A 144,179-nucleotide genomic window follows, 5' to 3' on the forward strand; every position below is an offset into this window, starting at 1 on the left:
TTTCCACAACTGGACAGATTTATATTTGAGTTTGACTTGGAGGTTGCACTTTAGACAGAAACTGTGGGTTTGAGTCCTGAGTTTCCTGAATGCTTAACATGGATTTAGGAACATCTTAATTCAGTTGTGCTTAATGAATGGAAGATGTAAACGCTGGATTGTGCTAAACTTGATGTTCCAGCTAGCTACTTAAAGCCATGTGTCCTGGCCACCAATGTTAAGTTGGCAAATAATGATACATTTGGGTTATTCCTTGGAAAGAAGTAAAACGTTATTGTGGGAGTTTGAAAAACCACTTGAGGACAGTGCTTTTTCCCACTGTCCTGAATTGACAATAAGTAGTATTTTTTCAGCTACTTAGCATCTTTGAATAAAAATATGTCCCTACAATGCTGCTTAATGGTACTTTGAATTAACAGTTCCTGCCCACTGTTGAGGACACACTGGAACTGCTAATACAAAAGCTTCCTTTGAACGCAGCTTTGCCCCATCATAAAGCCCTGTAATCATGGGAGGTGGCCAAGTATTCTGAAAGTCACCTTAGTTTCTTGCTGTTTGCGAGATGTTGTGATATTAATAAACTCTCTCATAACTTTAATGTAGGGTTCTCTTTGGTCTGACCTTCCTTCAGCTTTTTCCCATCTACAAACAAATAGTTCTCATTTTACTCATTGTAAAGTGTAACACAGTTATTCCACACCATAAACATGCATGCACATTTTATGCTTATAGATAAGATATGTACCTCAAAAGCTTGTTGCAATAATGTAATCCTACACTGTTTCCTGTTATGGTTGGATCTTGTTTGATAAATTACAGAATATTCTACAGATAATGTGGTATTTTTGAGTCATCAATCCCAGTGTTAAAACTGTTATCCAACATTTTTCAAGAGCAGATTAAGTTAAAAAAGCTTTTTAAACTCATGTTGAATACTCACCAGATAGCATCTTAAAACTTTAAGTACAGTATGCCTGTTATATTTTTTCTTTTTTTTGAAACTCTTATCTGCCCGTTTTATAAAGCCTGTTTCTTCAGTCAAACACATGAAAATAATTATCTTCCATTTCCCATAGAAAGTAATGAAAATGATCACATGGTTTTGTTCTTACATAATGTTTGTTCTTTCTCATTTTCATAGCTTAGAAAAAGGAGCCAGACAAATGTCCAGAATAAAAATATGACTTCAAAAACAAAACGATTAAAATGGTTTAATATAAAAACATAGATTTTTTCTGTTGAAAAAGTCTGCATTAAAAGTGAGTAATAAGGTCAATTATTGTCCAAAAATCTCCAATTAACACAACAGCTTGATTCTACCACTAACATGGGAATTATGCTATTACATACAGAAGAGGCAACTCAAGTGGACCTCTAGACTGATGCCCTTGACGAAGCTTTGAAAACACTCTTTAAATAGCAACAATGTGTTCTTACTTGCAGCGCACTCCTGGATGACATGACCTCTTTAAAATAATGGAACCACTTGTATATTTCCGCTCTAATTTGAGGGAGAAATACCTCTTGCCGTTTCTGCGGAGTCTGTTGTGCTAGGTAATCTTCCCCTGGAGAGATGTCTAAATTAGAATGCGGTTACGGTGACCCACATTAACTTTGATTTAGTTAGGTGGCCGCAGGGTTTTTGTCCCCTTACAACCCTACCCATGCTGCCACTGCCACGTCAGAGTGGCATGGGCACACATGGGCGCTGCAGGGACGCTCTCTGTCCATGCAGTGGTTCTATGGAGAATGTCGTCAGGAAGGAGGGACAGTGAGGGACAAAGAAATACAGGATCATTATTTCTATGAAATTGGTGGTAAGAAAACAGGACACAGCTTTGACACCCGGGGGTGAAATTGAAGGCATTATCTGTCAAGTGTGTATTGGGAACACAGAATGTTGAAAGTCTATACAAAGGGTGAAAGAGGGACTATCTAAAACACCCAGATCCATCCTTACCCAATGAATGGATAGTACGGTAATGCACTAAATAGTACATTTTAAACAACATACCGTACTTTGTTGTACACCACATCTTTTAAATAGAATTTGTGCACACTTGTTATCTATGAGTAACACTAAATTTCCTGTGTGTCAGCTATGTTCTATTAGTCATCATCTTAGCCTCCATTTTTTATCTTCCAACCTCTCCTTTCTCTCAACCTTTCTTTGTCCATTTTTTTCGGCAGAACTCTTACTTCCCCCATGGTAGCAGACTACAGAAGAGAACCTAGTTCTGGTGGCCACTGATAAGACCTCTCTTTCAAACTCCTAGACCACGGGCTCAGTGGGCAGTCAGGGAGATGGGGAACAGTGCACAGCGCCGCCACCACCTCGCGGTGACATCAGAGAGCTCGACATACAGCCCAAAAAATGGCCAATGTTCTGTCAAGTTCTGAATCTAACTTGGAAGACGATGGTTACCTTTATCCTGGTGGCATTATGTTGTACTAACATGTTCCGTCTCAATCTTTAAACTTTAGGTCCAGTCACGTATTCACTACTCATCTGAATTGGTGTTCATGTGATTTGGTGAAATGTGACTGGAAGCTATGAAAACCAGAGTTTAAGTGTAAAACTGTTGCAGATCTCCATCGACTGATCCCCAAATAAAACTGATAGCTGCTCTTTGTTTGGGTGGGAAAAAAGTCAAATAGAAGGGGGAAAAAATGTAAATGAAGCAGTGTTCTTAAGCTGTCACCCATCACCTGGGTAATTTATTTTATCTCCCCCATCTCTTCGCGGGTACTTGTGTAAGCCATAAGCCGTCAGCCACAACACCTGTCATGGCCGTAAGCTCCATCATTGCAGCCTCACAGAGTCACAGATGACCTGATATCATCTCCAAACTGCAGCTTTCCACTCCACTCTACCCCCATGGCTGAAAGCTCTCCCTCCCTTGCAGTTTGTTTACGGAACACAGCGGAGGAAATGAACCACATAGCACCAACTGTCTCCAGTGACTTTAAATAAGTTTGAGAAATATTTGTTTTATGTTATATGTTTTTGTTTAGGGTAGAAAATACCTCTGTTCAGTTTTTAGGTTGATCATCTGAACTTAAGGTAACAGTGTACACACTCCCCTGGTGTGTAATTTGCCTTATATTGCAAACAAAACATATGAATCCTATTGAACTATTTGAAAGCCAAAAGCTATTCCATCAGTATTATCATTACACTAGTGAGAATATTGCTCATGCTATTACCTCCCAGTGGCATAATTATTTTTATTACCATGCTTGTGTAGTAGAGTATTACAAGAATTCATTGGCTTTTATTTGCCATCTCTTTTTTATAGCTGTGTGTAATGACATTCTGTCAGATACCATGAAAAATGTGCACTCCATTACTCCACCAAGCCTCAGAGCGAAGAGCAAACATGGTATTAATGCCTTGGGTAATTGATATAAAGTCACATAAGATCCAGGCAGGGAAAACATACTTTCAACATACTGGGAGTCAGGTGGCTGAGCGGTTAGGGAATCGGGCTAGTAATCCGAAGGTTGCCAGTTCGATGGCAATGTCCCTGTACTTACTGTAAGTCGCTCTGGATAAGAGCGTCTGCTAAATGACTAAATGTAAATGTATCACGATGTAGAATATATGAAGACTCAATAACAAGCAAACGTAAATCTTTCATGTCAAGTTGGCACATCGGGTGAAATTAATCTGCTTTTGGTACATTTACATTTATTCATTTAGCAGACACTTTTATCCAAAGCGACTTTCAAGAGAGAGCTTTACAAAAAGTGCATAGGCCAATGATCATAAAAAACGAGATAGCCCCCAAAACATTGCGGGTAGCCGAAACATGAGCATACATTGTGATAAGCAAATAAGTGCCAATGGGAAGAACATAAGAGCATGTAGGCTAGTTAAACAAATTACAAATTAAACAGCATGAACCTCAAAAGTGCAAGAGTGTACATGTAGGAAAGCAAGCAACAATAATATAATTTACAGCGATTACAAGTAGTTAAATCACTTACAACTAACCAACAAGTGCAACAAGTCCCTCAATAAGTGTCATTGTGTTCCTGGAGGAAATAAACTAATATCGGATCCAACAAAGTGGTAACACTATATGATGTCATTTTAAGTAATTTAATCTCAATACATCAGTATTGGTGTTGTATAGTAGGTGGTACAGTATGTGATTTTTGTGCTTTTTATTTGCGTAAGTGTGCATTAAAGTAAGTCTAAAGTAATTAATTTAGCAGATAACTAACTTTATTATTGCTTAATGTGACAGAAGTTATGCCTTTTACATTCCCCTGTTCATACCCTTTTTAAACGATAACTGTTATGCACAAAGGTGCAGCATAACATGGCAGTGTTGGTTAAAAACCTACAGTACATAGCATTGTACTGTAGGTTTTCAACAAACCTACAGTACCTCAACATGTCCATTGATTTTTTTTCCGTCTTTGGCAGCTGCATACCATTACTGCACTGAAACAAAACAAAGGGGAACAGGCGACTTGTGTCAAACAACAGTTTACCTCACATGATGATGTAGGTCAGTCTGATTACGTTTCAAAGTAACAACTGTCAAAAGGGGAAATCGATACACAATTTTGGTGCTGGACAAAAGTGGCTCCAGTCAATATACCCTGGACCAGGCAAACTACGGGAGAGCCCGGGGGGAGCTTGCTTAATAGGATTAGCCTTCTGCTACTCTGAAGTTCCCACTCCATAATTGTCTTTGAGTAGTGATGAAGATACCAAGCAGGAGTGCCATGTCATCATCTTCCCCTATTATCAAACAGCCCTTGGAAAATCAATACGTACAAGTTGAAGCCGTATTGCTAAGATTCATGTGCTCGCGATCACGCAACCATTTTGAATGTGTGTGCGCGACCAAATGGAAAAGTGTATTCACCTCACATTGACTAAAGCCTAACATCCTGAAAATGTTCCCACATTTGCCAAGGTTAATAGAGCTATTCATATTAAGCCAGTCCTGCACTTTGAATAGAGAATAATCAAGCATCTAATCAAGGCCTTTCATACAAGGCTTTTGTTTGGTGATCTATGCTTTCCAGAAGTATGACACACTTTGTTTCTCTGAGGGCTATGAATGAGGGAACACCTGATGAATCAAGCTCTAATGTTAAAATTGCCCTTCAGAAGTTTTGTGTGACTGTATTAATGTCAATGGAGCTGGAATGAAGCCTCCTTGTTATATTGTCCATGACCAGCAATTTATTTTGCGTAGTCCTAAAGCTGCAATATTCTTTTTAAATACGTATGTACATCCAAAAACCTAAGGTTGTGTCTGATGCCCAATTTAAAGATAGATACAGTACGTTAATATCAACCTTAAGTAATCACTGCCATTTCATAGGAATATTTGATTTTTTGTTGTAAAATAGATTATTTGACATTGTTGTAGTAATTTGGATTAAAGTACAGACTGTTCCCATGGTGCTGTCAAAATAGCATCAGACAGAGATTAATCTTAGAAAGTTGTGTGATTAATGCAAAAAGCAAACATTTTTAAATTGGATATATACTTTTGGGGGTTTTTGAAAAAAAGGGTTAGATTTGTGAGGTTGGTCGATACAGGGGTGGTGGTGAGATAGGGGGGTCTTGCTGGTGAAATCCAAGCCATAGATTGAAGCAGAGCCGCTTGGAATAGGGTTGACTGACCTGGAATGGTTACACACAGCCAGCTTCAAATGAAAGAAAAGAAAAGAAAGAGAAAAAGCTTATTGGATGTATTGAATCATTTTACTTTGTAGCCAACTGAGGGATTGGATAGTGAGTGTGATCAGACTGTGATTTCCGACTTGAGACAAAATCTGGGAATGTTGAGGCTTCATCAAAAACATACTTGGCTAAAAACTTGAATGTCCTGTGCAATGCCGTAAGCCTTGTGTAGTGCACTGTAGCTGATAACAAATACAATCACCTTCTGACAACAACTTGAATACTAGTTTGAACATTTGGATGGACATGTCTGAACAATCTCCTTAGTTTGACACGGACAGAATACGAAACATGGATTTTCTACAAGTACACGGGAACATTTAGTGCTTTGAGTTTCAACAAGCAAATCGATACCCACTCCAGCTACTTCTACCTGCAATTTTGATACAACAAAAGACAATATTTTCACTTTTCAGGTTGCACACAACTTGTTTGCAGCCCTGTTTTTATGACCAAGCACCCTGTCCAATGTACAGTACTGTAAAACCTTTGTCTATTATATGTAGTGTCCACATTATATGACATAGAATTGCAGCCACTGGAAAAGACCCCTTTGTCTGCAAGTAAACATTTTTAGCCTTGCCTGTAAGGCAGATTTTTTATTTGGGTGGAATATTGAGGTTATGTTATGAAAACGTGTTCATATAAAAATGTTGACCTTCATTAAATGATAAACATATTTACCATGCACAGTGATGCATGTGAATTATCACTGACTTCATGTACAATTGGGCAGGACTCAATGAACACTCTGTTTCATTTGTTCTGCAGTCCCCTCAGCAAATAATTTCCAATTATGACTCTCGATAAGTGTAATAACATCATATTGTGGCCTGAGAGGAAAAGAGGTGACGCAGCATTTCTGGGAGTAAAAAACCCTCACCATTACCATACAAACGAGAGTCTGCAATTGTCATGTCTCACACGCTCATACAGGCACGGACACAATTTACAAGAACATAGTCATTTTCAAGGCACAATCAAAGTAATAATCCCAAATCCTAAAAGTGAAATTGCCTTGGGATCTTCTGCAAACATGAGAGAGAGAAAGAGAGAGACAGAGACATAGACAGAGAGAGAGAGACATAGAGAGAGAGAGAGACAGAGAGAGACAGAGAGACAGAGAGAGAGAGACAGAGAGAGAGACAGAGAGAGAGACAGAGAGAGAGACAGAGAGAGAGACAGAGAGAGAGACAGAGACAGAGAGAGAGACTGAGAGCAAACCAAGATGAATATTATGGATGATGATGGATGCACACAGTAAGAAATGTTTGCACACTAACCTTTTGAAATGTACCATGTGAATCCTGTTAATGATTTTGCAATTTTGGCAGATATTTGGTAATATCTGCCAAATGTTCTGACTAGGTGTTTCAAAAGTAAATGCTTCAAACATATTTCCTAAATGACACATGGAAAGTTGGGCTAATCTAATTTGTGTTTGTGGATGAGCCTTTATAAAACTGGCATTAATGATAGTTATTAATGACAGCATTCATCAGTTAAGTTATGTTGTAGTCAGACTGTACTGTTTTTTGAATAGCACTGCCTGTTTTCATTGTGTTGATTTTAATGGTCAACAGTAAAAAGCTGTACATTGTGACTAAAATTGTCTTACTTGAAAACATTAGATTTGACATGCTTTTACATGGCACATAAACGTTGGACATATACATGCAACTGCAATGGCTACACATATCGTTATAGTAGTTCATCTTGAGGTGGAGGAGAAGCACAGATGGTGGTTATCTCTATGCAAGCAACATGAGACAATTAGCATTTGAATTGATGATGATGCTGGCTCAGTACTAATTGGAGGCTGGTAAATGAATGCAATTTCTCCTTGGGTCTCTGTGGGCAGCAACATCAGGTAGCAGTGTTATAAGTCTATTTCCATAACCAGCTCTGGCAGCATATAATGGGCTGATCATATGCGAAGTGCAGCCAATCTGCACCCCAGTCACCAGTACTAATCACACACAGATTACATTAGTGAGAACTAGGATACGGTTTCATAAAAATGAAGCATCCCATTCCACACGTACTCGCCTCTGTTCATCTGATTTTTTTTCTTCTTCCATAGCCTAGGAAAATGTGTCAACTTTGGAGATGACTTAGCAATGTGTTTGAATATGCAATTCCCTGTGCTGTCATTCATAAGACAAACCTGTGCTGCTACTTCCTATTGAGGTAAATGCTTGTTCATGCCACAGCTTTCAAAAGTAGAACAGGTTTGAGGCAATTTGATGCCAGCCACTTCAGATGTAATACATCTACTGCGTGTCCCTATTTGAGTAATCTTATTAAGGCTTTTCTAAGTCTCCAAATCTCGTACAGCACAATTTTCCTTTTCTTGTTTGGAGACAAACAAGAAAAGTCTTAAGTAATTTAAGATGTGAGGGAATATCCGAGCTGGCGTTAGGTAGGAGACATCTGTGCAGCTTGATGACGCATGAAACCTCAAATCATGACTTTCCTCTTTGATAACTTCAGTGGCAGTCAGGAATTAGCACAGGAACTCGGTCCTCAAATTATAAATTGACTTAACATCTGTTTCTTCAGGTGTGTGTCTTTGTTTAGCTAGTGCAGACAACAATTGTGACTTCCTGCTGATGTTCCTCTTATAAAGTACTGTAGATCTATTCTTTACAATTGTATGTCCTCTGATTACAATAGGAGTCAAAACCAACTAATGTACTGTGCACACATTTGAAAAAAGTGCATGGTTTACTGAATATTGGCTAATTAACGCTATTGTGTACAAATTTGCTGCTCAATTATTCCTGCATGATTGTTCCTGAAGCAGAGAGCCTCATGGGAAGTCTTGCTTGGAAATGTTCCCTTTGCCAAGTGGTCAGGCCTTTTTAAGAGCTTGCAGTCCACTCCAGGAAATCAGTGGCAAGGAGCAGTAAATCAATAGGAACGCAGCAAGGGCAAATGACAACCCGTTTAGTTTGGCGGCCTACTTCGTTTCACAACATGTGGCCTGGCCTTCTAAACCAAAAGCAGGGTCTCGGGGAGAAAATATTTCCCTGCACTAAATCAGATTTGGCGGCAGGTGGTCCTGAGGTTTGGGATTGAGCTGCCCTCTTCTGCAGTGATATAGGCCTAGCAGAGAAGCTAAAAGAAGGGGAAAAAAATACTCTGTCTGCTTTACCATGACTTCATGAGCTCAGCAGATTGGTTGTTAAAGCTTGGCACACATTTCACACTGTGATGTCTGGGTGACCATCATGTACAGTAGGTGATCATCTTGTATAGCCTTAGTGATTCGGTATTTCAATCGCATACTATATTCAGTGTGTCAAGTCAGAAAATTCAGTCACGGTACGTGAACAAAGGGTGTGAAATGTTCACATGATGCCTGCTTTTTACTTTATTTGAATAAGACCTTGGTGTACGTGTATACAGTTTTGTGATACTACTTTTACTATACATACTGAGTTAGATCATCTTTTGAACTATATGTTCCTAAATACACAATGATTTAGCAAACTCAACCCAAGTAAAACATTTTGTTGAAGCAAACCGAGATGAAGAATGCATGTGCGATAAAAGGGGTTTTATAAAACATTATTTATCTGATTGACTGGTGCTCTGGCTTCAAAGTTAAATTTCCGCTGCCTCACACACACTTCATAGCCCCTATCTCTGTGATCCACAATCTTTACTTTGAAAAATAGTGCAAGATCCTTTCTCTTCCCTACCACTTGTTCCTCCTATGCTGAACAGTTGTCTCCTGCATCTCCCTGTAGTTGTGTGTGAGACCCTTTAGGCCCTTGCACACTGAGTGCGAAATTTTCGTATGCGTTTTTTGGCAATCGTCAGCCTCAACATTCGGTGGCTCTGAATTTTCCAAAAACCTATCAAAATGCTGGCGATGGATGCGAAAAATGCATAAAATCGAACCCGATCCGAACTTTTTTTTGACGGACCAAAGTTTCGGAGGCAGTGTGTAAGCGCGATTGACATAACGTGAAGTCGTATTTATTTTTTTACGTGCGAACATTTCGGACACAAATTTCGGACTCAGTGTGCAATGGCCTTAATAAGCTACGTATCACATTTTAAAGGACACATTGCCCGTGATGCAGTCGGTGATTATGATGTTGGTTAGACAGACAAACAGAGATTCATTGAATTAAAGACAGTGCAGTTTTGACATGCACAAGCGACTGAGGAGCAGGCCCGAATCATGAAGTTACAGACCCGGTGCAGTGCCCCGTGATGCAAATAACTAGCTACACAACCTTCCTGGTTCGGGAGTACCTGGTGAATCCAATGTAACAATGATTTATTTATGTAAGTTAAGTTTATACCAATGCATGTTTAGCAATTGTAACATATTTAAACAATTCTAAACAGTGTGATTCATGACATAAAGCGAAATAAACTTGTAGCGGTTTTGGCTTGACTATCAGTGAAGGCAAAGTAAGCAAAGAATCATCACAATATTTTGTAACACATTTCATGACTTTGAGGTGGAACCTCTTCTTGTTTTGGCTGCCTTCTGATAACAAGGCCTCGCCACGCTTGTAAACTGTCGAGAGTGCAGCACATTGTCAAATTGCTTTTAAGAGCCTATAGATGCCTGCACCATGGCTCTCAAACCTCCCCAGATTATTCAATCTCACAGTCCTATTGCTGGCCAGTGATAAGATGGAGAATCCATGCAGCAACGGCTTATCTGAACGTAACATACGCTCCCTGGAGTATGGGATTTCACCCCAAATTCATTCCCTGTGCATAAGGTATGACCCAATTATTGCGGGAATCTGCCTTTACCACAAGGAAGGCCACGTCAATAAGTGATAAGAAGTTCCACTCTATTTCGATTAGAGGCGGGGTTAGAACTTTTAGCAAAAATATCAATTTGGACTTTCAAGCATGTCTCTCGTTTCATATTTGGTGAATGAAATGATTTTAGGCTTCCAGGCCTGAAGTACTGTGTAAAGTAAGTGAGTTTATAAACAGATAGTATTTGTTCACAATTCCATTTCATCTATACATTTCTTCCATTACCACAAGGCTATGTTCAGACTATATTCAGTCACAAGAAATGCCATTCCTTATTTGCACTGATTTTCTTTTTCACTCAGGCAAAATATGAAATCTGAACATATTAAGCAAATGAAGAATCTCCTCTTAACATCTCAAATGACTACATTCTCAGATCAATGCAATCCCTACTCAGGGATTGTCTGCACCCTGTTCATAAAGAATGCCTCCTTCTTGTTCCATTATATGGATCTCCACTGTCTAGTCCTCTGAGACATGTAAAACAAAATGGTATTAAAGATTTGGCTGGGAGCTCTTTGTTGCTTTTCAGCTTAGTGAGATCATTATTGTCATTAGTGCTAATCTGGGGGCAAATGCCGGAGCAGCTGTCTGTCCTGGGCCTAAAACAGAGCAAGGATTCCTGGCAGGAAAAGAGTAGTCCCACAGCTTAGACACAATGCCATGAATGATGGTCAGGGCCTAATCTAGGCCAGAAACTCACTAATTACTAACTGTTGCTGTTCATCCCTCCTCCCTCTGGAAAAAACGGAATCGAGAAAAATAATGATCACCTATGGGATATGAAAATTCTTGGCTTCTTGTGCTTGAATGTGCAAATACACTCTTGAAACATTAAAATTTCTCGTATTTCTTTCTTAAACTTAAAGTTTGTTTCACAAACACCAACTTTGTTTTGACCCGCTCAGTAAAGCACACATCATGAACTTCATTCTTGCTACCGGTCTTCATAGATAGCATGTGACGACAGAAGAGATAGTGGCGAGACTCTGCTATGTAGTTCCCCATTCATTAATCTTACCTGGAGTCTTCCATTGATTTCCCATCAGCCAAGTTGAATCAAAGTGCCACTCACACACCATCAGACTAGGGTACGGGTGAAATTGGTAATTTGAACTCAAATCCTCTGTATGATTTGTATGAAGGTTGTGTACAGTGCACGTTGGTGTGCCTGTGCTTGCCCCCTAGGATCCTTACAATCAAAGAAAGAGAAGATAATAATTCAAATGACCTAAATTGTATCATAGCCCACACTCGTTATTCAGACCTGATGCTCTGTCCTCTGTTGAATGGTACCTTTCAATTTAGTTCACCTAACAATAGCTTAGGTGTATTTTACCAAACTTACTTGGACAGGCTTCCCCTCCACCCTTTATTTTCAAATCAATTCAATGACAGGAGAGCTACAGAAGCATTTGGGGGGGATGATGGGGTGGAATTGATTTCCTCTACAGATACGAGTATTAAATCACTTTCCTCAAGCATTTCTATTGCTTGCACTTACAAGTTACATGTATTCTAAAGAGTTGAATAAGGAAAGTGATCAAAGATGCCATAGATTCAGGAAATTGGTTCTGTCTGACTTCAACAAAAGGCTTGTTGTCCACTGTAATGATCTGAATTCCTTGAGTCTCTCTTTCTGTCCGTTGCTCTTGAGCTTGATCACATTCACATGTGCATGTAAACAGTGCACTTGGGGCTTTGCTGGATGTACTGAAGACTGTTCGATGACTTGAGAGGTGGCAGACCTCAAAACCAGGAAGTCATGATGGGGGTGTGACCGGTGTTTTGATGGAGCAAGGGGACTCCACTTCTTTTTACTCTGTATGAGCAAAACCATCAGGATGCAACAACACAGCATCAGAAACAAGATAAATGAGTACAACTAACTCATATAAATAGATTATTTAATGTGCTCAACTCTAATCGTTTATAAATAGTTGAACACATATATTAAAGTAAACAAGAGGGATATTAGGCCCTTTTCGTCAGGTTAGCTTGAGCAAAGTTTAGTTGCCAGGGGCAACATAAATTGGAGAGGGATCGCTCACCCTCTACCCTGCACACAACACCCACCATCCCACCCCAGTCCTCTCTTCTATCTGTTTGTCAGGAGTTAATAGGAATCAGAACACCCCCCCCCCCCCCAACTACAGATTAGATGCCACAGAAAGAGGAATTGCGTTTTCCCCACAAATCCTTTTTTCTCTATTCCTCTCCATTAGGGATGCTAATGGGGTCAAATGTGAGTATTTCTTCATCTCTGCTAGACTTTGAGCGTGTCCACACTGCCCTGAGATTTACATGTACAAGTCAAGTAATTGCTGTAAGTGCAGCTTGACGTTATCTCTAATCAATAACATGAAAAGACAAAAGACATAACATGTGAGGCTGCAGTTGCTTCATGGTGTCTTAAACGTAAGTTTGTCAATAAAACCAGTGCTGATTACACCACAGCAGTCTTTAAATCACAGGCAGGGAAATGTCAGCAACGACACAGGGTTGTAAAGTACATTTCTCTAATGTAGTCACTTTCGTCTATTAATGAAAAATGATTTGAATTGTGAGGACTTGTGTTCAACCCCTGTGTTCAACCCTGTGGCTAGTGGAGGTTAGCACGTCAAACCATTTTGAACTTCTACACTGTGGGTCTCCTAATGTGCTATGACATACTGGAAAACCTGGAGGTGCGACCAGGCCAGAGGGTGTCCCAGGGGAGACAAGACCCTTTAACCAAGGCTCAGGCCTACTCAAGCCTAGTCATATCAGGGCCCTCATAGCCTCCAACCAAGACACAGAAATGAAGTTAGTGAAGTGGAAGTCACAGCTCCGAGTTCATGATCCAACAGACAAAAAAGATCAGAACCCAGCTCAAGGCACTTGTTTACTGTACAGATGGAAACCTATTCAGCATGTTCAACAAACTGTACTGAATTATCAACAGACTGCAACCTGGTGGCAGTGCAGAGGGAGGAAGGAAAACGGGGGTGGTGTTGGGTTCTGATTCTAGAATCAGAATCTGATTCTAGAATCAGAATCTGATTCTGATTCTACTACATAACAAAATAGAAAACCAGTTTAAAAATGTTATTTCTTGTTGAACCCTGTACATTTCTGTAAACTGTAAACAAACAAAAATGTTTACTCTTTTTTTTCTTCCCAAATGCTATTAATACTATTAATAAAGTTGCTAATGTTGCTTTACGTGATTTACTGAGAATGGTTCATAAATTAGCATAGCTACCTCCTGGTAGGCAGATCACAGACCTGCTAGGCTGCTACCGGAGTGACAGTAGTAGCAGCAGGAAACAGTTCATTACAGTTTTTCCCCTTAAAAAATGTCTACCTTGCAACAGTTTTTTGTCAGCAGATATACAGTATGGTAACAAGCTCGCAAGGGCAAAAGTTTGTAAGTATACTGTAATAATTGATTTGGTTGCTTACTACAGTACATGGTGGAAAATGTCAGTCACATGGGCTGATTTATATGATTTTGCTTGCCATCTACTTTAGGAGACAGTGTACATGGAAGTATGCAAACATATTTCAGTAAGTCAAAATCATGAATAAAAACAAAAAACAGGACAGGACCACAAAGGAGAAAAGAATCAGTTTGTGGTCAGCATTGGTCCGGGCACTGCTTCCAAAAATGTTGGTTCGTATCATTTATCTTTGACAATATTCAAATATATAAAACAGCTACACGGTGCACTGTAGCTTAGAAACTGTACAAAAAAGGGAAAAAAATGGTGGAAAGGACATCAATGGATGTCAGCCAAAGTACCCTGTTGGGAGGCAGACTCGTTTTTCATTAAGATTAAGTGTGTAGTGGGGGCGGCCTATCTCTCTCTGTGCCTCCAGCTGACACTTGTCTTCCTTTTTCGTGTGTGTGTTTGCATGAGTGTGGCGTTTTCTGTGTGTGTCTCACCATGGTCTTAAACAATAAGAGTGTTGTCAGAGGTTGCCCAAGGCAAATTACAGGCACAGAGGGGAATATTTGCCTCAAATCAGAATGTTCCTCAAGAAGTAAAGCACATGAGCGGAACTGAAATGTCCCTTTTCTTCAAAACTTTTTTTTTAAACTATAGAATGGGAATTGTAGAGGCTTCCTACAGTAAATACAGCACAACAAAAGCTGAATACGTTGGTTAAAAGCTTTCCAGGAGAATGTATGTTCATATGTCATATATTGTTGTTTTGCAACATAGACTAAAGGCTTTGGTCATTACACTACTAGACTACATAAAGCTTTAGTGTGTGACTCCAGGGGGTATTGGTGCTCACCCAGTGCAGCAAAGATAATCATTGCTTTTTCTCTCCTGTCTTCGAAGACACTTTGGATGGACACAGACCGAAAAGTCAAACTCCGGCAAATACTGTTTTCTTTCTTCCAAAGTGGGGAGTCAGGTGGCTGAGCGGTGAGGGAGTCGGGCTAGTAATCCGAAGGTTGCCAGTTCGATTTCCGGTCATGCCAACTGACGTTGTGTCCTTGGGCAAGGCACTTCACCCTACTTGCCTCGGGGAGAATGTCCCTGTACTTACTGTAAGTCGCTCTGGATAAGAGCGTCTGCTAAATGACTAAATGTAAATGTAAATCCTCTTACCAAATACCAAATCATTACATTACAGTTAAAAGGGTCAAAAGTCAGAATGAAGTCCAAAAATAGAAACATATTTCTTTTACACTTCCCAATTTATTTCTCTCACAAAACGTTGCCGCATGAATGTCCTTCAGAATTGATAGTTCTATCTTATCTTAAAGAAATCTGTTAAGAGTCTTTAGAAGACAATTATGCTCAAAAAGGCATGACACGCCATTAGATCTTATACTGTAATCTCTCCCTTTATTTGACCATCTGATAAATACGATAGCGTTCAGGTTGCTCTGAATTGGAAACTCAATCTAGACAAACGTTGGTTAGTATCAGTCGTTTCAGGTTTTCATCCTCAATCCTATTATGAGATCTTTGCTTTTTCTTAAACAGATAAACCAGGATACGTTAATTTATCGCACCATGTGAATGTGCCAGCAGATGGTAGCTCAGGCAGATGCTAAGAAGGAAGTTTTCACTTTTTGGTGTTACCTCTCACACTTTCTCTTCCTCAACATATGCTTGACTAGGATATTGCGCCAAAGCCAACCTTGCCAACTCTGCTGCATAATTTGTTCATTCTCAAAAGCTTACATTGGAACTGTCATTGCATTAGACCGCGCTGGAAAAGAAGTATCAATTTCGGGAATTTAGGGAGTCAGGTGGCTGAGCGGTGAGGGAAGCGGGCTAGTAATCAGAAGGTTGCCAGTTCGATTCCCGGCCGTGCCACAATGACGTTGTGTCCTTGGGCAAGGCACTTCACCCTACTTGCCTTGGGGAGAATGTCCCTGTACTTACTGTAAGTCGCTCTGGATAAGAGCGTCTGCTAAATGACTAAATGTAAATTTCAGGAATGTGTGAGAAACTTACTTCTCTTATCGTATAACGCTGCCGAGCAGTATGTCAACCCTACCCTGAATAACGAACAGAACAGCATTTCTTGCTATTATGTCACATCTTCCTTCTTGGATTTGGTAAAAGCACTTCAAGTTTGTAAATGTTAATGCCGTCCTTATGATAATCAAGACAAGTGCGACTCTCAGATGCTTTTATGCACTCAGTGTAGCTACAATCGCCCTCCGTAGATCACCTGGGAGTAGCAAGTGGAATAATGTGTCACACAGTGATGTAAGATAGGGTTCAAGGAGTTATGGCTAACTCTCTCCTGTTATCAGGTTTTTTGTGTTTTAAATCAGAAACTGACTAACTCACACACAGAGATAATGAAAGACAAGACTAAGGGCGACATTTTTGCTGCCACTCTTGTCACAGGCAGCAGTCAAATGGGTGATGTACCAGGCATTACAAGATTTTCATGCCACCTAACGTGCTTTGTAATTTTCAACGAATTTCATGCAAGTCCTTAAAACTAACATCTTTGGTTGTAACACATTGAGACTCATTTTTTTTTAAATACAGAAGATCCTGAGAATACAGATCCTGTAAGGCTGCTCTTTAAAACACAAACAGCACAGAACAGGAGGACATCTGCTAGGTTTATGCATAGATTCTATACAACACTAAACAAAGTAAATGAAGCCTGAAGTCATTAAAATAATTAAATCTGGGAAGAACAGTACACTGTGCACAGTAGGGGTTTTTACCGCTTAAGAAGCTCACTGAGTTCATAGTGTTTGTAAATTGAATGGACGTGATACAGGGACTTGTCCATGGTGCTTAAATGGAAGACTAGTACAGTTACAGTAGTGTTCTTGCCTTCACACCCTCCACCCAAATTAAGTCAGACGAGAAGAAAGAACAAATTATTGGCTAAATAACCGACAGACTTATTTTTCTCTTAAAAAAAACAAACATATTTATTAATTAATGTGTAAGTTATGGTAATGCACTGTCAACACAATGAGTTGAAGAAGAGAAGAAAATGTCTCAATTCATTAGTTGTGAAGAAAAACAACTTAAAATCAAACTATTTTACCAGCAAAAGTGAAAGGTTAATGGTTGCCATTTCACTACAGTGTTTGTTCATTATCCAAATGCCAAACAAGCAAACTTTAATCAATGTTTGGCACGATTTGTGGGTTATGTGCCAGATTCTGAATATGTTCATTAGATTTCTCATGTATTATTTAAGTAATCAGAGCGTAATCTACTTCTATTCAAGTAGACAAGTGGCTGCTTTGATTCAAAAACAAGAGAGAGAAATTACGTTTATTATCATAGTTTTAGGGTAATGAAATACCTATTTTTGGTATGAGATTCTCAATCATATAAAAGCAGACATTAATAGACCAAAGCAGACCATCTCTGTATAGGTCTGTCGCAAGTAATTTCCTTTTACTGTTGCATGTAGTCATTTAAAAGAGGCTTTTAACCAAAGTGACATACAAATAGTGAATGAAGTGCAACAGATAATCAAGGACTAGAAGTTCACAGTTCTAACAGTATGCCCGTGCGTAGTGCCAAGGGACTATCGTTTTTAAAGACACAACAATAGCCTTATCTCATCTAAATGTTGCACGATTTCTGCAGATATGATGGCAAAAACGGTGATGCCAAATATAACATTTCACAGGTGCTGTCAAATACATGGCCAGTTTCTCTAAATACAACATGCTTAAAAATTTACATTTTGCTGAGACCAAGATAGGTACAGTAGTGCACACAGATGCAGTGCTGCTGGAAGGGATCTCTCAGGTTAAGTGATACGTCCAGATAGAGTTTGAGGAGGTATTCAGAACTTACATTTACATTTAGTCATTTAGCAGACGCTCTTATCCAGAGCGACTTACAGTAAGTACAGGGACATTCCCCCGAGGCAAGTAGGGTGAAGTGCCTTGCCCAAGGACACAACGTCATTTGGTTGGCATAGCCGGGAATCGAACTAGAAACCTTCTGATTACTAGCCCGATTCCCTCACCGCTCAGCCACCTGACTCCAACTTGTCAGAAGGACTGCAGTGACTGAGATAGGATGATGGGGAGATCATTCCACCACAGCAAAGTTGAGAAGCCCCGCAGGGTGGATGAGCGACAACACTTCCCACTGAGAGCCAGAGTCACGTAATGTCTTGTTGCAGAGCAAAGCGCCCAAGGCGGAGCGTGCAAGATGTCCTGCAGGTATGGGGGGGAAGTCGTGTTGGCCACAGCTTAGGTGAGGGTTCAGTTTTGTACTTGATCCTAGAATCAACTGGCAGCCAGTGCAGCAACCCCAGCAGGAAAGTGATACGTGAGAACTGAGGGATATTTATTTATCCGCTATGTTTCTCCATGGCAAACAAATTCTCCAGTTTGACATTTACATGAGACACTTTTCCTAATGATAAAGAGGTCTGTTGAAACTAATGGGTGTAGGCCAACAAAAAAGAGACTTCTGTTTGTTCGTCTATGAAATAAATGCCAATTTTTATCAATGCATTGAACTTCAGTAGCCTGCATTCAGCAGCCACTTATCCCAGAACTACAGTTTACTCAAGAGAGTTCAAAAGCTTTAGCATTAAAATGAAAGTTGCCACCAAAACGCTTGGAAAAATCTTTCCCCAAAAATGTATTCCATCTGAGAAACGTAATTCATGGTGTAATTAAGTAAAAAATGGAAGCGAATGTGAGAGAAGTATGGAGAACTAGAAGTTAAAAACCTCCTCAGAAAGATGAATGCCATTATGGAGTGAGTCTGAGACGACTGGTGTGGAATAACAACTTTCCCCAGCCACATTATGTTAGTGCACTTCTGATAAGATTGTTTGAAAATGGCAGCTGTTTGAAATAATGCAATTCATTCTGTATTGCCCCAGGACACCACAGGGACCTAAATGAAGCATATCTTCTATTAGACCCCTAAAGAAACAAACTAATAGCCCTGCAAAGACTTGCCATTTGTAATATTACTATAATTCGCATGATTCATTAAGCAGGAATAGAAAATGATAGTATATTCTGATTAAAATAGTCCTCAGGGGAAATTCGTACATTAGTTTACACTTAAATCTTTCATTGACAAAGCAACTTGTTCTGCCACTGTGTAGATTAGCTTCCTGGGTTGGACTGCATTGTTTTTGACTGATTGTCTTTATGGTATATAAAATAGATTAATGCTGTTTACATGTGTTTACAATTGTTTTGTGTCTGGGGACTGTGCAAATGAGTCTTCCTCCTACCATCCTACTTATGGTTGATGACAGAGGAAAAAGAGCATATTTAAATGAACATCATTTAAAGACTCCACTGTCACAGCTCATAGCAACAACACGTATTAGGCAAACAGCTTGTTAACTTTCTTATGAAAAATGTATAAGATTATCGTAAAACAAAAGGAAATCGACTGTGAGTTGTAATCTCAAGTGTGACAAGACTCTGCCCTCCAAAAATAATGCTGTCCCATCTAAATATTGCAATCACTCAAACTCATGATGCTCTATCCTCTCTTTTTTTCTACCTTTTAAAAAATTGAACGGTTTGATCAGCCTAGCTTCTTAGTCATGCCATAATAAGAACAAAACTCCTTAACAAAGTAACTAAGACTAAGGAGGCACGGTACTATATACACACTGTGTACAGTAAAGGTTCCTTTAAAGCGGGCAGGATGAGGACTTGGGAACGAGCAGAAGGAATCCACCGTCAGCATCTGACAGCAGCAGGGTTCCAGACCTCAGCTGGAAAAATGATCAGGCCTCCCGCATCCTAGGTCATCTGTCTGGAGGATAATTGGTATCCTCTTTGCCATCTTTCACCTTGCAGCTGTATGCAGTCTCCATAAGGGGGGGATGTGTGTGTTGGCGCAATGGCTGTGTGTGAGTGCATATTTGTGATGTGTGTATACTGTTGGTGTGTGTGTGTGCACATTGGTTGATGGAGGTTTCATGGGTCCACCTGCTTGGTCCACACCACAGTCCATTCATCAAACTGTATTAAGCAGCATCCTTGTGTGGGAGCTTGCTGGGGGGCTCTCTGAAAGTGATGCATCCCCATCAAGGCCGTGCTTGGTTAGCCAAAACATCATTTGTTAATTACCTTTTAAGCCCGGCTATCCTGCTCATACATCATCGCTTATCTGCTGTAAACACCATAAGGTGTGCAGCCATGAAAGATCACCTCTACCCTTATGTCATTCAAGGGCAAACAAAAAACACAAAAAAACGCTTCGGCTGTGATTTTACATTAAGGTATTTGTACTGTCCGAACGATGAGTGCATGGATCAGTATCTCTTGTAATGCTAAAAGTCAGACCTGATATAAGATGTGATGGACATGCATGTTTTGTTGATTGTAATTATTTGATTTGGAGTGCATGACAGAAGGGTATTAGTATCAATAAAAATAATGTAATCAAGCTAAATTTTAACAGCAATATTCATGTCTAGATATCAAACTAGATATCATGTCTAGATATCAAACTAGATATCTTCTAATGAAACTACAAGAACTAGCAACCAGTCACAGTTGGAAATATAGCCTAAGATTATTAATTGAGCTACTTGACGATTTGGCTGAGCTTAGCTACACCAAGCAATGGAGTTATGAATCACTCACACGGGCACTGCACTCGTTGTTTTTAAGATGTTCGCCTACCACATACATAAATGGTTCTGGTCATGCTGCTCTACACTAAGTGTGTCTCATCATAGTAGCAAGTTTGTCACCTCAGGGGGAGAAACGAGACACGCTTCCCTCGCAGTTGCCACCACTAACGGAGAATAAGATCCCTTTAGAAGCCTTCCTGTTCCATCTCCCCTTAAGGCGAGAGATGTGGTGTGACAATGACCAGGGTTTTCTCTTAGAATATGGCCTTCTCATTGAGGCCTTGATAACTGTACCTGACACCTGGCACTGAGGATGAGATCCCACTGGGTGACTGAGGGCAGAAAGGTAGGTTGTTTTTGTCTGGTCTGGCAGTGCTGTGGTCTAGGTTCAGTCTGAAGCACTTACAGACATGACTTTACCCCAGATGCTTATAGTGCTACTTATGTACATTTGACCAAGACTGACTCTTTTAATATCTTTATAGGTTGTAAAAGCCCAGCTGATTATCTGTTAGATCATCTATCCATGCTTAGATATTTAACATTCAACTGTTTGAGGCAGTATGACAACAAAGATGGTGTTGGTAATTGTTTGCGGCAAGGTAGTTGGCGTAATATATTTGAGAAACTGTTTAACTTACAAGGGTCCCAAAGGGGTGAACCCATAAGCATTAACGGTTGGCAATTTTCAAGTTAATTTAACTTGCAGTGCTCAAAGAACATCCTATAAACGTGTAGTATTAGCTTCAGGCTGCTCCAACTTTGCAGATTCATTAACCACAGTGGAACAAGTAATTTGATCAGGGCTAATTTGGTTATTAGTCTGATTGTGTCCTCTGTCTGACCCACACAAGGTGACACTGATGGATCAGAGGGTATTTCCAAAGCTATGCAGGAAACAACAAAAAAACGTTCATTATTTTCAACGTGAAGGATTTTCACGTAGAAAATGGCTATTCGAACGTGTATTAAAAAAGGTATACCTTTATAATATGAAAATATTTGAAGTGATGATACAGACCATGAAAATAGTGTGCCAAACAGGAACAAGATCAGTTAAAGCATCAAAAATATGCTTCAAAAAATATTATTTCCTGAACAAACCACTCTTCAAAGACTGCAATCACACAAATTGATTGCCCTCAATCACTCCCAGCTGCCTTCCGTTCTCAAAGGGTCTAATGCTTCCTCTCTCACTAGTACCTTCCTGATAATGAGCTATTTGTTCTAAAAGGGCTGTGCGTCTTTGCTTCAAAGCAGATATCCAGTAACCATGGAAACCATATATTCTTAATCACATCTCAAATAAATTACTCGCACCTTAAAAGCTAAACATTCAGTTGGGATACACACAATGTAAGACATGGTTTCGGATAGATTAAGCCACAAACTTTGTGGTACATGTGAAATGCATACATCCAAATAGTGGGCTGATACACTGCATTTTCATTTACATAAGTACATTCACTGTAGCAACAGCCAATTTGCCTTGGTGGTATTGAGATGGCCTCATCTTCTCCTAAGTCTGACCTGCCTGTCTCTGCCTTGGCAGACAGGACACCTGCATGAAATGATGGTGGGTCTCGAAGAACCTTGAGCGATGCATTTCCATTACAACCTAACTTAGTATGACATGCATTCCCACAGCAAAACTGGATTTGATGACACATAATCCAGCTTTACTGACTGTAAGAATACAGGGTCTTATTTAAAATATAGTTCCTGAAAGAATACTTTCCTTTAGCCAAACTGACAATGCCCAAATTGAATCCTGGAATCAGTATCAATGACAGCGTGGCTGAGTGAAGCATCAGAGTAAAGACTGCAAGAGAGACTTTTTTATTTTTGTTGAGTGAAATACCTATTCCCTTTCTGTTCACCAAGCAAAATGTGACTGCCTTAAAAGCTCAAAGGAATAGAATGTCAATCTCTCGTGAGTCATACATTAAATTACAGTTTATGGGACAAACTGCCCCCTGCCCAGATTTTCTTTTAAAGAAGTCACTGTGTCACTTTCTTTTATTTAAGAGCTGACCACTGATTTCTAGCAGTCTGTCACAATGAAGCTTCCATCTTCAAACTCTTGGTAAATAGTTAGGCGGGCCCAGCCAGCAGCACATATTGTCCTACAACCGTGACTTACAAGACATGGCTTCTGGTACAGTATGCCACTGTAACTGAGAGCCATAACCATGGCTATCAGCATGTACATGATGCTACCGCTGTAAAAATGTTATGCTTCAACATCCAGCAGGGTGTGAACATCTGTCAGCCTACTAAAGAGTTATGTCGGCAGGTAATCGGAAGCATGATTATCGCCACTAAAATAAGATCCGGCGACAGTGATAATTCATATTTTCAACGTCATGCACAGTGTTTTACATTGTGGTCCTTCTATTATAGTCACCTCATTACCCTGCGGTGCAGATTTCTCATATTTGCTGAGACGAGAAAATCTTTCCGTGTTTGTTGTCTCATGAATTGCCATCTCAGCAACTAGGTCTTCTAAAATTGTAACTGGAAGGTGAAAAGACAAACTCATCTCACTATTTATGTTTTGATTTATTGGGCTTTGTAATTACAATAACCGTAGGGACTTGGTTTGATGTGCAACATTAAAAGACAGCAAGCTGACATATTTGCTTCCAACAAACCAGTGTGTATTATAAGTAGAAAGAGAGAGACATTTCATTATTCATAGATTATCTAAAATAACAGTTGTCGGATAACGCTTAAGTTAGGTAATGAAATGTTCCATATACCCATTCACTAAAGAATATGCATTTTGTGTCTATATTTTTTGTCATCATGTGGAATGATTAAACAGTAAACGTTGAAGCTAGGGACTCCAAAAGTAAGTGTAAATAAAGTATGTAAATCGGCTTCTAGAATAAATAGGTTCAGCTCTCTAAATTCTGTCAGACTTTGGAAGAAGCAAAAACAAAATGCTGATAGTTCATTAACGAAGGCAATGAGAAGCATTATTCTAGTCATGGGTCTGGCTTCAAATGTGATTTCCACCAAAAAAACAGGACCTTGATTTGTTCATACCTGAATGCTTTTTTCAAATTATAAAAACTGCATGCCTCTTTAACGTTCATATTAGATTTTCCGGCAGGTGTTTTTTTGTCAGAGAAAGGTTATCTGCCCTTATAAGATAACTCAAAGGCTTGTTTCTCAGATATAAGAGATTAAGTTAGTTTTTTGGTGTTGTTGTTTTTAAGCTTTGCTTTGTTTAGATTAGGAAAATAGATGTTTCTGATGTTGCTGTTAGAAGCTAACTTTAACAAGTAGAAACATTGTGTCAACTTTAAATTCCTGGGGCAAAACATATTCAAATTAGAAACCGTAAATTAAAGGTCTTTGACTGTCATTTAAAAATTAGGACTCTTTTTGCTCTTGAAGCAAAACATGATAGGCCTACAGTCGTGTAATCAGATAGATAAAAGAAACAGAGACAGTGTTCCAGCTTAGTTCTTGTTGATTTGGGATATTTAGTTGTATTGTAATGTACAATATGTTGTAGGCTTACATATAAAACCAAGAGTAAAACTCTCAAAGATCCCTATTCAAGTGGTATTTCTATAGATTTCAGAAAATTCCCATATTCAACAAAACTATAATAGAATAAACATAAATGGAATATATCACTTTTGCATTTAATTGTATATTGTTGATGGTGATAATACAAGGTGAATTTAGCATTTCATCTCCAGATGGCATAGAAATTTATGGCATTAAAACATATGCAAATCATCCTGTGCAAACCTTCCAGCTCATGTCTCCTGTCGACTAGACCCATCTGTTGTGTTTTAGCAGGTTTTCCCTTAACACCGCACTGGTGACTGTGTCTAATATTTAACATGATAAAAGGCAACCCCTCCTGTATTGCTTGATGGAAACAGATCACCAATAATTAGAACATAAAGGCAGAAATGAAAGTCAAATTACTGAACATTTCCTTACACAGTGTGTATTACTGAAGGGTGAGGTATTGTATTTGGACAGGGCAGACAATAGGGAAAGAAGCAGGACAACATTGTAACATTTGGCAAATGCAGTGTTACAAGACAACAAGGCAGAGTTTGAAGATAAGAATGTGCTGACCTTTTCGGAAAGACAGCAGTGACAGAGATTTGTAGTTGAATGGGGAGGTCATTCCACCACTGGTGGTAAACATGCATTGTGATTATAAGACCAACATGTTGGAAGACAATAAACACAAAACAATTGTACATTCACTAGCCACTCTGTTTTGCCATATGGTTTGCAGAATTTTCACACATCACATTTTCACCAGTCACAAGAACAATATCCAGTTGGCAGTTTCCAGATCTGTAACCATTTATACTTCTCGGACAAAATCTTCTCGGACTGTGTCAGATTGTATTGGTTCAGAAACCACCAAAGGTTTGCGAGACAAACGTATCTATATTTTCGATATGTATTAGCATCTGTAAAAGAAGCAGGTGGATGAAAGAACACAGTGTGACAGGTAAAGTAATACTCACCACCATGTTTACTTGAAGATTTCCATATCTGCTGAGGAGGTAGAACATACATACGAGACTGAAGCCGACAGCCCCTCAGTACATGTCACCTTCTCATCAACGTACAAAGCAGATATGAGAGAGAATAACATCTTAACTGGTTCTTTGCCTAAGGGATTTGGTTAGCACCAGTAAAAATACTGAACCTTTTCGACATTCAGGCCTGGAAGAAATATGTGAGATTTACAAATAAATGGGTTCTTTACCGTTTTCTCTTCTTGGAAATACCATATAGCTGTAAAATGTAATGGTTTATTACAGTGAAATTAATAAACGTCTTGTGTGAAATTACCCAAAGCATTTAATCAATTGTAAGACAATGGTCAGGACATTTTGGGGCATCTACCACTTCCTGTAGGATCTCTGACACAATAGCTAGCTTTAAAACGCAGACCAGGTTAGAAAAGTGTGAAGTTTGTACCCAGAGGACTGCCCATACGAATCTTTCTACTGCACATTAGTGATGGGCATTCCGGCTCTTTTTCGTGAGCCGGCTCGTATGGCTCAGCTCACCAAAAAGAGCCGTCTCTTTTGGCTCCCGAACGGCTCTTTAAAAAATACATGTTTTAACTATGAATTTGACTATGATTGGTGTGAAAACAATTTGAATTAAATTATGAAATGAAATCATACTCGACCGTAACCACATATCTTTAAAAATGCATTGATTTGTCATGGCTCTCCTCCGAGTTTTGACTACTCTCTGACTGTGTGTGAGTTGGCTCGGCCCTCCCTCATGCAGGATTGACAGGAACAGAATGTGAGGATGATCGTGTGCGCCTTTAAGCCTACAAGTATTTTTTTGTTCTTTGAATTAGTCAATTATTTTAAATACAATTAAAATTCATTCTTTCATAATCATTTAGTTTTTATAGGCTGTATTAATCTATTAAAAATAGAGTCGGCTCTTCAGATATGCGAGCCAGCTCCCGACGTTCACCTTCAAGAGCCGGCTCTTAGAGCCGGATCGTTCGCGAACGACCCATCACTACTGCACATATTCCTCTTGCAAAATTAAAGGCTAGCAGCTAGCCTAGCCTACAATAGTCGGTTCCAATCTCTCTAAACATATTAGGAAAAGTATCTTACTGCTTTCAACTCATACATAAATGGATCCCTTTTAATTAAAATCTAGCTAAAGTGGATAATACAGTTATATCCGTGGGAAGACAAATTGCACCATCAAACTCTCAATAGGTTAGGTCAGTCTCTTAGTCGCGGTCTTAGCGAGGACGAGTAGTCTGTATCCTGTTGTTATTTTAGGCGTTAGTGGGTGTTTGACGACTAAAGCGCTAACGAGATAGCGATCATAGGGATCTTGACTCCAAAGGCAGCCTGGTTGCCTGGCAGCGCTTGATAATCTGCTTCGTTGGTTTACTCGTTTTTCTTTAATTTGACTTCACATAATCCTTTATTTTCTCCTGATCAAGTTAACGCTTAATTCTGGCTAATGAATTCCATTCAGAGCATGGGTAAACATGCCCATCAAACAGGATTGTGCAGAGTTTTTTCAGAGCAAAGAAAAAAATGGCAAGGAAAACATTTATAATAGGTAAAATAGCAAATATAGGATTGCCTTCTGTTTAGAAACCCACAAATCTTAAATCTTTAACCCTTAAATCCTTTCTATCAAAGACTGTTAGGGTTACGGTTTGGCTGTTCACATACATGGTTAAAAGGATCCACCCTGATCCTCCCACACGGTTTGCACTCAACTCCTAAGCAATAATTCAGTCAGTCAGTTTTTGTTAGGTCAGGACAAAACTGACAAAGAATGCTCAGGATTGGTCCTTCCACAGTGGTCACCGACAGGTGTGAGTCATCTACCCAGTCCAGTCCCTTGGGTGTTGTAAGTACCAAAACAGATGAGTATTCTAATCCTGTCAGAGGTCTCAGGGGTCCCCAATGTGCATGGTGGGTGGATAACACCACAGTAATAGCATGAGACCCCTTGTTTATTCTTATGGGAATGGGGAACCCCCTGCCTCAGCCCTCCTGCAAATCAAACATTTATCTTAATTGCAAGACGATGGGCATGTCTTTTGCACACACGCAAGATTTAGCAACTATACTTTCCAGTGTGTGTTTCAAGGGTATCGAATTGTTTACCCAAGCAACCACACTAGCTATGCTACAGTGGCTCTCAAGTTGCCAGCATGATACACATTACTCCATTAACTCAGAGACCACGGTGCACTTTTCCGTCACACTCCTTGGTTCATACTGTTGTTTATTGGAGGATCCCGGGTGTCTACTGGACACCAGTGTTTGATAAAAAATAATGTAATTATTTAGCTGACACTTTAATCTAAAGCAACACACAAAGGGGATTTGAACATTTTACATTTGGGTTTGCAGTCAAATGCCTTACCACTGGGCTAGACCAATCCAGCCCTTGAACTATAACTACAGTATTCCTAAAATGTGATGTTGCCATTGTCATTCTCTTCATGCTTGTCAGTTGGGCCCTTGCAATTGTTTTTGGCATCTCTCAGTACGCAGAGCCCCCCACCCCCTCCCCCACCCAATGCTCGTTGATCCACCGGGGGTCCTTGATGCGCCACAGTTCAAATGTTAATCACCCAAGCTACTTTGGCAATTTGACAGTGCTCCATTCAGCTCTAGCTCTGTGAAAACAGACTCGACAAAAGCTAGACTTGTATGTCTACATGTGGGAATAGAAAGAGGGGGGGGGGGGTTCCTTGCCTTACTGCCCTATTTCACAGTCCTCAGCTTACCTCTTTCGTTTTTTTTCTTCTTTTTTGGCATTAATGGACAAAGTGTTTCCCCAGAGTTTCACCCTGGGTACGGCACTGTGGCCAGCAGACATGGCCCTATCCGGACTCCCTCCATCATCATGTCAGCTTTCACTAAGGGTTCAGCCTCACAAAAGACACTTGTTTATGCATCTAAACTGTCTTCTCTGGCTGTGGGATGCTAAAACCAGTTCCAATGAGGAACATCATCGACTATACAGTGTTAAACAGAAATGTTAGGGTTGATCTAAAATATATAAAATATATAATTTTGTGTCTTGTATGTTCATAATCAAACAATACACCTCAACTACTGGCAACATGTACTGGCACCGATTGGCTACTGGGTATTCTTCATGAACGTCTCATTGTTCCCAGTGTCATCAGTGGTGCAGTGTTGGACTGTGTTACCGTTTTCTCAAACAAACAAAGCTAGCTTTAGCATTTTTGGTTTGTCCACAATCATAGCCCCTTAGGTCACCGTTATGGATTTTGCTCTATTGAATGCAGACCAATCTATATTTATATAGCTCTTTACCAGCAGGAGGTCCTAATGATTCAGTGCTGGCCAACTTACGGTTCATTGAAGTCCAGGTGCTCAATCACTTTGTGCACAACATGCCCATACAAATCCCAAGGATTATGGCTGTTTATAACCCATGTTCATTGCCAGGCTAGCTGGAAGACTCTCAGTGGTCCTAACGACCAGCGACAGCATAACTCCCAGTAGAGAGTTGATGAATTGCAGCAACCAGAATATTTCTGTCCTGTAAATCTGCAGCAGATCTTGTGTTCCATGGTCTCTCTCTCTGGTGGGAAGCTTCTGGTTTCATTTCAAGTGAAAATGGATAGATGTTGGGATTTGTGATATGCAAGCTTTAGCTGATGCACTCTGGCTTTAATAATACAATGCAACCTACTTTACCATCATGTTGTTGCTCCAGAGTGAATGGGCTTCTCTGCAGCGTGAAGGAGTGCGATTGAGACATCTGTCGCTGACTATGATAAAACATGTATTTAACACAAGTCGACAGCCGCCACCTGAAGAAACATCACTATTGCAAGGTGTGGAAGTGCTACTGTCATATTGCAAATAGCATATTCATAAGTGCGAGATTTCTTTCCTGTTTTAAAACTTGTTAAATAAACCATTACTCTTGTGCCACGAAATGAATGTGTGAGTTGAAGATGTTGTCTTATCTACATTAATTGGCAGCGCTAGTTCTGGCAAGACACTCAAGCTGCGTGTCATGGCATCAGCTGATGTCACTCAAGCAATCAACTTCACGTGTGCTAACTGAAGGTCTAGGCCTTCCCCTTTAGAGGACTTGAATACTTCATGCCTTCACAGACCCGAACATACATGCTCACACATCATGCGTTGCTGTGTACCTGCATATTGTACTATTGCTGCCACTCTCCACCATTTCCAGCTCTTCCATACTGGAGTGTTTGATTTTATTTGTGGCGGTAGGCAGGGGCGGAGCCAGACGTTGTAAAAATGTGGGGCTGAGCCCAAAGCTATGTCCTAGTATCGGTTAGATGTGAGTGTAGATAGGGACTTCTTTGCATTAATTTTGGCGCTAAATAGTTTATCGAGCTTTACGTAATGTAAACGTTACGTTTATATTACTAACTAATATTGTTATATTTTCCGAATGTATTTAACTATGAAAATTATTATATTTAACTTGAATGTATCCCTTTTGGACACATGTGTGCGGAGAATCATGATACTGACCCGTTCGTAACCTCCGGATTGACTCTCCTGCCGTTTCTCGGAAAAAGCCGTTCGTCCGGCGCATTGATTCAGAGCGTGCACGGAGAGAGGGGGCTATTATGGAAGCAAATCAGTGACATGTTTTGAATTTTAAAAGGCATTGAATACTTAATATTGAAATTTAAACACCACAGAATTTGTTGGTTTTGAATTCACCTCTTCAAAATTGAATAGAAAAATTCAAGGTTCAGACATTCATGTTGCTTAAATTCTAACAGTAAAATTCAGATCCCAAAAACTTGATACAATTTTTTATAGATTTAGAAATTCAAATAGAACAAAATTCAGGCTGCTCAAATTCTAATGGTGAAATTCTGATCCAAAAAATCCAAACCCCAAAAATGTGACCCAAAAAATTAGATTGCAACATCAAGGATTCCAAGGACAGGTAAGGCAATCAAGCCTAAATGAAATCAAACCATCTTCTCCGAGAAAGGTCCAACTGCAGACCTCTCTCCTCAGGCCAGGTGTAGCTGCAGGCAGTCTGTATCGTCATACCTTCTGTATTGTATTACAAGATGTTGTTAATGCTCTGTGAAGCTTTTTGACTTGCTTGTTATAAAGTCTAGGATGATCTTATATCATATGCTTCCTTCCTTGTTTTTGTATTATTTTGCTATGCTATAGCTATGCTCCAAGGCAAGGAGTTTCCCCTTAGAGAGAACCACACCACCAAAGACAAATCTATTTCCATTGGAAACATTTGTTGAATCAATCATAGTGAGTGTCTGAAATATGTCAATATTATAACATCAAGGTAAACTTTGTATATCTGTAAATAACTTGTGATGGCACATCAATTTTTCAGATTTAATATTCAGATTCCCATCATAACTGTGATTTTTGGAATCGCATTTAACTATAAAGTGGGGATGTCAACACACCATGGCCCAAAACAAAGGCACTGCATGCCAAAATCAACTTGCCTGAATTCAACCCACAAACACAGATAATAACATCCTAGTTTATGGCAATATGCTCTCATAAGATCTTCAGCAATACAGTCACTCTAAAACTCCCCAGTATTTTCAATCCACAATAGTTTAGCACATTTGTTTCCCCAAAAAATTTCAGCAATTGCTAATAAAATGTCATAACATTTTAATAAACATGTGCTTTTTTTGTTCTTTCTTGCGTTCTCCACCTTAACTCACCTTACCTCTAGACATACTGACCAATTTGTGAAGTTTTGTAAATTATTCTTTCTTTCAGGTATATCATGATTTATTAATTTAACGCTACCTACAGTAGTTATGTTTTATACACTTCGGAGTCCCTGTTTTGGTGCAGCACAATTATATTTAAGAGTTTATAGGGATGAGACGATAAGACTGTATGAGAGGAGAGGGACTGGATATTGTGAAGAAAAAGGGAGCTTGATAACACGATTGGCAGGTGTGTTACTGCTTTCTCATTGACCTTGCAGGATATGAGAAACTGAGAAATATAATTTTGCAATATCTTGCTAACACTTGACAGCTAAGATGGAACCAGCATTCATGTGATTTTACAACTATCTTCTGTATCTAAAATGAGAACATTTTAAGGCATCCCTATAGGGCCTCAGCACATTCATAAATGGGTTCAGTTTTACTTTTATGGTCCACTTGTCCTTTTATTCTGATATTAGTATGAACATGTGAATGACCAAGAATTTGAAGAAGTGGGTTAAACGCACAGTTTTCCCAGTTGTACGCAAGTTTCTAGCATACATCCCTCCCCGGCCGGTAGAACTTATAAGGCAAGTCTGCAGGGGAGGAGAAGGGAGGCTGTGCTCTTCATGCAAGAGCTCACCTGGGAGACTGACAAGAAACCTGCTTTATGGGTCCGTAATTCCCTTCATGTACAACACTTGAGTTAATAGAAGTCTTCATCCTTGACCAACCTCATCAGGAGCTTACTGCCAAGGAAATTATGGGTCTAAAATTGGCCACATGGCAGCGGGAGGAAGGCTAAGAGGAGGAAGAGCTACTGAGGCAAGACAAGTGAATATCATTACAAGGTTAGATAAGGAATATTACATCTTGCAGATCAGACAGCAATGCTTAGCCCTAGGAAGGGAACTTGAGGGTGCAGGTACTGTAGCTCTATTTGTCGTCGTTCTGTGAGTTACTGTACATAATGTCTGGCATTCAAAAACAAAAAATAATGTCAAGGATGATGGATAGTGATGTGCCCAAATAATGGATTTTTTATTATTTGACTCATGAAGCTCTTAGTATGTTAATACTTCTGTTCTAACTTCTATATCAATCATATGTTAATGCATATTATAAAACGTTTAGTCATGTTCACTCTGGATTGTTAGGCCTGAACGTTTTCATTGCTTTTATTTAACCTAGAAAGACCCAAAAACTAGCTTCTTATTTACAATTATGGCCTAGCAACTGGGCACATGACCTTTTGAGGGGTGAGAGACAGAGAAGTATATAGGATCAGAGATACACCACAACACGACGACAACAACAACAAGAGGATCACCAACAGCATTTAAAGGGTGACTTTCACGACAAACACGACAGAGAGAGAAAACAAGAGAGACACTGACATATTACAAAACGTCATAAAAACACAACAAAAGAACAAATACTGTATTGTAAGACTTAAAAGTAATGGCCCTAACACCACTGCTGGCACAAGCCCCACGCTTTTAGTCTCCAATGCTTATAATGTGAGTCTCAAAATGAGCTTCTAGAATGACGCATTACGGGAAGAACAAGGGTGGTGCCAACACCATGCCGTCAGTGCCACTTGCGCCGGGGAAAAGCTCAGGATAAACATATGGCGTATTCAATCTTGCTAAGCCTTGGGGGGCACAGCAATGAGCGATACAGTGAAAAGTTTCATTAGAGACCGGCTGCTTCGATTTGGGCTTGATTATAGATACCCTCCCTTTCTATTATATTGTTTTCTCCTCTGAGAATGCTTTGCAAGCCCTTGTGGTCTTCGCTGCTGTCCTAGTACTGTCGAAAGTGCTTGTGTCCTCCAGTTTGAATTACAATCAGTATCCTACAGTGTACAGGTCCTGATTGTGGTCAACATCTGTCCCTAATAATACCCAATTTAATCCATCATGTATGATCTCAGGATATCTCAACATACAAGACCTAAAACAGATTTATACCAGGCGTTCTTTATAAAATATGGCCTAATAGTTGAGAGAGCAAGAACCTCTTGACCTTTGACATTGTAGATTTTTTTTAAGAAAGAACAAACAAGTGGGACTCAATGGGAATTGCGCAAAGTTACTTGACAATTGCCAAATTATAGACTCCACACTATACTATCGTAAATTAATATTTCCTATCAGACATATGCATTAAAGAGCATCCTCAACACATTGGCTTGTACTGTAGGAGAAACATTTGCCACAAATACGAAGAAAATAGAGGGAATGCTTTGACACTTATTCACTCCAGTAGTTTGCTGGAGAAATATTCAATTTATTTTATACAGACGCAGTTCCCCATTTCCAGCCATACTCAATGTGTCAAGGAATTACAAATGACACCTGCCATGTTTTTCCGCAAATAGGAAATGATGACCTCTGCAAATATGAACAGCTGTTGTTATTCCTCAGGAAACACCAGCAGAACTGACCGAGTACGTAGACACAGTATTGTATGTAGCTGCTTCATTTATTGAAACCTTTGAAACCACGTAATTACCATATCTGAAAAAGAAGCCAGTGAATTCAGCCCTAGTATTATTTTTTAGGTGTTCAATTTTCTATGCGTCATATGGAATGTATTTTACGGAATTGTGTTAGTAGATGTATAGTGGTAAATTGAATAACTCATGCCAAAGTCTGGGAGTCTGGGAGAAATGGGAGGGTGTAATCTGAAATCCATGCGTCCTGAATGTGTAACCAGCCAAGGGCAAAGCAACATGTATGCTGCCTGGTGCATCCATAATAGTGGAAACGTGTTAGATGAAATGCACTTATAGTATGTGTTCCAACATTATATTTTGGGTTCATAACATACAAGGGTAGATGACTTAACTAAAACAGAACATCGCATAACTGTACTAACTTAATTTGTAGGCCTATATTCTGTGTTTTAGAGCCACTAATAATAATCAGTATGTTACCAGCCAAGTGAATGAATGAAAAGGAGGGGAATCAGGATGGCAGGTCTGAATGACGCCATTCCCTTAACGTACGTACAGTGTGTTCCAGCTAAACAGAATGTTCCCTCAACATTCAGGTCATAGTTGTCAAATGGGAGTCAGATGGCTGAGTGGTTAGGGAATCGGGCTAGTAATCAGAAGGTTGCTAGTTTGATTCCCGGCTATGCCAACCAAATGACGTTGTGTCCTTCACCCTACTTGCATCGGGGAGAATGTCCCTGTACTTACTGTAAGTCGCTCTGGATAAGAGCGTCTGCTAAATGACTAAATGTAAATGTAAATGGCTGGCATGCTATCGGGAGGCACAAGTTTTAGATCCGGCAATGGTTGTTGTTGGGATATGGGATTCAATTTAGAGATATTTATTGCTGATTTGTATGTGTATAAAAGAAGAACTCCTTTTGTTTCAAGCACTTTGGCTTACTGTGAGTTTCGTGAGGATGTGTGAGGATTTTACTATCTAAGAATGAGCTCAGGAAAGGGATTGTCTGTGCTCCAAGATTCTCTAGCTGCAGTAAAATAAGATCCTCTATGCAAATGAAAGGAAGCGCCATGATCTGAGGGATTTGTAATGCAATGTAATTTAACTAAGCATCAGTACTAATATTTTTCTTGTTTAATCAAATTGTAAAACAGGGTAAAGCACACAAGTAATTAGTTTGCATCATTTAATTTAATAATGAACAAGAAACATGTTTAAAACAAAAACAAATGAGCTCTCCTCTTAATTTATGCAATTAATTAAAATTCATAGTGTAACTGTCAGTATTCAGTGTTTAGTGCTAGTACATTAAATGCTTGTTCTTTCTGCCCCTGTCAGATATCGTTTTCTAGTAAAAAAAAAAAAAAAGACCATGTTGCAATGCACATTTACTCTGAGCTCAGTTGCTCTGAAACAACTAATTCTCAAAGAGGCGTTGCAACCCAGTGGATATTTTTCTATGCTTTCATCTGCAAAGGTGTCAAGTTGTTCCTTCAAGCCTTTCCACACAACATAATATCAAGGCTCGCAACCAGTGACCTTTCAGAACCCTTTGACAAAATCGACCACACCATCTCAATGCAAAGGCTCATCCAGCTCTTGTGGGTGTCAAACAAGCTCTGGCAGCATGGCATGGTTGTGTTGTTTTATGAATGGCCCTAAGAAAGGGTTCCACAACCAGAACTGGCATGAGGTGATAGTGGGTGTGTGTCCTTAGGAACATTTCCAGACCCTCTCATTTTCCTTGTTGTCATGACAGTGTAGACCGTGACATTGATGACCAATGAAATATTGTGGATAATCTCCACATGGTCCACACCTGCATGTTGCAATTTTGTCTCTCTTCCTCTCTTTGCTCTCTGTTGAAACAGCTGTCTCTGGAGAAAGGGATACCTCGCTAGATTTCTCCTCCCGGGGTTTCTTTCATGTTTTCAGTCTCTGAAAGTTTTTTGGGGATTATTTTTTCTTGACTTCTCTGAAGGTTTAGGTTGGTTATCGGTGCTAAACTGTAGGATTCTGTGAAGCCCTTGGTCAAAGCCCTTTTAGGAAGAGAAGAAATACAGTTGTATTTGATTAAATGAGATCTGGATTATTATGTCACACATGAATAAACTCTGCGTGGACCCTACCCATGGATTTACTTACTGAGATCCTATACTGACTGCTATGCGAGTAGTACGAAACATGTAACTTGGTAGTGGATGAGCAATGGGGTGGTTATGGTCAAAATGATCAGAATGACTGTCATGCTTTATGGTAGGTCCCATAGTTGTTGTTAAACGTGCCATAAAAGCTGTCTGTGAACTCTGCAAGGAAAGTAAGAGAAATTCCAAGACCTAAGAGCTTCCCTATGTAGCTTATAAAATATATGAGCCAGCTGTCTATCTCAGAGAAGCAACGCAGGTTTTCTGTACCTCATATCTTGTTAGACAATAAAATCATGTTTCTATTGCTAATGATCTGACAATGCCTGCTTGCCACACCTCAATAACTCACCCCAATCTATTTTAGCAGTAGAACATATATCTGTCAGGACTATTCCAATAGCAACTGTCAGGAAGTTAAAGGGATCCAGGCAGCCGGAGGTATCTTCCCTGGAGAGGAAGGACATATGGTGTTGAGATGGAGCGACTTGTTATTCCTCTTTAAGGGGTCCCAGAGGGCCTGTTAAGTGGTAATGGCACTGTGGAATAAATTGACAGAGTTGTATTTCCACAGGTATTGCTTAAGCCACAACCACATACAGCTTGATGTGTTTCTCCGCTTTATCACATACAATGGCGTTCCTTCGCGGGTTGAATTATATCTATTTAATTGGAATAATACTGCAGTAGGCTGACGGTTGGAATGACCCACCTGGAGGTAGTTGTTGGGAAGCCTGTTCTCACCTTCCCAAGGCTAATAAGAGCTTAATTACTCTTAGCAGATTCCGCTCCGCCAGGCCAACAAGCGTGTAAGAACCAGTGTTCTCATTAGAGCAAGGAACATTGATTAAGATTACATTTAAGATGCGAGACGGCATAGTGAAATCCAAGGGCCAAGACACTGGAATACCATCAGAGCCAAGTACACTGGATCAATTTCTGAACCCTATTTCTCATTTATTTTTCCTGCTGCTTCGCATATGACTTCGCATATGACTTCGCATATGACTTTTCAAAGCTGCTTTGCACGCAGCTTTGAAGGCGGATCGATTCTTTTCTGGTAGTTTGTCGGAGGTCATAACCTCAAACATCAGAGTGCATCCTGGTCACTCCTGCACATTGTTTGAGACCATATGGTGAGACTTACCACGTTATCTGTCTAAAGGCAATTCATTATCATTGTCAGAAGGAGATTCATCAACGTGAGCATCTACACAGGGAACCCTGAACTTACCCACCAATTTAACAACAGCAAACATTGCATGGTTTTAAAGCAACGGGGATGTTTGGCGTGTGTGTCTGAGACACAACCAAATGTAGAGTTTGTGCAGTGCTGCAGAGAGCAAGTGGCTGCTTGACTATCCTGGCTCTGCTGATTACCATCAGCTAGCATAAGGCAGCTCCCCACCGATATCAGCACATTATCGCAGGTTTAGTACAGCCTCTTAATCACACCAGGCACAGAAATCCATTACTCTCTGTCAGTCTCCCCCTTTACTCAGGAAGCCAGATCCCTATCTGCCATTTAAATGTTATGGTCTCTCTCCTTCTCTCTTTCTCTATTTATCCCCCCCCTTTTCTCCCTCACTTTCTTTCTCTCTCCCTGAAGACCTTTCCAAATGTTGGCCCCATACCATTAACTTTTGCGTTGCTCCATGCATTTCCATTTGTGTGTCTGAACAGCAATCTAGGAGAACATCGTCTCAGAATTCCACGTGTTCAAATCCTCAGAAAAGAACGTTGTGTCCCCATGTCAACGAGATGTGTGACAAGCACTGCAGGGCCCCCGATTTGAGGGCTGACATTCTGCCTGTGTCGTGTCTCAAATTCTGTGAGGCTCTATGATTCACATACTGTATACAGTACTGTGAGCAAAGCCCTTAAAAAAACACAAAAAAAAGGTATACTGACACTTTGTTTATGATGCAGCTCAGACTATTTTTGCTCATAGAAAAATCAATGGGGCCAGAGTTATCAAATCCACCGTGTGTTGGATGGGGAGCCAAGGGGATAGAGAGCAGCAGGAAAATCGATCCTGAGATATTGCCTTATTTAACAGGTTCCATAAATAGCAGCATTATGATGTTAAGCATTGCTGAAGTTATCATGAGGACAAGGTTAGGTCAGACTGCCTGCAACATTCACTTTCTCACCGCCTTAAAATGTCTAATGTGCTTTTTAAGTCCTGTTTCTGTGGAAGAATTAGTCTATACAATACATGGTTTTGGAACTGGGTTAAGACAGGGAAGGAACGTGAAAACATATTAATGATTTTAACAGTCAACAGCAAACTGTTTGCTAGATACACTCTTACTTTAGCACGAGGATCAATATATGAAGCACAGTACATTGGGGAGTGACCATATGGCAAGTGAGGTACAGTTTATTTATTTATATTTTAGATAATTTGTGTGAACACAAGCAGTTTACAGAGATGAGTCAATCAATAACAATGGGCCTAATACACCGTTTATAAGGGAGCAGACAATACTAAGTAGATTCCAGTAAGTAAATGAAGGCGCAATCAACATGATTGATGGCCCCCCTGACGGACAGATGAGCTACATTTGATGCTAGAAAGTGTTATAATGAAACTCAAGGGATGGTGTGCCTCAATAAGAGAGAGAGAGGAGGAAAGCGAAACGTGCCGAGAAAAGCATAATGTCTCTGAAATGGAGGATACAAAATACCATACTGTGAGTATACACTGTGGGATAGTAGGCTAACAGTCCACACAGATTGAAATATATCATATGTGGAATATTCATACAGTGAAAACCTGCCCCAAAGAAATGCAGAAAACGAAGAAAAAAACGAGCACCCCTTCGTTTGAGGGCGTGGAGTTGGGGTAAAGTGTCTTAAGCCTCTGACTGTCCAGTAGTGCTCTCAGATTGTCCCACTACAGTAAGCCACAGATGCTGCCACTGAATCTGTCGCCTTCAATTGCCTTAACCGTGCGCACACTTGGCACAACAGCTGTGGAAAATTGTCAATTTGAAAACGGGACTCATCATGTATAACCACTGTGCAATGGAGTCAGTGTTCTGATAAGGTGTTTGCAAACTGTGTGTCCACAAGACACTCTCAAGGTTGAGCAGGTGTGTCACAAGCGAGGCTATAAAGGACCTGTGTCTCAGGTGCACCACAGAATGCCCAAGATGGAACACCGGGCATGACACAACACAGTGCTGTTGGAGTTACACAAGTGGAGGGATAAAAGTACACAAAGAGAGAAATCCTTACCTCTTCTATCCATGAGGGATAGAAAGAGTGAGAGAGAGTGTGAGCGAGAGAGGTAAAGAGAGAGCGAGCGAGAGAGGTAAAGAAAGAGTGAGCGAGAGAGGTAAAGAGAGAGAGGGAGGGAGATTTTTGGTGGTTATTCTTGTTTCTCCCGGGGAGGCCAGAGACAGAAAAAGAAAAGCTTGTAGGCTACAGATGCCATGCTGCAAATGTCACCAAATAGATGAGAGTATAGTCTCCCCAACAGAGAGGAAACAGTAGGTGAAATGGAAGTTTCAACCTTGGAACCATGCTGAAAACATACAAAGATGCTGGCCAAGAAAAGGGCAGAATTGCAGAAAAACATGTTGGTGGTGGCAATTATGGATCAAAGCTCATCCATTCAAATTCCTACCGAAAATAAACACTTCTTCCTAAGAAAATATCTACTGTGCTGCTGAAGTTGAGACTCAGTCCAAAAGTACACATCATTTTCTGTTTAGAGACACATACTGTAAAAACAGAGGATCATTAAGAAGCCCACAGGAGGAATCCATACAGCCCTAATTACCGACGGTTGTGTCTTTTCAAGTATTTTCAAGTTTTACCAATTAATTTGACTTAATTGCTATCGCCATAGTATATGTTCACTCAGATTTGTCTCATTATTTTGCAGATCTGTTTTTTCAGTTTAAGCCAACTCATTGGTGGCTAGAGCTCAACAGATGAAGTCTCTTTCTCCAAGCAGCTGTTGCAGGTTATTGATGACCTCATTAGAATGCTGCCTGCGGCACACAGACCCATTCTGAAGGACTTCCCATATGCAACGGCACAAACCGCCACCACTGCTGTGACACGCACTCTATGCCAAACACCATTTCCTAACGGCTATTTCAATTTGAAAAGTCAAAAGGAGAGAACCCATAACGGGGGGTAGGGGAAGTGTGGGTGTTTTCGACGCCCCTCAGAACACAGACCTTTTCTGCTTTGGGGATAAAATATTTTTGAGTTTTTGGAAGTCTTTTGACTAAAAAAACGACCTGTTCATGTTCCTGTGATGTGCACACAGCAGAGCATCAACACTCCTCCTTTGCCATTTCAACCTTAAGTTTGTAACCTCATCCATGTCACGTAAGTGTGGCCTCTGATTGTAAACTTCAGGTTTGGATTAAGGACATGTTTATTGTACTAATTAAACAGTGTTATGCACATTTTTCAATGTCCTTGTCCTTGTTCTCCGTCACAAATAAGGTGAAACAGTTTCATTTATGCACAGCTATGGGCACTTTAACTTTAATATCTGAGACTGGCACACAAGAATGGGCTCATTGAGCAATAATACTCTGTAATTAAATATGACTTTTCTGCCCCCAACCCTCCCCCCCCCCAACCCTCCCCCCACCCCCCCATCCCTTCATAGGCACCAGAAGACCACAAATGCTGTAATGCACATTGCAGCCTTATATTTCAAGGGTTGTGTATTTTGGTGGAAATGTCCAGCTATTAAATGCAGCCTAGCACAACCAAAGTAAGCAACTGGCTGACATAAATAATGTGCCACTTAAACCGAGGCGCACATTTTAATAATGCATTTTATTGCTACATTAACTGTTTGGCTTTGTTTACAAGAGCATATTTGAGATGGACAGTTCCAATTATGTTTATTTACTGGATTTTGCAGATGCCCTGCCAATGTCCCTTTATTTATACATAAACCAAATGGTTTAAAAGATGAAGAGCTCTGAAGCATTGTCAGGAAGCCAATGATGGGCACATGAAATTGTAAAGTAAAATATAAAAGATAAAATAGACTATAACTTTGATCATTGAGTGTACCATACAGAAGGAAACAGCAGCAATACATCAGGTCAGGAATCAATCAACTCAGCTTGGTTTGTGCATTTCACGAAACAGTACTTTTAATAATGTTAACTAATAATGCATAACTATTGTTCTACCAGTTGGCAGAGATGTTGTTTTAAGTGACTAAAGTTCCTGTCAGTTGCAGACATATGCTCTCCTCCATTTAATTTGGTTTCCTATTTACATTAATGTGCTGTACTCTACAAATCCCAGAGATGGTTACTGAGTAGATGCAGTATTGACATTCATTGAATATTTGTATTTGGTTGTCAGTGTGCTCGGTTCCAAACAACATACTGTACAGTACTAGTTAGGCTATCTCAGTAGGTCTACCCACTGTGCCCACCTTCTGTCAGACAACAAAACTCTTGGAGGTCCAGAGCTGCTGTTTTTGACTTAAAAACTGCAAATTGAGCCAAACAAAGTACTTGGGCCTCCATTGGCAGTGCCCTCGAGGTACCAGGACACTATGCCAAACCCCTCCAACTGCCACTTCCGATTTGAATATTAATGAACAGTCTACATTGCATTGAAAAACCTGTTGCACCACATCCCAAGTAGTCAAAACCGAATGTGCCAAGTTTGCTCAGAGCAGGGGATTGTGTGTCGTTAGTGATATTGTAGCCTTCAAGGCCCCTGATGGAGAGCAATGGAGGGGGTGACACAGAGAGCCAGTACTGTGAGGGCAGCTCAAATTGGCCTTCACAGCCCATAAACCTCCCCCCCCCCCAGCCAGACAGACAGGCGCCCTCCAGCTTCTCCCTGGTGGAAGAGCATTATAAGTCACGATAAATAAGAGAGGGAGAGAGAGAGACAGTCAGACAGAGAGAGAGCACGACTCACTAAACAGTATTTCTAAAAAAAGCGTTATGCAAAAAAAGCGTTATGCATACCAATGCATGGACCAGTACTAATGCTGACCTGTCTTATGATGGTGGACATGCAGTACAAGCATGCTGTTGGAAGCCCTGTCTGCACCCCAAGCTAAGAGATGCAATGTAGGCATTGCGGTTGATAGTAGAGAAGAGTGAATCAGCTGCTGGTGAACCTTGTCGATCTTGTGGAACAGAGAAGCTGCTGGTTCTGGGTGTACTTCAAACAGCATTGCTGAAGGCAGCAAGCAACCTTGGGATAAAACGCTGACAGTATCTCCTCCGGTAGAATTGAAAAGAGAGGTCAGAAGTTGGTATTTGATTGTACGCAAAACCTGCTTACAAACGAATTCTAACGAAAACACCCATAATGCTGAATTGTTACAGTAAGCACAATGGAAATGTGTATTCCTGATACAGTACATACTGGAATACTACCGTATGTTCTTCCTTTTGTCATGAAAACCATTTTGTGTATAACTAAACCAATTGGTTAACAGACAATATGTAAATATAACAGCCGTGCTTTTTGCCAATATTCAGCGTAGTGAAGCCAAACTGGACCATCAAAAGTCAAACGCACATGACTTGACATACCTCTGATATCAACCTGTGTATGGATCCAGAATAAACAGCGATCTCCTCTCATTCCACCATTCTGCCATATGGTTTTTCTCTTTACAGGAGTGATACATGTTGTGCCAGGCTCATTATGGGCAGAAGAATATTCATAAGTATTCCCTCTATGGGACCTCTCCATTGGGGCACTATGGTGTACTGTAATTACACACTAATTAATTATTCACACTTACTAATGTTATTGGGCTGGTTGATTTTGGCCACCTTTTATAACCTTTATATTTTCTGGCTATGGGCCCATGAATATGGAATAGTTTAAACTAGGCACTAATATTAAACCTTAGAAGCTATGTTAGAATACTGACTAACAAGAATGTATCAACTGGTGTCATTTTTGAGTTTCTATGCCCTGTGAACTGAGGAAGGATTTAGATTTTATGTATGTACATTTATGCATGTACAAAAAAAAACACGTTTGGTTGGGTTACATTATATCCATCTTTGCAGATTCTGCAGTATTGTCGGAGCAAAACTTCCATCTGCAATATATTTTAAAGTAATCTTTCCAAGCCTCTGTTTCTTTTACATTCCTCTCACATGGTGCCACTTGCTTCCTCAGCTCTCAAAGAGGCAGTCTTGTTTTTAGATATGCCCTTTAAGTTTATATCCTGGATTTCCTGGAGGGGAGTCTGGTTTCAGTCCATACTCCATGTTAAGGTTCACTGCACAGGCCCCCTATCAACAAACCTCCAGAGCATTTCCAGCTGAAATGGGTCTTCAAACCCTGTGGGCCCTCAAAGATGGGCACAGCCAGGTTTGGTAGCAGTAGCAGTGCCACTCACCCTCAAAGGGGTTGATTCTTGCATGGCTGCTGGGCATGGCAGACCCCGGAGAGCCTGTCAGAGCTCACCCGTGGTCACGTGTTTGGGTTAGCAAGGTCACGGGGAGGATTGCTGGACATCTGCATTGCCACCGACAAGCATGAGCGATGGGGCAAGTTAATTCATGTAATGGCAAATATGGTGATGTTCTCAGAAATGGTAGGTTTTGAGATAATTTATTGTGTATTCCAGTTCACAGAGAAGGAAGATCAACCGTAATGGTTTAATGAATAAGAACATTAGGTAAATGCAAAGCATATTTACTAAATTATGTTTTTTCAATATCTCATCTTGCTTCTGATTTTCTTTTTGTTACTGCTTTCACTTTGTGTTTGTCAACTTGCATTCTCAATTTTGTCACATCCCCTTTCCTTCCTATAGGCCTATGCGTTCATCCCTTTTTCTCCTTACATACGTACAATGTAGCATTATTCAGCTTTAACCCTGCCTTATTGTTTTTCCTCTTCTTTCCCATCATTCAAGATTCATTGTGAAAATCTTCCACTACCCCCTTCTTCCTATAATTTTTTTTCCCATGTCGCTCCACCTCTCACTCCCTCCTCTATATAAAAGCCTATGCTCTTCTCCTCCTTCCTTTCTCTTGCTCTTTTACATACTCCTGATGCTCTCCTCCTGGCCCCTGCCTGTCCAGGGGGGATTAATTGATAGTGAGTGATAATAAATCTTCCCATTAGGAGTGAGGCCCCGTGCCCATCGCTCATTATGCACCCGTTGCTCCTCAGCGCGTTGCCCGGGGTTCCCCCAGCTTCTTTAACACAGTCGTCTGGCGTCACCACGCCAACAAGGTTAATCTCTGTCTCTGTCGCAGTCTGTTGGCTGGGCTACATTGCGATAGGCACAGGTCTAAGATGTTACCATTTCAGAGAATTCCCCGGCCATATAATTGGACTATGATTGTATATGTTGGTTTTGTCTCATCAAAATCAGGTTTTCGTATTTGCCACATGCCTATAACACTATTCGACTGAGAACAAGCCATCACTCTCAAGTTAGCAAATTACACAATCAAACACAATGTGAGATGAGTCCACCAGTACAAATCCATTTCTGCTCCCACATGTCGATCACTCTGTACGTCTCATATGCAGCCGTTGAAGATGGAACCTTCAAAGGGCCTCCATCAATCTTTATCACTATGCAGGGTTCCCCCCACATTAGCCCGTCACTAAGCACCCCAACATGTACTTTCTGAGCTGATGAGATGCACCAGTGAGTCACAATTAATATAAGACACCTCCATCTCCTCCGCTACATCTTGCAAGTAAAAAAAAATCCAGTTTTTCCTCTGCGTTTGTCCATCCTTACATATACAGTAAGTGGCGACTTCAGTGCAACTGAAGCAGTCCTTTGTTGTAGAACATGGCTTCAAAGAGATTTTCCACCTTGAGCAAATGGATTTGCATGGCAGACGGCAACACCGTTTTCCTTGAAACAGCTAAGCAGGTACAGGTAGGGCTAGTTCAGGTCCTCTAGAACTGTTACGACTTGTAACACAACTGTGTTAAGTGTTAACTATGGAAAAAACAACATGGCCAATGCAGTGCCCTGGTGCAGGAGTGATGACGTCTTAATTGCAATAACTGTTGGTACAGTAAAGATGCTTCTAATCTGACAAATGTTTTGCCTTAAGAATCATCAAACGGTAATCGAGTAATCATGTTTACATTTTTTATTTAAAACTTTAAAATCATATAACCCATACAGCAAACTGTACAATTGAATTATTCACAGTGTGTTAAAAAGAAAATAATTCAATAGCTTCTCTATATTTTTGTTTTTACCCATGTTTTACTTCAGTGTCTGTTATTCTAATGGTCTTCTCAAAACACATACAGTTACTAGGAAAACAAAAATAGTTACAAAACATTACAAAAAACTATATTCATAGAAATTCTGCATGTCCACAAAGAAAACCCTGGTTGGCACCAACATAGTCATTGTATTGTTTGAGAAGTTTTCTGCCAAATGATAAAAGCAGACAAGTGCAACTCAAAAGTAATCATTACTTAAACATAGGCATAGACTGTAACTGCAGCTCATTAGTAACTGTGACTAGGTATTGTTTATGGAACACATACTCGGTATAACTTACTCTTCCCCAACCTCTCAATGTGTTAAATGACAAGTATTAATTTTCAGTTACAAAAAAATGGCCATTCCTATACTCACTCTACGAATGAGCTGGTTCAAACCCTGTCGTTTTTTTCATCTATTAGCAATGCTTAGGGAAGTGAAGACGGAAGGTGTCTTGAAGGGCGGATGGGGGAGCAGGAAAGGGGGGGTGGGGAGGGGTGCAGGGGTAGAAGGGAAGCTACTTTTACAAGGCATCCATCAAGGCTTATGACCAACTGTATAAATGGGCACGCAGCTGAAGAAACGTCCTATTCTAGGGGAATTTGGGGGAAGTTCAAGATAACAACAGCACATAACACCTTATATTAAAGTCTAAAGGTGTTTTTAAAGAAAAACTGTATTTATATATTTATAGAGTTTTTGATAATCATAATCCAATATACTATAATATAATCCATTTCTATCCAAGAGATAAATGGGGGTTGGTGATATGGGAGAGGGGATAGGGTTAAAGTGAGATTTCCAATCAAAGTAAAATCTATATCAAGTTTGACTGTGAACAAAATGTATGTATTTACCAGTATAAATTTAGCAAAATACATTTTTCTCCTGTTCATCTTATCTACATATACTCTACTTTGCAGAAGGGAATTGTTAAACATGTATACAATGAATTTCTACCAAACCAATGATAAGTCACACAGATTTAAGTTTCCTTTGTAGAATCTTACATGTTTATATTGAAAAAGTGGAACCAAGGATATATTTGTCTTGATTTAACAACAATGTAAACCTCACAGAGGTTTGCTGTCTCTTCAGCTCACTGTTCCGGCAGTTCATCAAGGTTAATGCCGACATACACTACTGATGATCCACCGTCTGTTGATATCATCATCAACATTTAGACATTATAAATATTGATAAAGTTTTTGATCTCTATCTCAATTCACATTATGAGATTCAAATGTAAAAACAACAAGTGCCTCAATAGCCACTCATAGCTATCCTGTGGAGTAATAGTCAGTTCCTTGTCTCGTTCTCATAGGCAGATATTACACTATGCTTACAGAAAACCACCTAAGAAGCAGTGCATTGGCACAAAGCTGTTGGATGTCAGTAATAAAAAAAGAAAATTTAAGTGGTGTGTGTGTGTGTGCCAAGGACATTCACTGGTGCTGTGGCCACACAGTTAACACATGGATATGGACAAAGAACAGAATGTTGTTGAGCAGACGTCATAATGACAGCTTTCAAAACTCTGTCTTATGCCCAATATTCTCCATCAAAGATAAGACTGAGCCAAGGGGAGGAAGTCATGTCCAATAGTTTGAAACACAAGTCAAGAAAACATAATACATTTATGAAATGTTTTATGTAGGGGTTATTCCCAGATTGAATCATTCTTGTATCAATACTTTTTTGACCTGTCAAAATGTTTTGTAGAAGAAATGTTAGAGACCAGACAATTAGTTTTGTTTAGTTGTTTGTTTAGTTTGGACACTTTTTAGGACGTAGATTGTGCCCCTTCAGGCAAGACTACAACTACATTGTAACTACCGCAAGAAAAAAATATCCTTAATTTATTTGATGGATTTCTGGGATGCAAAATGTAACTCCCATGCAGCCATTCTATGTGTTACAGGGAGTCAGGTGGCTGAGCGGTGAGGGAATCGGGCTAGTAATCCGAAGGTTGCCAGTTCGATTCCCAGTCATGCCAACTGACGTTGTGTCCTTGGGCAAGGCACTTCACCCTGCTTGCCTCGGGGGGAATGTCCCTGTACTTACTGTAAGTCGCTCTGGATAAGAGCGTCTGCTAAATGACTAAATGTAATGTAAAATGTAATGTACTGTATTATTTACCATCAAATTGGCTTTTATTTGGCAAGTGGCATGTTAATCAAATATCTAGCCTAATGTATCCAATACAATAATGCAAATCGTGTGTTGGAGCGAATATACAAACATGACCATATCCTGTGTTTGGATTTCAACTACAAAATTGTGTAGAAACGGCTTATTTTAAAGTAAAACATATGCAATATAATATGTTTACTGAACTTGTGACAGCTTTTTTTTTTATTGAGGTTGTATTTCTGTGTGTATTCAATTAGTCAGTTTAAAATCTCAATAAGTGATCTATGACCATCCGCAAAGAGTAGGTGTGGGTTTCAAATGCAGGTTCTAATTGATAGATTTCGTACAATATTATAAATGCCCCAAAGGTTAAGTCATACGTCCAAATGCAGTATGCCAATAACTTGTGTAGTCCAGTATCATTGTTCAGTCCGGATAACATTTACAGTAACAACAATTTCTGTTGCCAAAAGACACCCGGGCTTATTAGAAACAGGGTAAAATATAACCGGTAAGAACTTTGTATAACATTGATGTGCTATGCATAACATAACTGATCTTCTGTGAATACTGCTCCTCCTTGTGTATCTGTAGTTCTTTTATTGCCATGCTCAATGATGCCCTTTTCTGACTATTGTATGTGCACAATAAAAAGCCTCCATATTTGTTGTTGATTGAGGATTTCCTTGGATATTTCCATAAGTGTGTTTTTGAATTGACACGTAAACATCAGACGTGAATACAGATTTTTTTGGGGAGATGTCGCTTCCTTCAATGGAATCAATCCTCCGACCTCTTATTTATTCTGTTTTGGCAAAATACATCGCTGAACGATGTCATACCTGTGTTGCAGATGCCGCCATTTTGAGTTGACCATGTTTCGTTAGTGTTCCCATGTTGCTGTGGTTTATGGTGAACCTTGTGATTCCCTCAATCCCGTTGTCCCTGGTCTCTGGCACGGCCCCAGTCATGTGACTCAGGAGGCTTTTCCCCTGAGAGGCGCACACTGTCACGGGAACACAGGGGTCATCCCAGTGTTGCATGTCACGTTGTCCTTTCCCGGGAGTCGTCGGTCGTTGAAGGTGTGCATGTTGATCACTGCATCCGTCTTCACCGCGGCTGGGGGCTGGTGCTTGTGTTTCACCCGCCTCTCGCAGGTGAACGACAGTCTGATCTCGTCCACCATGGCACTGCAGAAAGACCTCTGGGCAAAAAGGGGAGGGATGGGGGGATGGGAGGACAGGGAGGAAAAGGGGACGGGGAAAGGGACGGGGGGTAAATGCCTTAGCTTTAAATTGTTCTGACAGTTAACAGTCCAAGAGTGCAAAACATATTACCAATGAACATTCATGTTTCATGTGTCACGGCTCCACAGTATATGGCTCACAGCAATGTCAAACCATACAACAAGATATTACATACAACCCAGATGATATTCAATGTCAGATACAGATAGACTAGAATCAAACAATTTCCATATCTACACATAAGCATGCTTGTAGCAACCCACATAGTTGGATAACTCGACTCTTGGTGATTCACAGCCATTGGGTTCACATGGATCTGACATCTGCAATGACTAATAACAGATTAATTCTCTATGCTCCAATTTGCAATTATGACGGTTAAAGTATAAAGTAAATGTTGTGCTTTTGTGGGCCAAATAGCACTAGGGATTAGCTGAGCGATTGCAAATCCCTTTATGGAGCGTTTGAACTCAGTACCATGGACAGAGAACTGCTCTGATTTACACCCTGTGTCACTATCATCACCGCATTAGTCCAACAGTTAAAATACTAGAACCAAAAGACGGATAACATACACAAGGGTTGTCATACAGATGCAAGTACCGTGAAGTAATTTTTCAAGATATTTACCTGGTCGCGTTCCGCCGTTTTCCTCAGCTTGTAAACGAACTCGGCAATGGCCACAAAGACGGAGAGGACCAGGCCTGAGGCCAGCACGATGAAGATACCGCCCAGGTTCTGAATGCCCATAGGGCCCGTCTCCCGGCGCTCCTCGTCCAAACATCTGCTCCCACTCCACCACTTCTCCTTCAGCATGTGAAGACGGCCATCTTCAAGGATACTCAGGATGGCTATGGTGATCTTGTCCCTGTATGGGGAGCCTGCAAGGAGGAACAGAAGAACTGAAAATAAATGCCTGCTGGATCCCTGAGATATATATATATATATATATATATATATATATATATATATATATATATATTATTTTACTTTAAATGAATTGCGCAAACTGTAGGCTTGTAACATAGTGTGGCATAGACTAACTCCTTGTGATTTACTGGAATTTCTTTGTAAACTGTATAAAATTGTATTCCTATTACATGAAGTATGAACTGTAGAGTATACATTAGATCATCCTATCAGATCTTACCTAAGGGAGTGCCGATCCCATAGCCTTTGCTGTCAATAATTCCTCCAACCTGTGTCAGGTTGCAGTTCCTTTTTGTGATGTAGTCGATGGTTGTAGACTCCATGAGAAGGGCATAGTCTGACTTGAGAACCCTCTGGATACCATCTTCAATAGACTTGACCAGCGATGTGCTTGGCTTGCTACTCATAAAGGCCCACATCTTCTCAAAAGTGGAAACCTTAGATTTCTGAATAGGACATCAAACATAAAAAAAAGTTATTGCTTTTCATAGGCAAAACCTTAGCACTTGCCTGAATGAACTCTCTAGAAAATACTATCAACCTTGATCAACTTTTTTTTTAACCCCAATCCACTACCACTGGAAGATAGATTATGTTAAATCATCCAAGAGGGTGTTTAAGATGTTTTCTGACACTACTACAAGACACTGATTTCACTGTCACTTATGTCCTTCATTTTATCTGTAGTCAGTTCTAAACACTGATATTAGAGAATCTTAAAAATATATTTAGATCTTACATAATTGTGTTATGTTATTGTAACTCACTGAAACATATTTTATCTTATGATTATAACATATTGTACTGTAAACACATGATTAGAAAACATTATCGTTTCCTACAAAAACATGTATTGTATTTATTTATTTATTTATTACCAGTTCACTTATGGTGAACCTTGGTGAATTACATCATGAGGTAAATAACCCTGAGGTAAGCATCTGTCTTATTTTCCTGAAACCCAGAAAAGGGCAGTATGGTTGCAAAGTTACTATCCCCCCAAAAACTATGTGTACTACAGTGGACAAAAATGAATTTCTGGGTCTCAGGAGCATGTAGTCCAAGTTACATGTAGCAGTAAGTGTCCCAGAAGAAGGATTAGAGCAAGTCCAGAATAATCCTACCAAGACTTTAGGGAATAAGTAACAATCCAACCAGATTGCGCAATAGAATCTGGGGAATTCACATGGATGTGCTCTTTACCAGACACAATAATATTACATGCACTACTTATGAACTAGTTCAACTGAGATAGTAATGAATAACACTGGGACAATCACTCTAGATAAAAGCATTTAGTTATTGAATTTTTTTTCCACTTATGGCATTTTCTATTGCAGTAAAAAGTATGTAAATGTGCAATGTTTTCAGTTTCGTATACAGAGAAACAGTAACCATCTTACATGTGTTATTCAGTACCATAGCAGCAGCATCTGAGGCAAAAACTCAAAATAATAAAATAAAGTGAAAACCCCTGCAGGCAAAATCTGAAACTTTGGAATAAAAAAATCATTATTGAGGAACACATCAAACAGCGTAGAGAAGTGGAGAAGCTGGAGAATTTACTTTTGCAGTGGGAATTAAGATCTAACTGGGAAAGAACTTTGTGGAATAGTATTGATTTCCTTTCTTTGAGAGGCATACGTAGAGAAGAAGAAAAAAACTTTTTTGAAAGTCTGCTTAAAAGTTGATGATTCAACATCTTGTGTCAGTTCTTCACAAGTTGGCAACAATACACCGTGAGTGTACCCAGAATGCATTTGTTTAAATGGCTGCTAAGAAAAAACAAAATCCCATCGTGGTTGTAATTCCTTTTCCTAATTACTTCTTAGTTCTTAGTTCATCTCAGTATTAAACTCAGCAGTAAACATAATAATTCAGTTTCCCAAACATGGATTAAGCCTAGTCCTTGACTTAAAACAGTTTTCAGTGGATATATAGAATATAGAATATATGTCTCAGTTTTGTACTAGGCTTAATCTATGTCTGGGAAACTGTCTGAATATTACTTCTGGTAACTGACGTTCTACTTCTTAATTTACCTTAAAGAAAGTCATGGTGGCTCCATCTTTGACCACTCCGTATTCAATCTTGGTCTGCTTGGCAATGTCGTCTGCTGAGTCCACAGGTGAATCCATCCTCTCCACAGTGAGGAAGGCCGCCAAGTTAGCCGTGTAGGAGGAGATGATGATCAGGGTGAAGAACCACCAGATCCCCCCTATGATCCTGGTGGAGAGGGCTTTGGGCATCAGCTCTGAGCCTGCAGGGTGAGATATGATAATGGTAGCATTATAAAGGCTTTGAATGGACTTTGTCTGGCTTTACAGATCATTGTAAACATAATGCTACGGTATCTTTTAAGCATTAATTAATGAGTGACACAACTATAGAAATACATGGTAACACCTCCAGTAACAATGTTATTTTCATACAAACAGCTACAGTATAGTGTAGTATAGTGTTTTTTGCTGCACAAAACATGTATTATATATTATATATAGTGACACACAATGGTTAATTTGCATCCAGTAGGCACAAGTTTGTGAGAGGATTTAAATATTGCACAAAAAAAAAAAACCTCCTATAATAATTCACGCGAGGAGTAGAAAAATTGCCTTTGAAAGTCGGCATGAGTGAAGGTTTTGAAAATCTTAAAAGGGGTTTACAGAGTTCTTAGTTTGAAAATTGAAGGGAACCAAGCTACTTCTTTAGATTGTCAATGTACAGTTCAGAAAGCTGCCAAGCAATCTGTGAATCGATCTCAAGCTTTGCACAGAAATAAATGGTCAGCATGGGTTGTAATTCTACCAATTAGAGTGCATACTGTACAGTATTTCAAAAAGAGTTCATAATGTCATTGGGAAAATTACATACCTGAAAATTGCATGGCACAAAAGACACATTTCTGTCTTTCTTATATAGCCGTGTTGGTATTGCAATGACAATCTCACCATAACAAAGTAATTTTGTTTTGACTTCACTCTTGAAGCTTCTTAGCTGCTATACTATAAGTGATATATTCTCCTAGCATGTATCAACAACTGTATTTTCTTGACCTCAAATAGGCACATACAGTATATTAAAGACAAAGTGTTTCCACAAAAGGAACATGGAAAGATGGTCTGCTACACAAATACAGTTGTATTACATACAGACAAATACAGTTTGTCGAATAACACATCTTTCATGTATGAATCTGAGCTAGGTTGTGTGTATATACAGCCTTTTGACTTTAGAATAACAGTTACTTTATGTTGTCATGACAACCTTTAAATCTACCTCCCCATCAAGAGACTGTGTTGGGTACAGTCCACTACTTCACACAGAAGATTTATGAGGGCAATTTTGCAGAGTAACTAGCGTACTAAGAGAAGTCAGAGTAGTCAGCTTCTTAACCTCTCCTACCAACTTTCATTTGTGATTCTTGAAGCTTACATGGTGGCAAACAAGGGCAGGGCTGTACTGTTTAGTAATATGTTATCTTTGCAGTCGTACTGGAAGAGAACTGGATTTACTGGCAGCACAATTGGATTCCAAGCTATAAAATGCTGCTGTCAGCTGAAACTCGTCTGGCATTGCGCCAGAACGCTAATAAATACAAAAACAGATTGGTCATATAGAGTTGAGAGAATAAAACTGTGTAAATCTGCTATGTATCTCCTTGAAGAAGGACTCATGTCTTGTAAGCCAAAGAAGTATGAATGTCTTTTCAGGGCAGAGGATAATGATGCAATCCCAGTGAACAAAACACCACATCCATCTCACTGACTGCAGTACTGCTACAGCTGGTTGGGTTAGATGTTGACATCAAATATAGTGGAAACATTTTGACAGTACATAAAAATATGAAATATGTTTGTAACATATCAATGTTTCAAATACACGTCATGGTGAGGCTTTGAATGTGCTACATTAGAAAAATGTGTATGCTAAACATTTCATTTGGACTTGTTAACGTACAGTTAGATTGAATACTAAACTACTTGTTTTCTACAAGGTTTTGTCAAACCTATCCATTACTTTTATACAACTACTGATTGTAAAAACAATTTAGTTTGCAATAATTCAACATTAAGACCGTAAATGGACTGCCTATAGAACTTGCTGTTTTTAAAGCAAGATAACTGCTAAATGACATTCAGACGAATTAGTTCACCATCCTTGAAGTGATCAAATCTCTGCTCGTATAAGCCTATTTATTCCGGATAACCTTTTTCTATGTTACTGGCTCCCCTTTGTCCATGGATTTACGTCAAACTCACTGGCAAATAACATTTTGGGTTGGACCAAGTCATCAACACAGACCACAGTATTAGCTGCATCTGTTTCTATCGTTAACCGGAAGAGCTCATGTGAAACACTTTAAAAGTCACTTTCGTGAAGTTTGAATACTATAAAGACCTTCTCAAAAACAGTTTGACAAATAGCATTCACAATCTGTCAGTGTAATAGAAAATAGAGCACAAACTTTGTAAGTACTGAGGAGTCTAACCTTTTTTTTGTATCCCACACTACAGTATTGCCATGATAGCACCTATGCCTAGTGCAAAGCAATATTGCTGAAAAGATATGACATATGTTTGTTGTGAGAGCCTACAAGGGCCTTTGGCGAAGCCATCGTGAAACACAAAAGGTGTGTGTTTTTGCACCTCTTAATTATTCGTGTCGTGTATGACACCTTACTCCCACTGACAATATGACATATTTTCCACACTTCATTGCTCTTATCCCAAATCTAGCCATTTGCATTTAAAGCATGTCAAGTGAAATGGCTTCCTCCTCAGTCGCTGTCAGCATCTTTGACAGTGGAGCATAGGCTGTCTGTTGATATGCCACAGACAAACTGCATCCCAATATAAATATTTGGACCATATTTGTTTCAGGACAGCAAGCATACAGTAGGTTGTACTTTGTTATGACAGACTCCGTAGACAAGCTGAATGCACAGCCCCTGGATGAATGCACTCTGTTAGCCCACCAAGCTGAAGGTGTGACATTCAAACTAGTTTAATAATTATCTCACATTAGACAGATATACAGTACTGGAGAAACATTTTCTAATGAGAAGCTGATGATATTTAATTGAGGGATGTGCTAACATCTTCTGTAGAAATGAGCATCAATGCTGTTAAAACTGTATAATGAACCAACTTGCTCATTTAGAAAAAAATCGTACTCGCTCCTGCATGGTGTGCTGCTGTTAAGATTCTCAGCCTGGGTTTGCTGTGGCAAATTGGCAATGCTGCCGTGCAGTTTTCGGGAGAGCTTTTTGTGCTTAATGAATTGCAGAGCTTGTGAGCTATCCTTACGGGCAGAGATCCACTGTGGAGTCTCACTAAGCCTCCATGATCTATCTTGTTACACTGAGGATAAATTGTGTTTTCCCTCCCCAACTGACATTGCTGTATCTTGAAATAGTATTGGGGTATCAATGTTACATATCTTAGAGGATTTAAGGGCACCGCACAATTATCTTTTTTTCCTGTACTGTCCTGAAATCTACACCAAAATTATACAAACAGTAATATTTTCACACAAACACTTATGTTATCATAGAAGCATTGAGTGACATCGTAAAAATGACATTTGGAGAGTGAACGATTTAGATCGACCACAATAGGTCCTTGATGTAAACCTAAATCGTTGTAAACGTCAGCCTCACTTAAGCGAGCCCCGACAGCTGGCATTTGTTAGACATCTTCAACTTATCCTTTTGTCTCAACGCGCAAACTGCTCTTGAAGGGGGCCAGCGACTGCATTACGGGGGAAACAAACGCTGACATTTTTTCTTCCTAGCCTGGCAGTCTCTGACAGGTGTCTGACACCTACTTGCCTCACCATTCCTGTTTCTGAGAGCAGCAGGAAGGTGACAACAGCTTGCTTTTGTCATGTAAGACTGAGCTACAGTTGTTCTTGACAGGCAAGTGTCTCACAAAACAGTCTCCGAATGGGAATCAGGACTGCTTGTCAGTTAAAGAGGTAGAGCGAAAGGAGGGAATGGGTGAGTCGGGTGGGTTGTTTTTGAACAGGTGAGGGAGGGTTGATGCCACTGTTACCTTGCTGCATCAGGGAGCCCACACCGAACCAGAAGCTGTTCAAGAGGGTGAAATTGTTCTCCACAACATCCGATCCTGGGTTACAAGGATGGGCATCATACCATTCGTAAGGACTGAATCTGGAAAGAGAGAAAAGGGATTGTATCAGAAAACAAAACTCCAACCTGGGTAACCCAGACAGAAGGACGTGCATGAAACAGTTAGCAGCCAAATAACCCAACATAGCTGTTAGTTTTGCGTAGAAAATTAACTATGTACATTTTATAGTTACAGTTCATTGTTATAGTCCTTATACCGATGTGAACTGCCTCCATCTGCACAACGTTGGATACAATTTGAACAGTAGACATTACAGTATATGGCAGGAAGCAAGGTCCTTTGCATAACATGGTGCTTGAACAAGTGACAACCTTTCATCCGTCTGCTTGCTTGTTTACGGGGGAATTTGACAACACATTTGTCCGTTGTTTTGACAGAAAAAAATGCACCTTTGACAAAGGTTGTCTGTATTCAGATTCTAAGTTTCAAAGACAGTTAAGGTTTATAAGTGTCCTTAGTTCTCTACTCTTCTCAGCACTCAAAGGTAGCTAACATGATACAAAAATACTGCTGTTACGATGATAAGTATTAAAATGTCATCTGTGTAAAAAAAGATGGCATAAGATTGTGAGATGGCGTTAAATGTTGGCTGATCCAGATACCTCTGCCATTTATTGTAAAAAACTGCTCACCATAAATCCTTTAACATAGATGAAACAGTCATGTTCAAAGGTAGATGGAGGGATAAAACATGCTAAATGTCAGTGCTTTTCCCTCCTGAAATTAATTTTGAAAATGTTTTTCCAAAAGATTCAGCTGATTATTCAAATTTAGGCTGTCTGTTTTGCTGTTAGGAGAAGAAGAATTTGTAGGTCTTCTGAATCAAGATATCATCTCCTTAAAATATTATGCCATTAGCTATTTCCTTTTCATAAAATATGTCCAATCCATAGCAGAGGTGGCTCTAGTGTATTTTCTAACAGAGAAAACAGAAGAGAATAGACCTCTAAAGTTACCTTTGAAAATGTGCAAGGCCGTGTTAATACATTTGTGAAACTACATTATGTGTATTGTAGACTACTACAATATCAGTTGAAAAGATTAAATTCATATTCATAAGATACTTACTGCATCATTCAGACATACTATTCACAAAGATGTAAAGATGATTTAAAACACGTCAACCATCTCTAAACCATCTATAATGAGATTAAAAACCTCCTTCCTGTCTGCTTCTGACTTAGCACCAAGACCAACAGTGTGCTAACTCCCAGAAAATTGAAAGTTGGCCAGTGTGTTGGTCATTGAGGAGATAAGGAAAATGGGATAGGTGTGACTCCATTACACACTAGCTGGAGTGGAAGCTCTTATCCACATTGTTATGGTATAAAAGTCTTCAACTTCAGCATCCAGAGGCCCGTTTTTATCTTTAACATTTCTAATGTATAATTTACAGGTCCTGAGCAGTTTATTAAAGCAGGGCTTAGAGGGATTTCTACCTCAACCCCCCTTCAGCCCCCACCCCCCAGTAGCATATTTAAGGTAATCCCAGGTTTTAAATGGAACTATGAAATGCCTGTGAGGCAATAATTCATACTTACAGCATGTTTGGCAATGATTAAACCTTCCTTTTACTTGCCATGTTCCTTCAATGTTGCCATTGTGTTCTGTAGAAATATCCTCCTACTTCAAACTACACATGCTCTATGATGCATCCTTCTGGCTCACGGCTTCTCAGCTGGCTAGGCTGGCCTCCAAAAAATGAGACATCAGTCTGAGATGGTTTTGAACACTTATACAACGGTGCTTCAAAACGTTCTGTGTGTTTTGAAGACAAAGAGGAAAGGGTTGACGAGTGCAGCTGCAGGCTCTCAAACCTAGAGCCCTTTTAAAGCCTACTTTTGTGGAACTTCCTCAAGCACCACTTTACATGTAGAGAACCAGGATATGGAGACAATGGCCGCCAAAGGCGAGAAGGAAGACTGCGAGTGACACTTCTGGGTCTTTTCTGTTTTATGTCACACATGTATGCTTGATGATATCATCTGAGCACAGAAAAGTCAGCCCTTTTCAGCGAATCACCTAAGATTATTGCAATACAAGATGATTTTATACGTAACTGAAAGGTTGAGGATTGTGTGTGATTGTGGAAACATTTGGATCTGTCATGTCATATGGCCGTTGTATGCAGTATGTCACCCTGGTACCAATACTCAACTTCCACCACCTGAACAAGGGCTTACAGTGGAGCTAAACCCTAGCTTTTCCCTGATTCAAGTTCACCGCCCCAGTTCACTGACAAAGAAATGCAAACGACTTACCTGGCGATGACGAAGAGGACACAGCTGACCCCCAGGTATGCCAGAAGGATGTACACCCAGATGTCGGGGGTCATGGGGTTAAGGAACGAGAAGAAACCATTGTTGGTGACGTTGGGCTTGCGATATAGGATGCTGATGCCCATACTCAAGAAAGGCTTGGAAAAGTCCACCACTTTCTCACGCATGTAGGTGATCGTCAGAGGTGCCACGGACAAGTCTGCTCTCTAGAAGAAAACAGAAACAAGACAGTTCTAGCGATTATTACATTTTCTGTGACCTACTATATCTGATAAAAATGTGTATAATGTTATCATATAATCCCAATCAAATCAGTGAGAAGTTTAGTAGAACTTTAACCCCTTCTTGTTTTGAGGGTAGTTACTTCTGAGATTGCACAAGTAACCCTGTCTTATTTTCCCTTACTGATTTCTTTCATAAGAAAAAAATCTATGCCATGAATAAAAAAAGGCATGTTCACAGCTACAAAGACAGGGGCTTCTTATCCCACACTTTTGGTGTCTCTGAAGCTTCTGAGTAACCTTAATATAGCCCTCTTAAGTGCCCTACGAGGCAGTGACATGGCAGGGTTTGGCGGTAAAGTTGCAGTCCCCGATTATGTGCGTCTGGCAGCATATTCAGAAGGTCACTACTGGCGGCTCCCACACCTCCCCCGCTCCAGGGCTAGACAGGAGGTTAATGAAACCAGCTGCTTGGTTCACACTTGGATAGCTCCTTCCTCGAAAAATGACGCAAACTCACAATTAGGGTGAAGACCTTCCCTTCTTGAAAAGCAGAGGTATTTGCTCATACAGCATCACCGATGTTGGCCAGTTAGTAGGGACCTACGTTTTTCTGAAGGCATTGTATGACACACTTTGCTGTGAAGCTTAAAAGACTCAGAGTGGTCAGGCTGGCTGATTACGTCAACATAATCCTCACGGCCAACTAGATATATGGAATTACCAATATTGTGTTTTTCTCGATAAAACACCCTGAAAATGCTTTCTTGACCTGATTCTTCAGCAGATTTTGCAGTCACTATGTCGCGGCACATGGGTAACATAAGAGGTGACCATTGCCAGTATCTCCTGCTCAGATAATCCTGCCCTTCCAACAGTGGTCCATTAGTCTGATAGGATCCCCAGTGCTACATAGTGGTCTAGTTACCCAGCAGCCTAACCTGTGTGGTACTACCTGCCACTGCGGTCGACACTGCAGTCACCAAACACACAACGGGCCTCCGAGGAGAGCGTAAGAAAGAGAAAGGGGGAGCCAATCGTTCCTACAGCGCTATCCACTGTGTCCTCGTTAAGTATTTACATTTACAACACATATGGCTCGCTCTATTCTCTGTTACCCCACTGCCTCTCCTCCGAGCAAGCTGCCACTCAATTGGAAGATCAAGCAGCGGGAGATCCCAGACATCCTCATGGTGGGCTAATGTACATGCCGCACGGCCATTTTCTGTTCAGACACATATGCTGGTCACACCCCTACTAACCTGATAGTGCCCTGCTGTGTTGCCAAACGGCTTGATGTTATCTGGGTGCACAGATGGTGAGCTTACAGCTGATCCACCTCCACTCTGAATTGCCTCACCTGATATGACATCCTCTAGGATTCATACAATTATTCCTAGATCAGTCTGGCCCGCGGAGGTGGACCAGCTATTACGTTCGGCCCATTTCAATCTCTTGACATTTATGTGATTTACATGAGTTTGATTGTTCACTCGTGTGGCTGTTTAGAATAATGACTGGATAGTAGAGTACATCTGCTTCACATGGTTTCCGTGTATTTCTCAATCATCGAACTAGATGCATGATACAAAATAAGATGCATTAAACGTGATACAATTACTAGATAGTTACAGGCTTTACGTTATAAGTATTGTAATATTGCTAGTAACACCTACTTGCACCTCACTCTACTGTAGGTGTTCTAGTACTACAGTATCCAACAGTATACAATCCTGTACTATAATCTACAGTAGTCTCAGCTGTACACCCTCTAGACAGGATCTGCTCGAGACTATCAGATGTTGGGCAACAGGAAATTGAGACAGGAATGGTAAACGGAGACTGCGACTTCATGTCGTATGCATTATGAGGCCTATCAGAGATCAGAGCACCTTAATGTCTGCCTGAAAGAAAGCTGTACTAGAGGACCTGCCTGTCAAATTGACATGCCCCGTCACATTTTACTCTCAGTAACTGAGAGCTCCTTCGGCACTGATGTAAAACCACTCAGGTCTGCAACCCTCAGATAGAGACACCAAGCACACGCGTGCTCCTCAGACTACAAATAAAGCAGCTTTTCATTACAATATCTTGCCGAAGGTTCAAATCCAGTGCACTTTCTCTCTCTGCGGACAATAAGTGTGGCTTGCCGTAACCTTCCACGTGTATCTGTTGAAGAGGAGATTAATTGCCATGACAGCAACAAATGATGTGTTAAGCCCGCTATTAATACTGGCATCACTGCATGATTAATGGGATCATCTATTGTGACTAAATCAAGTTTAACAAGGCCTGTTGCATCATTTAGCGACTGCCTACAATGCCCTTTGGCTTTGTAGTGGGCTTTGTGGATATGCAGAGGAAAATAAAGGGCGTTATGCTACATGGCACTAAAGCCTTCGCATTTAATTAACCACACCATGAGCTCCACATGCTCATTCAAGAGTTCTTCATTTACAGACAATGGCTAGCCACCACCACACACACACTCCTAGAACACACGTGCATGCATGCCAACTCTCCATACAGATATACAATGGCAGACTTGTCGACAGTTCAGCAGTTTCACCCACATTGATCACAGCCACAAAATACACACAACACCATTCCACCGTGTGCATGATTTTTATTCGCTCAAAAAAAGAAATTGGAGAGAGAAAAATTATGAATTATATCTGAAACCTCTCACTCCCACACACATTAACATGCAAACATATTGGACGCTAACAAACATGTTTGCGCTCACACATACATCTTTGTTTCTGTCATTCCGTATTTCGTTCTTTGTTTGACGTGGACTCAGTGACCTACAAAGATGAATGAAGGGGTATAACTGCTTTTAATAAACCCACACGAGTCCTGCACAGTTAAATAGATGTGCTGGGCCAAAGGCTTTTTGTAATTCAGTAATGAAACTATGATTTATGTGACCATGTGGGTTGACAAGACGAATGTATGGGCTAGTGATTTAACACCACTTTATCAGCTAACAACAACTATGACTGCTTGTTTTTGCTTGTGGTCTTCCTTAGAACCCATTGAGCTAGGTAATCTTTTGACAGAAGTTGTAGCTAGTAAACTGTCTGGCAGTGTTGTAAAGTAACATGGTCACCCGCGTAGCAATGAGGAAGTAATCACATAATTTGTAGGGGGTTGATAACAAGCTGTCATGGAAATTAAATTTGAGCGATAAACAACTTTGATGGTGCTCATTTGTTTTGTCCTTCAGCACTGAAAACACGACAAAGTGACTAAACTCCCCGTACAATAGCAACTGATGCATAGATATCCTGGTATATGCGATGGGCAGGAAAACAAACCCAAACTTGGGATCCCTCCTTTAGAGATAAAGCTGTTGTTGATTTACTCATATGGAAAGCCATCCTGGCTCCTCGTGGTAAATCCCCAGGTCAGTTCTCTCACGCTTTCCCTAAAGTTTACATTTCAGGTCTGCTGACTCAAGATCGGCTTATCTATATAGACAGGAGGGAGAAGAGCACTGAGCCACATAATAGAGCTGGCTAAGGATCCACAAAGCAGTGGTGATGCAGCCTTGGGCCAACGGATAAGGAGCCAAGCCATAATATAGACTGTTAACCCCTTTTGAGGTGTTGAAATCAATGGTTGTGCAAAACAAACCTTACCTTTTGTCTATAGACACATAACAGAAAAGCAATGTAGGCGGTACAGACACCATAAGATTTGGAGTTTCTCCCCCTAAAAACACATATACAGTACCACAAAGAGGTTAAAAGTAAAGCGCAAAACACTGGACTGGAAAGAAGTGTTTTAAAACTTCCATCCTACCGTTTGATCCTAGTTTATGTAGTTTTTCTTCATATTACATCCCTGTCTTCTATGGGTAATTTGCAAGACGATGCTTTCATTTACATTTGCATGCAGATTTTGACACAGAACTGAGAGATGCTCTATGTTTTTTCTCGGTTATCAAGGAGGCCTCAGTGTCTGTTTCCAGAATCTTCTGCCCTAATCCATTTGTTCTCCTCAAGGTTACCTCTATCAGGTCTGATCTCACACAAAAGCTTAGGGAAAGATAAAGTGCTTCGGAGATAGTCCACCTTTCCCAACCCTTTCAGTACCTAACAATTGACTCTCCCCATATATGACCCCCTCCTCTAAATGCCACTTAAGCTATTACAACTTTTCATCCGAGCAAAGCGTTGACTCACAAGGGCCAAGGACACTTTTCAAGGGAAATGGGAGGGACACTTTACAAATGCCAGCAGGACACTCTTCTCAGGAGACATGAAGCCTGCCTCATAGCCTTTGATGCTCTGGTGCTAAAATGAAGTTGTAGAGTATTCCAAATTCCAATAAAGTGGCTTTTTTCCCTCTGAGGAAAAAGTTATTAATCCATGTTGCTATTTCGATACTTATGGAACTCTGTTGCACTTCAGGAGACACATTTCCAATATCAACGTTGACAGTCATGATATACTGTAGCTAATACTGTAGTTTTAGTGTTTTTGTTTACAATACCATATAAGGAAAAACAATAATACACACCATTTAATACAGTGTGATATTAACACCAAACAACAGTTGAACCTACTACATGTAGGTCACGAACAACGGTTCTGCCTAACAGTCAGTTCCAACACCGGCGATCTCACTCACATGTTCCATCAGTTCCCTGATCATGCCGTTCCACTGGCCCTTTTCATCCTGGGAACCGTACTTTCCGTCGGGCACCAGGCGGATCTCGTAGGTGAAGCCCAGGATGTTGGCCAGCTCCTTCAGCAAGTCGATGCAGAATCCCTCAAAGCGGTCGTTGCCCACCAGCGCCCTGTCAGACTTCTTAAGCATGACGTATGGTTCTTCCTGCGCACACACAAAACATCAAATGGCCACCGGTGCCGAGGTCAGCATTTTCATTTCGTTCTCTGCACGAGCACCTAATTGAAGCAAAGTGATCAGAACTGATAAGTCGCTGTTGCCCTTAACAGGGAGTGACAAGGGTTCCGAAATGTAATGCCTGGCAATGCAGAACGTTTAAATATGGAAGAGTGCTGAAGTTTCCCCCCCCCCCTCCACATACATGAACAGGATTTTTGCAGGATGATGTACGATATGCATGCACCATTTAGACTGGGAAATGTACGCCACTAAATTAAATGTGCGTCTGCTATCGTGCACATTACAGGTGAGTGTTTAAAGTGGTGCATCGGTTTTCACACACACACATATTTCCAACCGGCAGATCTGTTCCTTACATGCTGCCCTGGGCAGTCACTCTGAGTGCAGGTTGATGTTCTTTATGGCCTGGTAGCTGTCAGTCTTTACTGCCCTGTAATATTCTCCCTGGCTGCTCATAATTTTGGTCGTATAAAAGCTTGATTAGGAACAGAATGCCGCAATGAAACGGAGCATATCTGTTATGTTGTCTTCATCTCTCATTGGTCTCGGTATCTTCGGGAATGGCCTACGTTGACAGTGACTAAGAGGCTTAACTAGACACAAGCTTGATGTTTTCCTCTTCATGGCATCTGTCTTGATTTGTCAGCCAGATATTCCTTTGTACCCTACTGTGCATCACAAAACACAGAGACCTACCAATTTATGGGCTATTAACCAGTGTATAGCATCCAATGGGCAGACTCACAATTCATAAACTCAGTTCATAAGCAAAGTAATTGATTCTCTAGTGAAGGTCACCTCTGTTTTGTATTCCCGACACCTACTATTTGCCTGACACAATGCCATCAGACAGCTTCGAACGAAGATCTGAAAATAACCAGTCATAACTGCATTTCTCACTCTCCCAGAAACCCCATGTCAACCCGTGTGAGGACGTAGCTGGGCTTGCTTTATGGCGGCCAAGAATAAGGTATTAAGTTTAATAGCGCAAGGCTGAAATGCTGAAATCTTTTTCTATGTATTTTTCTTCCTGTGCTATTGCCTTGATGCTGGAGCCTCAGAGGGGTGTAAGAATAAACAAACATTTAAAAAATATTTGCTCCGGTATCTTACTCTGTCACTACGTGTTCAAGTCACAATGCCATCTCAGCGATGGCAAGATGAACTTCTTTAATTGCTTGCCATTCTTATTTGTTGCCAGTTGTCCATAACAAATCTAGTCTTAAGTCATAACCAATGCATACTTGATAACAATGTGTACAGATAGGAAACTTGTCCAATTAACTTGATCAAAAAATATTTATGCTAAAGGAAAAAAGAGTAATTACCATCTGTTCTTACACTCTACTTTTTTTTTTAATTCTCTGAGGTTTGGACACAAATCAAAGAGTTAAAACCATCTCGCCACACTTGCTCGCAGCATGGGCGTAGATAAGAGAGAGAGGATGGTGCTGGGCCTGGGTCTGCACAGAGACAGCAAAAGGCACTGGAGTGCAAAACAATTAATGTGAGAGAGAAACACATTTCATTATTTTTAATCTCTTCTCCAAAAACGAAATGTTATCTCTATAAAAGTGTCAGACATCTTCTTTATGCATCGATGAGATCAGTTTGATGCAATGCCATTAAGCTCTGTGAAAATACAGAGGGGTTGTATTCGAGTCGGAGCTGTCTTAAAATATGCGGTGCTTTAAAGAAGAGTTCACGTCCCAATTTCTAGGAGATTCTGCGTGCGCTCTCCAGTCGCATGCAGTTTCACTGAACAATTCATCATTCATCAGTGTGCAGGTGAACCATTCTGTGTGTGGACCACAACTGCTCATGACTTAACAATTATCCATGTTTGGAGGGCGTTGAAAAACACCACCTGTTTCACAGTTCCAATTCTTCTTTTTGTGATGGAAGTTGTTAGGGCCTGTGGTTGGCATCAGAAAGGCACTGATTATATATCCCTTCTAGACCTCACTGGGTCCTAATTACAGCCTGGTGGTCCTATCCAGCCTTAATGACTGTGTTTATCATTGTTGATAACTTGTGCGTCTGTCCAGAATAGGCCTAAAGGGGATGTTCATTGTCAGTGCGTCCATGATTGTTCCACAAAAATCCTGATACAACCTTCCAGTGACAAGCTTAAATATAGACAATAGAAAATGATGTGGAGATGGGGGGGGGGTGTTCTGTTTATAACACATAAGAGATACAGATCTTCTAAAATTCCAAAGTATATTTACTCTTTTTAATGGATATCCCAAATCTCTATTCAGACTGAGTAGCAGGGGTTATCAGTCACTTAAAAATGATGTTTGTGAGCAAACATGAATGACGGTGTTTGCCTCCAGGATTTCAGGATCAACGGGACTTTTTCAGTATTATATAAAGTATAATATAACCAGTCGCTGCTGATGAATACATCTGGGTAGATATAGAGAGAGTTGGAGCGAGAGAAAGAGGGAAAGAGAGTAGGAGAGAGAGAGAGTCAAGTGTCTTTCATGTGCAGGGTGATCTCAGGCTCGCCTACCAGGATGGTGGTGATGACTAGAGAGCGGTTGGCCAGCGAGTCTGTGATGTTCATCCCTTTCCGCTTGGGCACCTCTGTGATGTTGAGACCTCCGGACGCACTCCACTTCCCCACCTGCGGAAGATGAAAAGCATGTAGCTAAGTGTTCCATTCCCCCGTGGTGGCTCCTGACCTCTCGGGCTACCCACAAACCATTGCTCCTGCATTAGCGTCCATTGGGAGGCCCCCCTGGCAGCATTAGCTGATTGGTTGGGAGACCTCACTGCCACAAGGTCAGATGGATAACAATATGAGAATATGGTCGGACCGGAAGGTTTTCTAAAGGAAGTGAGCATGAAGGGCAATTTTAGCAAATTAAATAAACACACAATGCAGAGCTATGTTGACATTTTAATGGATATGCCTTACAAACATTCTTGACTTGAGTGAACTTTGACTGACTTTGACTGACCTCTTTTGCGTTCTGCAGATTAGATTTGCTACGCATTTATATATACGCTAATAGTGTTTCCAATGGGAGCCAATGATTGGTAATTTCTCTTGGTTTGTCATTTTTTTAGTACAATAAAACTCAAATCGGTTTGTAGATTAAAACGATGTTGTGTTCTTTAGCAACTTTCCCTTATCAAACGATTGTATCTGTATCAAACTAAAACCTGAATCTGTCACCTGTCACATTCACCATTGGCCTTGTTCTAAAAATACCAGTACCTTATGAATATCATATCTTATGAATGTTGAAATCAAAAGAGGAGCACAGCCTCTGTTCCTCTCCCACACTTCAACAGTCACAACTTTCACTCAAAACTGAAGCTGCACTCATGGCAGACACAAAAGGAAATTGATGCAGTTTTGTGAATGCAAGGAAACAAATGATGTATTCAATTATTAGTGCAACTTGTGTAGTGTCTTGGGTGTGGGTGTGCATGTGTGTCCACAGTAAGAAGGCACTGTAAAGAAAGAAATGACAGTGGCCTAAGAAAGCTCAATTTTGTGAACAATGGTGTTGATTTAGACTCCATATTAATCTCCACAAAGAAACCTCTCCTTTCTGGGGTTTAAAGTCATTAAAAAATCTGAGCTGTAAAAATAGCAAGTTAGATAAACATCCTTGGGTGATTATCATGTGGTTATTTTAGGTCTGGGATCTTTGCAGTTTTGTGCCCTTGGATTATAGCAAAACACAAATGGCTACAATTAATTTTGAAAAAAACACAGCATGGGGTTTCAACAAGGGAATGAAAGGCAGAATTATACTAGGAGAAGTTGTGCCGTGGAGTAATCTGGCTAAGATAAGACCAGAAATCTGAACAAATTGGGAGTTGAGAATAAGAGGAGCCTTCGGGCTAAAAGCTTCTCCCTATTGTAGAGAGACACTCTGGAACATTATCACAAGTAGTCTTGTGGCTGTCGGTAACAATTGACTTCTCCATCTTGAGCTCTCCACCAAACTTCCCTTATCCATTCTACTCTCCCTCTTTCTCTCCCTCCCTCTTTCTCTCCCTCCCTCCCTCCCTCCCACCCCATCTCTCTTTTACCTTCATAACTACCAAAGTGGTATTTAATATTCATAGGAGCCAGCAGTAAAAGAAGGATCCTTTCAAAGTCACACAAACCCACCACAACTGGCATTAATAACACCTGATAATATTCTCCTGCCAGATGCAGGGGATCATATGTACCATTATGAAAAGTGTTTTGATTCCATCTTGCGTGACACAGGCAAAGAGGCTTCCAGAAGAGGGGAGCATTGAAAAAAGAAGACGCATAAATGTCCTCCACTTTGCGCGCCCGACAATTCCTTCTAAGTGCACTCTTTTCACTCAGTTCTTTAAACATGATTAGCCATCTGAGAAATTCAAGTTATTTACATTTAAAACTACAAGGGTGTGTGTTTGGCGTTTTGCTTTCTCTCTCTCGTTTCTTATTAATATTAATGTCAAGGGAATTTGACACTGAGGAAACCCCTTGTAATTCCGGTACAAGCTCAAACTTGTAGGCTAATATTCAATTAGACTGGATTAGTCTAAACCTCCCTATCTGTACGTGCTATAACGGTTAAAGCCGATTCCACGGATATAGGGAAAAGGAATCCTATGAATCCATTACAAACTGCTGAAAATGCAACATGGATGAGGAAGGCGGAGCTTGCAAGGCACCACAAACACATATGAATATGATTTTTTTTATTCCTCCATGACAAACACTAGAATAAGGGTTCAGCCCATAGGCATTCCTGCTGTCCAATATGATACATTAAGTTCCACATTTGCAACTCAGCAACACCATTTCAGTTTGTATCTTTTGAAGTGAGACATATACCTCATTAGCACCTAAGAGCATTGTGGGGCACCACCTCAAACTATCATTAGGAGAGACTGCAATTAACACCCTAATGTGAACCCTAATCCAATGTGCTTTATGATCCCGTCAATTAAATTTACGCTTCAACACTCTATTTGCTTCCTTATAAGGGGTTAAATGTGCTGTCAAATGGGCTTTGTGCATTATATGTTCCAAGAGCCCCCCCAAAAAACTAGAATGAAATGTGGAATTTCATTAAGGGCTTGGAAAAGAGGATGATTGCTCAATACTGCATTGAATATGAACTTGCTTGCAGCAGTATGAGGTGCATCAGCGTTGTTGTTGTGTGGGGGGAAACTGTACAGTATTATCATGCTGCCATGATAACCATGTTACCTAGCGAGAAGCCAAAGGTTTGACTGAAACATAGACCTACATATTGTGTCTATATCCTTAGTCTTTTCTGTGTGTAAAATCATAACTTGTGAGTTACCTTTTCCAGACCTTCCTCTTTCAGACTAATTATGTCCAGGTCAAAGTCGGTGCGTAGGCCACTAGTCTTGTTGAATGATAACCGGCCGGTCAAACCTTCCCAGTGGGACTGCAACAGAACAGAAGTCAAGCCCCATTACTCAATGTAATCTACGTGAATACATTCACACACGGCTACAGTATAACACAGACACACAGTAGGGTCCCAAAATCTGAGACCACTCAAGGGAGTCAGGTGGCTGAGCGGTTAGGGAATCGCGCTAGTAATCTGAAGGTTGCCAGTTCGATTCCCGGCCAAATGACGTTGTGTCCTTGGGCAAGGCACTTCACCCTACTTGCCTCGGGGGGAATGTCCCTGTACCTACTCTGGATAAGAGCGTCTGCTAAATGACTAAATGTGAATGTAAGTCAAGACACTTTGCATTTGTTTTGAATGTAATCATATTTTTTCAGAATATCATAATTTCAGAATATCTTAGTATTTGGTATGTCTCCTTTTTGCTTTGCTGACAGCGTGCAATCGAGCTGGCATAGACTCCATAAGTTTGTGCAAAACCTAATGAACCATGTCCTCCAGCATCATACACTACAAACTGTTCCAAATCCGATCTTTTGGACAAAGGAGTTACGTTTTGTGGAAGAGTGGTGTATGCCACAAATTTGCTTACATTTGATTGCTGACCTAAAACTAGTGTAACTTCTTTTAAAATGTTTCTGAATCCTTAAACTTCCTATTTCCAGGTTTACGTGAAAATATTAAGAGTTATTCAATGTGGAAATCCCTGATTTCTCCCACAGTGGTCTCTCACTTTTGGACCATGTTAAGCATACACACACAGACATACTCATTGGCACTCGGACACATACTAACACACACACACAAAAAACACATACACAACAAACACTGACTTACAAACAAAACACACACTGGATGCATTTCCTCTTTAATTACATTTTACATCCCAACGCCTCCGACACATTTCCCCTCCAGACCACAGTGTTAATTAATGACCATCTCCTTTGCCTGATTCCCCATGAGGAGGAAAAAAAACACATTATTGTCCTCCGTTATGAACACCCCCCCCCCCCTGCCCCCCGCCTTCAACCACCACACACGCACGCACACACACACACACACACACACACCAGGGCCCTCCTACAGCTTTTTCAGCTCACAGAGAGATGTCTGTTACTGCTGGCACTGATGGAGACCATGCTCCCTTCACTGAAAGCCTCTTCTTTCTATTCTTCTTTTTCTTCTCTCCCCCTCTCTTTCTCTCTCTTTCTCTCCCCCTCTCTCTTTCTCTCTTTCTCCCTCTCTCCCTCTCTCTGATGTTGGGTACAGTGGGTGCTCGGTGCATGGCATCATGTTATACAGCCTCGATCACACTACTCTGAATCACCATCACACGCTCCTTTGTGAGATGAAATAAGAGCTGATTATATGTTTTGTACTTTCCAAACAGTCTTACTGTGTAGCAGACTGCACAGAAGGGGCGTACCAGTATCCTTTTTCAGAAAAATGGGACTCAATGACTCACTGTTTGAGTTGCCATCTGTAAATAGGTTTCGAAAGCAGGGACTTATTCATGTTCAACAATGGTGTTTTAAGACGTATTTAGTGTAAGATTCTGATACAAAAGAAACTTCACCAAGATCCCAACTATTACAACTACTAGACTATTCCAATAGTCATACAATTCAATACCACAATCAAATTGTACTATTGACATATTACACTGTACTATTATACAATTGGTCTTTTCAATCAACTGCACTGAGATGAACTACAGTCATTAAATCAACTAAAAACACGGTTTCCGATCACCTCTTTTATGAAACTCATGAACCTCCCACCGAAGCGCCAAGGTTTGTGACGATGGCACTGCAGGGAGTTGACCGTCATCTGAGGGGCGTGCTGGTAGGACACGGACACAATGTGGACCGCATCGTAGGTCAGAGCTGCATCTGTCTGGAATAAAGGGAGGAGATTATTTCAGTTGATGGCTGCAGACTAGGAGGACATATTTTACACCAGATGTGGCTGAGGCGGTGCTTTAAGCGCTAAAGGGACCTGTTTTTTCCCGAGATATATTTGTTGCTCCAAAAAGGTAGCACAACATTTGCCATCACTCCCTCTTGTGTTCAGTACCTTTTTAAATAAGGATATGAAGATTTGCAAGTTGAGTAGAAATAAATTAAAGTCAGCCTACCTTGAAGCGCATGTCACCTTAATACTTTTTACAGTGTTATGGGAGCAATTAAAATGGCATGCGGTGCATACGTTTTTCCCATAAAAACCTAACTATCTACTCTGCCATAATGAGACCTTGGAGAGGGTTGTGTGGAAGTGTTTGAACCCAGTCAGAAAAAATCATAGATAAACAAATCACAAAGACATATCACACTATAATTCAAGGAATCTCTGTGTATCTGTGGCTCGATTATCTCACAAACAAGTCATAGGAAGTTGAAATGTTGCAGATGTAGGCCTATGGCTCAGGCCCCAGGCTAGGACAAGCTGTGTTGTGTTTGCGACAAATGAAATATAAAGACAATACATACATTTACATATAAATACATAAATGCAACCAATACATATGTACGGGATAATGCCCTCTGAGGTGTCAATTATCGCAGGACAGTTCAGGTCTCCTCGTTGTCCATTATTTTCTGATAATGGACAGCTTGTCAGGCATTACATAAACGGGTTCAACACATAGTTTTTGGCTAAAGGGCACTGCAACTGGCATTTGTTGAACCACAGCAACAAGACTCAGAAAGTAGCTACTGCACACAGAACAGAGTTCAAAAGAAATAAACTGGTACTGACCGCATTTTCTCAATGAACATTTTATTTCTCACCTTGAAATGGGCAAAAACTCAAGGATAGGTTTCTTGTTGTATGAGAAGGCCATAAAAAGGTAAAAGCTTGGGTTGGCTTTATAGCCTATCCATTACCACATAGCTCTAGCTACTTAGCAATAGTCTGGTTTTCAAGTTTCACAGTTAGTTATTGTAGCTACCCACATAACAGATTGTGTAGCCATTTGGCCAACTGAGAGGGGTTTTCAGCTAATAGTTATTTGATTAAAATAGCTAAATGTCAAAGAGAAATCACATGCTTTCTGTTTAACTAGAAGAACTAGCAACCAGTCAAAGTCTGAAATGTATACCATGGGCACTGCACTAAGTTATTTTAAATTCACCACAGGTACTTTAAAAGTATCCCTCATTAGTTTCACTCTTATTAGTTTAGAATGCCGAGGAATGCTTCATTGAAATATCGTGAAAGGAATTTGTGATGATCGGATTTGCTATATTTTGTGGGGATTATTATAATACAATACCTCTGCTCTGATGAATAAACTGAATAAATTAGATTAGAATTTAGTAGTGTGTGCACCCCTGAATCTAAGTGCATCTTATTTGGCAGCAGAACAAATATGAGGCTCAATACAATGATTAAGGTGATTATCACCATTACAAGACAGGCCAATTATAAATACAAGAGGCTGTAGTAGTTTTAAAGATATAATTGTTTTTCTTCTACGATTACAACCCTATAAAAGTATATCCTCCTATCTTCATGCGCCACATTCATAAGCTCCACCTCTCCACCACCAACGAGGTGTAAATAGAAACATACCGTCATAATCCCCTCCAGCAGGCCTGAATCTGGCTTGAGCGGTATCTGCCTCTCCGTGGACCACTTCTCTACGATGGAGGCCACTTGAGGGTTGTCCACGTTGAGGATACGGAAGCCAGTCATGTTGACGCCACAGTAGCGGTACGGCTCCAGGTCGATGGCCATCAGGTCCTTAGAAGGGGATACAGACGGATGGGGGGTACCTCATTTAACCGGCTGGGATTGGGCCTTATTGTTCCGGTAAGAGAATCATCTGCAGCTTTTGTCCTCACATGAAAAGCTGGATGATGGAGCCGGTGGTAAAAAGAAGATGTATTAAGGCTACATAAAGGAGTGGATGGGATGATTCGGGGCTTTGAGCTGTGTGAGCACAAGGGGATAAGGTTTAGGTGTGTGCCTCACTATGGAACTGATACGGTTGGTCTTGGTCTCTATATGTGTTTTCCCTCCCCGCTATTAACATTCACAGATGTCATCCTGGTATTGGATGGGTAGTATAGACTGAAACAAGCCTCTTACGCTTGCAAAGTGGCATTATAGAACTCTCTCAACATGATGGCTTGCAGTACACTGTAGCTGTTGTTGTCAGATTAAATCCTAAAGCAGGGCTAATTTTAAATGTCTCCTTAGTAAACTAACCCAACCCTGTTCATTCGCAGCATTAAAGGGGGACAACCACTTAATCTGCTGGAGCAAATTAATAATACAGAATCTACAATCCCTCTGCAACCTGTAAGCAAACACTGATTTAATCTGAGCAAGTGTAATTTCAATTGCAACCAACTCTGGCTCAAGTGTGAAGCAACATTTTAACACGTATCTTGTTGAAACGGGCCGGAAGGGGCCTGGAAAAGACACTTAGGAGGAACATAATAGATATTTCATTAGCACCCTGTGGGGTTTGGAGGAGCGTGTAAGACATACGCGGAAGAACGGATGCCTGCAGATACAAAATTTCTCTTTCACCCTCAACCCCCCTCTCCGCCATTACGGAGTGCGTACTGCAGGTTTACACAACACTCCATTTCCTTGATGGAAGACAAGAGGAGGTCCCTTCCATACTAAATGGGGTTTATGAAGTTCCCTGCCAACTTAAAACAGGTTGTAGTGTATAACTCCAAATGTAGACAGTTTTTAAGATGCATTAGATATTAAAACTGTTCTGTCACTATATCCAAGTAAAAAGACATTAAATGAATGGCCCACCCATTCATGAGACTAAAATCATAACTAAGATAAACATGTTTCAACATTCTATAAATACTGCACGTGTCCTGGCTTCTGAAATCCCCTTTGTTTCTACAGCCTAGCTTTAAACACGTACATGGCAGATGGAGCCATCTTAACATTAGCCTACTTATGTAATTAAAATGGAGACTCCAGCCCTAAAAATATGCAACTTCACACTATTGTGTTATGAACAAAGAGGCAACACAGACGATAGAGTTCTCCAGCAAAGTTCTTGAAGATAACCTTGTAGGGTTGAAAGGCTTGCACCATGACAGACTCATTTCTGTGGACAAGGCAGCTATTACCCCCTACTACTCCAATGTTGCCTCTTCACGCTCTAATAAGTTGGCATCTCGGTCACCCCCCCGAGATGATAAAAGATGAGCGTTATCGCAGAATGTCATCAACGGTGAATTCTGTTGCCAAACATGTCATGCATGTATTCATTAGATCAAGTCAATCGGGGCCGCCAGGTACAGTATAATCTTTTTAATAGTGTGTCCATCAAAATGACAGTATGATACAGTTTTATATGTATCCCACAGTCAGGTTCAGGGACAATATTCAACAGTTTTTGAAAAAAGTGATATATAGAACATCTCTCTGAAAGCCGATGATTTGAGACGTGTCTGAACATTATTAAGAGATGATAATACAAAATATGTGGTAGATATGATGATATTCAGTATCATTAGTGTGTTAATGCTTGCTCAAAGACCTGCCGCTCCATGTGTTTTCAGCCTAATGCTTTTTGTCAACAAAGAAAGCTTGAGGTCCTTCACCATGAAAGCTTCGGTTGTGGTACACAAACAGTGATGTGTGGCAGAACAATGGCATTTCCACGCTGTTGAGTGTGAAAGATGACACACGTCATGCCTGGCCCCGTACGTCATATCACATTATCACAACAGAGTGGCCAAGTCCATCATGCCAGGGACTAGTGTATGTCGGTGTGTGTGTGTGTGTTTGTGAGAGAGAGCGAGCGAGAGAGAGCGAGAGAGAGTGCGAGAGAGAGAGAGAGACACTGACACTGAGAGAGACAGTTTGCATAAGGGAGAAAGCAGCAATGGAATATCTGTCTTGGCATTTCTGCCTCTCCTACACTGAAGTGACATTCACTATTGACTTCCAATCTGTTGCCTTTGTATTGCCTCCTCAAAGACTTCAGTTGACTTTAACAGAGAGGGAAGTGTTTGCAGCAGAATACTGAAGACTCCATTATGGTGCCAGTTTGTCAAACAGAATTGATATTATGGACCAGATCCAAACCCCATTGGCAATTAAACAGCATTCATCAAAAACCCGGGCGGAGAGCGGAGTGATGAGAACAAACGAGACTCAATTTGCATTAACAAGCAAGGGACATTACCAGAGTGGTGAAGATATAGTGGTAGTACTCTGTCATCATCCCCATGGTTTGGGCCTGCAAAAGAAAGAGAGAGGTAGATAGATAAAGGGAGGAAAGTGGGGAGAGAGGGATGGGTAGACAGGACAGAGATAATGGTCACTTTGTCACGTCGGGCTGATTTGCAATCAATAATACCATCAAAACAAACACAACAGAACAAAACTAAAAAGCAATCTGTGAATACATTTAAAAAAAAGTGTCATCCTGTATGTTGTAAAGTATATTCACCATTGATGCTCGCCATTCGGGTGAGGTTTATGCTATGCCATTTGCAAATTATGACCTCACAAGTGCATTTAAACATTTAAATCAGAAAAAAAAGTTTCTAAAGCGGCAGAGGCTTTTTTTATGTAATACATTTAAACGGTTTTAAATAGCTTAACACATGACTTTATCCCAAGGGAGAAGGGGCCTTCAATCAATAGAGATCCGTAATCTTGTTGCTTTTATCTTTGCCGCCACCCCGCCCCCCCCCCACCCCCTACACCGACACTTGTTTCACTCAATATACATTCAAATGCTTGATTTTCCCATGGCAACAGCCTTGTTCTTTAATTGTACCATCTGTTGTGAAAAATACCCAAGGTTACTTAAATATGTTTCTGCGCTTTACAAAGGCAAAGTCATTTCTCCATCTGCCAATGGTAAAGAGGGTACATGACATTAAAACAACCTCTTCTATATTCTTTAGGAGAATCATTCTCTTAATGGCATCTTAATCTTAGTGGTTGTGCACAATGGCCTACATCTTTACATCGTTTTTTTATATTTGGATTTAGGGCCCCTAAATTTATTTTTTCTCCATCAACCTGATTTTGAAAACCTTCCATCTGCCCCCTGGTTCCACACTGATAGAGCCACTTAAAGAAACGAGACTAAATGCCACAGGGATGGAACCACTGCAAAAGAGGTCAGTGCTTTTAAGAGGCACCTGGGACATGGCTTCCAGACTGTTATAGACAGAAGGTCTGCTTGTCCTGCAGTGTTTTCCCATTTTTTCTCTTTTCCCTGGAGGGTTCAGGTGAGACTGTCAGTGTGAAAAGAGAACCAGAACAGGCCCAGACTGATACCATTTTAAAAATTTAAAGATTCTCTGAGGCCTAGATCAAACAAACAGAAAAAAGGTTTGAACGTTTTGTTGCCCCGGGTTAACATATAAATGGCCATTTGTTACCAGTTCAGGGAAATTAGGTCTGTAGCTTAAATGATATAGCCTACAATAAACGTAGTAAAATCTTAACATGTTTGTTTATAGGGCGCCGGGCACTTTGCAGCAAGTATGTGTCCCTGCCGTAAAACAGCTATGTAAAGCTTCACTGCAAATACAGTTGGATTATTTCACCTGTTTGAGGATCTGGGCGGCCATTGCGTGGCTGCAGTCGAAAATTATGCGGAACTCCCTGCCTCTCTTCATCTCCTTAAGAAGGGGTCTGGTGTCAGTGGTGTCCAGAGGAAGCTGGCGAATCTTCAGCCTGATGTTGTACCTGGAGGGGGCCATTATCAGTTCCTGTAGTCTAATAAGACCTTTAGGAGACAAACAGCAGAAAAACTCTCAAAAGGACGGCATCAGACAGGTTAAACAAACAGAAAGGTGGAAAACCAAATTCATTATTTCGCTTGCATTACATTGTAAAAGGTATATTAAATCATGCTACGCTAGTTTATTTTTTCTATCAAATGTACCTTTGCGGCTTAAAAGGACATTCATTCATATTTTGTAAAAGTTTTCTGGCTATGTGCTAGGACTCACCGGTGCTGTCGTCATATACAACAGTGGCTGTTTTCCATTTAAGGAACTGCACAAGGTCCAGAATGGCGTAGCTTAGAGAAGAATAATCCGGGTAGAGGTTGGCATAAAAGGTGTCCCTGTTGTCCATTGGGTGATGTTTCCAACGCACTTGAATGTGTGGCACTTCCAATGCGTTGCAGATGGACTGGACAGCATTTGAAGATGAGCTATGAGATGGTCCAAATATTGCCACTACACCTAACGACAGTTGGTCACAAGCTGGGATGAGGAAAGTAGAGAGTGAATTAATTTCATATTATCATGCAATTTTCATCAACATGTTTTATCAAAATAAAATATACAATCTTTTTAATATGATTTGATATCCCGTATAATTGTTTAATGATCTTTTCTCCACTTAAATATTAGCATTTGTTTGGCAATTTCCTTATTTGTACTAAAGCCAAAGGTTACTTTATGACCACTTGTTGCCCTTGCTTCCTTTACAGCTCGGTCACTCACCTTTTCTTGATGCCTCAAAACTGTCATAGATATTAATCCTCTGTATGTCGTACGTTAGGGTTGTGTTTGGCAACAAAGTCCTGTTTCTGTTGATGTTATTGACTGCAAATTTAAAGGCAAGCTCCTCGGAACTGACAAATGGAACCGGTCCTTCAGTTTGTTCGAAAATCCCCCCTGCAAAAACAAAGGAGAAAGTTGCCTTAGCAATTACTCAAACTCTTTTCTTACTTGGTTTTCTGGCTATCCAACCACAGTGAAAATATATGTAGGGTTTTTACTCTAAAAAACTGTCTGAAATGTGAATTGTGTGTATTAGGTCTGGCATTACATTTGCTCTCCAAATACAGAGAGCCTCACTCCCACTTTTAGGAAAGGCTGTGAATACCAACATCGGCTTTGAAGTCTGGAGCAGTAATGGAACTGGGGAGAGTGAAAAAAGAAAACGGCTCCATCAAAACAAGAGCGTAAACTCTTTTCCACCCATTAGGGTAACCTTTTATTTTTCCTTAAAACAACACTGGTAGAAAAGTAGGGCTCAGAACTAGTAGGAGCTTTCAGGTATAGCATGAACTACTGAATTAAATCAATAAAACTCTTAAGATAAATAGAGTAATAGGTACAGTGGAGGACTACAACAGCCTAACAAGTAATATAAATACAGGTCATGGTCAAAAACTGGAGGTGGTGGAAGATAGAATTATTGAAATCTGGGGGGGGGGGGGGGGTGAGTTGAAAAAAAAAAAGTCATGACAGCTTGGAGAAGTATGGGAGAGCCAAGACACCAGTATACAGTAGGATCTCAAACTGAGCAAAAAAGAAGGAAACTCCAATCGATACACCTCACAATCAATATTTCAGTGTTTGCCTGGAGATGGCATAGTAACAGAGTGCAGAGAGGTCAGGAGAAGCAGCACCTGGGTCAAGCTGATGCCTCTTAGCCAGAGGGTGTGAATGGTCAATGGCCTCACAGAGCTGTCTTACTGCAGGGTGAACAACCAGGAAGCCAAGCAAGCATTTCAGTATTTATGACTCAAGGCCCCTCGGATCGGGAGAGTATGCGATGCATAAAATGCCTGGTGCAAGACACTGCAGCATTAAATGAATCCTTCCGTTTCATGAGGAAAGCTCATTAGAGTACATTAAGTAATTGCTGGAGTATATATAGTAATTTGACTGTTAAGAGGATAAAATGTGCATTTCTCTAAAGCACTTTAACAAATTTAATAAACAGGGGGAACCTGTTCCTTGGGTGGAAAATCCCCAGGCTAATTTGCATCGCCATTTTCAGAAGCCTGCCATAAGCACAATGGCAAAGCTTAATGTGCTAGGAATCCTCAGACTTACATCAAATAATGAGGAATAAGCGATTCATTTTTTACACCACAAAATCCACAGTGTAATGGCGTATAACTATTGAACTAATTCACACTTAAAGAACCACTCATTGTTCTAAAAAAAGATGCTACTCATTACAAAAAATATAAGGCAAATCAAGATTAACTTGACTTGGAAGTTTGGAATTTTCGTCTCGTGAATGTCGGTCAATAGACTAAACAAACTAAAAAAAAATTATTGCATAGTCTACTTCGCTAAGGCCTTTAATTAATCTCTAGAGTAGTAGCCTCGTTCACAAATCAGCCAATAATTGCAGCAGACGGTTTTTATAATTTGGCTCTCTGTGAGCATTTGTGGATTCAGCTGTTGTTAAAAGCTACAATAGTTAACGCTAAACAGAATGAATTCACTGCCTGAGGGAGAATAGGAGAGACAATTTAATCTTAATATTAAAAAGGGGGGGGCTTCCCACAATACCAACCGTCAGCAGTCACAGCTAGACCATATCCAGTCCAGGATGTGAGAGGGTTAGTGATTGGCTCAGAGGATACAAACCTGTGTTAGGTATGGGATGTGGTGAGACAGGGGGCACTGATATAAAATTGTATGTACTATTATTTTTTTCTCTCATACATGCAAGCATGCACACGTGAGGGAAAGTGTGCATTATTTCCATGTCCCCCTTCTGCAATGTATATAAACAGCTTCTGCTGATTGAGTATCTCAGCTCCTCTCCAGAAGATTCTGTTTCGTGTTATACTGTATTCTCAACGCTTGTTTTTTGGTGTATCAAGATCTCTGTGACGTGTGTTTTCACTCCACTTTGAGAGTAAGTTGATGTTAGTTAATTCTGTTAATAAGGTGTTATTTACCAGTTATTTATCATAAAACATCCCAAGTACGTGACCGTGAGAAACGGATCTAATTAGAAGACTGGAAAAGACAAGCTGAAAAAGCAAAGCAATCCATGCTATGCTGGTCCCTGTGAAAATCTGCCCTCCATTGTACCACACAGTATGCTTGTTCTCACACTAACCATAGCCAAGCAGACCAGTGCCAGATCCCTAACAATGAGACGATTTCATTTTACTCTTAGATACATGTGCGCTTACCCACTGCATTTTGGAGAGTACTCTTTTGTACTCGCTTTCTGGGAGTATTCCCAACATGTCTGTGAATAGCTTCCCCTCTCTCTGGATGTTGCGAAAGCACTCTGCCCCACAATGAGAGAAAAAAAGATGTCTGCAAACAAAAACCTGTACGAAGCGCTTGCTAAACACTTTGATCTTTTGGAAGAGAAACCAGTCTCAGGCTCGATATGTTCCTCATTACAGTAGTTGTAGTATTGTTAAGTACAACGTAAAGTACAACGTAATGCAAATGTTTGATGTGACTGCTGTAGAACACCTGATTAATTGAATCGAGTGCACTTGAGAAATATAGAAATGCTAAAACACCATCACATTCTTTTCAATTAAGGTAACTCTTTGAAATGGAAGGTGCTATCTTATTGTTGACTTTCCAATTAAGGCACATACAGTGCATTACTTTCTGCTTGACTTGCAAGAATTGAATAAAAGCATCCATTCATCAAACGCAAAACCCCTCAGTTTTATATGCCTTGATGATATATCCTGTACCTCTCTTAAAACCACTTATGGCATCTACTGTAGAAAAATACTGTAAATACAGAATTGTCCAACATCCTTACAGTGACATGCAAAATGACAACAATTGTATCTTGTACAGACATCTTACACTTAATACAAATGCTGTTTTGGTGAATATAACCCCTTTCCACCAACATTAAACTAGTTCTGGTTCTGAGGTGTTAATGCTGGTTTCCAGTTGGTTCAACTTGCGAACCTTCTAAGGTCCAATCCGGCAATTAATCCGGTCTGATGGCAAACCCTACCCTACCACCTTAAATAACACATTTTCTGCAGGAAATCCTGAAGTTGGTTAGTCACTGTTACTGGAAGAGATAAATAGAGAGAAACGCACAGAAATACCAGCCTAGGCTGGTAGGCCTACTGAACTCACTTCTGTTTGAAATGTGGAATTTTCCCCACTATCGTATGTCCTTCAAATTCTGAAATCGAGCTGGACGTGACACAGACAATGCACTGTAACATTACTCAAACAAATGTGATGTAATTGGGCAAAGCTTTCACCAAGCCTAATATATTATCATATAAATTACATTTAGCCATATAATGTTTAGGTCCATAATGAGAATGGGTCTTTTGATTATGTTACGCACCCCTCGAACTCACCGTCTAATATCGCATATACATCTAGCTCCATCAAAGCTTCTAGCCATTCCTATTTATTTGATATGATTAGTAATACTCATGCAACCCTATAATGTTGTGATATCTCCCTCATCCAAGGACTGTCAGGTAACAACACATTTGTAAAATCTAATTTTATGCTCAAGTGGTTCTGCTTCTGCAATTTATCGCAGCTATCGCGCTCTCTTTCCCTCCACCTCTTTCCCCCTTTCTCCATTCCTCTCCTCTCAGCTTAGCCTGGTGTTTTGATCTCATTATCATTCTCCAACATTCACACTGGATAATCTGTCAGGGTGCGAGTTTTGCGCTCTGTGTCACACAGGCATCCCTTGTTATAATCATGGGGCAAGGGGTGCACTAGTTAGCAGCTCACCTGAAAAATACCTGTTTCTTTGTTTCTTTTTATAAGGATGAGAAGTGCCTACTATTTTACTGCATGTAAATAGTTATGGCCTATTTACCTTTCTTGACAGCAGAGGCCAATAATGTTTGTGGGATGGTTCATGTTATATTGTGACAAGAACTCGAGGACTACCCAGGGGGAAAGGAATTGATTGTAGTATCTAAGAGGGTGGGAGTGGGGAGACACAGTTGCCCTTTAAAAAAATCTGAAATCCCTGCCCAGAAACACAACATAATGTGCTGCACACCTCCGATGGACAATCCACTTACACAATGCAAAGGAGGAATAAAACTCCCCCATTTCAGATCCATTGTTAGTACAGATGTGCCAAAACTCACCTCCAGGCTTGCTCTGCCAAAGCCAATACAAGAGACAGAGACAATGAAAACTAAAGCCAGGTGGATAGAGGCCCAGATCTGTGCCAACCCTCCCCACCAACCCCCTCCACACAAACCCCCTCCTCCTCCTCCACCACCCATCCCTAGTCCGCCACCCTTCTTTGTCCGCATTCAGAGGTAGAGGTAGAACCAGACCTGCAACCCTGGCATCTTGTCACATCATGACACAAAGGTGGCTCGCAGCAGGGGAAAACCCCCTTGTTCACCAGCAGCAGCAGCTGGAGACTGTTGCTACTAAGAGGTGTAAATAATGGTCTCTGTCTCCAATGCCATTCTCCTAGTGTGGGACGACACAGGAGGGTGGCTGCTGAGCTACTCTTTATGCAGGCCGACCACATCTGTGGTTGCAGCGATAGGTCGTTTATTAGAATCTGAATCAGAAAGGGTTTTAATCGCCATGAAAGTTTGCTGAGACAAGGAATTTACTTTGTCAGGAAGGTGCATACATTAAACATGTAGGAATGTTAAAAACTTAAATATGTGGTCTAACTATACTAAAGGTACATAGTCCAGCAAATACTAAGGGGATTTAGAATTAAAATAAAATATACAATAAACTATAAAGTAGCCATAATTTACAATATAAAAATACAAAAAATACAAATAGTACAAAAGATACAAATTGTGTAATTATAGTGCAAATTGCACATATTCAGTTTGTCACCTTAACGCATGACGTCATTCAAACATCAAAATTCCTGAAGCCAAGAAGATTTTGCTAGGTAAGGATCAGAGCTTTGAGTATTTAGTATTTGGGCCTTGAAATTGAATCGATTAAAAACAATGGTAATTTCCACAAAAATTGTGTTTTGGTTATCCCTGTGTACAATGTTCAATGACTGACCAGACTCAGGTTATTTGTGAGTTATAAACTAACTGTAACATTGAGGTGGAAAGTAATAGCCCTTTACTGCAGAACTGCCAAGACTATGGTTTTATGTGCATATTCTGTGCCATGGGTCAATCAGTTGCTCGGAGGCACAATTTTCATTATCGGTACTTGAAAAGGCCCTTTAATTCTGATGTCAGAAACCTGTTGTAGGTGGGTATTGACATATCCTGGGGGTAACCTCCCTGATGAAAATGGGCTCTAAAACAGATCAAAAAGTTTGATGACTACCTATGAGTCGCAATGACTTGGGTTTAGTGCAATTGACATTGATTTTACAACTAAGGATGCAATTAATATCTGAGCTTGTGTTTAGCCTGTGGATAGCACTTTAGTCTTCGTACTATGGATGGGGCTGCATTGTTTATGGTGGGCCAAATTATTACAAGACACATTAAGTTTAAAAGGGGGTTCTTACCCTCAGCACCATTATCCTCAGCCTTGGCCTTGATCTGAAAATAGTGTATTTTGCCAAAGGGTAATGAAAAGAAGTATATCTTTTAATGTAACTTTTTTAATGCTTTCTTGAGCTCGAATTGCAAGATTGAAAAGCTCAAAACATTAAAGATCCTGTAAAGCAAATTCCATGATTTGCTTCTCAGTACATTATATACGTGTAAAATGAGTTCCTGAAAGCGTGTGCAAAGCGCGAAAACTTTGTCGCACTGATATGTGGAGTTAGACCGTAGAACAGTTTCTCTTCCGTTTTCAGCTCAGGTTTTGTATAGGCGGAGCCAAAACCAACCGATCTACGTCACAGCGACCGATCTACGTCAGATCACAGACGGTTGCATTCTGTTACTGAGCTAGCACGATGCAAAGACAAAGTAATTAACACATAAAACACTAAAAGACTGCAGGTATGGCTGTTCTGATACTGGAATTGATTAAGCTAGTGTTGCTGTTGTTGCTAAATTCAATAGATTCGAGGGGGCAGAGCTTCAGCTCCTTCAGGCGACACGCCCCCCAGTCTCAAGCAGCGAAGACTGCTGATTTTCTCACGATTTCAAAGCCTAATTTAACATACTTGTCGTTTGTTTCTCATTTGAATTTGGATGGGTAGTAAACAACACATTCTTCTGTGGTGTGATGAACTTAAAACTCATTTTCAATTCCACTTTGCAGGATCTTTAAGAGTTTGCTATAAAGACATTAAAACATGTTACCTGGAGATGGTAAGAAAATAGCAACTATTGCTGGCAACAGTTTGTGGACAATAGTTGACAGAGGTTCAGTAAGACTAGGTAACCTTCTTTTTCAAGGTGCTTGCGGACAAGGCTAAATATAAAAACTGGCCCAGTTATTACTGGACCTACCGCACACAGGCAATGGTAATGTAGACAAATGAGGGGGAGGTGCAGGGCAGACCGCTTGGGACACCAGTGGCTAGAGAGGGATAGGAAGCGCTCAAACGAAAATTACCTTGGTCTGTGTCTGACAGATTTCACTATCAAGACCAATCACAAAGTAACTGAGTTTAGCACCAATGCCATTGCACCCCCCCCCCCCCCCCCACACACACACACACACATCCCCTCCCCCCAGTTCTTCATCATTTTGTGTATTGATAACTATGAAAGAAATAATATTAGTACCAACACCATGGGTCTGTAGAAGACTAAATTTCAGACTCACAAAGTGTAGCATACAGTAAAAGCTTTATTGATATGTCTGGTACAAGAGCTGCTTGGAGATTCAATTACATATGTCAAAATGGTTCAAAGTGCATACAGTACATTGCATCCCATATTATGACTTAAATAAAACCTACCCACCTTTATCATACACGTAGCAAAAGGGGATGAAGCAATAAACGAATGGTAAACATGGCTATAAACAACTTGTAAGCTAAATAAATGTATTGGTGTTTACATGAGATTGATAGCTTGACCTGGCACAGCACTGTCTATGGAAATCAAGCAATGCTGTGTTGAGTCCTGCATAAGAGGCAATTATTCAAGAGGTGTAACAATATGCACAGAGCTTAAATTGTAGTCCTTTTTCAAACACTGCTTGACTATTGTAAGTTTGTAATAAAATCCTGCTGTTTTATCACAGCACACAACCGTTATTCGTGAGCACTCACCAACGTCTTTTCAAAGCCGATTAGTGTAGAGAACGGGACGAGCTAGAGCTCATCGTCGAGAGGGCGGGATATTCACATTTCAGGACCATGCACATCGAATTTAATTTGACTACTATGAACACTACTGCATCTTTGTGGTTTCCCACACGAGCAGTTAATGGCTTCGTTAGCGTCCTTGGGGACTATCCTCATTAACTGATATGGTCAACTCTGACAGGTGCATCCAGTCTCGTCACTGATCTTTGTTCGTGACGCCAAAGTCCATCATGCCGCGCTAAGCTCAGTGAAATCACAATCAAAGAAGCAAGTCGAAGGGACACAAAGCGAAACGGTAGTTCGAAAGACACCCTGTTCAATGGCACACGGGAATACTACTAATGAGATTAGTGTCCTTGACAGAAATATATGGTCCAATATTAAATGTCTATATTTTTTCTCTGTTGCCTTCCTGAATATATTGGACTCAGACCAAGAACTCCATTAGGCCACTTTAAACAAATCCATTAAGCACGTGTTTCATTACACAATCGCTGATAAAGATCCAAGTCAAATGCCTTTTGTAAAATCATTCAGGTTTTTATTTGTTTCCCCATATCAAATGCATCCAAGCATGTCACATTGTCAATTAATAGGCTACTGTAGTCTGCCATTGAAGCAACAACAAATACTGCAGTAATAAATATTACATTATTTGATAAAAATCCCTCAAAGAAGCATGTTCTGCTATGTTATGTTGGTGGTATACAATTCCATGAAAATATGCTTTTTAGGTGTAATGGGTCCACATTGCTATAGCACCACCACTAGATTCGGCCTACACTAAGTGACGACAATTTCTGACTGCTACTGCGTCAGTTGAATAACCGTTTGCTATGTAATGTTAGGGTTAGTGCATCAGCTAGTTTAGATGTTACTCAATGTTACTCAAGAAAATAAAAATGTCTCCATGCAAAGATTTTAGGGTTGAGGCCATTATGTCCGCTACTATTACCATTTGTTTCTTTTCAGTTCGCTCAACCTTTCCTCCGCGTGCTGGTCACGCTCATTGCATAGCATAAATTGTTCTCTCTGATCCCTAACATGGACACGAAATACTCTGACAGCTCTACGTGGAGCCCTGACTTCTGACACAACAGAAAATCTTTGTTGTTCAAATAACGAAATGGATGAGAGCATCTTGCAGATCTCACTCACCCAATGTGAGGTTTATGAGCAGAGGGTGCTACTGTATAGAACTGCATGAAAACCATACACCCAAGATTAAACAAGCTCCCTCCAAAAGCATGGGATCATAATAGATACCCAGACAAACCAAATGCCTTATGAATGTAAAATATAGCATCTAATAGAAGAAGCAGGCATTGGTATATTTTTGGAACTTCCATATGCAAATGTGCAAAAATTGTTCTTAAAAGAAAGTTAGTTTTCTAACATCCAGTGGGTCTCAACATACATATGTTAACCCCACAAAGGGTATTCTATGTACTCCTCGCCTGTGACATCAACCCAAGAAAGGCGTAAAACACAACTGATCTGTCTCCATGCTGTACACACTGCCCTCACCTCCTTGTGCAGTCAAGTCCCTAATGCTTTTATTGGCCAAGGCTATTATGGGATGTTGGTAAAGAAAAGAAAATTCCTCTGCTTGTAAGAGGGTTTTGGCTATTTAGCATTTGTGGGAATACTCTGCAGTGGCATTATGGTAGCAGATTATTTGTTTAGAATGAGAGGCTATTCAATACTAAAGGTCTAAGGGGAGAGAGGGTGAAATGTGTTCCTCATGCAAAACAAAAGGCAGAGTGTGGCGTTTGAAAAATCTGGTCAGGGAGAGGAGCAACCTCTGTGCTGAATTGAATAATATAACAACAAACCCCAAACTCTACAGCTTCAAAGCTGACAAGTTCATTACCAACCCGCAGCTGCCTTGCGTGTGGGGACCTTCTCATTTTTCTAAAGGTTTACTATGAAGGTTCCTGCAATAACTGCATACTCTGCAAATGTGGTCACCAACAAAAAGGCCTGTCAGTGTATTTCAGAAGATATTTTTTGTGAGTTGTGAGTAGTGCTGTAACCCTCGTACTAAAGATGTACTGTATGTCACATAACAAACATTGTGCATAAAACCAACATTGTTTTTGGCCAATGATGTTGTTAAATTGAGCGCTCAGTTGCCGAAACATGGATTTGGGCAAATGGACTTGAGTGAGTCAAACTCGATTGAACAATTTTAATGTCAACGATAAGCTTTAATGTTGTATGGGGATGCCTGTATGGCCCCACGCACCCTGTGGAGCTGCAGAAGTGTGGGCACTGGGGGCTTCCCTGGGCTGGTGTCGTGGGAGGTCGCTGGGACTGAGGGGTCTTAACTGTTTTCCCTGATGATTGTAACACAGCTAAAAGAAAGGCGTGTGCCAGAAAGACAACCTTTAAATCCGCGTAGCCAATCTCGAGGGTGCTTGTGGGATCAAGAGACCAAGGCGAGCACGACTCAAGGTTTACAGCGAGAGCTAGGAAAAGGAGAGAGAGAGTGTGAAGAGAGTCGCGTGCGGAGAAACAGCTGTGATGTACTCACCTCCTTGAAGATAGCACAGGGTTAGCTTGTGCTGCTTCAGTGACGGAGCTTGAAACTCAAGGACTGAAATAGTAGCAAGCTGTAGTGGACTAGATAGTAGCACAACGCTGTGTTGGTAAACAAGAGAGCAAAGGCCACAAGCATCTATTTGAATGATGACATTAGTGCATCAATTTGTCATGTCGTGTCATGCATCAGCCATAATTTAACAGTCACTCGCTCCCTAACACGTGTTCGTCATATGATCTTACAATATGTATGCCACAGACCCGTGACAGCGGTCTCTAAGCTTCAGACAAGCTTCAATGTCATTATTTAAAGGACACTACACTAAATCATAACTGGTGTCTGGTAGAATCATGGGGACCGACTCACGACTCATTACGTGTGATGTGTTCTGTTTCAGGCACTGTCATTGCCGGTTAACAAACTTAATTAACAAACTGATCGACTAGGCAATCATAACTCGGTCCACTGCCGAAGTGACACTTCTTATTTATTTATCTAACCTGGATTCAACTGGGATGGTCTCTGAGAAAGTCATCATTGATTTAGAGTCTAGTGGGTAGAACTGTACCAAAGGGTTGCTTGGTATGTTTAGAGGTTAAATTTAAGACCACACTATCAGTCTACAACTAATTTGGCATGGGAGATGAGCTGTTCAATTATTTATCCTGTAATATTTCCCAGCAAATTAATTTTAACATGTTAGGAAGGAGAGTGAAGTGGTTGCAAAGCAAGTAATTTGCATACAGTATATATATGTCCATACTGTTTCTGTAAGTAAGCAAGGTTTGCCTTAAAAAATTAATTGTGCTTTTACTTTTTTTTTTTTTTTGCAGATTATGTTAAAACTCTTCAAATATATAGGTTTCCCACATGAAAATGTTTTCATGCAATTAATCAACTAAACAGACTAACATAAATTAAAAGCAATTAAGCTTTCTCAGCAAGACGGTGACCCACATTCAACGTGTTCACCAGCTGTGAACCTAAGGTTAAACATATTTTAATTACAAACTTTCTTTGTCCCAAAATACCATGAGAGTCAAGGAACGTTACTGGTGATTTGTCAAAGAACATTGAGATGTAGCTACTAAATCAATAGACAAATGTATTTTCCTGATGTTTCTGCACACATATTGTGAAATAAACATAGTTTGTTCTCTGGAACCAAAATGTTACACAAAGTGAACCAGAATAACTGGTTGTTCACAGTCCGAAAGCACTGGTTTCAGAATAGTCAAAACAAGCAGAGTGCAATCCTTTTTTCATGCTAAATCTTTTTCCCCACTAACCTTTGCCACATAAGGTAAATGCCTAATTTTATCAGTATTTTATTTGTGCAACTTGGAAATGAATTTGTTCATTCTAGAGCTGTCTAGAATGAGCCATCCTCATCGGATATAAAAAAGCCTTTAGGGCTTAGGATAAATGTGTAATTTAGTAAAAAGATTACGTAAAAAAACTGTAGATGTTGCCTATTCTCGGTGACGAACATTCCAAAGTAAATATACATAGTTTGTCAATTAGAACATGCAGGTTTTGTCACAGTTTAACATTTTGATAACGTCTTGAAAAAAAAACGTTTTTACAGCAATAAGATGGAATACGATGCTAAGGATCAGTATTTACAACAGATGATATGGAACTTTTCATGTACACAGTGTGGACACTGAGAATCCAGTGGCAAACAAAGAAACTGTCATGTGAGAACCAAAGCCTTTGTTGATGTGAAGTGTGTAAAATGGTTAGACATTGATATAACTTTAAAAGAGGTGTGTGTGTGTATATGTGAAAGGGGGAGAGGGGGGTAGCGATTTGGTTCAGGAGCAGGCACGTTCTTTTTACCTGCTGTCTACCTGTCAAAGCCCCTTTCTATACTCCACTCCCTCCTCCTTTGCTTCCCCCCCCCCTCCCACCCACCCACCTCCCCCACAGAAGTCAAGCTGATTCACAATTGCAGGACCCCTATTGCGGTTTGTCAGATGCCAGCCTCAGACATAGCGCACCACTGCGTTACAGTCTCTGGAGCTAACTGTCACTTATTTCTCTCCTGTTCTGCCTGTGAGAAGCGGAAGCAGAAAAAGAAAAAAAAAAGTCTGTCTGTCTGTAAAGACGGCCAAAGCTGTCAGGCCGTGCTAGAAATCGTTAAGACGTACACATGTTTGGAGGCTTGTAACATTAATGTCATCTGTGATGTGCCGGCATTCCGGGGCCAACAGAATGGGCCCCGAAGGCCAGAATAGCCTCAACCCTTGCCTCCCCTCTCTCACACACTCTCTCCTCATTCCACCACCCGAGGTATTGCCCAACAGAGTTAATCTGTTTTCTGCATCGACGGCTTGCTACAAGTCTGCTCTCTTTTTCATTAACCGACTGAGGGAGTCTGGAGGCCTAGCAGCGGTCTGGATAGTGGAGCTGCTGTCAAAGCGCCCTGCCTGACCATCTCACACATGAACACATGAACTCCCCGCATTACTCGTTGCACACTGCGCAGGAAAAAAGAGGCAGTTTACACATTGTAAACACATACAAACACAAGTCTGTGGGTGAAAAAAAGGTCTTTGATAGTGTAATATTCTCAATGTGAAATGCCTATGTACCATATATTTTATTAATTAATGCATATTTAATTCTGTAATTTGTATTATATATCATTGTGTCATTGTTGACTTGTCTGGATGGTGGTCACTTTTGCTGCTGCAACAATTGCTCTGTAATTCACCCTGGGGATCAGTAAAGTACTAGAGTATGGTACACTACAGTCCTCTACACTACAGGACAGTGGAGTAGACACAAATGTGTCCACCAAATAACGGAAACATCTGGAACCAAATAGAATACTCACCTTGAGACTATCCTGTAACAAAACCAGGAATACCATTCAGAGATCTATTTGTGCCAAACATTTTTTTTTGCCTTTCTTGGGTGGAAAGTGATTGTTTACAGCCTCCCTTTTCCCCAATATGCTGTGGAGAACAGGAGGGATCATCCTCCATGGCCATGAGGTGCCACCATCTCCTCTCTCCATCTGTCTGTAATGCTCTTCCGGGGGCTAATTATCCTAATCCCTGGAAAACAGAAAGCAGGCTGGTGCCTCACGTGGATGTCCCAGGATGCTAGTATTTTGCCTCGCAGTTAAATGTGGAAATTAATTACTGCCCGCCCCGGTGCCGGTTTTGGTGTGTGTGTGTGTTGGGGGGGGGGGGGGGGGTAGAGGGGGGGGGGGGGGGTAGAGGGAGGATTTTTTTACCAGGTCTGGTGGTGGTTTGGTGAGGTTAGTTTCAGGGGCATCCCCTCTGGGCCTGCATGGGCCAGGGCCGGGCCTCAGATGAGGGCCTAGGGAGGAGCATGGAGCAATTATAATTTTGTGAATCTATTGCTCTGTGGCAGTGGCGAAAATCTGCTATAAATTTTTGGGGGGACAATTATATGACATTTTCTCAAGAGCAATTCCTGAGGGGGACACCAAAATTACTGCTGTAACACATAGCCTACATTGTATTATGTTAAATGTATATTATTAATATTATTGTAATTTTTTTACAGTGATTTATTGGGGGCGCCAAATCCTATTTTTCCCAGGATGGGGGGGTCGTGTCGCCCCTGTCCCCCCCGGGATTTCCGCCTATGCTCTGTGGTATTCGGTGACAGTCACTAGCAACATTCAGTATCATTCCACCTGTAGGTGTGTATGTAACAAACTGCACTGGCCACAAACTAAAGTGTGTACATACATTTTTGTAAAGAACAAAAACTCTAAACTGACACCTGAGAGGAGCTTAATTACAACTCTCCAATCTAGAGTGAATTATTCCTACATTTAGTTAGTCTGAGGACATGAATACAAGACAATGACATGACACTACAGCATGCCAGATGCATGCCAATTATCATTCAACTTACAATGTGTATCAACAAGAACAAAAAAAGTAAGAAGAAAAGACAATACCACACATCAAAAGGGAACCCTGTGTTTTTCTACTGAAATAACCCCCCCACCCCCTGTTCTTCTTCTGTGGTATACAGTGAACCCTGTCATGTTCAGTCATATCACATGAGAAAGTAATGGAAAGGAGCATTTTCCCTGCGTGGAGCAATTAACCCCAGGGTAAGTCCCACTTGTCACAGGTCTGTCCAAATACAAGACAGCACATCAAGGCTGGGTAGCCTGCACATTACCCGGCACTCCACATCTCACTATGTGTGACCCAAAACAATGCAGTTATAAAAGGAGTATATCAGGAGTCAACGTTGGGCATAGGTTGAGGATGCCAGTGATATCACTGAGCCTTGCAAAACAGAACCCCAAAGGAGGAAACATAGAAACAAGAGTACAGGTTGTGTGTGTCTGACAAAGCTGCATGCAGTAGTTATTTTGTGTAGCTGTAGAGACAATGATGAACAATCTTCCCCGACCTTTTCATACTAAAGAAACAATATCTTAATTTCAAACAACAAGAATCTCATTAAATTATAGACAATTAACATTTTATTCATTTAGCAAACGCTTTAATCCAAAGTGACATACAAAATACTGCATAAAGAAAGTACACAAGATCATGGATCAGAAGTGCATAGTCAAGGAATGGTCTGTATTCACTGACCACTTTGCACAAAGGCAACATAATGAACAGAAGGGATCAATATTTCAGTCATAATAAGTACATTTGTACTTATACAATAAGAACATTGGTGCTCTCCGGAAGGTGTTAATGGAAGAACAATCGTGTTTTCATGTTTTTGCCCTTTTGTTTTTTCATTTTTATGCCCTTGAGTGAGTAACACCGCATGCATTAAATAAACCTCATGTAACCTTGAAATGGAAAGTCATATTAACTTCTGGCACATTGTTATGCTCTTAGACCCTTTAATCATAAATTTGTGTGATCCACTGGGACTTAATGAAACACCATCAAGCAGAGTGAAGTGTAGTGTTGAGGACAGCGGAAGAGAAATTACATTTGCAATTCAGGAGGTCAAAGGCTTCCAATGCCCTGAAGTACAAATAAATAACATTTCTTGAAAGCATAATTCAACAGGGTACGGACATCTGTGGAAAATATATATCTGCAGCGCACGGTTCTGCGTGTGAACGAATCAATCTACAGCCACTGGTGTCTCCTTTTGTTGACTCCAAAGGGCTCTCTTGCTCTCTGAGCCTCTCCGTGTTTTCTATGGCCTTGTGTGAGATTGTCAGGAAGTACATCTTATTTGACGCAACATGGAGTTGACCTGTGCACCAGATGGGTAATGGGGTCACATCCGAGCAGGTCGTTGCCACAGAGATAATCAAATAACCCAGCGGCAAGGGACAGGTGCCGGGTGTCAGAGATATCACGCACTCTCCTGCCCAGACATGTGCGCTTCATAAAGCCCTCAGCAAGACGCCTACCCTCGCAGGAATACCTCCTCCATCTTTGAATGACAAAGTATTTCTGGAGCACGGTCGGAACAGTTTTGAGTCGACTGCAACATTACGTATGAGATTGTACATCCTCAAGTCAAAACAAAAAAAGGATTACCAAGTATACACTCTACTGTCAATAGGATTCATCTGAAAAGATCATTAAATCGTACAATTTCATAATGCCATGCCGAAGAATAGAGTATGTTCGGTAAAAATAACTTTATATTATATTGTGTTAACCTTGGTACGTAATTATACTCATGTTTGATAGAGGTTATTTCAACTAGTGTACTGTATCACCTTCAGCACTCAGCCTTCTTAACACGCCACTCTTGACTCCTGGAGATGCAGTCCCACCTTCAGTTATCCTCATTAGAATCCTTCCGCTGATCATTAGCACCATAAGTGCCTTTAATTGATACTCATCTCTCACAGATGACTTTCACTTAATCTGCTAACTTGTTAGCCTGGCAATTCGTCTCCTCCAGACCCATCACACTGCTGCTTTACATAACGTCGGCGTGAAGCTCCAGCGATCCCCGTGATGCCTTTACCCTACAAAGATCTTAGCACCGTACAGTACATCTACTCTCCATGAAATGGGAGTTCTGGAAGGCTATCAGCTTTGCTTCTCTAAAATCATTTCACCATAATGGCTATGTGATGGCTCCGCCAGCGCGGATCATTTCAGCAGCGAGCTGAATCAGACGCGCTTGATATTTGGGTGTGTGGGGCCTCTTCGTGAGAGAATGACGGAGTAACTGACAGATGGAGCTAGGTGTCCGTCGCAGCCGCCCCCCCCCCCTTCTTCTTTTTGCTTCTCCGACAATCCATCTCTCACTTTGTCCACCTGTCTTTCCCTCTCAACCAACTCATGCTTACGATCCATCTTCCTCTCTCGATCTGTCTCAGCCACTGTCTACCTGTCCTTCCACCAACATCGCTCTTTCTGACAACGAGGCCTTCATCATTTCCCGCCATTGTTTCGCAATATTCTAATGCCATGCTTTTTGCGCTCTGTTACCCCTATTAAAGCTGGTAGCTAAAAAAAAAACAAAGAACAAGAGAGAAAATAGAGCACTGCCTGGTTCACCCCATCTACAGCTACAAGCTTTGATATTTGTTTCTTTCTGTATGCCCAGGTGCTCTGCTTATTTATTTGTTCCTGAGCGATACAAGGGAGAACATATTCTACACATTCTGCTCATAATAGACTCTGCGATGTTGAAGCTTTAACAACAAAGTACAGGGTCACATCTTCTCAGTGCTATGCCCACTTATAGGACTGACAAAAGGCAGAGATTCAAATACATTTTGCCTCCTCAAAAGGCTTATCTTTCACTTCATTCTCAGGACCAACACAATGGCCACTGAACGAGTTCCCTGTATTCACCTATTCATGAAAACTAAGTAGACACAAAGAACCAATAAATACATTTACAACTGAAATGACAAAGGGTCCATATTGTATCAATGGTGTAACAATGATCTACTATATTGCCATTATCCAGATAATTGTATCATTTTGTTAACCAGAGTGACATTTCCAATAATGATGTAATGTGGACTGGTGCATTTACTGTAGTATCCAGAGAAATTTGTGATCTGTAAAGTGTTAGTGAATCACTTTTATCTGTTGTAGTGCAATTCAATTATGATGACATGGTACTGTACTGTAGCACTAGATGACACTAATACTAAGAACCTCTGTACAGTATAATTTTACAACATGTTCAATCAAAGTCCCCCCCTTCGCCCAAAACCAACAAGTACCTTTCCCAAGTGTTGTGAAAGGTACTCGTGTCCTGTCTGTCGAGAGAAGAATGAATCGCCATCTGGTGACAGGCTTGCTCCAGCAGGAACACAGCAGCAGCAAGTGTCTGACCTCCAGGCTTGCTAGCAGGCTAACGATGCGCTAATGTGTCCCATTACACTCGATTTGCCGGGAGGGGATTTTCTTTGTTGAGCATCATGCTGCTGGTGGAATTTCAGATGGGTGCTGTATAATGATGCACGTCTTCCCCCTCTCGTCATAAATGATAAAAGTGTAGTCCTGCTGAGAGTCATTAGAAGGGGCATTTGCACATGTGAGGTTCTCGCATCCACACACCCCTAGCATCGAAGAGCTTTGGCAAGGCCACAAACCTATTCAGGCACCTTGAGAATGAACTACAACAGACAGTAACCAATGGAAGTCTCCACAGATCGAAAGGGCCATGGACGCTTCTGCCTTTATTCACGAACATCATCATAAAATTACCGTCATCCACGGTTAAAGCTTTTAAAGAGGGAGAGCACTTTGAAAAATCCCTTTGAAAAACACTGAAAAAGGGAAGTCTAATAGAGGAGTTATGGTGGAGGGTTTAGGGAGAAAATATAGGCTTGGCCTGCATTTGCAGAGCATGAAACATGAATTAGCACGGTGGGACGCTTCCGGGTAGAGTGTCACACACTGCTCTCTGCCTCCTCTCTCCGGCCTCCCGATTACTATTCTGTCTACAAATTGAATCTGAGACTGATTTGAATTCCGCTACTGTATAACCTCTTATTTATTCATTGCTTTTCTCTCCCCAACATGCCATTAAATCTAATAATTCGTTTTCAATACAGCGGCCGCAACTGTGAACGGTCTGGCAGTCTTTGATTCCTCCGCGCCTGGTTTCCAATAGAAAGAAAACTCAGAAACTCAGAAAATATACCCGATGGTTACTACACTCAAAATTGAGGACAATAGGGGTAGGTGATTAAAGATTAAAGATCGTATTTGGACATTCCTTTTTATCTTCTAAGAGGTCGACCTCTTTGCAGAGCCATGGTATTGGTTAGAGCCCTTGTGCAGTCCCCCACTGCCCAGTAATTACCCCATTACAGTGATACATCTGAAATCTGCCCACTGTTTACACTGTGCTTGCCCTCATATTAGGCTGTCAGCTTTGCTGGACAAGAAAATTATGAAGGGGGGGGCCTTTGCCAAGAGGGGGGTGGTTGGAATGTGTGTGCGTATGTGTGTGTGGTGCGTTTGTGTGTATGTAGAGGGGGATTGGTAAACCAAAAGTGCATTCACCGTCCTGCATCTTAAAATGAATATCATCCTTTAGGACTATTACATTAATGGCTCTGGTTGAGACTTTACAAAATGTTTTAAAACACTAGAAGTCTGTAACCATGGCACTGGGAAGAATGTTCCTGTTCCACACAGAGGGCAGAAAAGGAGCCAGGCTTATTTCTCCTTGACCCTAAATCGACCCACAGCTTAATTGCAGTTCCATCAGCCCCTGGACATGTTAATCATAATGTTCACATGTCGACTACCACCCCTGCTGTCTCCCACGTGTCTGGGGGGTGTTCTTCACATCGAAATACTGGCTCAAACCGTGCAATGATAACCAGGGTTCCTGAACATGCATGCTCACAACCATATTGGCACATACTGTTAACTTGTCAACAAAATTATACGGTTTATTTTGATTAGCTCCCAGTGTTTGGTCACCTGCAGGGAGACAATAACAGGAGTTGTGGGGCGGCAGTTTGTACATGCACACAGTATATGAACGTGTTAATAACGAAGCTAAGAAATTGCTGGTGGTTGCTCTGGAGTCATTTGGCTTATCCTTGATAATTGGGACAGCAAGAGTCCGAACATAATCCTGTAATCGTTTCAGGAAACATAAAACAAAAGGCTTCGCAAAAACTAACCCTTAGTTAGTAAAACATGTTCTTATTGTAGCAGGGATCTCTCTAGAGGCTTAGAGTCTTACCAGCACATTTTACATCCACAGGTTGGAGAGGTACTACATCTTATTGGATTTGTTATGATTTTATGTTCAGTGCTCTGCTGCCCTTGAGTTTGATTAACAAAAGGGTGTATTGCCTTTCACCATTGCTCCTGCAGAAATAACCCAGGAATACACAAGGCCTCAGGAAGAATTTCAGTTAACTGAATGGTCAAATCTAGGGTATGGACTTCTACCATTCACAATTGACGAGTTTTCAAATATGCATGCAGTCAAGCACTCGGAAACAAAAGCAATAATGTTTATAATAAACAGAGAAAACACACAAACTGTCTATGCCATAACCCATAAATCCACAGCTTAGCTTCTAAATTATGACAAAACACCGTACATATGTAGATATTCACTAAAGTACTTTAGTGAATATGTTAACATGTCACGTCAGTCCCCTCTGATACGGTACTCTTCAGGAACCTAAGGACTAAGCCAATATTATCTCTCAGGCTTCCCGTTCCTGCCGAGTTAACAACTTTTACCCATTCTTTGCTGAACAAATGTATAATGTTACTACAAGCCACTCATCTGCTACAGCCTTCCACTTCTTATGCAAATGAGGCATGGAATAATATGATCATGGAATACTGTTATCCTCAGGCACCGTAAGTCTTTCATCAACACAGGAATAACCTGGCCTTTTTCCTCTGAAGTGTGACACTATAATCTTTCTCCTAGGAAGACCAGAGAAAGAGCAGGTTTTCCACAGAATGATTGTTATGACTGTAAACCTACAGAAAGAGCTATGCACTAGGGGATGAGGTGAAATGACTGGCAACGTAGCCGGGTAAACAAAACACAGGGTTTGAAAATGTATTTTAAATTGTAGGGCGAGGTGGTGAGAGAGAGGTAAGAACAACTCGAGGTAAACTCGGTGCTCTGAATTTTTTCAATTGGGATAAGCAAAAACAAAATGAATGCTGCTACAAACAAGCAGAAGGCTTAGATGGTACAGTATGTGATTTTATTTACAGCTTGACAGCGCAGAGGCACTATATTTTCTGAATAAAGAGACTGGACATGAATGAGCCTTTGGCCACAGTCACCCTGACTTTGAAGAAAAATAACATAAAAGCTGGCAGCCAGTTAAATGCAATTGCACACATCACCAACGGGGGCACAGTAATTCACCGAAATCAGGTCGTCTTTTTTACAACAGAAATCTCACCCCAGGTCCATGCAAGCGGCATTATTGGTAGGAGGCAGCAGAGGATTCTGGGAGCCACAGCAGGGTGGTGTCATCCTGTGTGTCCTGTCAAGGGGGAGTGAAGGTAGATGCTGGGCAGACTGACTGGAGGTCTGCCCAGCTATCTGATGGGTCGACAAGCCTGAGATTGTGGGTGGCTGAGGCTGGCCTGCTGGGTTCAGGACTTGGGGCAGAAGAATAGACAACAGGGCAGCAGTGCTGGTGTGCCAAGTTCTGCCAACCAGAAACCCCTCAGTACCAGTGTGTGTGAACTGCACCGAAGACGGTAGGCTCTGTTTTTAGCTTGGTCCGTGTGCTTGTGTGCTAATAAGTATTGTGATTCAGGTAAGTCTAATTCACAATGTAAAGTAAGGCTATGCTGTACAATACGTATGGCCATTGCTTTGGATCTATCGTAATCCAGCTAAACCACAAAGGGGTGCCCTATTCCTGGAATACAGTGCATTATGGGTGTATAAGTGTAACAACAGCCGTCACTGAAATGAATAACAACTGTCACAAATGATGAGGAGAAAATTCCGGAAGTGGAATGAAAAAAATGCATTGGATCGAATGGAGTCTCTTCCACAGTTCATATAAATTAGCAACATAAGAAGCAATAACCGGAGCTAGCACTTTCAGTTCTCTTCTTTCAATCATGTCTCCAGAAGAAATTATTGTGAAGGCCATTACAGACATTCTATTAGAATTGCCTTGCTAAGAAAGTCATTAAAAAAGTCCAATTTTCGGCTGCTGGCACAAGCGACAGGGGGAGAGAGAGACGGCCTTCTTTGACATCTCCTGCTCAACTTCAGATACCCAACCGGGAGAAAATAACTAATTCCCTTCTCTGCCAAAACATAATTTGGAATTACATTGTTCTGAACAATGTCTTTTAAAGAAATAATCGTCAAATATTTCTTCCAAATCAACCAGGGAGTTGTGATGTGTATTCAGGCTCACATGGGGCACTAGTTTCCGTTGGCGGAGGGATATATTTGCCAATAATAGTACTGCACGGTGCTCTTTTGCGAGTTCTATGGTAGTCATCCCTCGATACATTTGAGGAAACCACTCCCCCCCTGGAACCATCCGACTGACAGCCTAATCATCCCTTCACCATCTCAAGAGTATGACTCCTTTCAGATCTACATACTCATAGGAAATGGGGAAAGTCATGGGCTGTGCACTCTCTCACCTGATAGCATGTTACAGTAGGCCTGTTGGTTGAGGCAGAACCAGAGAGTGATTTTGAAGAACCCTGCAATCACTGGGTCCCTGACAGCCTGAGCCAGGGCTGTTCAGCCAGCGTGTCAGTGTGGAGCGCCAGGGCTCCACAGCTAATCAACCCCCAAGGAGGGGCTCCGTCTGCAGGGAGAGATCACTCAAACCCTCCATCAACCCAGCAAGCACGGGGAGGAGGCAATCACCGGCCCCATTTCCATGTGCTGTTTTTCCTCCCATCAACTTGTACAAATCAAGGTGTACAGAGAGAGGAAGGGGAGGGGGGGTGGGAAAGCAAGGATTTGGTGGTGCAATCAAAAGTGCAGAGAAAAAGCAGAAAAAATGGCGATAAGTTATTGGATTGGTAAAGAGTCTCCCCATTGTTGGTGCGTCAGTTGACCCCAGTGTCAAAAGTGTCACCGACCCGTCCTCCTTAAGACCAATGGGAAGGTTTTCATTAGGGTCCATCTTCAAAAGATGATCCCATTAAGGTACTCAAGAGTATAATAGGCCTATCATATTGGTTTCTGATCACTTCCCAGCAGCAAACTGAGGAAGCAGGGATACCCTGAGGGCTCTATTGAAGTCCTTTCAGTTCCACTGTGAGATTGAATGGATTGGAATCAGAATCAGAAGATTGAATGGGCAAAAGGGCCTAAAGACCAGCTAGAAAATGGAAACAAGAGCACTACCACGAGAAAGAGGAGGGGGGTTGGGTCAAGGGACAGATATTGGAGGGGAAAACCCATTGTGATTGAGTCCATACAAGGATAACTACAGGGTTAATTACTCCAACAGGTGCATGCCGAACAATATGGCATTACAAGAATGACAAGCAAAGAAATAGAGAAAGAATCCCAAATAAAAGCATCTAGTTTCCCTTGAAAGGGACAAGGAGTTTAAACGATCAGTTGTTTCGCCTCACAAGATGTGAAAGGAAGACGAGGTGAGTGGGGGGATGTAGAGGAGAGGGACCCTTTTTCTATCATCCATGTCGTGTCAGAGACGCAAGATAAATGAATTAATAAATGAACAAAAGTGTGACATACCGACAGTTTGACAGAGCTCAGTCTTCACAGTTATGCCAAAACCCATAATTGGAGATAATATCCTTTCCTGTTCCTCTTTTAAAGTTTGACAGTGGCTGGAGAAGATTCCTTCTCTAATAGGCTCCACTCTGAGCTTGCAACACACACACACACACACATATACATACACCAGCACACACTTCGTGCTGGCCCTGTCATCTCCACAGTAGCTCATTCCCCACAGCTTGCTTTGAATATTGACGTAAAACGTGCAGGCTCTGATCTACAGGCACAGCTTGTGCCAGCCCTCATTAATGGCTGGAAATACAGCTCACAATCCAGATGATAGTCCCCTGGCCTTCAAAAGACCATGAGTTGGAGAAAAAGTGTAGTTCTTCCCTCTTTTCCTGTCATCCTCATCTGTTTAAATCTGTCCAATTTCTGCCCATTGAGCATGAGTCAGACTAACCAGTCTGACAGCAACCAACTGTGGACGTGTTTTGAATATTTCTCACATAGTTCCTTCTTTGAGCCTTGCACTGAGCACATATGTAAACAGCAAATACCCACTTATTTGAAGTATTTAAGTGACATTACCAAGGTTTGGTTTTCTTTGTATCCATGCGTTTCTTCAGTAAGAGGCCTAGGCCCATTCAAGGTATTTACTCCTTTCCATATTCATACACACATTTTGACAAAGCAAAGAGAAGCTGTACAAAGTGCTACTGCTGCATCCAGAAAGGCCAATTATTAAAGTTTTGGTCTAGTCTCTGTTGGACATATACTGTATAACTTGAGTCATAAATATAAAACGTTAAATTATTTTTCTAAAGGACATAAAACTCAAATTGCCACAAGCTAAAAATGCCTCACAAATTGATTGCTTGTATTCAATCACTGCAATGCAAATGTCTATTCACAATCTTTCGCTGTTTAAGTTGTTTTATTAAAAAAATACCCTGGCAGCTGTATTTCACAAACCAAACCTCAGACCCATCGGTGTCTAAAAAGCAAAAGGCCTGTTCATTATTTACTGTCAAACTGAGAATTGTTCTTGTTTTTAAGCCTAGTGTGACATTTGCAGTAGATGGCTTCAGACATTCCGATTATTGCTATTTCCCATCTGCGATGCCCTCCCTATTGCCCTAATAGACTTCTAAATCCTGCTTTCCTGTCCCACATGTTAAGTTCCGCTTTGGTGGTGGTGGTCTTTGAGTGCAATGATGGGAGGAGATAACAGTTTTGTTGGAAGTGTGTATTCTAAAAGACTCTCGTGGACAGGTGCTAGCAAATACTGGAGCAAGGAATGTAAATAGTTGGTACTTATATTACAATAAAAATGTATTAGTATTAACCCTCTTTCATGGTCTGCTTTTTAAAAATCATGAGCTGAAAGAAAAAACGATGTTCACTTTAGAACAGAGAGTGCATTGCTGATAATTTTATGTGCCATGGTTGTAAAATCATTTCAATGGAGTCCTGTCAACCATTCAAATAATACTACCTGATTATAGAGTATTATTCATGCAATTATCTTCATCTCAAGTACACTCTATGTTTTGAGCAATTTGCAGTAAAACCTTTAGCTACCTAATTTATTGGTTTAGTTGCTGTCTTTGTGCTCGACGGTTGTAAAGTCCAGTTGAATAAAATCTTAAAAGATGATAAGAAAGGGGTTATTTGGTGCTACTGAACTAACCAGCAGTCCTTTACTTTTCATAGGTCATTGGTAAGAGTCTATTCAATGCATTATGAATGCAATGATAGTCTTACATAAAGGCAACTTTCAAACACAGCAAAACTGTACTCTCAACAAAAAAAAAGGCATGTCATTATTTCACGGCTTGAGAATGAAAAACAGGATTAGGGAGGGGAAAAAACACTTGAGTCAACTTCTCTCATTAACTCTTGTTGATGGAAAATTGATTTAGAGAATCGACGTCCTTCAGGAGCAGTGGGGGAGGAGCCTTCGAACACATGCAATGTTCCTGACATTGTGTCACAGCCAATAACAACGCTCACCAGCAGGCACGTGACCTGCTGTTAATATGACTGCCATCCCAGCCCCAGCAAGGCTTTCTTACAGTACTTCAAAAAGAACATTTGAAGTGAAAGACCTTAGGGGACAGTACAACTGGAATCAATTCCTCTTTTCTAGCACATTCCAGGACCTAATTCCTACATGCATCCCTAATAGCTTATCAGAATGGTGGCTTTGCTCCCAAGCCGCCCACTATCCTTTGTGCCTGGCCCTCCCAGTCAATGATAATTTCCATCTTGAGTCCCATCTATCTTCTGTCTGGTCAGATGCAGACAGCCTGTCCTGAAATGATTCACAGGCCAGCGGTCTCTGTGGTTAACCACAATACACCCTGGGGATGGTATAAGACAGTGACACGGCAAACAGCATAGCATTCACTTAGGCCAAGGTCTGCTCTAGAGCGTCTGCACACAGAGCACTAGTGGAATCGAGGAGGCTTTTATTGTGTTAAGTAAATTGACAGTGGCGTCCAACCTCCCGGCTATCAGTCAATAGAGGAAGGGAGGAAAGAACAGAGGCTCCAGAGGTATCTCTAACACTCTGTTATTGGTTGTTGCTGTTGCCTCTGGGGGGGTGGGGGGGAGAAGGTGCAGGGCGGAATCTGGCAGAGGAGATCACAGTTTCTTTAGTGATAGCCATTCATTTGCAGTGACTGGAGCCCCAGAGAGGTTAGTCTCATCTGTTCCTTCTCTTCAGGGGGCAGAATGGAGGTGGAGTTTCTCTGAAACGCTCGCTCACCGTTGATTAGTAACCGATGCAGCGATTCTGGAGCTGCTTCCCACATCTCCAATTCCACTCTACACACACGCGCACGCACACACACACACATTTACATAAACATTTGACATACATACACACACGCCAACACACACACGCGTGCACATATTTCTATAAACATTTGACATACATACACACACACGCGCACACACATTTACATAAACACACGCATATACACACACACACACACCGTCCTCCAGTCATGGAACCACAATACAGGCAGAACTCACATGAGCAGACATGACATTTGCAGTACCGCCCATAACAATGAGGCCCCGATTAAAAGGGCAGCAGGACACTGCTCCACCTCCTCTGTACTGTGTTCCCTGCTAAATACGATTTAAACCAGCGCAGGCCACATACCTTACGTGTCAAATCCTGATTATTATAAAAGGAGAAAAGGAAAAGAAGGTCTTTCCATTGTAATGCCTGTGTAACAAGGGACGACCGCAGTAACACTAGTTTACCCAGGCTCAGTCTGGGCCTGGACAAGGACATGTTCTTAGGTAAACGGAGGGGAGGGGAAGCTGTTTCCCATGAATGCCATGCTGTTTGAAAGGTGACCGAACAAAGGCCCCGCTTTATCTTGCTCGGAGCAACTCACAAAAGACGCCGGCATTGCAATGCGGCGGGTTTTAAAATTGAGATCAAAAGGTTCAAGCTAATTAACAAACTAAATAGGAGTCTTCCAACCTTTTCTTTGCTATACTGTCTCTCAGTCACTCACCGCATTCAGGTGGAAATCACGGGTGTGTGCACACTTATGTGTGTTTCTTATCTATGTGTGTACACTAGGGTGTGAGTGTGTTTCTGTTTGTATGTGCATGTGAAGAAAATCATTCAGAACTAAATTACTCCTGGTGCTGAAATGTGGCAAACGCCCGACTCATTCTTGCCAAGATGATAGTTCTAAGTAATGCTCCAAAGCAGCGTGAGCCACAAAGAAAACGTCTTATGATCAAGGTTGGTCTTTCATAGTTTTAATGTTGTTTGACTTTTCCAGTAGAGGAAGTTGGGGAAGGGAAGGGGGGGGGGGAGTCAAACGAAGAGGACAAGGGCACATAATAAAGACAAATGGCTAGAGCATGAAATTTGATTCAGTGCCTCGGTACGGAAACATTGGCTGAAAAAAAGGAAAAAAAAGCCAACATTGACATTCATGAATATCAAAACACTGTCAAATCCAGGAAAAGCACACGTCCTGATATAATGACATTTCAGTCCCAGGAGGAGACTGCTGGGATGGTCCAAATATGGTGGCCTGATTCTATCAGCACTGCTGTTTCACCTGCCTTTCACTCTCCAGTAAGGGTCAGAACGGCATATTGTTGATTTCTTCACAAAACATCTCTCTGGAGGGAAATAAATAAAACCACTCGGAATGAATGAAGCCACAATGGGAAAAGTCCACCTCCTTCTCATCACGCTGAAACCCAATGACCAAGGAGTCTTCCTAACTTCTAAATTTAATTAGATGAACGCACAGCACAAAGGAAAAGCTAACATAAGGGTATCTCCTTTTTATATGTTTAAACAGTTATCAGGAGCATATGCTTGCTGCAGACCTTTTGCCGTGGAGCACACACACTTTGTTGTATGATATGAAAACACCATCTGGTGTGGGAAGGCTAGCGGGCGCTGCTGTGTCATACAGTGAGATTGCTTTAGTCTGGATATCCATTACATTAGTCTGCATTGAGTTACATTAAACAATCATTACTATAAGTCATCGAACTGAACCAAAGCTGGGAGAGAGGAAAATGTGCTCTCACTGAATGCAGATAAATCACAAAAAGGGCTCTGGCACAACAAGGTAACACTTTGGCAATAATAATGCACGTGGATATACTTCTGGAGTACTAATTCACCAAAATGGAGAATCATAATAGGATATGATGCGCCTTAAATAGGACTCAAGTGATAAGGTCCTTCCTGTTGAGTGTGAGCAGTAAGTCCTGGTGACAAGCGAGGACAGGTACACTTGAAGACAGAGCCCTGTGCAGAACAAAACGAACATCTGCTGTTGCTCATCAGCTATATTGTAGCTAATGATGAACCGCGTGTGTGCTGACAGACTGGATGGAATTGGATTGCGTACAAGGGCCCCTGTGAGACCAGACATATGTTTAGGAGAATGCTAGTTGAAGGAGTGTGTTATGAAGAGTGGTTTTGTGTGTGTGAATGCATGTGCATGTGTGCAAGTGCACAGTGTATGAGACAACCAGAGAGACAGGTAGGCATAAAAAGGGTGTGATGTATTTCTACCGAATTGTATACTGCTACTGTGATTTCCTACTGTATTCGTCTAAGTGGGTGAGTAGTGTGTCGGCATAGGTAAAACAACTGTTGTGTTGCCTCTCCTTCAATCTTTCCTTCGGCCCACTGACTCGCAGATAGAGACCACTGAATCATACATCAAAAGAACTTCTCTCTGGATCCAATTCTTCTGTGACCTCTCAAAGCCTTTGTTCATACACCCCGCAACAACTCCCTGGCCCTCACTCTCCGCCAACAGGACAGTTCCTTCCTCGCTCTCACTTCTGTCTAGGGACAGATTACATTAACATGAAAATGAAATATTCATTTCCACTCAGCAACCGATGGCCATCTTAATTTTGATACAACTTTTGATGTTGCACCTCGAGTTGTCATCTTTCTTCTTCCCTGTCTTTCTTCTACTGCCTGTCTTTTGTGGCAAAATTCTCTTGCATGTTAGTCTCGGGCCCAACGGTTATAAATAGAATGCCAAGTGCTGTTATGAGCTTTTGCGCAGCCTCTTGAAATATCTCCAGTGTCATTTCAGAGGACAAGTTTATATGAACCACAGTGAGGAGTATCTCAGAGAATTTGAAAGCAGAGTTTGTGTGCTCTCTCTCTCTCCCCCCAGCCTGCTGTAGGGGCTAATCAGATGAACAACATTTTCTGGTGTAGATAAAGAAAGCTCTCTGAAGTGGCTCGGCCATGTTTGAAGGATGAAGAGCGTGGCTCCTGGTACCGAAGTGAGGCTTCGAAGTGGTCGTACAGACACCAATGCAAGAAGACCTAGACGTTCAAAACGAAGCCTGACCGTCAACTTCAAATAAAGGATTGGCTTATCCTAAATGTTAAATTTTCTCTCACCATAAGTCTACGTGTTATGTTATGTTTCTGAGTGAAATGGTCTTATATTTCACCTTTACGAAAGAACAGCTATCAAAAAAACGGTGATCCTATTTCAGTTCAAGGTAAATGAAGTCAAGTCCCAGAGTATTCTGAGTGACTATCTAAATGAGAACGCCTTGAGCACCTCTTTCAAGGAGGAAAAATAGAGCTAAGGAAACGAAAGTGACACAATATCATGAGGGAGATTGATTAACTGGCAATGATGAAGTACTTTAAGTATTAGCTAGATAAAGTAATTGATTATTCAATAAATCCCTGCCTGGCACTGAATAACCCAGTTCAAAAATAAAGAAGACAGGAGACCATAAATTAGTTTAATCAATACTTGTTTCCAACGTAAATGAAAGAGATTTGGTTATTTTCTGGAATTCAAGGTAATATGGAATTTGCAGGCAGAAATTGTATGTGATATTGATGCAATAATAATTTTCATGTCAGAGGCAAATTCTCCCTGCTGGAGTTAAAATCCACATTGGCATTTCACATATGCACACTTTTCATTCACACAGACCAACCGACGGTTCTTTAAAACATGCCATGAGACGCGATCAGAGGAACGCTCCGTGTTTTGTCAGCTACTTTACCTTATGTCTTTGGATGCAGCCATGCAACATTAACTATCACATTATGCGAGTTGGCATGTTACTGGTCTGGCTTGCATGCATTAAAGAGATAACTTGATCATGTGTACTAGTGCCTACAGGACCTTCAATGAAGACAGGCAAAATCCCAACCAATCACAGTATTCCACCCAAAAATTGCACCTATCACACTGCGCCATCACATTATCCACTTATGTCTCGCCAAGACGAGATGAGACAGTTAGGCGTGTTTGAAAAGGAAAAGATGGATAAAAAAAATGAAGAGGAGAGATCCGTCCTGTTAGAAAGACGGACAGAAGAGACCAGAAATAGTATTTTCTTCTTTTCGACATCTACAGGCTCACAGAGTGAGTCTGATCGACCATCTGGCCTCAGTGTGGAGAGATGCACTGTAAAAGCACTAAAATAAATGGCGTCAAACCCAACTTGTTTGGCCACCATTACCCATATGGTGTACTTGGAGAGGTGCTTACCTACCTAACCAAGAGCAGTAAACACACAGGCAGAACCCCAACCCCACGGTCCCCTACCATACCACTCACTTCAATGACAACGGCATGGCTATGTTACATGGTGGCGTTATCACCTCTGGTAACAGGTGCAAAGGTTTCGTTGGCTTTGGTGCACAAGCCTGAACGGAGCCCTCTAGTGGAGTGAAGACAGCCACGCACGCACACACACACACACACAGTACCCACACACACACACACTTGCGGCAACACATCCGCATACACTTTCACAGACTTTCCACACTTTTATAACAAGGTATCATGTTTGCCATGAGCTTGCTATGAAAGTTATGATTGGGAAAAGAACAATAGCAAAACAGTATTTGGCTGCCCACGGATAGCAAAGTGGATGCAGCACACACAACACAGGTTCTTGTATACTGCAACCACAGAGGACATAGAAAAGGGATATTGTCCTTATACATTTCCTTCATGACATCAAGGAACAGCAACATCCACTTGTACTGTATGTCCTTCTGACCCTTTTTGACAGTTGTCAAAAAAGACTGACTCAAGAATACAGAAATCCAGCCACACCTGCTCTATCCCTCCACAAAAAAAGAACATTGGATGAAAAGCTACAATGCTGCTGTTGCACATTTCAAGGTAAATTTGTCTCTGTGGCATTTCAAAACCAAAATAGGTCACATTCTATTTTATGAAACCATTACATGTGGAGCTGTAGTAAAACAAAGGTGCACTGTATTCATCTATAAAATTACAAAGAGATCACAAGTCTTCACAACTGTCAGTCTTGTTCCCTCTTCACAATGCAGCAGTCCAATCCCCAAACATGGGAAGCCTGCATAACGGATTGGTTATTCCTGAAGAAGCCAGATTTTATTCACTGGTCTGCTATAATTTACATCAATATTTTACATGTTTATAAAGCATATCAGCGCTATACAATGAACTATTTTGAAGACATGAGTCCACCAAGGTTAATTGTGATTCATACAGCTGAAATATGGTTAACATCGTCTCAATAGCAAACAACGTATTCTAAAATTACCATTAGTTTAAATCAAGTAGCTTACAACAGTTCACTCAATCTTAAGTGCCAGCACTATTTTTCCAGGGCCTCATGCATCAGTTTATCTGGAGCTTTATGGCGATATGTTAATGTCAGTTAATACCATTGTGAGGATTTGTCCTGCACGGCACAGGGCCACTTGTCAAAAACGATTTGCCTCGAGACAATAATGTATTGATCTTTCATTCTGCTCGGTCTCCAAGCGGCACGTTTCATCGCATCGTCGGTCTCCGAATGAAAATTCTCACTTTATTTTCCACGTATTGATACCATAACAATATCACGTGCTGAGCTTTACTTTTTAACCTTGTGTTAACGAAGTAGCGGGAAAAGACATCCATTACAATTATAGGTGGATCTGATTAAGAAACTTTAAGATACTAACTGCATACTTTACATTTAACCTACCTAAAGTAAATGCGACCCTTTTATGACATAAAACAATCACGTTTTCAATTTTTACACATAAAACGGTTGACTTGATTTGAATGTCAGACATAGCCTATTTGTAGTAGCCTATACGCAACACAAGTGCGCCTAAGGGGTCATGTCCAGTTTATCGCCTATTACTTTTTCTGAACAAACCGTATTATCAGATCTGCAATAGGTTATTCGATTCCTGTTGTTTCTAGAAGTACGATGTTATATACCATTTTATATTGTATAACGTGGTCCAATCTAGGCTATCCTCTGAAATAGTAAGCACAAATTTTAAAAAGATTGCTGAAAGAGGAGTCCGTAGGCTACCACCGTTAGTCCAAAAACTGCTGTTGCGCACTCACAGCCGACCCTTTCCTTTATTATTACGGTGCAACTTTGAAAAATGTCACTGATGTTAGAACTTCTATACAATTTACCAGGACTTACCTATTCGGATAACATGGGGCATCCCGCAAGAGTATTGAATCCAAAAAAGACTTAGAAGAGCCTTTGTCCAGTATTCCAATAACCAACTCCGTGGAGACAACCAAGTATTTCGCATGATTGTAAAGTCGTGGGATCCACTTTTTAAGATTCCAAAGACGCTTCAGAATTGCTCATCAAATTTAAATTCGACGGAGTCATATGTGGATTTGTGCGATTGCGACAAATTTGCGCTCATTGTGCAAGGTGCAACCTTCTCCCGGTTTTTTTCCCACCCTCAAGTCTCAGAACGGTTCTTCAAGATAAAGCTCCAGTTCCTCTCACAGGAGGATCAGTGTTGCACCTGCGAACACTGGCTGTTGCAATTAGCCTGCAGGAGTCTGTATCCCCTCCTACCGTTGATGCTATCTGTCTGTTGGCTCAAGGACCACAACAACCGGTCTGGATTCCCGAACAATGTGGAAGGGAACTGCGCCTGCGGTACTGTGGGTCGCTTCGAACGTTTCTGTGAGCGCTTGGAACCGAAGGGGCTTGCAAATACGTTTCACAATATGCACTTCATTATTCATAGACTTCAATGTACAGATTTAGGATGTTTAAATATAACAATATATCGAAACCGAATACTTTTGAAATGTGAACGATACTAACGAAGTCGTTCTGCCCTAGAAAATACTTGATTTCTTTTTAAACATTGGAGGGATATCAATTTTGACATTTGGCTGTCTTTTGCTCAAAGACGAAAATTGCAATACATAAGTGAAATACCTGGGTCCGTGGAAGAAGGTATTAAATAGCTACATTTCAATGTCCATTAACAAGCAATTGACCCCTAGCTGGACGCACAGATGCATGAGTTGACGGTTGAGATTTCTACTATTGAGACCTCGAGTAAGCCGAGCGTCAAGAGCCTTCTTCTTCATTGCCACTAGAGGCACCTGAATCATTACGCATGGGGGTAACTACCAACAACATTTTGTATAATCTTTTCCTCAACTCCGAGGTCCCTTTTCCTTGCTTGTCCCAGTGTGAAAAAATAAACAAAATAATTCCAACTGAAACATCTTTATTGCTGTTTCTCTTATTGTATGACAGAAACCGGGATGAATGGCTGGTACAGTAGGCTCGTGACAGAACATACCAAACGAATTTTCACAGCATCCTCCAGTTTATATTTGAACATTATTCAAAGTAAACGTCACGATGAGGTGAGGAGCAACACGTCGATCAATACAAAGGTCTGTCAACAGTGCCTGACAAAAGTCGAATGCTACATTTCTGGCTTTCTGGTATATTTACATGGGGGACAAAAACCAATATCCTCTGGCTGGGGCCATTGACAAAGCAGCCCTCTTACTGTATTTATTCTGGGGCTCAGTGTGTGTCTCAGAGTATATTAAGCTCCCATAACTGCTCAGTGCCTAGCTGTCTGTCTGTTTTTCATGGTTTATGCAGAGTTGACTGCTTGCAAGCTGTGAAATATGATTGCATTCACATTGATACTGTGGCCACACCAAACACTGAACAAAAAGTCACCCCCTGTCCTCCTCTGTGCTGAAGGTGTGATAACACAGGGATGGAAGAAGGGAATATTCATGTACTGTAGTAGTCCGTACGGGAGTCAGGTGGCTGAGCGGTTAGGGAATCGGGCTAGTAATCAGAAGGTTGCCGGTTCGATTCCTGGTCGTGCTAAATGACGTTGTGTCCTTGGGCAAGGCACTTCACCCTACTTGCCTCGGCGAGAATGTCCCTGTACTTACTGTCAGTCGCTATGGATAAGAGCGTCTGCTAAATTAAAAAATGACTAAAATTACTAAATGTAAATGTACAGATTTAGGTGAACACAAGGCTTTCTTGTGCCACACAGTATAAGAAGCAATCAGAAAGGTGGATGCTGGTCCCAGAGTCATAAAATAGGCCACTGCTATGCATACAGAGATGTGTAAATTGCACTGGTCAACAGCAACCCTTTATACATCACAAAAGTTGCCAAGTTTGTGTTTCTGTTAGAAGAGAACGTAGTAGGAGCTTAGTCTACAAACAAGTTCACGCATGTGACTACATAATAATGTTCAGAATTAACATAATTGTTATGATTGACAAAATGAAATGTTTGTAGAGATCAGAGAAAAGTATAATTCTGTATTAATGCGAGGATGACTCAACTATTCAAAGAAAGCTTTGGCCCATTGACTTTGTTTTCCTGTTTTCAATGGGAGAGAAACAAAGTTCTTATATCAGAGGGCATGCGAGCGAGACGGACTGGAACTAACTGCCACTGCATATTCATGTCTCAGGGAGCAGATTTATCGCGCCTTGGCACAATGTAAGGACTATCAAAGTGAGTTATGTGGCCCTGCCCTCTCATTATCAAGATTCATTGACTTGCTGCTCTTTCAAATACAAAATGTACACAGCTTTAGCAAACAAGACAGGTCTGTTGGTGCCCTCTATAGAAGGACTTGTGACTGCTCTCTCAATCACCCTGACTGATCTACAGTATGGAGCTGATCTATGGCACTGATCAGAGCCCAAGTCATGTGCATGCCATCATGCTGGCTGTCACAGTAACCCCGAATCGTTTGTCTGATATTGGATAGATCATATTAGTTATATTCATTCACAATTTATTTGCAGTTTTTGCAATGATCGCGTTAGCAATAAGTCCTCAAAGTACATCTACCAAATTTATGTTGAATTGAGTGAAGAAGACAAACGGCCATCGTTTCTGCCTGCTCATGGACATGGTAGCCATGTGATATATTGAATGTTATATTCTTTCATAGAGGAAGAGGTAAATCCATCTGACTCCTTTTAAGAATGTCATACATCCAGACATGACGACCTCAAACGCCTGCAACAACAACAAAATGTCCACTTCATGAAATGATTGCGGTTGCTTTTATTAACTAGCAGACCGTAGCAATCAATGACTTGTCTGGCAAGTCATTCATAATGGCTCAGAAAACAACAGGTCTCCATTGTGAAAACTAAAAACATCGACAAGTGTTTCACTTAGTTGACGGGATTGATCAACACATTTCGTTTTACTTTTCGAGTGACGCAAATAGAAGAGAAAGAAGCGATCAATGCTTACAAAGAGCCTTTCAGTCGCCTTCAGTAGTCTAGGCATGTGATTGGCTAGGAGAACATGTGCAATTCAAGATGTTGCATTGTTCGTAATTATTGAAGAAATTGCCGTGCTGCTATTGAACAGCAAAAAAATTATTCATGTGCAACATTTTCCTCATTGATTTGTATTCTCACTTCAAGAAGAATATAAAAGACTACCACCGGCTGGAAGATAATGTTGGAGATCGAACATCTCCACAGAACAAAAGGTGAATATAAACCTGCCAGAAATATTTGCTTTGGGTTACGTTTGCTAGCTTGCCTTTGATGGAAACATCGTCTTTCAGGACAAGAGCTTCCAGACGTCTTGTCAAGTGACATTTGTTACACAAGCTCATGATTGTTTTTTATCAAAGGCCTCAAAATGGACTTTTCAAACAATACACTATTTGTTTTGTAGCACAAATAAAAGTTAGACAATTTCAAAGTTGACCATTTTATGTCTATGGTTTTATTTCTGTTGTTATAGCAATGCACTGATTTTTGTTTTGTCTAACCTTTGTTGATGACCTTAAAGTGTGCCCTTTTCAACCATCTTCAATGGTCATGGACAAATGTCAGTGTCATATGTCAGTGTTATTTGTCCTTCTGTTACTGTAGGGTGAATTCGAGTAATCTGGCAAATCTTTTGCATGCATGGGAGCTTCCTGATTGACAATTGACCTGCCCCTTTCTGTGACACCACATCAATCACGTTTTGTGATTTAATTCACAGAACATCCATGCTAAACCTAGAGTAAAAGTTCTGTGGACTAGACATTGTAACAGCAGGGAAGAAAAAACTGGAGCTTAGGTGTCCCACATTACCCAATGTCTCAGATTACCCAAATTCATCCTACTAAGGTTGTCAATGCCAGGATCTCTCACCGACTCTGTCACAGTGGCCCATAATGTCCTTGCAGCTTTAATGGGTGGACACAGATAATTAAATGTCGATTTACTAACTTCCCCAGTAGCGGAGTAATATTTCAGCTTTCTTTTGTCTGTTGACAGATTGAATGTCAGCCGTGGCCTCGCACAGTACTTTTCAAAGCAAGGTGCCATGAGCCGCTGAGGTTATGAGGAATCGGCACAATTCTGGCACTGATCACACCATTTACCGTGGACCGCCGTAGCTGGGAGTTGGAGACCGCTCAAGATGTATGTCCTCATCCGAATGTGTGTCGGGTGGTGTGTGGGAGTGAGGGGAGACAATCACGAGCCTGATCAGTCATGCAGACAGTGTGGAAGATGGGACAGGACTGCTAGGGGGATACAATCCAAACGTTATAGATGTGATAGAGATACAGGAGGGACCCCTGCCTTTCCTTACTCTGAATTATTATCTTTATCACCATCGAGTCTTGATAGATGTTGGATTCATGCTCATGTTTGAATGGTAGAGGCTCTCGTGATTCTTTATGGTGTACTGATGTGTCGATGCTAAAGAGTATGTATTGCCACAGTGATTTTGCATCAATCTTGCAAATGACACGTCTATGTCTTCCTTAGCACAGCCAACACTCCTCTTTGTCGTGATGTCTGTTATTAGAGTTCAGCTGCACTGGCAGGAGATAACTCTGGACACAAGGCTGTTTACATTACATTTAGTCATTTAGCAGACGCTCTTATCCAGAGCGACTTACAGTAAGTACAGGGACATTCCCCCTGAGGCAAGTAGGGTGAAGTGCCTTGCCCAAGGACACAACGATATTCTGAACGGCCGGGAATCAAACCGGCAACCTTCTGATTAATAGCCCGATTCCCTAACCGCTCGGACAATCTGACTCCCTGTTTGACACCAGTGACTCGGCAGATGATCAAGTCAGTTTCCATTGGTCCACTCTCGCTCTCTCCCTCTCTCTCGCACTCCCTCTCTCTCTCTCTCTCTCTCTCTCTCTCTCTCTCTCTCTCTCGTCTCTCTCTCTCTCTCTCTCTCTCTCTCTCTCTCTCTCTCTCTCTCTCTCTCTCTCTCTCTCTCTCTCTCTCTCTCTCTCTCTCTCTCTCTCTCTCTCTCTCTCTCTCTCTCTCTCTCTCTCTCTCTCTCTCTCTCTCTCTCTCTCTCTCTCTCTCTCTCTCTCTCTCTCTCTCTCTCTGTCTCTCGCTCCCTCTCCCTCTCTCCCTCTTTCTCTCTCTCTCTTTGTCTCTGTCTCTCTCTCTCTGTTGAGGAGTGTATCCGATAGCAACCAATCCTTCCTCTCTAAAAGGCCCAAAAGGCCAGAGTCCAAAAGGCGAACGCTCTCAACAGGGTCCTGTGGTCAACAAGTGCAAACAGACACAACAAAATGATTCTTAACTGTTCCCGTAACTGACCTCTGGGAGACTGATCAAGGAGCTACTCATTCTCTCCAAACAGATCTTCCCCTTATTCTCTCTCTCTACAATTATATGTGACCCCAGTAAAACGCTGGCAACGGCGGAGCAGAGAGAAGTGTGACCAGAGGGGTCAAAGGTCACAGACTTACACTCAGGTTGTCATCAGACTGTGATTAGAAGTAATGGAACACGTGACCTGTCCTGATGGATATGGGGACGTGACGCATATTTGCATACTTAATAGGACCTCCGAACAGCCTTTTGCTCTAAATTAAACCACACTCCCTCATCAACTCATCCCAACCTCTCATGATAGTTTAATTTCTCAGGAAATGGATTTTAATTCATGCTGGGTTTTTTGTCTATTGACTGGAGTGATGCCATGTCTTAACTACCTAATAATGTCGAGCGTACCAACTCAAAATAACGACGGGGTAATAACTTTAAAACCAGTTCACAAAAACATTCAGACAATAACTTTTTTTCATCAGTCTCTAAACATAAAAGGCATCAGTAAAACTTATATGAAATGTGTTTACTATCTCTAAGAGGGTTCCTCCAAATCCACAAATCCACAGAGAGTAACCAGCAGAGCAAACTATATCACGACAGAAAATACACACTCTGGCAGAACCCCTCCCCCGAAAGACTTTGTTTCTGAGGTTATCTTCATTCTGCACTCATTTCACTTGAGTATATGTCTGTGAGCAAGAGCAAGCCGTGGTGACAGCCACTGTCCGATTAGCTACTATGTCGGCTAACATTACTCAGGCAGTTGAGCGGGCCAGCCTTTGTTGTTGTTTACACTTTGTTTGCCCATCATTAGGCTTGGCAAGACTTGCTGCTGACTCCTTTTATATTAATTAAAATGGATATACAGTAAAGACATGACGCACAGCCCCCAGCCAGGATTGTGAAGTAAGACTCAATTAACCTGAATGACCCTGTCTAACACAAACAATGAAAAATTAATTATATGCAACATTCATCCCAGACAGGCTTAGTGAGCTCAGAAGTACCTTATAAATGGTTTAGAATGCGATACCATTTTATTTTTGTTTGAGGCTGCCAAATCAATGGACCATTAATATTCAACCAAGAAGCATCAAACATATGACAGGTGTTGAGAGAGTTTGCAGTCATGGACAGTCACTGTTAAGAAATGTGATGCAGCTTTTTAACCAAATATCCAGTCGCTTCTCTCCAAAATTTGTATTCTATTCATAGCCACGCAGTTAACCAACTCATTGCTCTTTTGTGAATGTGCATTAGTGAAGTGTGTTATATTCTAGAAGTTCATTTTCAGTTATCCTCTAAGGTCAACATTAGCAATTTTGGATGACAATGAGAACTGCAATTGAGTTGAGACTGGCTGTGCAGTGCAGTGGCTGTGCAGTGCTGTGGCTGTGCAGTGCTGTGGCTGTGCAGACTCATAACATACACACAGCATAGTGCATGGTGTCAAATGTCAAACGTCATTCAGGATGACAACCCTGCAACTCTTGCTGTAGCAGTGTTAGGGTGGATATGGGCTTGCATTTGCGTGTATAGCCAGATATGCATGTACATGTGTGTCGCCGTTGGAAACAGCCCCACCTCCACACTCAATGAGCCTTGCTAATGCTAAAACATTTTTGAATTTATACAATACAGCAATCCCTTGACTTTCGTGTTATCACATTGGCAGTTATGAGTAATTGCACCCTGCAGCATTGCCTTGCCTTGGACGACTTTTAATTATATTACAAAGCGCACTGTTCTTCTGCATTAATGCTCATACTGGTTTCTTGCATGATTGTGCTTGTGTGTTGTACTGTTTTATTATTTCTCGTTTTTTATATAATAAAAAAAACTGGGCTCTTTGAAACCTCGGGGCACACGGTGGCAGCAACATTTGTAGATTCTGAAAGGGATTAGCGTAATGTAATAATGAGCATGCAGATAGATTATGAGTTGTAGAATGAGGTCTGCACTTTCAACATATGTTGAGAAGATACTGCTTCATAATTAGTCCACAGGCTTGGCAAATAGTGCTATAAATTAGCTTGATATTGCCAACTTCATACTGGGTTCGGAAATGTCTTCATCAGTAACAACAACTGCTAAAGTTATAAACCATTATAACATTATGAATGACTATATCCCTTTCTCGTATTTTTTCCTGTATCCACTGTAAAATCCTTTACATTAGGCAATCATTACAGTCTTAGCTTGTAAATCCATTCCACCCTGAAAGTCCTAAACCAAAACACATACCTGGGATGAAATTAGTTTTCAAACTAACTAAAGTCTTAATTCGGCCTTTACTCAACACCTCTTTAACAAGAACTCTTTGAAGGTATTTATACTCAAGAGTGAGTTTTACCAATTCAACTTGGTTACACATACTGTTTGAGGAAAATTAAAGTCATTACAGTGTGCTATGGTCAACATAAAATTACATCCTGGCCATGCACATATCAATGAGTTTAATTAAATCTAGTGGTACTTACCACTCATCAACACACAAAACATGGAGAGCTGTGCTCTGATTTCTGTATTCAACACCCACAGTTTGTGAAGCTTGACCAATCCTTCTGTGTTTTTCAACCTGGTGGAAAATGACCGACTACCACATCCATTAAAGTTATCACTGTCTGAGATCTATGAAATGAAAGAAGAAAAAAAACAGGAGAAAAAGGGTCAGTCTGAAACTCGCAGTTTTAATCAATGCACCACACAGCGTTACACTGGCTTAATCACAGATCTTGTACATGGATAATCACTACAAGTGAACCTTGCCTTAGTGACATTTGCATATATTGAGTTACAGGAGTCAGTCTCACTTAGGTTCTATCCGGTTTGATCGTCGTTTGTGATCTTATCTCTACAGGAGGCTAAACACATTAAAGGAGGGATATGAATGCTGGCACCGAGTCGTTTGTCACACTTCACCAAGCTTCCGCTTTGACGTTTGATTTATCCCAATCGCGGGCCAGCAAGCAATTTCAAGGTGATTATCAAGTCCATTGTATATTCAAGTAGCCGCCGATGCAAATGTTAATGCTGAAACATTGGTTTGATTGTCATATCAAACAGACACCCTTAATTAGAACTTTAGGCCAAATAATCATTAATTAATGCTTTGGAACAGGATTTATATGATTTCTATTTTGTATTATGTTTAACATTTTCTTGACCTTCAACATTGCTTCAGGTAATCTGTGGTTTTGTAAATAACTAGCAAGCAGTAGGCTATGCTGTGTTTTAGCAGATCATGTGAAGTCAGATTCAAGTTGAAAGTTGACTCATCTTATTTTCAGTGAATCCGTCAGAAGAAATCTTAAAAGGCGTGAAAATAATAACTTCTTTCCAAATGGTTGAATGACTGTTACAGAACTACCCCCATTTTCATCACATTTTTCAATTTTAAGTCCTCTCCAGTTTATCTAGCAACACTACTGTTTTTAATAGTTGACGTTGACAAACCTACACCACTTCTCCTGTCACCTGGACAGGGAATAAGAGCCTTGACTTCAGCATTGTGAACATCTTACAATTTGATCAATATGAGTCAGTCAGTGAGTTCCATGCACTGAACCCCTCCAGACATCAGACCTAATGGGAGCTCAAGCAAGGCATTGAAGTGTTTCACCACCTTAGGGTGGCAAAGGTCTAATTAGCTATTGTGCCTGCTCTGTCAGGGATGGCAGACCTGTACAAGGTCTTCGCGCAGCTAACCGCACATTACCGTGTCAAGCTCAACAGGGCTGCTTTCCTGAGCGCTCGCTTGTTTTCCTCTAGGGATCCTTTCAGAGAAAGAAGTACGGCAATTATCCCTGGACTGCAAAGTGAAAGGTGAAGGGATTTGTATTTACCAGTCAGTGGGCGTTTAATGACTAAACAATATAGTTGAATTATAAGGATTAGAGAGAAAATATTTCTGTAGAGTCAATGGAATTTTAATCTTTGCTTTCAAAGACAACCTACCAAGACAACCAAGCTAATCGTGAACTAGTGAGTGACAAGCGATAGTCTGGGACAGCATACATTGTTGTATTCAAAATACTTTATTATGTAACAAAAACAATGTACATTATAATTAAATATTGATGTGCAACGTAAACATTTAGTCATTTAGCAGACGCTCTTATCCAGAGCGACTTACAGTAAGTACAGGGACATTCCCCCTGAGGCAAGTAGGGTGAAGTGCCTTGCCCAAGGACACAACGTCATTTTGCATGGCCGGGAATCGAACTGGCAACCGTCAGATTACTAGCCCACTTCCCTCACCGCTCAGCCACCTGACGCCCCCTATAAATATTGATGTGCAACGGTAAACCTCAAAATAGCCAATACAAAGGTAATGTATTACAAATGTACTTGCCATTCAGTGATATTTCATTTACAGTACATTACGTGATAAGGCGCCAATTTTCTTTAAAATGGTCTGTGCTTATGATAGCACCCATCTCTATAGTGTTTGTACATCAACATTTTCCTCTTGATCCATGGGTGTCAGTCTGGCTGCCTGGATGATACAGATCCATTATCAAGTTTACCAAGGTTTTAAAATCTCACTCTTTTTCAGCCTACGGGTGCATGTTTTAACCTGACTGAATAGAAAATGCAGTCATGATGAATGCCCCTGCCGTGCTTTATGGGATATGTTGACAGAAACAGAACGAGGCGTGCACAACTTTGACAGACACAGCACGGGCAGTGTTCTGTTGTCACAGATCAGTCATCAGGGCTAATAATACGAAATATATTAGTTAATGAAGGACAATATTTTTACTCTCTGTTAAGTACAGAGGAGTATGTTTGTGTGGGGCAGGTTTCTTATGATTTCTAGCATGTAGCTGTGACAGCTAATAGTAATAATAATAGTTTTACGTGAATTCAGGTACTGCTCTTTTGATGTCAGAAAACTGTTTTCAGATAGTCCAAAGTACTAAGAATATTTATTCTTGACTGGCTATTGTCTTTTACTATCTTCTACCATCTTGCTCTTCAAACCACTTTCGTCACAAAATGTCAGCACCACGGACAGCAACATTGTCCAAAAGCTGCTCCTCATCCTAAGGACAGCAACAACTCTTCGGAGAGCAATCATAAGGCAACAACAGCACTTTGATTTGCACTGTTCTCAGGCTTTAGAAACATATTCTGCCCAGTGAACTTAGAAATTATCCGCAGAAGGATGAAATGGAGAAAAGAATGCAACTATACAAAAATCTGATCGACTAAATGTTGCATATCCTAAAGGTTGCTCAATGCAACACATCAATGGTGACAGTGCCATGGTCCAATTGCCGATGTAATTGAACAATCGATTGCAATGTCATAAACTAAAAATGTGCATAGAGCACATACAGGAATGAGTGGCAGATGTTGTTGGTTGAGTGATCATCGTCCGTGCTCTTGTATAGAACACAAATCAAGGAAACAGGAAAGAAGCAAGGTCTTGGAATGTCCAAACGTGGAATTTGTTCGTTCTGCTCAAATATTCCAAATCCCAGTATCTTATTAGATTCTTAAAAACATCTCTCAGATCATTGTATATGTGTAATTGCAGTTTACAGAAAAGAAGAAGAAACACATTACTGTTTAGTTTAGTACACAGAGGGAGAAAGGAGAATTCTTATGTTGTATCCATAATAATTTGGTGTGATGTATAACTGAGAGAGTGCCCAGACATTCGCAGGGTTTGAAATGCAAGGTCTGAAAATATAGCTGGAACATTGAGACCTAAAAGGCATCTAATAAGCTTAGAAAAACAGGATGTACTGTACTAACGGGACACTTTTCTATGCGCAATGTTCCTGTGAGTGAAAAAAGGGAGTCCCTTGTTGTTTTCATCGTAAGAATTTTATCAAGCATATCATGTTATGTTTAAGGTCAGCCCACCCTCATAGGTTGCCATAGATACAACATTTAACCTTTTTGATGCGCCTGTACAGCGTGACGAGTCATGTGACCTCGGATGTATGCATGTTGTATATGGTAGGTACCTCTAAGGTGCTTTTACTTTTTTTGCTGTTAGTAACGTGTTAAGGGGGCTGTTATTTGTTATGTGAGTGGACAACCTAGCCAATTTCATATATCTATGGAAAACGTCTCAGAAACTTAAATCCCTACTTCTCTTTTTCACGCTCTCGTCTCTCTCTCTTTCTCTCTTCCCTGGTGTTGAATTAGAAACGAAAAGGTAGACTAATGAGCATATTTCATGTTTTGAGTATGTGAAACATACTATACTTAATGTCCATGTATTTTGGATCAGCCAAATATTAGACATTAGGCAGAATTGTCTCCTGGTATCAAATCATATTGTTCAACATTTGGGACACCTGCCCTAATCACAGTAATCTTCTCTTTAGAAAGATTGAACATTAAATGGTTGAAAATTTATATATTTATATATGTAGTATATTTGGGCCAAAGCGGATGAGGGAAATATTCAGTGGATGCATTTATTTGACCATATCATAATACTATAAATCCTGTGAAAATGCTTGTTTCCTTCTGCTCTAGAATTGTACTGGATGTCCTTTTCTACGAGGGTTCATCCTTTTGAGTTCTGACGACATGTTAAATGGATGAAGAAGAAGGTGCTGAGGATTCTCTTCCTCTGCCTTTGAATTCCTGCCACTTCTTACTTCTTTTTTTTCCAGTGCAATCCTCCCTGGAATCCTGCTGGGTTACATTGTTGCCAGCCAGCATATGCTTGTCTGCAGGTTGCGGAGCCTGCCCTCCAAAACCGATCCTCAAACCTGTAGGATGCTGAGGGGAAGCGGCTTATGATTAGACCAGGCAATCGCACTGTCTTAGGACTTCATTTACATTTAGTCATTTAGCAGACGTTCTTATCCAGAGCGACTTACAGTAAGTACAGGGACATTCCCCCTGAGGCAAGTAGGGTGAAGTGCCTTGCCCAAGGACACAATGTCATTTTACACGGCCTGGAATCGTTCCGGCAACCTTCTGATTAATAGCCCGAGCAATAGGTCAGTGAGAGAATCCACCATACACATTAACAGCCACAATGGCTGTGACATTAACACTGTATTTATGTAAGCACGCGTCGTGACTGAAGTAGAGGACAGAAAGGCCCAGCACATGACAGTATCTGTCATATAATAATAATGTAATAAAATCTGTGATTTTCTTAAACACTGGCTGCACCATCTCCATGCGTCTCAGCACAAAACCCATCCCGATCTTGTGAGACCCTGTGGAATAACAAACTTTCCCAGAGATAATGGTGAGCAGGGAGAAATCATGGCCTGCATGGAGAAATAGCAGCTTTATTGGGTGTGCTCAAGCCTTCGGCGAGAGCACAACCTTTGTTCTCTCACATATATATTATTATTCTTATTATTCTTTTTGCCCCCCTAAAACTCAGTCAATCTTTGGCCTACATAGACAACATAGGTGTCAAAAGTTTCGTCTTGGTAGCGATTGAGTTGCTTCTATTGGAATTTACGTTCCGTTGCATGGTTTGGGCTTAAGTTAAGTTTTTGTGGCGAAAAGTGAAGCTAACGGTGGCTAATTTGCTAGCCACAGTCACTGACGTTACTAACGTCACTACGTCACTAACGTCACGAAAACACGCGTGACTACCCTTGGCAGAACATTCGTTTCGCATCTGTTAACTTTGGGGATAGCTAGGCTAACTATAGCTTTACTGCAAGGCAGCTGCAGAAACGCCACAAGCAAAGAGGCCAGGGTGATAACTATTTATTCATTTTATTTTGTGATATGACACACAATTGTGATGTGTAATGTACAATATAAGATGATATTATTAAGGAAGTACATCTACTTTCGGAAACAGTAGTCTACTATTTCACTGAAGTATTAGCATCATGACATTAGCCTGTGTTGCCCGGGCAACACATACTACAGTGGTCTATGATGTATCTGTTTTCAATCGTTAAAATAAACATTCCTCACATATAAATTTTCGTTGTAGGATTTATTCTGACATTAGTAAACGATTTGTTGGTGAAATTACCATTACCTGTGGTTTCAAACCAGTGTAGCTCACTGCAACGCTGTAGCTTACGCGAGACACACTACAAAAACATCTACAGTACACAGCTGTTTAGGAAGTCAAACGGCGAAAGAAAATGTTCGGCACTCCCCTTACTTAAATCAAAAGTCTATCTAACTACTAACCTGAACTTCATTGCCACAGCCTAAACGTTGTCAATCTGTTCATGAAAATAATTAATTTCAGCCTAAACCATACAACGGAACGTTAAATCGAATTCAACCAACGCAATCGCTACCAAGACGAACACAGCAGTAGTCTAGTACTGTACCGTAGTAGAATTTACCGGGGCAGCTTCTCCACACAGGGCTATATCGCATTTTGCGTTACTGACAATGAATGATCGCTACCAGTGAGCTTTTTATGAATGAGCGATTTTCCACTAAATAAATGTCAAGCTTATTTACGTTTTTGGGGGCATATTTTCAGTTAGCAGATGGTACTGTTTGAATCGCGATTCCATCTTCTACTGCCGGTAACGTCGTAGAATAATCTTCAAAGGGGGTTCTTTATTAATGAATGAATGCAATATGAGTAGGCTAAATTCCTGAAAATATCACGAGAAGGGAAAACTTAAAAGGACGTTTAAGTCATAGAGATTAGGTCAATTTTTACACCGCTCTGCCAAATTTATTCGTTTTGATTCAGCTATGAGGCTGCCTCTTGCAGGGGAAATGAGAAGACATCTATTTCATTCTACACTTCACTCGTATTTTGAGTTGTAAATGAGCAGCAACAAATATATGCTTTTAAATCTATGTAATCTTTATAAATAATAAGTATGCATTTTTATATAAAATATACAGAAATATCAGTTGTAAAAATGACATTCAAAAACGGACCCCTGTGCAACCGATGCAAGCAAGCACACCCTACAATTTCCCCAGAAATTGTACCCTCTCTAGTTTTAAGTTTGATGTTTATTGATTTCTGTTCTGCGGTCGTTGGCAATATTAAAACAGCAATGCAGAGACGTTTGTAACCTATTATTCCTGGCTAAAATTATATTAACTTCAACTGAAACCGCATGCAAAATCTGTTTGTTTTGGGGGATTATTTTGATCTTCATTAAACACGAGGATGCCAGCGTTAGACTGTAGTCCCCCTCTCTGCCCAGTGGCTGGGTAATGTGTCGCTCCAGGTTACATGCTGTATATCTGCTACACGTTCTGACAAGCATAAATTACACACCACTGCCACAATATAGGCATCCAGCTGGGAGCTGGGAAGATGCTCTGAGAGGCTTTCCCTTCTGCCTCTGTGATCTGATCCCCACATCTCCCCCCCCTCGCCCATCTCTGCCTGCTCTACATCCACTTCCTTCCATAAACCCTCTCTCCTCCCCCCACATGGTTGTTGTAGGAGTATGAGAACACGTCTCCCTGAGTCCACATTGTTGTGCCAGTACAGTACACACACACCAGCCTCCATAACCTTGCCCACCCTGTCGAATTCTTTTCTGAAAAAAATGCTATCTTCTACAGCGTCATACATGCGTTTTTGGCTGCTGTGGAAACAGTAGCTGTGCTATAGCCTGTGTGAGCTACTGTACAGTGTATGGGCAAGACCATGCTTCTGCTCTGCTCTTGGCTTCAGGCAGTCGATCTTCTTAATACCATCTCAGGGGCGGTTTTTCTTAGATTACACAAATGTTGTCCTCGAGTATTTGGGGGTTTATCGGTGTGGGTAAGAGGTAGTGGTGGCTCATGAAAGCAGCGCCGCTCTTCCTCCCAAATACCCTGTTCATCAGCGAGGACTGAGGGCAAGTAGGAACCAAAGCTGTTTCCTACTTGGTAAGTGATGTCCAAACATTTCTTAATATAAAAAGACAATCTTAAAATGTACATTGTCCCCTTCCTCCACGGATGCGTCAGAGGAGATTGTGGTGCCACAGGACGGTGGCTTGCCCATGGTTTTACATTTACATTTATTCATTTAGCAGACGCTTTTATCCAAAGCGACTTCCAAGAGAGAGCTTTACAAAGTGCATAGGTCACTGATCATAACAACGAGATAGCCACAAAACATTGCGAGTAGCCAAAACATGAAGCACACATTGTGAACAACCAAAATAAGTGCCAAAGGGAAGAACCATAAGAGCATGTAGTTAAACAAGTTACAATTAAACAACATGAACTGCTATAAGTGCAAGTGTACCTGTGGAAAAAAAGCAAGCAACAATAATAAAACAATATATCACAGCGAGTACAAAAATTTAAGTCAGTTACCACTAACCACAAGAGCAACAAGTCTCTAAGCAAGAGTCATTGTGATCCTTGAGGAAACTAACATCGGGTCAAGCGAACCATTCCTAAGTACCGTTGTACTCCCGGAACAAGTGCGTCTTGAGCCTTTTCTTGAAGGTGGAGAGACAGTCAGTGTCTCTGATGGAAGTGGGGAGTTGATTCCACCACTGGGGGGCCAGACAGGAGAAGAGCTTGTGTTGGGACCGGGCGGTCTTGAGCGGTGGGACCACCAGGCGGTTGTCTGAAGAAGACCGTAGGTGACGGGTGGGGGTGTAGGGCTGCAGGAGAGACTTGATGTAGACGGGTGCAGTCCCGTTCACTGCTCGGAAGGTCAATACCAGGGTCTTGAATCTGATACGGGCCATGATAGGTAGCCAGTGGAGAGAGATGAGGAGCGGGGTAACATGGGAGCGTCTGGGTAGATTGTAGACCAGGCGGGCCGTTGCGTTCTGAATCCTCTGAAGAGGGCGGGTTGCACATGCTGGGAGACCAGCGAGCAGCGAGTTGCAATAGTCCAACTTGGAGAGGACAAGTGCTTGGACTAGCAGCTGGGTGGAGTGCTCAGACAGGTATCTCCTGATCTTCCGGATGTTGTAGAGGGTGAATCTACACGACCGGGAGACCGCAGCAATGTGGGCCGTGAGGGAGAGCTCGTCGTCCATGGTAACCCCAAGGTTCCTGGCAGAGGATGAAGGGGTCACCGTCGCAGATCCCAGGGTGATTGAGAGATCGTGGGAGATGGAGGGTTTAGCCGGGATGATGAGAAGTTCTGTTTTGGCGAGGTTCAGCTGGAGGTGGTGCTCGGACATCCAGGCGGAGATGTCTGTGAGGCAGGCCTCAATCCTAGCTGAGATCCCCGGATCTGTCGGGGGGAACGACAGGTACAGCTGCGTGTCGTCAGCGTAGCAGTGGTAGGAGAAGCCATGGGAGGTGATGATTGGTCCAAGTGAGGTGGTGTACAGAGAGAAGAGGAGGGGTCCAAGGACGGAGCCCTGTGGGACACCAGTGGAGAGCTGGCGAGGGCCTGACAGTTTGCCTCCCCAGGAAACCTGGTAGGATCTTCCCGACAGGTAGGATGGGGGTTGAGGTTTTACATATGATGTAATTGCGGGAGCAAAACAGCAAAGTATTTTCATTTTGCCCGGCATGTTAGACAATAGGTCGTTAGCCGGTACCCCAGAGTCATACTCCACCGGGTGCATCTGCAGGTACATGTCTTGGTCCGAGATGTTTTAAGACACATACCAGAACTGAACTCGTCAGTACAAACGTCTCATCACAGACTACTCATTAGAGAACAGCTAAATGAACTAGACGAATCCTTTCCAATTGGATCTATAATGAGACACAGATGCACATTTAGTGTTATTGATGAACTATGACACCAAAGGACAGTAACGTAAATGAATTATTTATCTCCTGTAGCTAAATGCAATCAGAGGTGGAACCTCATCTACTGTACTAAGTGTTCTGTGCCCAGAATGGTCTCTCTCGGCAGGCACAAAGGAGGGTTATGAGGAGGTTATAAAGCACTGCTCAGGCATTGCTTTCCAATCACAGAGCAGCTGCCCACTGCCCCGGTGCTAATCAGAGTGTGTTTGTCTTCAGAGCGCCGTCGTTCTCCTCAACGTGACGACACAGTCAGGAGCCATCAGAGCGCTGGGTTTTATGTCTGTAGCCTCCACACTGCGCAGTCTGGAAGGACCCAGGCTCTGACTGAGACATGCCTTGAGTCTCGCCTCTCTCCCTGTTTGGACCGAGCTGCGCAGACGAGGTGAAGGAGAGCCGCACTCTCTTTGACGATCGGAGGCGGTGAAAAGCACACGCCGTCACATTTTATGGGAGTTCTGAGCCACGGTACTTTACTGTGAGTCTCGAAGAGCTACAGTGTTGTCACATAATGGGACCTGAGGCCTTCGCTCAGAGCCCTTGAGCAATCTTTTCTTGTGCTCTACTGTATGTTTCCTCTAGATGGGAATACATATAAGGCATCCAGCCCAGGGCATGTGAAATATTGAGTTAAAATCCTGTCAATCATGGGGTGTTATGATTGTCAGCGAAACCACCACAAGCACACACGCACAAACACTTTATCTTTAATCGTCCATAGCCATGGCATCCTCCTTCAGCTCTAGCGCTCTCAAACACTGTTTTGGTATCCTGGGTTCAGTGTGTGTATGCTGGGAGGCACCCTTCCCCCATCTCTTATACGCTAAAGACTTGAGCTGCAGAAGGAACATTTCCCTTGATGTTTTCACACCTCATTTTGCGACCCCCCCCCCCTTTGTTGCATTCCTTACATTTACATTTAGTCATTTAGCAGACGCGCTTATCCAGAGTGACTTACAGTAAGTACAGGGACATTCCCCCCGAGGCAATAGGGTGAAGTGCCTTGCCCAAGGACACAACGTCATTTGCATGGCCGGGAATCGAACTGGCAACCTTCAGATTACTAGCCTGATTCCCTAACCGCTCAGCCACCTGATTCCTAGCCATGTATGCCGATAATGAAGGGTTAAGATATGGTCTGACTGGTTTGTATGAAAGTGTATTTGCAGAGTGCAACACTAAAGTAAGCTGGCAGCTTCATATGCAAAGGAGTCCTCCTTCGTTTTTCCCCAGTCCATCGTTTCATTGATGTCGAAGAGTTCTGGATGTGAACTGAAAGAGAAGCAGCAAAGTGACATCTGTAACAGCTGCCTCCTAGCTAGAGAAAGAGCAGAGCTGAGAGGGGCATGCTTATAGTTTGACGAGTAGCCACACTGATGAGACTGCATGACTCATTTGTACCAGAAGAGATGCTCATCAGGTAGTGTTTTTTAATTGCTAACTTTTGGTTTGTGCAGTTTGGGTTCAGGGCAAATTTGTTACATCTTTATTTCTGTTGTAATGGAAATTAACGTGGCCATGCTCCACATCAAGCCATTGTCAAGAGCGTATAATTCCTTTTTGCAGATGATGAGAGATGACATTTTGGTTCCTAAATCTACAGTTTTCTAAATGTAATGGCTTTCGTTCATTAAGTATTAAACACTAATGAAAACCAAGACTGGCATTCCATTTTCATTTGAAGATTCCGGATATGAATTATTGGATTTATTTGAATATGTGCCCTATCCTAATGCCCTCTCTACACCTGTGCCATTGTTCGTTGATATCCACTCTGTAACAATTAACTTGTAAGTACAGCAGAGTGCAGGTATTGAGAGAAGAGTGTATGTCTACACCTAAACACACATGAACACAACACACACCTACCCGTGTGTATTTATATCAGTGTATTTGTGTCAGCTGTAGGCTGTAATGATTGTTTTAGAGCTTTTTTTTATAAGACTCTTGAGCTACTCAGATACACTTTCACTGGTCTTTCCTCTGAGACCCATCTGTCCGCCATTGTGCTGACAGATTTACTCTGGTGATTTAATTGAATCTATCGAAAAGGTAAAATATATATACCAGCCTTGGGACAAATGTCTGCATCATTATTCCAACGCTTGGTCAGACCGAAACAATTATACAAACGACCTTTGAACGTGTTTCCTTACTTCTCATTAGGTTAAGTGCTTCATTTTTTGGTTACACAGCAAGAAAACAACTGTTTGCGTTTGACTGGGCTTCTCTCAAAATACACTTCTTCAACAGTAGTTGTTGATAATTGGAAGATTTTTCGTCCAACTGAAAAATTGGTTATTTTCCCTTCACTTACCGTAGTAATGTTACGGAACATGTAAGTATTTTCCCTTTCTTGTTGAGAGTCTCTGCAGAGGTGAGAGTGGAGTGTGCGCAGTGCCGAGGGAAAGTGGCAAGTGGATATAGACTGTCACCTCTGAGAGAGAAAGGAGGAACGAAATGAGAGAAAACAGGTACATCTCCCCCAGGTCTATAATCCTGAGATTACTGTTTGCTCTGGGGCCTGTCCCACTGCACCTCAGGCTGCGTGTGCTTCACTCCTAATCTCCTTGGCCCCAGCTGTCCGAGAATTGATTTGAAGATTCTCTAAATCAATTACTCTGCTGTCCAAGGTCTCATTGGTTGGGAGATATACTCACACATACATGTGGCGGGCATGTACTGGAGAGCAGGCATGTGCACACACACACACACATGCGCACACTCTCTCGCACAGGCACATTCACACATCTTGAGGCAAAATACAAACATACACTAACTCTACAGACACTGACATGACTCTACAGACACTGAGCTCATGCACATCCTACAGCTGTAAAACATGAACCACACCCCATAATACAGAATTGACCAATCAGTATCCCTCTCTTAATGGTCGGAATCCAACAAAGTCTCTTTTCCTTCAGTGGTCGGCTCCTGTCCACTGTCACCTGAAACAGTCTTGACACACTCCATGGCAAACAAAGTCAAAGGAGGCAAGATCAATAAACTGTAGAGCTCTACATATTCTTACCACACTGTAGCAACAGAGTACATTTACATTTAGTAGACACTCTTATCCAGAGCGACTTACAGTAAGTACAGGGACATTCCCCCCGAAGTGGAGCACTTTTAGGAGTTAAGAAGTAGTTACTTTTAACTTTCGGACTTTGCACAGTTACTAAATACAGTCAATGTTATAAATGATTTTGCCCGATGGTGCAACTAGTTTATTTCTGAAACATCAAACATTTTCATGGTCACCCATCTTATGGTAAATGTTCATACTGGGTGATAAATATACCATCTGAAATGTATTCTCTACCTTTTCTACTATTTATTCTGAAGGTATATCTGCCCTTCTCAGTCAGGTTTCCCATCCAGGTTTCCCATCCAGCACTTGAATTCTATAAACTATGAATTATTGATAGGGCCAGAGAAGAGGAACTGGTGTGTGGAGAAAGGTGGAGTGAGGTAGATTTAGACAGAGAAAAAAAGAAAGAGAGAATAAGACCATATAACCAATGCCCTCAATTGAGCATATTGTTTATTAATATTTTTTTTATTGAGTCATGGAGAGTCATAAACAAGACCAGAAATGTGTAACTATTAAAGACAATTTTGGATTTATTGAGAATAATTTATTCTTTCCGATGAACTCACCTGCCCTAACAATAAGTAATTACATATCTTCTAAAAGCTATGATGTATAGCAAACACCCCCTCCACCCCATCAAGTTGACGCCAGCTTTCCTTTACATTTAGTCATTTAGCAGACGCTCTTATCCAGAGCGACTTACAGTAAGTACAGGGACATTCCCCTGAGGCAAGTAGGGTGAAGTGCCTTGCCCAAGGACACAACGTCAGTTGGCATGACCTGGGAATCGAACTGGCAACCTTCGGATTACTAGCCCGACTCCCTCACCGCTCAGCCAACTGACTCCCATAATTCCCTACCTCAACTATGTTTGAGGTAGTGTAAACATAAAATCCAGTGACAGCAGTAATCATAATGCCAATTTAAATAATGAGTTACAGTACCCTGCAAGTGCTTTATTTGAGATTATTGAATACATATACACGTATATGTACGTGTATACACGGACCCTCTCCTGGACCCCCTGCAGTTTGCCTACAGAGCCAACAGGTCTGTGGACGACGCAGTTAACATGGCCCTCCACTTCACGCTACCGCACCTGGACTCCCCAGCATCCTACGCCAGGATCCTGTTTGTGGACTTCAGCTCTGCCTTCAACACCATCATCCCAGCCCTGCTTAAGGACAAGCTCATCCCAGCTGAATGTGCCCGACTTGCAGGTGGATCACAGACTTCCTGTCTGACAGGAAGCAGTGTGTTAAACTGGGAAAAGTCTCTGGTTCCCGGTCCATCAGCACCGGATCTCCTTAGGGCTGCGTCCTTTCCCCTCTGCTCTTCTCCTTGTACACCAACAGCTGCACGTCCAGTCATCAGTCCGTCAAACTCTTGAAGTTTGCGGACGACACCACCCTCATTGGGCTCATCTCTGGTGGGGATGAGTCTGACTATAGGTGGAAATAATTTTTCAACCTTTCAAAACGTATTTTTTTTAAAGGGTTAGAGTTAGGATTTGTGCTAGTTTAAAGCTATTTTGCTCCTGTTTCTGTAAAACTACTGAGCTGACTTCTGGATATAGTGAAAATTTTCTCACACTCTTACATTCTTAAAGCTTCTTACTCACAAATTATTTCCTAAACGGCCCCTGAGATAAAAGTCAGAAATTCCATCCTAGGTGCTGTTCGACAGCAACACTATTGATAAGGTACTACTGTTTGGTTTTGCCTCGACTTGCTTGAAACCATGGCAGAGGTCCTACCAAAAAAAACTTGGTATTGGATTTGCCATATGAAAACTCCCAAAAGGCAGAAAGAGTCCAGCCGATTTGGCGCCGTGAAGCAGAAAAGGACCAACACTATACTGTATCAGTTTGAGGCTTGGTTTAGAATGCTTTGTAAATAACTTTGCATTTTGCCAAATGTATGAACATCTGTGCTCTGGGCAATAAACAAAGCCAACCAGCACACGTCATTTGGACGTATTCTGCTTGTGTTCTGGTCATTACATCCTGCGATCGAAAACAATCTTCTAACCTAAATCCAAAGTATAATTTCTTCAACATCGAAGAATGTTGGAAAAGATACATTTAGGCAAGTCTTGGAAGACATTGTGCCTTTGTACCTTAATAGTGTTGCCTGTTAGTGACATGTTTAACCAAGGTCTAAATGACACACCAAAAGATCTGAGAGTTCATCACAAACCTTCCTCAAAGAATAAAGATAACTAAATGTCCTAGCCCATGAGCAGCCTTTCCTTTCTCTCGGTGTTGACTTTTCACTCAGGTGGAACCAGCAGTCATGCAAAGACTTTATCACCTGTTTCAGCCCAGCGGTTGTGTTTGCTCCCCTGCGTGTGGAAGGGCTGAGACACAGAGCCAGGGCATCCCTCCCAGCACCAGAGCGTCCCTCCCAGCATCAGAGCGTCCCTCCCAGCACCAGAGCGTCCCTCCCAGCACCAGAGCGTCCCTCCCAGCACCCCTTGTGTCTCTCGTCATCCCCAGGCCTCGGTGGCACCAAGGTTATTAAAAACACTGCTCCTACGTCTGTCAGGCCTGCATGCGTGGCTGGCCTTTTGTGGCTTTGAAGATGCAGTCTGTCTGGATTTCCATCCAATAAAGTGATTTGAGATAAAGAACAAAATCCGCTATCGGCATGTCTGTCAACTATCGACAAACCCATCTGTCTTTACTGATAAGACTCGTCTCGCACGAAGGCCAGTGAATTTTCACAAGGCATGGACGGTTTTTGACTGATTCTCTAAAAAGGAAAATGCGATAGAATTAGCAACAGTCTCGTTTCATATTAGATAAACTTGGTTAAATGTTTTACCTAATAGAGTTTCCGGTCACATACTTTTATTGTGTCTTTTTTATTATAATTTTTGTTGTTCTTTTGTTCGGCACCTCGGTCAGGCTTGCTGTGTTAGTGTGCTTTATGAATAAAATGTACTTACTTAGTTACTGTGGCAGAGTGGGAATAAAAAAAAAACCTAGGCTGCTACTTTGTAAGCAGCTAACAGGGCAAAACATGTAGATACAGTAATCAGTGGGTGATGTTGAACTTCTACATTTACAATATTTTCTTTGTATCTTTACCTCGTCAACTTACATCTCAGCCTTGATGAATTTCAATCTCTCCATATCCACTCACTTCTTTCACACAACCCCCATTTACAGTTGGACACCTGATTGATTTTAGGGATCGAGAGAGAGAGAGAGAGATAGAGAGAGAGAGAGAGAGAGGTGGGGGGTCACCTTGTCAGCTAAATTACTCAATTACTCCACCCACATGGTGGGAGTCACTCTCAATGGTACCCCAGAGTCCAACCCTCGCAAAATATCCCATTCAGACTGATGGTGTTACCGACCCATGTAGAGTAAAGTTTTGAACGTGAATGAAAAAAGCTTTACAATTTGTGATCGTACATTTTTACATTTTCACATGTTTTTTGTTTACATTGCGTAACTATTGTTTCTGTTTAATGTTGCTGATGTCCAATTATTCAAAGCAGTCACTCATTTGCGTCAATGACTAGACATGGAAACTCACGTCTGAGGCTCATAGGCTATTTGAGTTACAAGTCTCAAAGAAATAGACAGGTAACTCAATAGAATCATCATCAATTTACTATAAATTTGAGTTTGACTCTAGAGGAAAGACTGGCCAGCCTGTTGTTAAGTTAGGTTACAATAACCTATGGCAGTGACAACCAACTGTAAAACCAGCGTCACAAAAATGAAAGATTATGGCAAGGCAACTATTTTGCCATTTTTAAAACACTCCTTGGGAGATCAGCTGGTTAATATACAGCTAGCTTGTTAGCATTCACTTTTAAGAGGGTTGGGGTCAGGTGACTTGGAATTGGAAAAATGACTTGTTAACATTGCTGTCAGTGTGAATCCAACATGTCTTACCCTTGTTTATAGGTCAGTGTGAAAGGGGTAGTGTATCTCCAAGAATAGCAATTCCTGTGTTATACCACATACAGTTCATGGTCCATTTTCGTTATCTTTTTAAGACTGGTAATAATGACAAATAAGTTATAGAAGACCTTAAAAACAATTGTCTATTGGTTACTTTGTGCCATTGGGTCACTTGAGTGGCCCTCACAATATTCCTATAATATTCTCTACTCGCCTTCTTCTCTCTGTGTTCCTTATTCCAAAAGGCAGTGCTCAGAAGCAGAACTCACCAGTGCCATTACAAAACAGCATGAGTGTAGAAATCTGCGTTTGAGAATTTCCATACTTTCTGAATAATTCATTTTAGATGGCATCGAGTACAGACTTTTCAAAAAGGACATAATCAAGTCAGAAGCTGTGGAAATAAAAGGCAGTTTAATAATTAACGAATTTGTCCCAGATTTATTTGTGTTTGCAAACGAGTTTGTCCAAATTAAACATGGGATGTGAAAAGCATTAAAAGTTTTCATCTTATCAATGTACGTGTATGCTTGGAATTCTGTATTTGGATTCACATGTACACTGAAAATCATGTTATTGTAATTCAGCAAACATTAGCATGTCCACCACTGCAATGCTTCTGTAGGTTTAAATAATGTATTACACTGTATCGTGATTGATAGACTGATCACTAGATCTCTGATGAATTCAAATTAGTATAAAGTAAGTAAATTGGTATCTCATACTTAAAGCAACAACCTACAATAAACAGAACCATGTTGAATGAATCAGAGTTGGCTCCAATGGAGGGGCATTGATATTTGCACATATTCTCATTTTTCTATACCACAGCTTTGTGAAACGCCTTACTTCTTGCCACTGGAAAGATTGCGCAAATCACAAGTTCAGTAGCTGCAGTAATTGGTGGACTTTTCGACAAATACACCCCCTCGATCCCTGGAGACAGGCCTGGGTTAGACTCCTACCATTATAAGGCCACAGCACTAGTACCCTACACCTCCAAAAATGGAGGCCAGTAATCACCTCTTATTTCAAAAAGAGCTCTGTGCAATGACTGTTTGTTGCCTTTGCCACAGGCTGCTAATTCTGGAGATCACAGGAGATCACAGAATTGTGAGAAAGTGGTTCCCTGCCAATCACTGAGAACTTAACATAGGCTAGGATTCCTGTGCAGACTGACTCGGCTGAACAAACCCTGTGCGGTGTTAACATGGGGTATTATGACTGTGATGGTAATCCACACAAGCACTGAAGTAGAGGCAAATAATTATCTGACTAACATTTTTACAAATGTAACCTTCTTAATAGGACTTTAGATTGTAGGAAGAGTCACGTCGCTGAAAGTGAGCTTTTATCATGTATTCATTCGAGAAATGCAAAAAGGAGAGCCAAATGTGGCATAAACCCAACCAGACAGGCTCTCCTTTCATTTGCATAGAGTGACCTGCAGGGTTAGTGTGAAGTGAGAATACAACCAGAACAGTCCCCTTTGAGCAAGTCGATATTCCTACGTTTAGATAGAAACTTTGATGTTGAAGTTACTTCAGTATACTGTGCCCACATTGAATTTAAGGAGACAGTAGACCCACAAAATGTAGTTTGTGTATTGGAATCGAGGCAAAAATATGATCCTTAAAGGTGTTGATTTATATAGCTATGTCTAAAAAAATATGCAATTAGAGACAGTCTGAACAGGCTTTTCAGAATATCGTAGACTTATAACCAGGCGATAAACAAAAAAAAGGAGTGATGGTCTTTTCCATGCTTGCAGCAAAGATTACAGATGTACATTCATTAGCAGGAATATTTCTACCTAATGTGAGCAGAACATTTTCATCTGTGTCTTTCTGAACAGTACTCAAGCAGCAAACAATATCAACTCATTAGAGCCTGCTGTTACAAACCTTGTCTTTACGTTTCTGTTTTAGAAATGCTCACCTCTGACCTTTCACAAGATCCTGAACATGGCCATTGTCGTTGGGTTGTTGTATTGCCAAAGTCACAACCCGAAAGTATTTACTTACCACCCAACCCAACACTGACAGGAATGTTATTTGGCTCAAGCAACCTTTCTAACCACGAGGGACGTTGTGTTTGGGGGGGTGGGAGGTGAATGTTGAAGTGAGGGAGGGGGTAGAGGGGAGGGAGGGAGGGTGGGCAACATGCTGACCGGCACTTTCCCCACTGTCAGTACCAATCAGTGTCTAGGAAGTTAATGGAGAACACAAAACCTATTTAAAAGCTACATTTACCACTTGGCTGATTCCATTACATTGTGTAATTTCCAGGTGTCACATTTCCTCTCCACACGTCTGTCTTAATGCTCTCCCAAGCAGCCTTTGATTAGTCAGACTCCGCTGATTGCCCAAATCCTCTCTCCCTCACCCCATACTTTTTACATCCTCCTGGAAGGCAGGACAGAAACCCTCTCCTTTCTCCAAACCTTCATTGGTTTTTAATGCACTCTGGAAAACACTGGACTGGCCCATGAACCAAATACAGAATGATGCGTCACCTTTTATGGTGAAGACCATCCATTTCGGTTCTTGTTGAAATTTTTCAGCGAATGACTTCAAATAGATGCGCTGAAGTAATTAGTGAAATGTGTGTCGCAACATTTCAAAGTCTGTTGTGTCAAACCTTGCCTCCAGCTAAACTGAGGGAGCCAATGATGGTGTTCCCTGAAGTCAACCTGTCATAATCTGACGACAGTTCTGGGTATAAATCATGTCATGAAATAAAGCATTTCTTTTTTTGATAGAAAGAATGTTTTGGTAAATAAAAGAGCATATTGTTTGCAATTAAAGATGTACCTGCTCCAGTAATTTATGATTAGCAAATTTGCAAAACAATAATTGGTCAATTAACAAAAATGTTGTGACATTACAAATGTTATAGTTTCACAGTTACAGTTGTTATGGTTACAGGCGTCCACAGTATGCTTACATCCATACAATATGTGCCAAAACAGTATGTTCAGGTGTCAGGTGGCTAAGCGGTTAGGGAATTGGGCTAGTAATCCAAAGGTTGCTGGTTCGATTCTGGCTGTGCCAAATTCCCGGCAGTGCCGAATGACGTTGTGTCCTTGGGCAAGGCACCTCACCCTACTTGCCTCGGGGAGAATGTCCCTGTACTTACTGTAAGTCGCTCTGGATAATGACTAAATGTAAATGTATGTTGCCTACTTACACATTCAGCACCTCCCAGAGACCCTCAATCTTTCAGGGCCATGTAAAGTTCCAAATAATCTGTTCTAACACTGTCTGCAGCTGCAGTATCAAAGCAACAGATTAAACTTGTCGGAGCAAAAACGGTGGTACATCCAAATATGTTTACCTTTCTAAAGACTATGGGCCTTGCTTTAGCATTACAACCCTGTGAAACTGTATGTGTCACTCAACAGCTATTTAATAATCAGCCATGTTTTCCCAGTAGAGATTATGGTCTAGATAACCTCCACCAGTTTGTCAGCAAAGACGTTTGATGTTTAATCAGGGGCTGGGACATTGACGTGGGTTCATCGCCAGACTCAGGAAATCAATGTCGGTTGAAGATGCAATCAAGCGCTTCATTTGATTTGTGACCTGAAATGCTACTGTTCATCAGGTCCTGGTCCCACCAGAGGGAAAATCCTAAAAGTTTGACCAGTAGATCAGGGCTTTGGAGAATAGGGGAACCTATTGATTCTGTGCTGCCTGTTTTTTTTTTTCTTCTCGTCATTCTCTTGTTTTTCTCTTTTTTTTTCTTCAAAAGGATAAAGCTCTTAGAAACCGTGTGTCATTTTTCCCATCATCCAGCGGTTGTAGTCAATGGAGTGTGAGCACTTCCTTCTTGTAAAGGTCACTAGCCTTTTACAATGTGATATTTATGGGAAGGCCTGGTTTAATGTGACATCTTGCTACCCTGTCTTTTTATGTACTTGGTGTAAGATCAATGCAATCACACCTCGTTTACGCTTTCTCTGTATAAAAAAATTAATGCTTTGGAAAAGGTTATTTCAAATGCAAAGTATTCCAGTCACCAGAGGGGTCTTACTCCTCATCATTACATTTGATTGCCCCAAGTTATGAAATCTATTAGTTTGCCAATACTCTCAAGTGACAAAATAAGGGCATAATTGATTTCAGGAGAGGGGATCATTGTTATTGAACTAGTTTTGGCCCGCAGAGAGTGGAGATAGAGACGAGGATAACATTTCGAATTAGAAGTAGCTTTTTATGGGCAGATTCAACAGCCAATGACAATGCAAAGTAAATCCTAAACATTCGACATACCCCACGTTCTCTATGACCTGTTACACTCAAGTGCTTTAATGTGGCCTTTCCTTCTTCCTGACAATCAAGGCTGGCTAATAGAAAAGCAATAGATGGGAAACACTGCAGGGGGCGTCGCCAGGTTTTAATGCCTCTGATCTACCCCCAGTTCAAATTGCAGGTCAAGCCTGTTGATTTGCGAGTTGGGGCCTGTCGGGGAGAGAGTATTAAAAGGACCCAAAGGACCGCTAATGATTCGCTCTCCATCAATGTGCAGCTTGCCAGGAATTGTCTTGTTTCTTAATTAATGATTCCGAAGCCAGCAATCAATTCATGTGTATGTTAAAGGAATTAACACAGCCCCATCTGAAATGCAACCATAGGATAGAGATGTTAATTGTACGTTCTATCGACAGGAACACGTGAGTAAAAAGGAAAAAGGCAGAGCACGACTTAAGAAAAAGGGTTAGGCATCGTCCGTCTTTCCCGAGGTCAAATCCAGTGTGGAGGGGCGACATCTTGTCTACGGGGCAGCGGTGTTATTCTCTCTCTGTTGACTGACTTGAGGCGATCCTTCAGGAATGCACCGTTTATCAATCTGGGAGATATACCCTCTGGCAGGACGGGGCCGCTCTAACGCGTGGCACCTCGGGGTAGGCCTGGAGACAGAAGGCCAATGGGGACTCCCAGCCACAGTATTGCTGGACCACTTCCATTAAACTGGAAGAGGATAATAAATGGCAAGCCCATCCCAAATCCACAACCACTTCTGTAAACACAGCAATCCCCTCCAGCCATAGGCGCCCGCCCCCTCGCAGAATGTCTCCACAGTGCCTGTGTATAACTATATGGACTTGTAAGGTCGAGTCCTGTAGGCTAGATTGAATATGCATGTGCACCTCTGGATGAATGTATTTATCATTGTGAGAAAACACTTGGCATGTATTTGGTTGCATAATTGAATTAACCTTAAAATAGAAAACCAGGAAATGCTCAGAGGACTTAAATGGCCTCTGGCTTCAGTATTTCTTGCTTGTGACACAGTATGCCATTTGTTTGCATGTTAAGGATTTTAATTAAGTAAGTAAAGGCTACTGTAAGTGTATAAACAGTCAGTGTGCTGAGTCATAATATTAGATAAGTGGTTATCTATTTTTCTCATGTATTAATGTGTCAATAATGTAGTCACGAACCAGATGAAAAGCAAAATACGTTCTGTAAATCTCAACAAGGCAATAAAACAGATTCTTTCTTTTTTTATGACCCATGAAAAATAGCTAAATATAAAAGGAATAAAACAATATAGAGCAGGAATAAAACAAACAGCCAGAACTACAATGTGAGATTTACAATGACAATATACCGGGCACATAATGTGCCATAATATGCCAGTGTCAGAAGGCTTACATTTTCACAGTAATGTCTGGGGTGAAGAGACATTTTCAGTATACACACACGCACAACGCCACACACACCCCTTTAGTGATACGGTATCAAAAATTCAGTAATGCCTCTAAGATGCAAGTAACATTTAAATGTCCTCTCTCAAGCTTGCTGCACCTTTCACACCTTTCGTCAAACGCAGGCCAGACATGCCTGTCCCCTGCACACGCCTGCCAGTGACTTTGAGTGCCTACTGGCACAGTGTTCACCCAGAAACAACACCTGACACATTAACATGGCTACAAGAACACTTACAGCCCTCTGCACAAGAAGATAACACACAACACCAGAGCCTCTATCGTCCAGGAGCCCTTCTTTTCTCTTTTTCCCCTCACCTTCCCCTTGTAAACACCTCAACCAATGAGAAAGAAGTTCAACATTTTACTAGCTAATAATTCATTCTCCAGTGTGGGGGGTTGGGCCTAAAAATAAGCGGCTTTGTTTGGGTGGTGGTGGTGGTGGGGGGGGGGTGGGGGTATTTATCTCTGAGAACCATGCTAGGAAAGAAGTGGCCACGGCTGTATTCTGTCTGTTGTGCTCTACTGGCTTCGTTGATAAACCTAACTGGTGGCTCTGTGTTTAGGATCGATAATAGGGAATCTGTAGAGAATTATTACAGACATAATCTTCCACGAGCCAGGAGCCTTCTCTGGGATTCACAGATCCTCTATGTAAACTGCAACACAGCACACAAGGGTATTGGCCGATATGGGGACCACGTCATTTTGCACTGTATGCAAGGCGACAGTACTATGGTAATTGTTGTGTGCTTCATGTTTTGGCTACTCGCAATGTTTTGTGGCTATCTTGTTGTTATGATCAGTGACCTATGCACTTTGTAAAGCTCTCTCTTGGAAGTCGCTTTGGATAAAAGCGTCTGCTAAATGAATAAATGTAAATGTAAATTGTTACTGGTTCAATTTTAAGGATTAAGTCGTCCGGGTGTAATATTCAGACTTACTGTCTGTCTTTCAGGTTGATGTGCTGGGTTGATCGCGTACTTCGAAGTGTGACACCTGAACTTTTTTCGAGAAAACTGTCAAAATGTAAGTGGCTGTGGGTTCGCTCGGTCCATCAGCAGACTCGCAGCTGATGTTCAGCCGTTTAGAAATCACTGCTCCACCATAATGTACTTTATTTGTTTCTTTTTTTTTCTTTTTTTTCCATCCGTCACTAAGCAATGTTTGCTCGCTCACTGGCAGTGATTGTACAGTGGCTTCCGTACTCTCATCAAGCGCACTTCAGTTCAGGCAATCAGCCGTGGCCTTACCTGTGTTCCCCTGGCCGTCGCCACGGCAACAGCCCTCTGCTTGATCAGGCTGCTATTCATTGAGTGACACTTGAATGACCACTTTATGGTCCAGTGAAAACCCACCCATGTGGATAAGAAACGACACAGAGATGGGGGCAATGATAATGATTACAAAGACAATGATCTGTTTCAGGTTCCTGAAAAAGTTTTTCATTTCTACTGATTACTTGAGTGGGTTAAGCCCTGAAGCAACAGAATCAATACGGTAAAGATTTGACTATTGAGCCAAGCAGGAAATACCATTGTTTCCCTACTCTCCCAATGGAATGCTAAAGGTTAAACCGGATTGGCCTCTATCGGCCATGTTTATCAGAAAAAGAAAAACATGTTTTTAATGGAATTGGCTTTTTAATGTTTTCTTTTACTGCATCGGTTGGTTTATAGTTTATGATGTTTATGGATGGGGAGTCAGACGTTTTCCCACAGTCAATGTCAGGCCCTGGTAGGATGATATTCAGGGCATTGAGAATGCTGATGCACCTTAGGGTTGCTTAACCTAGAGGTTTATTGAATGTTCCTTGAGTTCCCCAGTTAGCCCCCCAGGTAGCCCATTACGCACAAACCCTTTTCTGCCAAATTGTTATCATCACAAACTGTGGCGAACCGAATACCCACTCGCACTGACCCTGACTGATTCTGTTTCCTGTTGTATATGAACTCTTCACCTTCATAAATTGGGCCTACTAGATAAACGGTTGAGTGAGAAATTGTTCATTCTATTATATGTTTGTCTGTGTTTAACTCCCTTCAATGTAGAGTTCAAAACTAAAGAAAATGAACCCGGCACACAGCTGTCAATGGCAATGATTATACAATTTGATTTATCTTGACACAATCTTGCATTCTTCAACACAAGATATTTCACCTTGTTGACGTGTAATGGCACACTTTTCAAGAAAGTAATATGTTTTAAATGTAATTGTTAACCTTCATTGAAGAATGAAGCCTTATATAAAAGGAACAACAGGATCTGTGGTCTGTGTTCCTGCTGTTCCTCGTGAAGCTGAGGCCCAGTAATAGACGGTGACAGGGCCCTTCCCCTATCTGCCTTGGGGGCAGTTAGTCATGTGTGTTTTCAAGCTGCCCCTCACAGGACCTCTCCATTCCACAGCACGTTCAGTCAGCAACCTCCCCTTTCCACAACAGCATTTCTCACATGGCATCTATCAATCGGCGCGTATCTTGCCTGATTCGCCTTCCCCAAGTCAGGCCCTGGGATGACAGCGGACGCCTAGCGCTCCGGGCTGTCGTAACGCACCCCTCTCCCCTCCCACATGCTGACAGAACGCTCCACCGGACTGCAGAAGTCCAATCGCATGTGACAGTATGAGGACCACGGACGGTCGGAGAGAATCTGTTTGTGGCGTAAACAAACTCTGACAGCAACACCAACTAACAATGCACCGCTGCAGAATGCGTAACTATTTACATCACCCGAAAAACCTTAGCCAGGTGACAGAGGGAACACTGGGTAGATAATACAGACCAAAGATTTAAGAGCATTACAAAACTTTCACCATAAAACTTGTTTTTTTTTTGTTAAACCCCTTTGGACCAAACCAAGGTTTTTCACCTGCGTATAAAATGCCCAGCTTGCTTGGTGATATAGTGTTTGTGAAAGGTGAATGTCTATGCCTACAGCTGGAGACACTTAGTAGACAAAGCCAAAAAGCTTTTATGAAGGGACAATGTTTGATTTGGGGCATAAGGGTGAGAACAATAAGAGCAATCTTTTACAAGTCTGACTGGTATTCCCGCTTCAGAAGCTGGCATCATGCCCCTCAAAGTGCTGACTTGGAGAAAGCTTGAATGAATCATATGTGAACATGAACAAGGAGAGAAGGTGGCTAGCTTGCTGTTTCAGGAATCGGGTAACACACTCACTGCATCTCACAACTGAGCCCCTTGCTTCAGTAGCATATCTGTATCTGCACTGATTAGATAGTGTGTAGATAGGATTCCTGGAGCCACTTTGTCAACCAAAGTAACCTTGTCTTTGATTGACATGAGTACTTTGAAACAAACTCAAGAAATGGGCCCAGAGGCAAATGACAAAAAAGTGTTTTTCAAAAAACCCAGGAACAAAAAATCTCTTCAATACTCTTGGGTAATAGACCAATGCAAAAGAGAAAATGGATTAAGAAACAAACTTGTTTTCATCTTGTTGCTGTTCATTATTTCAAAGAGAATAAGGCATTAAGACATCTTATCCTTCATAAACAAAGTCTGATTCATTTCCATAGTAAACAAAGTATAATGTTGCTGTCTTGTATTAGATTATTTTGTAATTTCTATAGACTGCACAAAGCCGCTCCTATTTAATCCTCAATTTAAAAAAAGAAGGAATTATTCCAAAAGATGTTATAATCCTGCTTGATGTCGCTAAATGGACATCTTCATGAAGTACAAATATAAGGTACAGAATGTTTTCGAAAATGCATTTGTTAATATTTACTATGCGGTGGTTTTACATAGGTGTAAATGTGGGTGTCTGATCTTTCGTTCAAGGTGCTTGCTATACTATAGAAAGAGATTACATTAAAAGATAATTTTCCATTGGACTGCTGGGAATGTGGCCACTTCATATTCCAGAGATCCCTTTGCAGAAAGACAGCAAGAATTCTGAGAAGTCTGAATCATTTTTAAGTAAATTGATACAAATGAAATCTGTACATTAAGTTGAACTACTGTACCGAAGACTCCTTGAATCCTGTATGTGGTATTCACAGTGGACTACTGCGGTACCAGGCTGGGTTGACTGTAACATTAAAATGAACATGACACATTCCCTGCCCCTTACTAATGCAATCGTGTTGTAATTTTCTTCATTGTCACTATTATTCAAAAAGGACACTGTCCTTTCTGATGCTTTTCTCAAACCCTGTCAGTACTGGGGATCTTCATTCGCCACACAAAATGGGGTACCAGTCATTTATAGGCAAAACACTTCAGAATTTAAACAATTTGAATAGAATGCTTTGTATACTGTACGTACAGATATACATACAGCTTTACACAAAAGAGCCAAGTGGGGCAACACGGTACTTGTCTGCATCACTGAAAATGGTTCATTACTGACCAGCAGTCCCATCTAACCTTTCATGTTAGGTTCTCAATCCAAGAAAACACATATTGATACCATCTAGGTAATGAATAAATACATTTACTCAAGATTTACACCCGTTTGATTTTCTGCCCCACGTCCATTTTTTTAAATGTCTGATAGGACTACGCACATAAAAGCTTATTGATTTCATGAGATGAACAGTGGAGCCCGGCCCTACAGTTCTACGGCATAGAAAGCAGCACTTAAGAATTGTGATCTATGACGAGTAAAACGGCTCACATGAGCATGCCGTCCCATCATTTATCACAGTAACCCTAATCACTGTTTATCTGCTTCACATCATGCCTCTTACCTGAACAGCAGTCACTTTCAGCAGCATTAACAGTAAATGAGTTCACTCTCCTGGAGAGTGTTGCTCTTCACGCAGTGTCCCCCGGGGATATACTGTTTTAATTATATTAATTTTGGATCTCTAGTTTACACTCACTGGTTGGAAATGATAGTCTAACTTTGGAAATATTTGTTAAGTGCTGCAAGGTGCTGCAAGTTGTAGACAAGGATAATAACCTTCAGGTGTGTTTTGACTAGGAGCCAAATTGAAGGGGAGGGAATACTTGTATGTGTGTGTGTGTGTAGGGGGGGGGGGGATGGTGGTAAAAAGAGACCAGAGAAACTGCTTTGACGTGATTAGATCCCATCACATGGGCGATGAGTAATTCATCTTGTCTTAATGTGCTGCAGCTGGGCTCTAATGAGCAAGGTTCAGGGAGGAGTACTGACCACACTCCGAGTTATCAGTCACTACCCTACCCCAACCCCCCACCCCCTCCTCCCCCCTCCCAACACACACATACACATGCACACACACACTGTACTTGCGCACATGCATGCAAGACTACCCAGTGATATATGAGATGACTGGAGAGAAGAAGAAAAGAATGCTGATGACCAATCCTCTTAACTGTGTGTACAGAACCACTGTTCCTTCAGGACTCTCCCTCACAGGAACACAAGAGATATACACGTTGTGTGAGCGTCAATACGGCTTTTAAATTAATAAGACTATTGATCCCATGATGTATAACTTTTCTTTTATAATTTTTGCCTTCGGTAATGCAATGGATTGCGTGAACAATGTTGTTATAATTTTTTTTTCTCTTCACACAGCATGTCGTCTATCCTGTCATCTGCTCTGCTATTTAGGTTCCAGTTTCAGATAACTTAATCACGACGGCATCAATAATATTTGTGATTAATGACTCAAATACCAACACATCAGTCAGTCCGGACAATAACACAAGGAATAGCAACGTCTTTAACACCGTGGGATTACAGAACAGAATTGAACACATTCATTTAGCCAGAACTTTATTCTTAAAAATCCTAAATGCTCTTACCTTTATGGCATTCCAATTGTTATGCTAAGAATAATAGATTGGGCCCTGGCATTTTTGATGTGCGAGTGATCATGAATGACAAAAGCATGTGCGTGAGGACTGGTGGGAGAGCAGAGTTGGCGACAGTGGTTAGTACCGGCGTTCTCTCCATGGCACGCCTACCCTCCCAGAAGTCTCTCATACAACATAAAGCCCCCCCCACCCCCCCGCCCCCTGTAAGTACCCCCCCGGCTCCAGCAGAGAGACCCCTAATAAGGAGAGGTCTTATGAATTATTGATCGCCATGGCACCCCCTCCCCGCGCCAGCACCCCTTTAAGATACATATTCCTTTTAAATCCAAAAGGCTTTGCTCGGCTCTCTGCCGTTCCTCTCTGAGCACAGGGGCTCTGAGAGAAAGAGAGTGAGAGAGTGACAGAGTGAGAGAGTGAAAGAGAGAAAAGAGAGAGAGAGAGAGAGAGAGAGAGAGAGAGAGAGAGAATGCCTCAGAAAAAGAAACCAATTAGAGGCTGAAAAGTTCTCTTTCTTTCCTACCCACCCCTGCGCAACACCACCACAGATGCCTCCCCAAAGCATTGGCCCCTACGCTATACCATGGCCATCCGCACGGCTTCGTCGGTGAGGACCTTTTACTGCACTTTTACCCA

The 144,179-nt window shown here is 41.2% G+C and overlaps 1 protein-coding gene and 1 long non-coding RNA gene across 2 annotated transcripts; one reads left to right on the forward strand and one right to left on the reverse strand.

Annotated features, from left to right (window-relative positions):
* Positions 1 to 47,643: 47,643 nt before the first annotated feature.
* On the reverse strand, positions 47,644 to 108,409 carry grik3 (glutamate ionotropic receptor kainate type subunit 3). The gene is made up of 16 exons (XM_062465597.1): positions 107,953 to 108,409; positions 76,346 to 76,519; positions 75,845 to 76,102; positions 75,437 to 75,618; positions 74,056 to 74,109; positions 71,457 to 71,627; positions 69,636 to 69,779; positions 67,809 to 67,916; positions 65,012 to 65,125; positions 62,254 to 62,457; positions 57,377 to 57,600; positions 55,017 to 55,135; positions 51,003 to 51,220; positions 49,181 to 49,406; positions 48,661 to 48,911; positions 47,644 to 47,987 (listed from the first exon to the last, which is right to left on the reverse strand). Exons 1-16 carry the CDS (start codon positions 108,065 to 108,067, stop codon positions 47,793 to 47,795), a joined length of 2,757 nt encoding a protein of 918 aa, XP_062321581.1. The 5' UTR covers positions 108,068 to 108,409; the 3' UTR covers positions 47,644 to 47,792.
* A 2,773-nt stretch (positions 108,410 to 111,182) lies between these two features.
* Positions 111,183 to 117,278, forward strand: LOC134023524 (uncharacterized). The gene is made up of 3 exons (XR_009930782.1): positions 111,183 to 111,290; positions 116,249 to 116,379; positions 117,172 to 117,278. It is a non-coding gene; the product is annotated as an uncharacterized LOC134023524 (long non-coding RNA).
* The last annotated feature ends 26,901 nt before the right edge of the window (positions 117,279 to 144,179 follow it).

This window comes from Osmerus eperlanus, chromosome 7 (assembly GCF_963692335.1).
Source record: "Osmerus eperlanus chromosome 7, fOsmEpe2.1, whole genome shotgun sequence".
Taxonomy (NCBI): domain Eukaryota; kingdom Metazoa; phylum Chordata; class Actinopteri; order Osmeriformes; family Osmeridae; genus Osmerus; species Osmerus eperlanus.

Bases quoted from the DNA above. Each gene is read 5' to 3' on its own strand.
- grik3 (XM_062465597.1), bottom strand. From the start codon at position 108,067: ATGCGAAATACTTGGTTGTCTCCACGGAGTTGGTTATTGGAATACTGG. The intron at 76,520-107,952 runs GTAAGTCCTGGT...TTGTTTTTGCAG, and splicing joins GCCCCATGTTATCCGAATAG to GGGGGATTTTCGAACAAACT. The intron at 71,628-74,055 runs GTAATGTCCCTT...TCCCCTTCTAAG, and splicing joins ACTATATCTTCACCACTCTG to GACCTGATGGCCATCGACCT.